This window comes from Rhinopithecus roxellana, chromosome 6 (genome assembly GCF_007565055.1).
Source record: "Rhinopithecus roxellana isolate Shanxi Qingling chromosome 6, ASM756505v1, whole genome shotgun sequence".
Taxonomy (NCBI): Eukaryota; Metazoa; Chordata; class Mammalia; order Primates; family Cercopithecidae; genus Rhinopithecus; species Rhinopithecus roxellana.
Genome location: NC_044554.1, coordinates 125,219,009 through 125,334,795, shown reverse-complemented (window position 1 = coordinate 125,334,795; position 115,787 = coordinate 125,219,009). Strand labels below are relative to the sequence as shown.

The 115,787-nt window shown below is 38.7% G+C and overlaps 2 protein-coding genes across 2 annotated transcripts; both read left to right on the top strand.

The window, feature by feature from the left end:
* Positions 1 to 45,070: 45,070 nt before the first annotated feature.
* PON2 (paraoxonase 2) lies at positions 45,071 to 74,649 on the top strand. The gene is made up of 9 exons (XM_010356262.2): positions 45,071 to 45,390; positions 55,232 to 55,302; positions 63,244 to 63,299; positions 67,081 to 67,246; positions 67,779 to 67,905; positions 69,414 to 69,614; positions 72,457 to 72,538; positions 73,271 to 73,399; positions 74,023 to 74,649. The coding sequence occupies exons 1-9, from the start codon at positions 45,254 to 45,256 to the stop codon at positions 74,179 to 74,181; spliced, it is 1,128 nt and encodes a 375-aa protein (XP_010354564.1). The 5' UTR covers positions 45,071 to 45,253; the 3' UTR covers positions 74,182 to 74,649.
* An 8,405-nt stretch (positions 74,650 to 83,054) lies between these two features.
* PON3 (paraoxonase 3) lies at positions 83,055 to 113,968 on the top strand. The gene is made up of 9 exons (XM_010356261.2): positions 83,055 to 83,178; positions 85,083 to 85,153; positions 92,093 to 92,148; positions 101,478 to 101,643; positions 106,354 to 106,480; positions 109,790 to 109,990; positions 111,014 to 111,095; positions 111,365 to 111,493; positions 113,712 to 113,968. Exons 1-9 carry the CDS (start codon positions 83,105 to 83,107, stop codon positions 113,868 to 113,870), a joined length of 1,065 nt encoding a protein of 354 aa, XP_010354563.1. The 5' UTR covers positions 83,055 to 83,104; the 3' UTR covers positions 113,871 to 113,968.
* Positions 113,969 to 115,787: the final 1,819 nt, after the last annotated feature.

The window sequence follows — 115,787 nt, the reverse complement described above, 5'->3', positions numbered from 1 at the left end:
TTGAGGCTATGCACATGGACCTTGGCAGAACATCATTAAAACCCCTATTACCGAGAGTAGACTGCTTTTCCCTGTGAGGAAAAGTATTACATTGCAGTAAAATGCAAATCCACTACAGACAACTGCAGATTTATAGCACTGCAGTTCCACAGGAATCACAGAGAGATAGAACCTTGTTTCCCCCAGCAAATTGGAGCTACTAGTGTCTACAAATTGCCCAGAATTCCACACAGGACCAGGTACATAATTTGCAGGGCCCAGTGCAAAATGTTCAAATATTATTGAGATTTGTTCAAATATTATTGAGATTTTCAAGATGGCGTCAACAGATCATTCGTCTAAGCATCTGGTCATTCTGAACAGAGGGTCCTGTGCTACTGCTCAGATTCTATGTGTCATTGAAAAATGGCACTTTCAATTTTGGACACATCATATGGCCTTTGGGGAAAGAGTATGAGTGCAGATATAACCCTTGTTAACCCAATTCCTTCAGCCTGGGACAACCACACATTGGTAGAGAATCAAAATGGCATGAGCTACTGAGCCCCCACCTAGTGTCATTATTAATATTGTAAGTCCCCTCCCACCACCACACAAACCCACTCACCTCCCTTTGCTGTATGAGGACACTCATACTCCTCCTCTGATCCTTATTTTTTTTGCTTTGTATTCAGTAAGAAATGGAATAGCACAATACTCAAGAGTATAGACTCAATACTACTAGTAGTTGTATACCCTTAAGCAAGTTATTTAACCTCTGTGTGGCTCAGTTTCTTTATCTGTTAAACAAAAAGCAGATAATAATAGTACCTGCCTAAGAAAGCATAGTGTTAGCACACGTAAAATACTTAGCATCGTCCCTGGCACATGGCAAATGCTCTGGAGGTGTTAGCTGATATTAACCTGCTACCTTTGCCCCAGCTGCAGTCAACTCCACTGTTGCCACCCCTGCTGTCCTCTAAAGTCCTAATGTTCATGTAAGGGCATTCCTTTATGAGAAAAGAGGGCATTAAGCCAGAACCTCAAGTTAGTTAAGGGCCAAAATTAGACAATTATTGTTTATTTCCAAATGAGTTTAGATACATACAGTCACAGAAGTACACTGACAGTGTTGGAAGAGCCTCCAACTCTCATACAAATGTAATTGCTAATAAGTGTAAACATTTTAACTGCAGCAGAAACCTATTTTGACATGTCTTCATTTTAAAATATACCTGGAGCCTGGAAAAGTAGAAGTGGCCTTCTTAACAGTGTGGAACATCCCTGAAGCAACCACTCTTGATCTTCCTCAGTTTTCCTTTAGTCATAAGAGCAAGAACAGAATTCACATTGTTTTGCAAATAAGGAAGCATGCAGGAAAGAGGCAGGACAATAGCAATGGCCCTGGAGCTCTGGAGAAGCAAACCTGACTCAGACACCAACTCTGTTTTCCAGGGGGCAAGCCACATCATTTGAAGGGGATGTGGGTCTTCTTTTTCTATAGAACGCTGTTCATAATGAGGGTCCTCCCTAGGTCATGGTGCTGCTGGCAATTGTGCAGGATATGGACATTAGAAAACACACTAAGAAATGAGCCAAGGGGACAGAAAAATGAGAGACATTTTGAGGAAGCCAACAATAACGAAATCAATATGGCATCAACTAAATCATTTCAGGCATCAAGGATGACTGAAAATGGAAATATGGAATAAAGTAGGAGTTGAATTTAGGGCTCTGAAAGAAAACAAAGTAAAAGTTAAAACTTACTTTGTAAACAGGGAACCACCCTGAGAGTTATTATGTTAATTTCTTTCTCTTCTTTGGTGGTGGCTTAAAAGAGAATTTTGAATAAAACATGTAAGTATCTTTCTTAATGGGGGGAAAAAAGAAAACCCTACCTCTCGTTTCAAATGAGTTAATGGATGGGACAGTGCCTTGAAAAGTCCTATTATGAAACCAGCAGAGCATTATCAGCCTTTCTTCTTAGATTCAGTCGCACAGCTGCCAGGCCTGTCCAAACAGCAAACAGGAAATGAGAAAGGAGCTGACACCAAAGCTTCAGTGAGTTCTTACTGACCTCCTGGAGGTGTGGAGGCGGACAGGGAATCTTGAGCAAATATGAGTACTTTCTGCTTTATTGATAAAAGTATACTTTTATTGCACAAGATTTATCAAAGTGGCCCTGTCTACAAGTGTTTGTTCATTCTTTTAAAACATTTTTAATGGAAAAATTGCATTTCATTTGCTTAGATTTATGGATTAAGAGTTTTTTTAAAAAAAAGCATAAAAGTTCCTATTGCAGCAAATGATCAAAGAGAGCTAATTTCCTCCCATAGCTGTTCCTTCAGGTGTTTTTTATTCTGAAAGGTTATTTTCCTCTTCTTTTCAAAATGGTGCTCAGAATGAAAATGTAATCTGTATTTAAATATTTGCTTTATATTTGCTTTGTTATTCAAGAAATTATGTGTGTCCAGACATTTAGTGTTCACATTACATTTATAAGAAAACTGGAACAAGTACTCTGAAATTTTTTTCTGTAATTTGGGAGAATGTGTTTAAATTAAAAAAATAAAACTTTTTCCAGGAAGAGGCTGTATGCACAGTATCAGGATGGGGCTACTCCATTCAGAATCTGTTGCCATGGTGACTGACCTGGGAGCCTCGTAGGCTCTGTACAGGAGGCATGTGTGGTAATTATATAAGCTGAAGAGCTGTTGAATAACCCCAGGAAGGCAGGACTGCCACAGTGCAATTTCTCAGAAACTACTATTTAAAAATTCATACATCATAATGCCCTCTTCTTTTATATGAAAATCCACCATTTAAGTATTTTTCTTACATCAATCTGATAAGATTGATATAACGGAAAATAGAACTTACTAAATTCTGAGCATATAAAGTATGCCAAATGAGCTGCATTATATACTAATGAATTTATTTCCAATAATTGTATTTTTTATGAATGAGCAATGAACCAACAATTAAATGCATTACTGTTGTTCTCATAATAAGCCATGTGTGACTTACTCCCTTTCTTTAATATGTAGTGTATACTAATTATAAAAGTATAAGTAGGCAATTGATTGAAACAATAAATCAATACCATTTTTAATTGAACAAACAAGTTAAATTGGTTAAACATGAAGTGCAATCAATACATATTTTCTGATAAAAAAGGGAAAATTTTCTCATTCGTGTTCACATTTAACATTTCACATTGTCACATGTAGGTCACAGGCCACACTTGTAGGAGACAGGTCATTACTTGACACGTAGGAAATTGGTTTCTGGTGATGATGTAATGTGATTCTTTCATTCAACAAATAGTTATTGAATGAGGAAAACTAAATGTTTGATTTTAGCAAGTCTTTTCGCCTCCTCAGGCCTTCAGTTTCCTCATCTGAGGGCCTTTTGAGCTCAAAAATTCTGTCATTCCAGAACTCACAAGATAAAATTGTCTGCATGTCAGTTGTTTTATAATTTTACTTTGAAGCAACAGAACAACTGTTATGTACTGAGTGTATTCTAACACTGCGCCAGACATTTAACTTATATTACCTATAGCACTGTAAGATAGACACTGCTTTCCCATTTAACAAATGAAGACACAACTTATATAATTTAAATCTGCCCAGCTCCAAACAAATGGAATGAACTTTGTATTGCCCCATGCTGCCCATACACTAGTGTAGAAACTTCAACTCTCTTACAGATAAATTATTTCTTGTACTGATAAAGAAATGGAAAGTATGATTGTACAACATGTCAAAAACTCTAAGCACACTGATTTTTAAAAATTGTTAAAGAACCCTGGAATCAAAGCAACAAAAGACTAAATTGAACTGTCACAAAACAGGGATTTCCAGATTCATCCAAAGGCAATAAGATGCAGAAAGTGGACGCTACTTATTGTAAGAACAATACTAAAAACAGGACTTGGACATGCATTTACTGCTCATTAGTACCCACTTATGTCTAGTCATACACAAGTGATTAATCATGGCTCTATGTCTGATCAATTGAATTTTGTGCAAAATTAAATGACGGTTAAAAATAATCATTGTAATGAGCACTTAAAATGACAGATATGACTTAGTGCAGGGTTTCTTCATTAACCTGAGTGTTTTTCCTACTACTCTTCTGAAAGTGCTTTCTCTCTCCCTGTATTTGAAGATGTGGCTGATAATGCTGTTACCATTCAGGTGTCCACATTTATTTGTGAAACCATTGTGCATTCCACAAGCTCCCTCCCTTACGTGCATTGTCTTCTGTTCAGTGGTTTTATATACTTTTTACTGAATTAGTACTGGACCTTTCCTGTTCTGTTCGTAGAAGAGGGCCCCCTTCATGCTTTACAAGTCAATGAATGCAATTTCTGCCTCTTTATCTTGAAGACTTTTTTGCCTCAAGTCTCAATGTTATACCCCATCTTGGTTTTTGTTGTGTAAAAGAGTGGACTGATGACAGATTTCATTTCCCAGAATTTATTACCTATTGTGTATATTGCAGTTCATTCACAATAACCCCATCTGCATTTAGGTTGAATGGGGCCCCCCAACCCAATTTAATAAAAAAATAATGAGCCACTCAACGCTCATAGATGTGTCAGCACTATGAAAAGGCTCTATAATCAATGCAAATGTGATGTTTTCCTGCTTTGTGGAGCACAGAGGTTTGACACCCATCTTGTTTGCTGGATCAAATCAGGCTCCTTCTTTGCTTTGAGAATCTAATGAAAGGTATGGGCTCTCTTCTTCCCTCAAAAAAAAAAAAAAATGTATGTGGCTGTATAATTTATTGAAATGGTAATTGTTGAGTTGTTTCATGCTGGATTTTTCCTCTCTCCTGCTCCAAGAATGTGGTCAAGCCTCTTGAGACGTGAATGGTGCCCCAAGGTTGTGCAGAGCCTAGGCTACCAATCCATTTATGCGAGCCCCGCTGGAAAGTTCAGGAACCTTTGTACTGCCCACAGGTGGGGTTAGGAGAGTATCAGCAATGACTGAGCTTAGATTTTCTCCCATCCAAGACATAATGGTGGCCTGAGATCAAGTTAAATTTGATTTAAAATTTATTAAGAAATACGATGTTTTTGCACACATGTGTGGGTGTAAGTTCACATCTTCTGTATAGGTCTATAAACACATACATACATATACACACACACACACACAATTTTACAGTGTTTCTGAGGACTTGTGATCTCTATCCTCTAGCATGTCCTATCCCCCTCCCTGAGGCCAATAGTAAGAAATTTAACATTTATCAAGTGCTTACTACTGAGTTTTCTTTTTTTCCCCCACACCCCACCCACCCACTACTGAGCTTTCACAAAAAGTAATTTATCTATTTTTCTGGAAAGGAATAAGGGTTCAGAGATTAAGTAACTTTCTCAAGGTTACACAAGCTGTGTTGGAGTCAGGATTTGAATCCAGATATGAAGAGGGTAGCAGTAGGCTATACTATTGCCACAAAAACCACTGCCTCTGACATTAATAAATGCTGTATTAATGGAGGCATATATTTTTGTTGAAATTAATATTTCTTTGCATATGATTTTATATTCTCAATAAGCATGATTTGTTAAATGAGTTTTAAGTAACTTAATTTTTACATTTGGTAAGCTGTTTACATATATATAAGTTCACAGGAAAAAATCATTGTTTATCTTATGTTTCTAGAAAAATAACTTATTGTCGGCTGAAATGGTTTGGCTGTGTCCCCACCCAAAACTCATCTTGAATTGTAGCTCCCATAATCCCCACGTGTCATGGGAGGTACCCAGTGGGAGGTAACTGAATATGCGTGCAGGTTTTCCCATGCTGTTCTCATGATAGTGAATAAGTCTCACAAGATCTGATAGTTTCATAAAGAGAGTTCCCCTGCACATGCTGTATTGCCTGCCTCCATGTAAGACTTGCCTTTGCTCTTCCTTCAACTTCTGCATGATTGTGAGGCCTCTCCAGCCATGTGGAATTGTTAGTCCATTAAACCTCTTTTTCTTTATAAATTACCCAGTCCCGGGTATTTCTTCATAGCAGTATGAAAATGGACTAATACATTGGCAATAAACATTAAACGTCTTCCTCTTTTTTTAGTTTGTATAAATTGACTTTATAAGTTAAGGTTGGTAAGATAAAAATATCTTCCTTTGCACAACCATAGTATTTTGAACATATTTCACTGTTGTTTTTGGATTCCATAAAAATAATGTTTACAAATATCCATTTTCCCTAAGTAGACTTAGGACTCCTCAGGACTGGATTTGGTTTCTTTCATTTTTCTTAGCTTCCTAGAAATATACTTGTGTAGTCCACAAACCTAAATTTGGTTATAATGTACCCATTCCCTACACAGTGATCAAACACTGAAACATTCTATCATGTTAAAGGGCCGCTGCTGTATGCCCTCACCTTTTAAACCCGACTCTCCATCACACCACTTCACCTCTTAGAACTGTGTTTCTTTGACTGGCTATTTTACCTCTTGAAACTCCAAAATCTTTGTAAGTAGAATAGGGATGATAAGAATACTGATGACATGAGATTGTTGTATGAATTATATAAAAGGCAGGGGACATTAAATACTTGGCATAACCAAGGTGGCTGCATAGCTCAGTTGATTAAAGCATAGTGGTAATACTTGGTATAGGGCCTAGGACATGGTAAAAGTCCAGTAAATGGCAGCTTATTATCATACTTACATTGCACTATTCTAATTGTGAAGACTTGTATTCAGTTATATTTTTTCTTCTTTTTTTTTTTTTTGTTTCAGAAACAGGGTATCATTATGTTGCTTAGGCTGGAGTACAGTGGCTATTCACAGTTGCAAGTATAGTGCACTGCAGCCTTGAACTCCTGGGCTCAAGCAATCCTCTTACCCCAGTCTCCCAAGTAGCTAGGACTACAGCTGAGTGCCACTGCACCTGGCTTTGGTTGTCTTTAAAAGCAAACAAGCAAGGTGGGAGAATCACTTGAGACAAGGAGTTCAAGACCAGCCTGTGCAGTGAGACCCCATCTCTAAAACAAAATTTAAAAATTAGCCAGGCATGGTGGCATGTGTGTAGTCTCAGCCACTCAGGGGGCTAAGGAGGGACGATTGCTAGAGGCCAGGAGTTCAAGGCTGCAGTGAGCTATGACCATATCATCGCACTCCAGCCTGGGCAGCAGAGCAAGACCCTGTCTCAGAAAATTTTTTTTAAAAAAAGTGAAAAAGACCATGAGTCTTGGATGATTCCTCTAGACTTCTAAATTCTTCTTTTGTACTACCATAGTATTTTGAACATATTTCTCTGTTTTTTTAGATTCCATAGAAATTAGGTTTACTTATATACATTTTCCCTAACTAAACTGAGCATATCATATCAATCTTTGACATCTCAGTATCTAGCACGGGAGCCAGGGGCTCCAGAGGATGCCATTTGTATTATATTTCTTATAAGTAGCATCCACACCAGCCCCAGTTGTGCCTTGCTGTGCTCTGGGTAAGCCCAGAATAAAATATGACTATAATAAGGATGATTCTGTATGTTGAAATACTAGGTATAAAGTCATATTTGGAAAGAAATAGGAAAGAGGCAAGTGTGTTATTTTCAACTATTTCATTCTGTAGTATTAATCTTTTCCTAATTCTTCTGAGATGTCTTTTAATTTTCCCCTATAACAGAAAATTCAGAAGGTAGCAGTATTCCTAAAGACATCCAGCCATAAAGTAGACTAAAGATTTTGTTAGATTTTCTTTTCATTTAGAATTTAATATTGAGAAAAATAACTTATTGTTGTCAATAAACATAAAATGTCTTACCTTTCCCTAGTTTGTAGAAATTGAGATATTTGTAAGTCAAGGTTGGTAACATAAAAATATCTTCCAAGCTGGTGGACAGAACTTCTGTATCAGTCATTTAAATTAGTTCTCAATGAATTTAAAAGAATCTCGATTTCATTCAACCTTACTATTGATGTGTGTCATGGGAAAAAGGTTAACTGTAACAAAATAGTGAGACTTGAGGGAAGGTTTCAGGAGGACAAAATTCAAAGGGTTAAAAATTTAAAAGATAAATCAAGCTTTTCACTTTAGAACAGAATATAATTCCGGCTAGACTAATTTTAAATTTATGATAATTTCATTAACTGCAGAGAAGCTGCCTTAATCCAATCTGTGAAAAAGTAGTTTGCTAATTAATAATTACAAAATGTGGACTATGTTTAAGCATTATTTTCAAGCACTATTTGCCTTTGTTGTTTTCAAGCATCATTTACTCACAAGCCACTAATTGTCACTTTAATTTATTTATCAATCTAGGTCTAACAGAATCTCTAGTAATGTTTTACTAGTCATTCCCAATGTTATTGTAATTACTAAAAAATTATATAAATGTATTTATGTTCAAATAATGTAATTCAGAATTTTTAAAGTAATTAAACTTTACCTAATGGTGTAGGCTATGTGTTAGCTTTCAACTTACTCAAAAAGATTTAACAGACAATTTCTAAGTTCATATTCTCAACTATATAGTCAAGAGTGAAGATAGTAAATAAACAAACTAGTCTTAGAAATTTATTAGAAAATTGGAAAATGACTGTTGGAAACCTGTCAGAATGATGTTTTTTACTAAGCTACAAAATTTTTATCTATCTGTCTAAAACTCACAATCATCAGATAAAATAATTTGTCTAAACTACTTAATGCACTAGGGCATCTTTTCCACTTTAGTTAAAATCCTTACATCTCCACAGCTGTCATAATTTATTTTTCTTTCTCAAGCTGTCCATGTTAACTTCAGTGGGAAAATGACAACTTATAGTAATTATTCTAACAGAGATGATTAGATTGAAGACAACTTGTATAAATCCAGAATTGCTTTTCAAAATGGTTCAATTTCTTTTTATATCAAAAGTTATATGGAGGTCACAGAATTAGTCTGTTCTCACACTGCTATAAAGAAATACCTGAGACTGGGTAATTTATAAAGAAAAGAGATTTAACTGACTTGCAGTTCCACGGGCTGTACAGGAAGCATGGCTATAGAGGCCTCAGGAAACTTACAATCATGGTGGAGGGGGAAAGGGAAGTGAGCACATCTTCACATGGCCAGAGCAGGAGGAAGGGAGAGAGAAAGGGGCTGCTACACACTTTTAAAGAACCAGATTTTGTAAGGACTCTACCACAAGAGCAGCACTAAGGTGATGGTACTAAACCATTAGAAACTACCCCCATGAACCAATCACCTCCCACCAGGCCCAACCTCCAACACTGGGGATTACAATTGAACATGACATTTTGGTGGGGACACAGATTCAAACCATATCAATCACAGATCCTCCAGTGTTTCTCTTAAATCTGTGACAAATCTTAGAAGTTCTCCTGGCTGGGCCTAGAGGCTCATTCCTGTAATCCCAGCACTGTGGAAAGCAGAGGCAGGAGGGTCGCTTGAGGCCAGGAGGTAGCAACCAGCCTGGGCAACATAGCAAGACCTCCGCTCTACAAAAATTTAAAAAACAGGCCAGTTGTGGTGATGTGCACTTGTGGGCCCTACTGAGGCTAGAGGATTGCCTGAGCCCAAGAGTTCAAGGTTCCAGTGAGCTATGATCATGCCACTGTACTCCACCCAAGGTGACAGAGCAAGACCTTGCCTCAAAAAAAAGACAAGAACTTGTCTCTTAAGAAAAAGAAAAAAAAAAATGTCTCCCTGAGACTTTCCTTATTTCTCTTTTCTCTGGGTTTCCCTTAGGATTCTCACCTAATTTTTTTTTCCTTTCTCCTTCTCATTTACCTTTTGTATAATCTCAACTATTGCTATGGAGTCAACCATTATAATAGTTCCCAAATCAATAGCTGTTTAATTTCTCACAAGCAACTCAATCCAATAGCTCAATTTGTGTTTGTGGTATGTCTTTATATATGCAAAACCAGAATAATCCCAGTTTTAGTTATTCAAATGCTAATATTAGTTGATGCATACATTTTGACTAAAATTAGTATTTTTTGCATATAGTTTCATAATTCTCAGTAAGCATGATTTGTTAAATGAGTTCCATATTCTCTAAGCCTGTTACATACAAATAAGGTCACAGGAAAAACATTCTTTATCTTTTGGTTCTAGATGACAGACTAGGCCCGTGAAGTCTCTTGTTTTAATACTAAATAGCTAGAAATAACAGAAAGACAAGCCATTTGAAAATTTACTGTCACAGAGGTAAAATTTTTTTAATGGAAGTAAATATGAGGGGGGAACCTGCTAAAATATAAATAGGTGCTATAACAAGATGTCTTAGAAAAAAAAAGACTTAAAAAAAAAAAGAGCATAAATAGGAACAAGCTATCACAAAGGGGGCTGCTCTGGAGATTTCTGGTTCCAGATAAGATGGAGCAGACACATTCCATTTTATTCCTCTCACTAATCACAGGAAATATATATATATCTCACAGAGAAGTCTTTGAAAGGAGGAATGAACAAGGTAAAATGGCTAGAAACCTCAGAACTTGAGAAACAACCTGGAAGTGAGCTTCCTGAGTATTTTGTTGCCTCATAAATATCTTGGCCTGGGTGCTAGAGGAGGTCACTATATTAGTCCATTCTCATGCTGCTATGAAGAAATACCCAAGACTAGGTAATTTATTAAAGGAAAGAGGGTCAATTGACTAACAGTTCCACGTGGCTGGGGAGGCCTCGGGAAACTTATAATCATTGCAGAAGGGGAAGGAAACATATCCTTCTTCACATGGCAGCAGGAGAGAGAAGTGCCGAGCAAAAAGGGGAAAAGCCCCTTTTAAACCCCCCTTTCAAACCATCAGATCTTGTGAGAACCTACTCATTATTACAAGAACAGCATGAGGATCAGCCCCATGATTCAATTACCTCCCACCAGGTTCCTTCCGTGACACATGGGGTTTATGAGAACTACAATTCAAGAAGAAATTTGAATGGGGACACAACCAAACCATATCATTCCACCCTGGTCCCTCCCAGATCTCACTGTACTCACATTTCAAAACACAATCGTGCCCTTCCAACAGTCCCCAAAGTCTTAAATCATTCCAGCATTACCTCAAAAGTCTGCAATCCAAAGTCTCGTCTGAGACAAGGCAAGTATCTTCTGCCTGTGAGCCTGTAAAATCAAAAGCAAGTTGGTTACTTCCTAGATACAATGGGGGTATAGGCATTGGGTAAATACACTCATTCCAAATGGGAGAAATTGGCCAAAATGAAGGGGCTACAGGCCCCATGCAAGTCTGAAATCCAGTAGGGCAGTCGTTAAATCTTAACGTTCCAAAATGATCTCCTTTGACTCCATGTTTACATCCAGGGCATGCTGATGCAAGAGGTGGGCTCCCAGAGCCTTAGGCAGCTTCATCCCTGTGGCTTTGCAGGGTACAACTTCCATTCTGGATGTTTTCATGGGCTGGCATTTCATGGGCTGGAAAAGTCTGTGACTTTTCCAGGCACACAGTGCAAGCTGTCAGTAGATCTATCATTCTGGAGTCTGGAGGTTAGTGGCCCTCTTCTCACAGATCCACTAGGCAGTGCCCCAGGGGGGACTCTGTGTGGGGTCTCCATCCCCACACTTCCCTTTTGCACTGCCCTAGCAGATGTTCTCCATGAGGACTCTGCCCCTGCAGCACACCTCTGCCTGGACATCCTCCACATGTAAGCTGCCAAGGCTTGGGGCTTGCACCCTCTGAAGCAATGGCCTGAGCTGTGCATTGGCCCCTTTTAGCCGTGGCTGGAGCTGCAGCAGCTGGGATGCAGGGCACCATGTCTCTAGCTGCATAGAGCACGGGGACCCTGGACCCAGCCCAGGAAACCATTTTCCCTCCTAGGCCTCTGGGCCTGTGATGAGAGGGCTACTTTGAAGGTCTCTGACATGCTCTGGAGACATTTTCTCCATTGTCTTGGTGATAAACATTTGGCTCCTCATTACTTACACAAATTTCTGCAGGTGGCTTGAATTTCTCCCCAGAAAATGGGTTTTTCTTTTCTACTGCATTGTAAAGCTGCAAATTTTGCAAACTTTTATGATCTGCTTCCTCTTGAATGCTTTGCCACTTAGAAATTTCTTCCGCCAGATACCCTAAATCATCTCTCTTAAGCTCAAAGTTCCACAGAGGAACTTTGGGCGGGGGCAAAATGCTGCCAGTCTCTCTGCATAGCAAGAATCACCTTTATTTCAGTTCCCAAGTTCCTCATCTCCATCTGAGACCACCTCAGCCTGGACTTCATTGTCCATATCACTATTGGCAGTTTGGTCAAAGCCATTCACCAAGTCTCTAAGAAGTTCCAAACTTTTCCACACTTTCCTGTCTTCTTCTGAGCCCTCCAAACTGTTCCAACCTCTTCCTGTTACCCAGTTCCAAAGTCACTTTCACATTTTGAGGTATCTGTACAGCAGCATCCCACTCTCTGTGGTACCAATTTACTGTATTAGTCCATTCTCATGCTACTATGAAGAAATACCCAAGGCTGGGTAATTTATAAAGGAAAGAGGTTCAATTGACTAACAATTCTACATGGCTGTGGGAGGCCTCAGGAAACTTGCAATCATGGTGGACAAATACATCTTTCTTCACAAGGTATCAGGAGAAAGGAGTGCCAAGCAAAAGAGGGAAAAGCCCCTTATAAAACCATCAGATCTCATGAGAACTCACCATCATGAGAACAACATAAGGGTAATCACCCCCATGATTCAATTGCCTCCCACTGGGTCCCTCCCACAACATGTGGGGATTATGAGAACTACAATTCAAAATGAGATTTGGGTGGGACACAGCTAAACCATATCAGCCACAATCTAGAAACACCAGCAGTCACTGACAGAAAATAGCCCCCAAGAAAAGTCAGCTTTCCCTAGTCAGAGGATGAGGAAAGAGGCAGCCCAAAGACAGAAACCCTTCAATCATATCTGCCTGTTCTTTGGGTGAATACCAAGCAAAACACCCTATGCCTCCCCCACCACAATGGCACTGCAGTGGCAGAACCAGTGGGCAGAGCATCGTATTCTGCCCTGCCCTTCATAGTAACAAGAAGGTGCTCCTTCCTCCAGGGTCTGTGGACAGAACTCTGACCTCTACATGTCCTTTGAAGGAATGGACAGAACTCCTCCTTGTATAATTTTTGGGAATAACTTTGACTTCAACCCTTCTCCTGGAGGTGAAAGGAAGATGCTGCTTGCCCACAGAGACTGTGTGTAGAGCTCTGACCTATAATCCCCACTTCAGTAATGTGGAGGAAACCATCGCCAGCTGAATCAGTAGGTAAAACCTTGTCTTCTAAAGTCTTCCATGTAGCACAGAGTGGCACCCCCTCCAACTATCCAGCTAGTGCTAAAAGACTGTGGGATGCAGTACTGTCATCTGGGTAACACAGAAATGGAGGAGATCAGAAGTGGAGCATGGTAAAGTCTTACTAAGTTAGGGTAATATTTGCACTACAACACACAAAAAGAGCGTCAGGATATGCATTTAGAACCTCGACAGTTTGCTAAAGTAGAATATTTAATATGAACCAGAGTCTTAAAACTATATTCAAAATGTTCAGGATGCATTCCAAATTATTGATAATACCAAGAACTAAGAAAATCTAAATTCAAGTGAGAAAAGGTGATCAATAGACCCTAATGCCAAGATAACACAGATATTGTGATTTTCTGAATGTGATTTTCAAGAAGTTGTCAAAAAATGTTTTAACAAGCAATAATGAAAACTTTTGGAACAAATGAAAAATTTAAAAATATCATCAAAGAAATAGAAGATGTGGTAGGGCATGGTGGCTCACACTTATAATCCTAACACTTTTTGAAGCCAAGGCAAGAGGATCATTTGAGCTCTGGAGTTTGAGATAAGCCGTGGCAACATAGTGAGACCTCATCTCTGTAATTTTTTTTTAAATTAGTCAGATATGGTGGCATGTGTCTGTGGTCTCAGACACCTGGGAGGCCGAGGTGGGAGGATTGCTTGAGCCCAGGAGTCAGAGGCTAAAGTGAGCTATGATTGCACCACTGCGCTCCAGCCTGGATGACAGTGCAAGACCATTTCACAAAAAAGAAAAAGATATAAAGAAGAACAAAATATAAATTTTATAACTGAAAAATACCATAACCTAAATTTAAAAACACTTACTAGGTGGGCTCAATAGCAGACTAGAGATGGCCAGCAAAGAATCAGTGAACCTAGGAGCCTCTCTGAACATATCCTGGTTTGGGGGCTGCTCAATGGAAAAAAAAAAAGGAATCAGTGACCTTTAACACAAATAAACAGAAAGTAAATAAATTGAGCCCTATACACCAATGAGTTAATAACAATACATCTAACATTTGTGTGATCAAAGTTCTAGAGGAAGGGAAAAAAGAATGCAGGACTGAAAAATACTTAAAGAAATAATGGCTAAAAACTTCCTAAATATGATGAAAGACACAAACTTAAATATTCCAGAAGCTGAGGAAACCCCAAACACAGTAAACCCAAAGAGATCAACACCCAAATCCATCACTGTCAAAATTGTGAAAACGTAAGACAGAAGAAAAAAATCTTGAAAGCAGTGAGAAGAAAATGACAATACCTACAGGGCAACAATGTTCAAATAATAGTAGATTACTCATCAGATATCATGGGGCCAGAGGAAGTGGTACAACATTTTTAAGTGATGAAAGAAAAGAACTGTCAACCCAGAACTCTATATCCAGTGTAAATATCCTTCAAAAATAAGAAGAATCAATATATTTGAAGACTTAAAACAACAAAACAACAACTAAAGGTATTTATCACTGGCAGAATAAAAGAATAGCTAGAAGAAATTATTTATAGAGAAAGAAAATGATAACAGAACTAAGAACTTAGTTCTGTTGCAACTAAGAACATCAGATATGAAGAAAGATGTAAAGAATAAATATAAGTCTAATAAATAATTTTTTTCTTTGTGATTTAAAAAATGTGTTTAATAGTTAAAAGCAAAACTTATAATAATGTCTGCTTTGGTTCTCAATGAATGTAGAATATTTTCAGACAACTACAAAGGGAGAGAGTAAAGTGACCTAAATAGTGGTGATGCATCCATATTCCACTGGAAGTAGTAAAATGTTGATAGTAGTAGACTATTGTAACCCTTAGGACAATGGCTTAAAAAAAAAACAAAACTGTGAAGCGACACACTCAAGAGTTATATTGTAGATAAATCAGAATACTAAAGAAATGCTCAAGTAACTCACAAGAAGACTGGAAAGGAGAATCAGAGAGATAAAAAACAGAAGAAACAAACAAAATAAGTTTAAAAATGGCATCCATAAATTCTAAAATATTAATCATTACCTTAAATCTAAATGGTCCAAAAATACCAATTAAAAGACAACAATTGACGAAAGGATTTTTTAAAAATGACCAACTATATGCTGTCTACACAACTCACTTTAAACATAATAACATAGGTATGTTAGAAGTAAAAGGAATAGAAAAAGTTATACCATGCAAACAACTCATCAAAAGAAAGTCGAAGAGGCTATGTTAATATTAGATGAAGTGGACTTCAGAACAAAGAAAACTACCAGGGACAAAACAAGGCATTACATAATGATAAAAGGGTCAACTCACTAACAGAATGTAACAATCTTAAATGTATATGTACCAACACACACAGAGCTTCAAAATACATGAAGCAAAAACTCACAGGAATGAAAGGATAAACAAATCTACAATTATAGTTGAGGACTTCAACAACCCTTGGCTAAAAATTGGTAGAAACACTAGACAAAATGTCAGCAAGAACTTAAAAGAATTGAACAATATCAATTAATAAAATCTAATTGATATTCATAAGAACTCTTCACCCAACAACAGCAGAATGCACATTCTTTTTAAGTATGCATGGGATATTCACAAAATTCCAGGTCTTAGATTATAAAATAAACCTTAACAAATTCAAAAGAATTGAGATCATAAAAAGTATGTTGTCTGATCGTAATGGAATCAAACTGGAACAGAACAATAGAAAGATATCAGAAAAGTCTCCAAACACTTGAAAATCAAACAACCTATGTCTAAATAATTTGCATGTCAAAGAGAAAGAGGTTAGGGAAAGCGGGGATGAGAGGATGGTGGGTTGGTTATAAAAGGGCAACACAAGGGTTCTTTGTGGTGTTGGAACTGTTCAGTATCTTGACTGTGATGGTGGATACATGAACCTACAAAGGTGACAAAATTGTTTAATATTTAATACACACACACAAGCACACATGCAAATGAGTACAGGTAAACCAGGAAAATCGAAACAATGTCAATGACTTTTATTAATGTCAATATCACGATTGTAAAATTATACTACGCTTTTGTAGAATACTATCACTGGGGGGAATCCGGTCAAAGTATATAAGGACTATATCTCTCTATATTATTTCTTAACTACTGCATGTAAATCTGTGGGATGTAGCTAAAGCACTGCTTAGGGGAGATTTATAGCAATAAAAAGCTCATCCTTTAACCCAAGTTGCCACTAATTTTTGTTTAGAAAGCTCTGACTGCAAAACCATGAACATATTAGCTGTATTAGTTGTATTCTAGACAAATAGATCATAGATTTAAATGTGAAATGTAAAATTATACAACTTTCCGAAGAAAACATAGGTGAAACTTTTGGTGATCTAGGGTTAGGTGACCAGTTAGACATGACATCAAAGGCATGAGTCATAAAAGAAATAATGAATTATAGTAGGTCAAAATTTAAAATGTTTGTCTGCAAAATACACTGCAAAGAGGATGAAAAAAGCCCAACACTGGGATAAAATATTTGCAAATTATATATCCAACAAAGCCCTCGAATCCAAAATTTGTAAAGAAAATTCTAAGCTCAACAGTGACCCAAACAAGCCAATTAGTAATTGTGTAATTAGAAGGATGTGAATAGGCACTTTACCAAAGGAGATATGCGAGTGGCAAATAAATACATCAAAAGCTGTTTAACAGCATTATTATACTGGTCAGAATAATGGTCTCCAAAAGATTTCCACCTCTTAGTTCCTAGAGCCTGTGAATACGTTGTCTTACTTAGCGAAAGGGACTCTGGAGATGTGATTGAGATGAAGATGATCCCAGTCTAATCATATGAGTCCTTAAAAGGTGACAACTTTTCCTGGCTGCAGTCAGACATACATGAAAACAGAAGAAGGGTCAGAGCGATGTGGTATTGCTGGCTTTGAAGATGGAAGAAGCGGGGCCACAAAGCAGGCAATGCTGGGAGCCTCTAAAAACTAGAAAAGGCAAGGAAACAGATTTTCCCCCTAGATACTCCAGAAAGAAACACAGCCCTGTCTATGCTGTGATATCAACCCAGTGAGACCTGTATCAAACTTCTGATCTACAGAAGTATAAAATAATAAATTTGTGCTCCTTTAAACTGCTAAAGTTGTGGTAATTTGTTATTGTAGCAATACAAAACTAACACAATTAGTCATTATAGAAATCAAATAAAACCATGATGAGATACTACTACATGCCTATTAGAATAGCTAAAATAAAAATTACCGACAGTTCCAAGCACTGGAGGGGCTGCAGAGAAACTGGATCTTCATCAATTGCTGGTAAGAATGTAAAATTATAGGCTATGATAAATAGTTTTGCAGTTTCTTAAAAAGACTAAACATGCAACAATCACAAGACCCAGCAAGTACACTCCTGGGCATTTATCCTAGAGAAATGAAAACAAATGCTTACACAAAAACTTACAAAGAATATTTATAACAGCTTTATTTGGAATAGCTGCAAACTGGAAACAATCCAAATGTCCTTCAATGGATAAATAAACTGTGGTATATTCGTACTACGGAATACTTCTCCGCAATGAATGGAAACAAAATATAAATATATGCAACAACTTGGATGGATCTCAAGAGTATTATTCTGAGCAGAGAAAGTCAATCTCAAGGGAGTTAAAGACTCCCTTGAGACTCCAGTTGCATAACATTCTCAAAGTGACAAACTAAGAGTATGGAGAACAGATCAATGGTTTCCAGTGGTTACAGTAGGGGGAAATGTACGACTATTAAGGAGTAACATGAAGAGCTTTATTTGCGGTGATGGAACAGTTCTGTATCCTAGTTGTGGTAATAGTTCTTTGAATCTGTGTGATAAGATGTTACAGTACTGCCTCTCCATAAAAGTATATCCAGCATTATACATAACACCCAAAAAGTAGAAACAACCCAAATATCCATCAGCTGATGAATGGACACCCAGGTGTGGTATATCAATACAATTAAATGTTATTTGGCAATTTAAAAAATTGTGCATCCATGTTGTGTATGAAAAGAAAAAGGGAAAAAATGAAGTACCGATATGTGCTACAACATAGATGAAAACATTAGGCAAATCTATGGAGACAGAAGGTAAATTAGCAATTGCCTAGGGCGGGGTAGTGTGGAATTAAGACTAACCACTATTGGGTACTGATCTTCTTTTGGAGTTGATTAAAATGTTCTAAAATTAAATTGTATTGATGATTGCACAACTCTGTGAATATACTAAAAAGTATTGAATCATACACTTTAAATGAGTGTACTCAGTGGTATATGAATTGTATGACATATGTATATGAATCACATCTCAGTAAAGCAGGTTTTTTTTTAAGAGAATGTATATAAAAATTGATGGAGAGTCAGGAGCAGTGGCACATGCCTGCAGTCCCAGCTACTCAGAAGACTGAGGTAGGAGGATCCATTGAGCCCAGGAATTCAAGTCCAGCTTGGGCAATATAGTGAAAACCTCATCTGAAAAAATAAAATTTAAATAAAGGAAAGAGCAAGGAGAGAGGAGGGGCGGATAGGGGAGGAAGAAAGAGAAAAGAGAGAGGAGGGGAGGATAGGGGAGGAAAGGGGAGGATAGTGGAGGGGAAGGGAGGAGAGCGGAGAAGAGGGAAAGGAAAGGAAGGGAAGAAGGGAAGATGGGAAAAAAGGTTAAAAGGGAAGAAGGGAAGAAGAGAAGAAGGGAAGAAAGGGAAGGAGAAACCCTGGTAGAACCTGAATGAAGTCTGTACCTGGGCTGGGCACAGTGGCTCATGCCTGTAATCCCAGCACTTTGGGAAGCCAAGGCAGGCAGATTACTTGAGGCCAGGGGTTTGAGACAAGCCTGGCCAACATGGCAAAACCCCGTTTCTACTAAAAATACAAAAATTAACCAGGTATGGTGGTGCACGCCTGTAATCCCAGCTTTTGGAGAGGTTGAGCCATGAGAATAGCTTGAACCCAGGAGGCGGAGGTTGCAGTGAGCTGAGATCACGCTACTGCACTCCAACTTGGGCAACAGAGTAAAACTCCATCTCCCAAAAAAAAAAACAAAAACAAAAAAACAGTCTGTACCTGAATTAATAGTATTTGTACCACCATGAGTTTTCTGGAGAGTACGTAGAAATTCTCTGTACTATTTTGTTGCTTCCTACAAATCTTAAGCTATGTCAAAATAAAAATGTTATTTTCAAGAAAATGGTACTGCTCCACACACATAAGTAAAAGATATTTGAAATAGGATGGAACCTTGGAGCCTCAGGGCAATGAAAAGAAAGATAGTGTGGTTATTAGAGTAGGAACAGACAAGTAGGTCAGCCGCCCCCTGCTTCCTTCTGCGTAAAGCAACAAGCAAAAGTGGTACCCACAGTTAGGCCGCAGTAACAAATGTGGGGCCCTCAATTGGAAAGGAAGGACTAGGGCCTTTAGAATAATGGTCACTCTCAGGTCAATGAGGAGTATCTAGCCCAGAGACTAACTATAGATACACCTCGACCAGCAGCCTATTCTTCCTCTCCCCAAAAGCAGCTAGCCACAGTCTGCTGGTCCACTCCAGCATCACTTTAAGAGTTTCTTCCGGCCGGGCGCGGTGGCTCAAGCCTGTAATCCCAGCACTTTGGGAGGCCGAGGCGGGCGGATCACGAGGTCAGGAGATCGAGACAATCCTGGCTAACACGGTGAAACCCCATCTCTACCAAAAATACAAAAACTAGCCGGGCGAGGTGGCGGGCGCCTGTAGTCCCAGCTACTCAGGAGGCTGAGGCAGGAGAATGGCGTAAACCCAGGAGGCGGAGCTTGCAGTGAGCTGAGATCTGGCCACTGCACTCCAGTCCGGGCGACAGAGCGAGACTCCGCCTCAAAAAAAAAAAAAAAAAAAAGAGTTTCTTCCAGAAGCAGACTGGAGTGAATAGATTGAGCTTTCTTAGGACGGCCTGGCAGGGCCTCCCAAATATAAAAATGCACGCATGAATAATCGAGGTCAGCCAGCATCATGAGAGAGAGGCACCAAATATGGAAGAATGAACACACAAAGAAAGTTAATAGAGTAGGCAGCACTGGACTTCAGAAACACATCATCACTTCTTTCAACACATATTTCTTGAGCCTCTCTAATGTGTACTAGACACTCTTAATTTTGAGGGACACTGCAGTAAACAAAACAGGCAAGGTCTCTACCATCATGGACATTGCAATTTACTGATTGAGACAGGCAATGAAAAAATAAGCAAAACAAAATATCTGTAGGCAAAAAGTATTTTGGACAAAAATAAAGCACGGTAAGTAAGGGGTTGCAGAAAGAGAATACATATGAGGATATGAAGTGCCACTTTGGGTAAGGTAGCCGGGGAATCCCTCTCTGCTGAAGAAATGATTGTTAAACAGAGACCTGAATAATGTGCCAGATCTAGCTCATATCATCCAGGGGGAGACCACGGCAGCAGGGCTAGGAACAAGTGTGTGTGCTTGGAGGCTTTGAAATGTTGACAACAGCAGGGAGGCCAAAATATCTGGAGCAGAATGGGAATGAGGGGAAAAGGTCAGAGAATTCACGGGGGGCCCTGTCATATAGGCCATTCTCGGCCATTATCAGGACTTTTGATTTTATTCTAAGTTTAATTAATACAGTATGTTCCAAGAGACACAAGAGAGTGTTTTCACCAGCAATTCTTTTAAAAGAATCAACCAGCAGACTGGGCACAGTGGCATACGCCTGTAATTCCAGCAATTTGGGAGGCTGAAGCGGGTGGATTACCTGAGGTTGGGAGTTCGAGACCCACCTGGCTAACATGGTGAAATCCTGCCTCTATCACAAAATTAGCTGGGCATGGTGGCAGTCACCTGTAATCCCAGCTACTCGGGAGGCTGAGGCAGGAGAATCACTTGAACCCGGGAGGCAGAGGTTACAGTGAGCCAGCATGGCGCCATTGCACTCCAGAGTGGACGACAGAGTGAGACTCCATTTCAGAAGAAAAAGAAAAAAAAAAAAAGAATCAACCAGCAATCATGCAAAGTAAAGGTTTCATTTTTGAAATGAATCATTCAATAGATGAGTAGAACACCAGATGGGACACCAAAAAAAGAACAAATTAGTGAACTGTGCAAAAAACAAAAAACAAAAACAAAAACTTTTTTTTCAGAATACAGGACACACACAATGAAAAGATGTAAAGGAATAAAAGGAAGAAGACTTAAATGACCTATCTAGGAGACCCAAGTTTATTTAATACAAGTGTTGAAAGAGACTATTAGAAAAGTTCATTTAGGAAAAATGAAGATAGAGCAACAATATTGAAAACAATATAAATATAAACAAATGCTTGAATTTTCATTAAAATCTTTAATTTATAGGAAACAGAAAAATCTCTGTACCTAATAAAGATACAAATACTTATCAAATAACCATGGATCCTTATAAAATTTGACCATATACTATACCACAAAAGTGGTCTCAACATTTTCAGAGAACAGTCATGATATCAATCATGGTTTTGAATCTTATTGCAATAAAATTTAAAACAAATAAATCTATTCCTTTTTTAAATTCCATGAATTTATAAATAAAAAAAATTCTAAATAGTTTGAGTTAATAAAATCAAATACCATTTTACATCCACCAGAATGGAAAAGGGGGAAAAAAAAAACAAGTATGAAAGAGTGTGGAGGGGCCGGGTGTGGTGGCTCACGCCTGTAATCCCAGCACTTTGGGAAGCCGAGGCAGGTAGATCACGAGATCAGAAGTTCGAGACTTCTGAACTTCAGAAGTTCGAGTCTGACCAACATGGTGAAACCCCGTCTCTACTAAAAATACAAAAATTAGCTGGGTATAGTGGTGTGCACCTGTAATCCCAGCTACTCAGGAGGTTGAGGCAGAAGAATCACATGAACCAGGGAGGCGGAGGTTGCAGCAAGCTGAGATCACACCATTTCACTCCAGCCCAGGCAACAGTGCCAGACTCTGTCTAAAAAAGAAAAAAATTCAAATAAATAAATAAAAGTATGGAGGGCAATAGGAATTCTCATAAGCTGCTGATGGGGATGTAAGTTAGCACAGCCTTTTTTATTTTTATTTTTTTCGTAGAGACAGGGTCTCGCTCTGTTATCCAGGCTGGAGTGCAGTGGTGCAATCACAGCTCACTGTAGCCTCAGCCTCCTGGGCTCAAGTGTTCCTCCTGCCTCAGCCTCCCCGTAGCTGGGACTACAGGCACGTGCCACCAAACCCAGCTTTGTGTGTGTATGTGTGGAGATGAGTGGGTTTCACTATGTTCCCCAGGCTGGTCTTGAACTTGTGGGCTCAAGTGATCCTTCCACCTTGGCCTTCCAAAGTGCTGGGATTACAGGCATGGGTCACTGTGTCTAGCCAGCACAGCCATTTTGAAGAACAATTTAATATTATCTAGTATAGTTGGAGATGATTGTACCCTAGACTTACTCTTAGGTATGTATCCTAGGAACTCTTGGTAAAGAAACAAATGGACACTTGAATAAAAATATTCCTTAAGGTATTGTTTCTAATAATAAAAGTATAAAATCTGCTTAAAGGTAAGTCAGTAGCTAAGCAGATTAATAAAGTATAGTAACTTCATAGAAAGCAAATACTGTATGGCCTATATATATCAACTTAAAAATAGTGAAATCTCACCAGGTTAGATACACTGTAACACTTACTTAAAGATCATAAACATAAAAAACAACATAGTGCATTGTTTATGAATAAATTCATGGAATAAAACATATAAATTCTGGAAAATGATTACCTTGGGAGGGATGGGGAAACAGAATGGGGTAGTTTAGAAGGGACTTCAATTATATCTATATTTTATTAATTTAAACACTGGGGTGGGAACAAACATTTTGGAATGTAAGCTTCTCTCAAGGCTATGACTGAGTAGTTAAATCCACCTTTACAAAGACTTTAGTATTGGTATCTGAATACAGTAGTTCCCCCTTATATGTTGGGGATATATTCCAAAACCCCCAGTGGATGCCTGAAACCTTGCATAGTACTAAACACAATTGCTGTCCATTGGAATATGTTTCTTTTCATGTTTTCTACCCACAAATTTAACACCTTTTCCATCTTAACTAAACGCTTATATCACACACTGTGGTCATAACTTTCACTGTTTGAGGTGCAACAGCAAAACTGGCACAAATTTTTATTTTCTTCTTCACAATTTCATGGATAGAAGATTTTTTCTTAGTGTAGATCTTAGCAACCTCAGCATATAGTTTTCTTTTGTCCTTAAGTTGAGAACTTAAACCTTTTCACATAAAGAAAGCAGTTTAGAGCTTCTGTTTGGCATAACCGAATTGCTAGATCACTACCCTTGCACTTTGAGGCCATTATTAAGTAAACTAAGGGTTGCTTGAAAACAAGTACCATGTTCCCACCACAGTTGATGTGAGAACTAAAAAGGTTACTAGGTGGCTGATGGGCAGGTCAATAGACAATGTGGATAGGCTGAACCAAGGGGTGATTCACATCCCAGGCAGGATGGAGCAGGACAGCTCGAGATTCCGTGATGCTACTCAGCATGATGCACAATTTAAAACTTATGAGTTGTTTATTTATTTGTAAGATCTTGCTCTATCACCCAGGCTGGAATGCAGCAGCACAATCATAGCTCACTACAGCCTCAAACTCCTGGGCTCGAGCAATCCTCCCACCTCAGCCTCCTGAGTAGCTGGGACTACAGGTGCATGCTACCATGCCTGGCTAAGATCTTTTTGTAAAGATGAGGGTCTCGCTTTGTTACCCAGGGAGGTCTCAAACTCCTGGCTTCAAGCAAAAGTCTTTTCTCGGCCTCCCAAAATGCTGGCATTCCAAGTATGACCCACGGTGCCCAGCAAAATGTTTAGAATTTTTAAACATCTGAATCCTTATATATCAAAATTTAAAGGATGCAGCTAAAGCCATATTTACAAATTTTTAAACTCAAGAAACTGAAAATTAATGAACCAAGGTTCAACTCAAAAAACAGAGAAAAAGGTAGAATAAACTCAAAGAGAATGGAAAGGAACGTCAAAGCTGAAGAGGAAAATTTAATGACTTATAACAAAAGAGAACCAGAGATGATCAACAAGCAAAACTTATTTGAAAAATATTTTATTATTATTTATTTATTTTAGAGCTCAGTCTCACAAGATTGAAAAATCTTTTAAAGTAGATAAACCTTTGGTCATACTGTTGAAGGAAACAAGAGAGAAGATAAAAGTAAATAGTATCAGTCAAAACATGGAATGAGGCCAGGCACAGTGGCTCACACCTGTAATCCCAGCACTTTGGGAGGCTGAGGCGGGCAGATCACTTGAGGTCAGGAGTTTGAGACCAGCATGGCCAACATGGTGAACCCTTGTCCCTACCAAAAATACAAAAAATTAGCTGGGCATGGTGGCACACACCTGTAATCCTAGCTACTCGGGAGGTTGAGGCAGGAGGATCACTTGAACCAGGGAGGCAGGGGTTGCAGTGAGCAGAGATTGCAATTGCACAACTGCATTCCAGCCTGGGTGACAGGGCGAGACTCTGTCTCAAAAAAAAAAAAAAATAAAATAAAAAAAATAAAAAAAATAAAAAGGAATGAAACTATAGGTACAGTGGGCAGTTTTTAAAATTAGAAAATAAATTAGCTGGGTGTGATGGTGCCCACCTGTGGTCTCAGCTGGAGGCTGAGGAGGGGGTATCCCTTGGGCCTGGGAAGTTGAGACTGCAATGAGCTGTGATCAAGCTGCTGCACTCCAGCCTGGGTGACAGAGTGAGACTCTGTCTTGATAAAAAGAAAAAAAGAAAAAGAAAAATTAGAAAATAATATAAGCAATTTCAAACCAATAAACTTAAAAATCTAGACAAAACGGACAATTTTTCAGAAAATATTATTTTTTACTAAAAAAGAAATAAATACTAGAATAGATAAGTAACCATTAAAGAAAATAAACCCAACCATGCACGGTGGCTCACGCCTGTAATCCCAGCACTTTGGGAGGCCAAGGTGAGCGGATCACCTGAGGTCAGGAGTTCGAGACCAGCCTGCCCAATACGGCGAAACCCCGTCTCTACTAAAAATACAAAAAATTACCCAGGCATGGTGGTGTGCACCTGTAATCCCAGCTACTTGGGAGGCTGAGGCAGGAGAATTGCTTGAACCCAGGAGGTGGAGGGCGCAGTGAGCCGAGATTACACCGCTGCACTCCAGCCTGGGCAACAAGAGAGAAACTCTGCCTCAAGAAAAAAAAAGAAAGAAAACAGAAAAAAAGCCATAATCAAATCCCCATCCAACACAAGGTATGAGGTCCAGATCTGCAAGGCGCAAAGAAAATTACCTATACATTTTCCCGCAAAATCAAAAGAGAAGGAAAGATAAATGGTCAGTTTATAAGGCGAATATAATCTCGAAACAGAAACAAGGTAAATACTGCCCAAGAAATAAAATTAAGAGCCCAATCTCACTTAAGAAAATAGAGATAGGTTCTTATCTCTGTTATCGTTATATGCCAAGATTATAACCTATTACAAAAAAAAAAAAAAAACTGTATATGTAATTTGCCATGCTAGGTTAAAGATAAAGCAATATGATCATGCCAAATAATGTAAGTAAAACTTGGGGCAGAATTCAACATTTATTTACACTTTTTATTTTATTTTTTAGGTAAAATAAAGAAACTTACTTATTAAGGAAGGGCTCCCAGGACACCAGTAAGTGAATGTGAAAAGGTCAGGAAAAGGGAAGAAGTTGAGCAAAGGTGTGATTTCATATGAAGTCCCAGCTTCAGCCTGACCCTAGGGGAACTCTGGAGCATAAACTACTCTTAAGAGTATACTCTTCCTTGAGGTAAGGAAGCTGGACTTTTGGACTCCCAAAGCAGTCAGTCTCTGGCCTCAGGCCAAGGGAAGTGGTAGAGTAGGGCAGAAGGTCTGGTGGCCAAAGGAGACGTAAAACTCCCAGACACTGCTGGCCCTCCAGAGGGGCTGAACTGGCTCCAGTCCAGGGCAGATGCCATCCTTTAACTGCAAAGTGCTTAGCTGGGGACTGGGCCCACAGAGGTGTTAAAAGATACCCATGAGGATCTGGGTGGCACACCAGCTTCCATCACAAGCTCCATATCCAATACTGCCTGCTCTCCACTGGTGTTATGGGTCTTTCATCATGTTCTGTTGCAAGAGGAAATCAGTAATATCTTTGGAAGTCCCAAGGTTCACTTTTCATCATTGAGAGACACACCATCTTCTCCTAGTGAGTAGAAGTAGTTATCTTTGAATGCTTCTGTAAGATTGAGCAGCCATTCTAGTAGAAGATGACCTAGATGATTTGAAAGCTGCACAGGGCCTTTAGTTCAGTGATTTTCTGAGACAGGCATTGGCTAACAGATATGGCGAGTAGATTTCCAGAGGCCGAAGATTACATAGAATCTATCTAGGTATTCCTGAAGTCCATCATTTGACCAAGCGCAGTGGCTCACACCTCTAATCTCAGCACTTTGGGAGCTCCAGGTGGGAGGATCGCTTGAGTTCAGGAGTTCAAGACCAGCCTGGGCAACATAGTGAGACCTTGTCCTTACAACATTTAAAAAATTAGCCAGGCATGGTGGCACATACCTGTAGTCCAAGCTACTTGGAAGGCCGAGGTAAGAAGATCTCATGACTTGAGAGGCTGCAGTGAGCAATGGCAGCACCACTGCACTCCAGCGTGAGCAACAGAACAAGACCCTGTCTCAAAAATAAATAAGTAAATAAATTAATAAATAAAATTTTTAAAAGTTCATCATCCTCTTCCTTGGTCTTTGGCTGGATTTTCCCACAAGAATTAAGCCAGAAGTTCTCAAAAGTCCAAGAATTATTTGTTCAGTATTTAGCTTAGTGGTGTCTTCATGCATTCATCCTCTAATGCTCTTCCTTTCTTCATGTAGATCTGAGTTTCTTACCTATATCATTTTCCTTCTCTCTAAAGAACTTGTTTTAACATTTCTTGCAAGGAAGGTCTACTAGCAACAAATTCTCCTCTTTTAGCTTTTTTGAGAAAGTCTTCATTTCTCTTTCACTTTTGAAAGATAATTTTGCAAGGTACAGAATTCTAGGTTGGTAGGTTTTTTTCTCACCACTTTAAATATTCCACTCCACTCTATTCTTGCTTGCATGGCTTCTGAGGAAAAGTCATGTAATCCTTATCTTTGCTCTTCTATAGATAAGGTATTCTTTTCCCCTCTAGCTTTTTTTTTTTCAAGATTTTTCTTTATTTTTGTTTTCTGAAGTTTAAATATGATATGGCTAGGTATATATACATATATATGTGTATATATATGTGTGTATATATATATGTGTGTATATATATGTGTTTGTGTGTATGTGTGTGTGTATATATATAGGCTTTTATCCAACTTGGTGTTCTCTGAGCTTTCTGAACTGGTGATTTAGTGTCTGATATTAATTTGGTAAAATTCTCAGTCATTTATAGCTTCAATATTGTTTCTGTTCCTTTCTCACTTCTGATATTACCATTATACATATTTTATACCTTTTGTAGTTGTCCCACAGTTCTTTGATATTCTAATCTGTTTTTTTCCCCCGTTTCTTTTTCCTTTGCAATTCCAGTGTTGGTTGTTTTCACTGTCATATACTCACACTCAGAGATTCTTTCCCCAGCTGTGTCCAGTCTACCAACATGTTCATCAACGGCATTCTTTATTACTGTTACAGTGTTTTTGATCTCTGGCATTTCTTTTTGATTCTTCCTTATAATTACATTTCTATGCTTATACTATCCATTTGTTCTTTCATGTTGTCTAGTTTTTCCCATTAAAGCCCTTAGCATATTAATCATAGCTTTTAAAAAGTTTATCCTCTGATAATTCCAATGCTCCTGCCATATTTGACTCCAGGTCTGATGCTTGTTCAGTCTCTTCAAACTACATTTTTTGCTTTTTAGTGTGTCTTGTAATTTTTGGTTGAAAGGTGTACATGAGGCACTGGGTAAGAGGAACTGTGGTAAACAGGCCTTTAGTGATATGGTGGTAAGGTGTTGGGCGCAGAAAATGGTTTTACAGTCTGAGTCTTTTGGTGAGCCTGTGCACTTAACCAGCATTTCTCAGTTTTTCCCCTGACTTACGTGGAACAGGATGACTACAGTAGAGCTGTCACTGGGTATTTTTCTTCCCTCAGGTAAGTTAGGCTCTGATGAAACCCAAGTAGGTTAGGTTTTCGTGAAATAGTTTCTTCTGAGGTCACACGTTGTAAAGAAGGGTAGAATGCAGTGAAGTATTTCAGAATGGTTCCTTTTTCCCTCCCTCTACCAAAAGCAGGAGGGAATTTTTCTCTGATACTCACTATGAAGACTTGTCAGAGCTCCTGGAAGTAAAATTCACAAAAGTGTGGGCATCTCCCTATGACTGGCTTTCCCCGGGGTTCGTCAACTGTCACACTTGACCTCACTGCACCACCAGCAATTGTAATTCAGGTGTTCCTACCCTGGCATTGGATGGTCTGGAGATTTCTGCTCTTGGGTTTCTGCTCCTGTAAGTTGTGGTGATTCTTTGTAGTTGCCTATTTCTCTAATTGTGAGGGTGGCAGATTGCCCTGTGACCTCACTTCTCTGATGGACCTAAGAAGAGTTGCTGATTTTTCAGTTTGCTCAGGTTTTTATTAATACTTCTTGTTAGAACACAGTGGCAACTTCTAAGCTTATATGCCCTATACTTTATCTTTTTAAACAGTCTTAGCATAGTAAGTATATAAGGAAACTTCTTTAACTTGAAAAAAGATATCTATCGAAAACTTAGGCCAGGCATGGTGGTGCATACCTGTAATCCCAAGACTTTGAAAGGCCAAGATGGGAGGATTGCTTGAGCCCAGGAGCTTGAGACCACACTGGGGAACATAAGGAGATCCCATCTTTCCAGAAAAAAAAAAAAAAAAATTAGCCTGGCATGGTGGCACACACATATGGTCCCAGTTTGAGCCCCAGAGGTTGAGTCTGCAGTGAGCTGTAATTGTGCCACTGCACTCCAGCCTGAGAAACAGAGCAAGACCTTGTCTCAAAACAAAACAAAACAAATACAAAAAAATTTTTTAACTGCATTTAATGATAGAACTTTGAAAAAATTACAGTTACAATAATTGTTTCTCTTTTTACTAATATTCAATGTATCCTGGAGGGCTTAGTAAAGTGCAGAAAAAAGGAATACAGATATAAATACTGGAAAAGGAGGAAGAAAACTCTTTATTTACAGAAAATATAATTTCCTACTAGAAAATACAAAGGAATAAACTAACAAATTCTTCAAAGTACAAAGAGAGTTCAGTAAGGCTATAAGATACAAGATCAGTTTTTCAAATAATATATTTATATATTAGCAAAACCAAAGTAGAAAATAAACATTTTAAAGTATCCCTTTCACATAAGCAACAAAACCATAAAGTATTTAGAAATGAAATTGATTTAAATTATGTGTAGGCGAGGCACAGCATCTCACACCTGTAATCCCAGAACTTTAGGAAGCCAAGGCAAGAATATCACTTGAGGCCAGGAGTTTGAGAGCAGCCTGGGCAACAAGTGAGACCTCATCTCTACAAAAAAAAATAAATAAATCTTTTAAATTAAAAATATATATATGAGTAAGACGTTTCTGGAGAAACTGTGAAACTTGGTTGAAAGACATCAAAAAGACTTGAATAAATGTGGTTGTATTTAATATTTTATTAGAAGTCCTAACCAATGAAAAGAGATGGAGAAAACGAAGTATAAATTGTATAAAGAAAGATTTAGAATTGGTCTTCTTGCAGTCAATAATATTGATTGCTCAAGAAATTAAAGTGAATCCAGGAAGACACTGGCAAAATATTTTCTTGAATTTTCAGCAACAGAGCCTAGATGTGTAATTTACATGTAAAAATTATTATCTTTTCTATATTATATCAGTTAATTACCAGTTAGAATATATGTCAGAAAAAAAAGTTATTTCCTATTTGTAGTGCCCCCCTGAAATTCATGTTCACCCAGAACTTCAAAATGTGACTTTATTGGGAAATAGAGTCTTTGCACATATAATTATTTAAGGATCTCGAGATAAAATCATCCTGGATTTAGGATAAGCCCTAAATCCAGTGACTAGTATCTCTATAGGAGAAAAGACATGAAAATTTTAGGGACACAGGGGAGGAAGGCCACGTGAAGATGAAGGCAGACATCCGAGTTATGCAGCCACTAACCGAGGAATATGAGGAGCCAGCAGAAACTGAACAGGGCAAGGAAGAATCCACTTCCAGAGCCACTGGAGGGAGTGTAGCCCTGCCTATAACCTGATTTCTAACCTTTGACCTTCAGAACTATGAGAAAATAAATTTCTGTGTTTTTAAGTCACTGATTTTGTGGTAATTTTGTTGTTGTTTTGAGACAGGTTCTCATTCTATTACCCAGGCTGGAGTGTAGTGGCATGATCGTGGCTCACCGCAGCCTCAAACTCCTGGGCTCAAGCAATTCTCCTGTCTCAGCCGCCCAAATAGCTGGGACTACAAGCATGCGCAATCATACCTGGCTAATTGTTTTATTTTGTAGAGACAGGGATCTCACTTTGTTGCACAGTCTGGGCTCAAACTCCTGGGCTCAAGCGATCCTCCAGCCTTGGCCTCCCAAAGTGTTGGGATTACAGGTGTGAGCTACCATTCCTGGCCTCTGGTAATTTTTTATGTCAGCCCTGGGAAACTAGTATGCCATGATATCACACGAAAAAACTATAAATTACCTAGGAATAAATAAATATGCACAATCTTTGTGAAAAAATAACATTTTTTACAGAAGGACAAAAAGAAGCACTAAACAAATGAATAAATACCAAGTCCAAGGATGGGAACATCCACAATTTAAAAAATGTCAATTCTCCAAAAATTATTCAGTGTACACCATGACTAAGGTCAAAATGATTTTTCATACTTTTACCTGGTGATTATAAAATTATATGAAACTGTACATTTTTAAGAATAACCAAGATTTTTTTAAAAAAAAAATTGGGCTAGAACAATAAACTCATTCAACCTAATGTGAAGCTGTATTATAAATATATAGTGATTAAAATAGTGAGTTATTGATACAATAAATAAAATAGCTCAATACAAAAAAGGATAAAGATTCCAGAAACAGATCCATGAATACATAAGAAAGCCAATTGCAGAATTATAAATGGCAAATTAATATCCAGAAAGTTACTTAGCTTCACAAAAATTCAGAAGAATACAAATAAAAAGGAAAATAAAATACTCTTTTTTAATGCAAATCTGGCAAAATATATAATTTTAAAATTATATCTACTGGCAAGAATGAGGAGAAGAGCTATTTTCATATTGCTTATGTATTAAATTAGTATAACTACTCTGGAGAGCAACTAGCAGTACAGTCATTGATTAAAATTAATATGTGCACACCAGCAAATCTAATTATAAGCATTTATTCTATAGAAACACTTATACTGGGCTGGGTGCAGTGGCTCAAGCCTGTAATCCCAGCACTTTGGGAGGCCGAGACGGGCGGATCACGAGGTCAGGAGATCGAGACCATCCTGGCTAACCCAGTGAAACCCCGTCTCTATTAAAAAATACAAAAAACTAGCCGGGCGAGGTGGTGGGTGCCTGTAGTCCCAGCTACTCCGGAGGCTGAGGCAGGAGAATGCCGTAATCCCGGGAGGCGGAGCTTGCAGGGAGCTGAGATCCGGCCACTGCCCTTCAGCCTGGGCGACAGAGTGAGACTCCGTCCCCCCCCCCAAAAAAAAAAAGAAACACTTGTGCTGTTGTACAAGAAACCACATCCAGGACTATTTATTGAAGAATTATTTATGGTAGCAAAAATTAGAAACAATCTGAAAGACTATTCATATAAGAATGTAAACTATAAGATACATCTATAATATTTTATCAGTAAAATAAAGTATGATACACCCATGCAATGAAATATTATGCATCAAAAAATAAAGTACTATTAATAAAGTACTATTAATACTTTATTATATTATTATATATTATATTAATAAAGTACTTTAATAGTACTATTTAATCAAATTATAAAGTACCATTAAAGTGCTTTGTACTATTAAGTATAATACCAAATACTCAAGTTTTAGCTATTTAGTATTAGTATTTTAAAGTACTATTAAAGTACTTTGTACTATTAAGTACAAAGTACTATTATGCATCAAAGAATAAAGTACTAATAAAGAATTAGAACCAACAAGGATAGTATGCATAGGTAACTACATGCTCAGAAATAATACTTAAATATTTGTAAGAGTTTCATAGGGCCTTAACGATAGACAGTATTGATAGACAGCATAATAAAATAATTCAGGTAGGTTTTATGCAAGCTCAAAAGTCTTAACGGTTAGACGGAAATATATTTACTTAAAAATTTTTTTTTGAAACAGGGTCTCACTCCGTAACCCATGCTGATGTGCAGTGGTACAATCATGGCTCATTGCAGCCTCGACCTCCCAGGGTCCAAGCAATCTTCCTACCTCGGCCTCCTGAGTAGCTGGGACCACAGGTGTGCACCACCATGCCCAGCTAATTTTTAAATTATTTGTGAAGATGGTGTTTCCCTGTGTTGCCCAGGTTGTTCTCAAACTTCTGAACTTTAGTGATCCTCCTACCTTAGCCTCCCATAGCACTGGCATTATAGGTGTGAGCCACTGCGCCTGGCCAGATTTTCTTATTTTAGCCATAGAAATACAAAATTTAATCAAATGATGTTGCCACCTGGGTGAGGAGTTCAGTTTCTAATCTGATTTAAATTATGGGTAACTGTGATGATCAGTTTTATATGTCAACTTGGTTAGGCCAGTGTGCTCGGATAGTTGGTCAAATGTTATTCTGGATATTTCTGTGAAGGTATTTTTTGGATAAGATTAACACTGAAATTCGTGGAGTTTAAGTAAAACATATTACTCTTCATAATGTAAGTAGACCTCATCCAATCAACTGAAGGTCTTAATAGAACAAAGACTGACCTTTCCCAAGGGAGAAATAATGCTGATAGCAGAATGCCTTTAGATTGAGACGGTACCTCTTCCCTGAGTTGCCAGCCTGCAAGCCTTCCTTGCAGATTTTGGACTTACAAAGCCTCTATAATTGCATGAGCAAGGTCTTTAAAATAAATCTCTCTTGCTATGTATATATACTCTGTTACTTCTGTTTCTCCAGATAACCCAACGTAGTGATGATATGGCTAAAATCCAGGGATGTAAGGTAGGTATGTGGCTAGCTCACTCTTGAGATTGGTGCGTATCATCATGGTCATAGTGGTTCACTCATATAACAGTTTATATCCTCTGTTTGCTAGGGAACACCATCAAGCAAAGAAAGCAACCTTAAAGTTGTATAGCAAAGTAAGCTCAAAAATCATGTGAGATAAAATAAGTTTTCTTTAGTAGGTAAGCATTTTTCAACCCCAAGAATATTTGAAATTAAGTATATAAATGTCAAGATAAATCTGTATTATCAATAATTTAGTGTTAAGAACTTTATACATATTTATTGTCTATACACCTGTAATAATTTAGATTTGGTCTAGTAGAAGAATAGCTTATTTGAACAACAGTCTTGTGATTCTAATTTTAAATGCATTATTAAGTAATTTAGACTTGTGATTTTAATTTAGTATTTTTGCTTTACAAACATTAATGGAACATTGAGAAAACTTAAGAATCACCTCTTTGGTCAGGCTTGGGGGCTCATGTCTGTAAACTCAGCACACTGAGAAGTTAAGGTGAGAGAATCACTTGATCCCAAGAGTTCAAGACCAGCCTGGGCAATATAGTGAGACCTCGTCTCTACAAATATAAAAAAAATTAGCCAGGTTTGGTGGCAGACACCTGTAGTCCCATCTACTCAGGAGACTGAGGTGGGAGGACTATTTGATTTTTTTTTTTTATGTCTTTATCAGTTTATTTGATCTAAACATCTTTCATGGGGCTGGGTGCAGTGGCTCAGGTCTGTAGTCCCAGCACTTTGGGAGGCCAAGGTGGGAATATCATTTGAGGCCAGGAGTTCAAGACCACTCTAAGAAAGAAACCCATCTCGGCCAGGCACAGTGGCTCATGCCTGTAATCCCAGCACTTTGGGAGGCCGAGGCGGGTGAATCACCTGAGGTCAGGAGTTCGAGACCAGCCTGACCAACATGGTGAAACCCCATCTCTACTAAAAACACAAAAATTAGCCGGGCATGGTGGTGCATGCCTGTAATCCCAGTTACTACTTGACTTTTTGAGCTCAGGAGGTCAAGGCTACAGTGAGCTGTGATTGCACCACTGTAGTTCAGCCCAGGCAACAAAGAGAGACCTTGTTTAAAAAAAAAAAAAAAAAAAGAATCACCTTAATTTATTTGATATATGAGTTACTTAAGTACTCAAAAAAATTTTGTTAAATCACACAATGTAGAACCTAAAAAGGAAAAAGAATATGTCAGTTTTTGTGAATACAGCTTGACATAAAGAAATGTAGGTAAATACATTTATAAATTGGACTTAACATTAATCAAAGACCTCTTATAAGTGATTGTTAAAATTTGGTTTCATAACCTATACCTTTAATAAGCTACTAATTTTTAAAACCAAAGATAACTTTTGTAAAATACTTTCTTTCTTCTTCTTCTTTTTTTTTTTTTTTTTTTTTTTTTTTTTTGAGACAGTTTTATTCTGTCACCCAGGCTGGAGTGCAGAGGCATGATCTTGGCTCACTGCAATATCTGTCTCCCGGGTTCAAGTGATTCCCCTGACTCAGCTTCCCGAGGCATGTAGCTGGGATTACAGGCATGCCCACCACATCTGGCTAATTTTTGTATTTTTAGTAGAGACAGGGTTTCACCATGTTGGCCAAGCTAGTCTGAAACTCCTGACCTCAGGTGATCTGCCCACCTTGGCCTCCCAAAGTGTTGGGATTACAGGTGTGAGCCACTGCGCCTGGCTGGTAGAGTACTTTCTATGGTGAAAAAAGCCATGCTTGGGGCACCAAAAAATTAGTTGACAATATTGCTCAATAAAACACACACACACACACACACACACAGATACACACACATACACACACACAATAGGACCATATGTTTGTAAAGGTACATATTTTTTTTAATTACATACATGAAAATAAGAGAATGATAATAAGTAAGAAAATAAGATGATAGATAAGAAAAGAATACATCTTAAACTGAAAATAGTGTTTTCTCCTAGAAGAAAGCCAGGGAGACTTTAAGTTTACCAGTAACCTTTGAATATTTTGCAATCCAAGAGCATTCATGTATTGCCTGTGTATGGAAAAATAAAGCCCTTTATCAAGTTATGTGTACCTGTTTTGGGTTCGATAATCTGGGTCAATATACTTCTGACCCTCTATCTTGTCTCAAAATGAGTCTGTGTCAAGGGGGTTAACCTTGCTCTTTTTATTAGCAACAGAAAGCCATTCTCCTAGCACTATAGTTTCCAACCACCTTTCTGCTTGAGGAGCTTCACATAATGGGCAAAACTAAAAAATACAAACTAGATTCACAATGCAATTTTGGCACTAATGTTGAGAGTTTAGTTTTATTTCATAATATGACCATGGCGAGGAGTGAAACATCTTATAACAGTTTAGGGAATATTAATGAGAGAAGTAAAAAAGCATGCTTGAAAAGGGACACTGGGGTGGGAAGCTATTGTCAATAGAGACCATATTTTCCAAATATAGCCAGGAGAAAACACTTGTTATTTTCAAAGAACTGAAGGTAGAAATCTTCTTGAGGAACTAAGACTCTTGTTTGTTTGCTATATGTTGGTGCAAAAGTAATTGGGGTTCTTGCCATTACTTTTAATAGCAAAAGAACCTGCAGGCAGGTTCTGTGTGAAATAATAGCCTTTGAGGCATGGTCTAGAAGACAAAGAAGAACAGAGAGAAAGCTGAACTCCTTGCCATAAAGCTTTCATCTTAGGGCGAAACTGGGAGGATCCTAATATTGAAGCTGAGTGTTCTTTTTTAGAGACGGAGTCTCACTCTTGTTGCTGTTGCCCAGGCTGGAGTGCAATGGCACAATCTCAGCCCACTGCAACCTCTGCCTCCTGAGTTCAAGCAATTCTCCTGCCTTAGCCTCCCAAGTAGCTGGGATTACAGGCATGTGCCACCACGCCTGACTAATTTTGTATTTTTAGTAGAGACGGGGTTTCGCCATGTTGGTCAGGCTGGTCTCGAACTTCTGACCTCATGTGATCCACTTCCTTTGGCCTCCCAAAGTGCTGGGATTATAGGCATGATCCTTTTAAAACTATCCTTTTTGATTTTGTCTTGAAGAAAAAATAGGCAAAATAAAGTGGCATTACTAGAGCTTGTATACAAAGGTTTGTGGAAGATGGAATATTTAAAAGCACAGTTGAAAACTTATGCTTAGAAAATTCTATTAGGTTGTAAAATCATGAGGTTTTAATTTTATTTATTATCATTTTTTCTTAAGAAATAGATCAGTAATGCATATTGTCTTCCTTGATAATGCTTTAGTAATTATCTGTTAGGATTACTACATTGTTGAAATTTGTTGTTGTTGTTGTTGGAGACAGGCTCTTACTCTGTCAGCCAGGCTGGAGTGCAGTGGCACGAACACAGCTCACTACAGCCTTGACCTCCCATCTGGGCTCAAGTTGTCCTCTCACCTCAGCCTCCTGGGTAGCTGGAACTACAGGCATGTACAACCACACCCGGCTAATTTTTTTTTTTTTTTTTTTTGAGAGAGAGACAGGGTCTCGCAATGTTGCCCAGGCTGATCTCAAACTCCTGGGCTCAAGTGATTCTCCTGTTTTAGCCTCCCAAAGTGCTAGGACTACAGGCATGAGCCACTGTACCCAGCTCCTTGCTGAAATTCTGTGTGAAAACTTGCCCAGCACAGGAGATGGCCCCACTCTGAGGGGGAAACCAGAGCCAGGTGCTGAAAGTTCTGATCCAGCCTTCCTTTGTTCCCATGTGTTAAGCCTCAGAAGAACAAGAATCTCAGGTTTTCCAGGTGAGATACCCAACTGCTGAGCAGAGCTGAACTCTGCAGGAGCCTCCAGGTGAGAATCAGCTCTCCTCTCCATGGCCCACCAGTGTTTCAGGGTGGCTGCAATCAAGATCACTTATTTTTCCACATCGTCAGGATGTTAGGTACAATTAATCAAGCAAAGACCAATTGGGATTATTTACAGAGAAACATTTTTCAGTGCTTTTCTGGAACAATGAGTAAATGGAAAGGATTTTGGTTTTGCCCTTTGGAGACCAAAGAGGGGGAAAAAGGTGTTGGAGAAATGGATTGAACATGAGGTTTTGGTGAGGACACAAATCCAAACCATGTCAGAATACTGTCTCCAGAATGTTACTAAAAATATTATAAAGAATCAGCATAGGCTGGGCACAGTGGCTCACGCCTGTAATCCCAGCACTTTGGGAGGCCGAGGTGGGTGGATCACCTGAGGTCGGGAGTTTGAGACTAGCCTGACCAACACGGAGAAAGCTTGTCTCTACTAAAAATACAAAATTAGTCGGGTGTGGTGGTGCATGCCTGTAAACTCAGCTACTTAGGAGACTGAGACAGGAGAATTGCTTGAACCCAGGAGGCAGAGGTTGCAGTGAGCCAAGATGGCACCATTGCACTCCAGCCTGGTCAACAACAGCGAAATTTCATCTCAAAAAAAAAAAAAAAAAAAAAAAAAAAAAAAAAAAAAAAAGAATCAGCACCAGACAAAGTAGAATAAAATGGAGTATGTGTGTAGTTAGAGGCAGTAGTTCTAACAGTTAGACATCAAAGCAGGGTCAAAAAGTTTCAAATATGGAGTACAAGAGGGAATGAGCTAAAAAAAAAAAAAATAAGAGGTGGTGATTGGAAGGTGAGATCTTAAAACTGTGATTTTGGAGGTGTTGTCATTACCAGTAATGGAAAAGTCTTCAAGTATAACCACAGGAGTAGGTGTCAAAGTGGAGTAGAGACAAGGTCATTGCAAGAGAGATTATGCTACTGAAAAGTTAGGTATGAAAAGGTTACACATGGATGCTAAAATCACCAGGAATTTTGATGGTGTGTTATAAAAGAGAATGACTTTGAGCCAGGAGCTAGAACCTTCTGGAACAGGTGGGAAAATGTCCTGGCATTGGGGGTCAGTAGATAACATGAAAGTTGAAGAGACTATTTAGAGATATAGTGAATATAAGGGATTTTGCTAATGACTGACTATGATTTCCAGGGGACATAAGGAAGGAGTTTGGGGTGTTGGGGGTGAATTGGCAGATGGGGAAAAGTACCCAACCACATGGGGAAGAGAATCTGGAAGATGACGGTTGCTGGGGAACCGCAACTTCTTTTGGGGACTGAAGAAATCTAGATCAAGGGGTACCACAAATATTGGAAGTGAGACACTAAGCACTGAAGAAGAGAGTGGTCTTGCCAGAAGCACACTCCAGGGCTTGCTAGTCACTCCTGCTGCTGAGGGTGTAGAGGCCATGAGAGGGGCTGTCTTATGTCAAGCAAAACTAACTGGAGATTTCTTTCCAACCTCCTATCCCCATCCTCTTCTTTTAGTTGGTTTCCAGGCTCTGTGGAGGCATAGCAAATAAGGTTTCATTCTCCGTAGACACAGAATGACTGCCTGGAGCCAGTATGAAGAATTTCAAGGTCACATATGCAGATTCAGGGGAAAGAGAAAAGGACACCTTTATGTCAGTCCTTGGTTTAAGGTGATCCCTAAAGTTCAAATCGATTTCTAATTCTCCATTCTATTTCCTCGTCTTTCCCCATCTCCTAGCCACCTGCATACCTATAAAGCTCTTAGGAATTCTACTTACACCACCTCAGTCTACAGCCTCAAACCTTCCTGTAGCTCATTTACTCAGATTGCTACACTCTTGGTTAATGATTCCCAAGTCTCTATCTCCAGGCAAGATCTCATTCCTGGGCAGCAGAAACTTGGCTGCAAATGTTTACTGAGCCTTGAGCACATCAAATGTGCTATGTCCCAGGCGGTACTCACTATTTTGTCCTGTCCCTGCCACCCCAAACTGTTCCTCCCCCACCCCAGTTACTCCCATTCACTCATTTACTTCCACATCTTTTTTCTTTTTTTAAAAAAACTCTAATCCCATAACAGATTACACCCACATTTAAAAAAAAAAAAAAAAGTCTCATTATGTTGCTGACACTGGACTGGAACTCCTGGGCTCAAGTGATCCTCCCACTTCAGCCTGCAGAAAAGTCTCCGCCCACCCCCATTTTATTAGCCATTTCTATCCATTCAACCTTCAAAATTCCTTAAATCTGCTCCTCTCTGCCATCCCCATACCTCTGCCTTGTACACATCTGTATCTTCTCTTGAATAGACTCCAGCCCACCTTCTCAATATCCCCATACCTATCATAGTGACCTTTGAAAACACAAACATGCCTCCCTGCCTAAAAAGTCGTTAGTGGTTTTACATCACACACAGGATAGAGATCAAAGTTCTGAGCCCCTGATACAACATTGCATGTTTGTCCAACTGCTTAGACTCTGACTGCCACTGAGGCAGGGAAGGTCTGCCTCCGTTACCTTTGAATTCCCAGTAACTGTTTGGATACACAGAATATCATCAATATTAAGTGAATTACTGTAAGCAGGCAGACGAAAAGTATAAAAAGCAACCTAGTTTTAAACTCTCCTTCATGCAAGTTTACATGATGTAATTTTCTACAACTCTCACTACCAGCTCATTCATCTCTGCTCTTACCAAGAATAGCAAATAAATAGAAATCTGTTTTTATTTGACAATTAACAAAAGACAACCAAATGGTTGTTAAATGAGGCAGTGTATGGAATAAGAAGTGCTCAATAAATTTTACCTGTGGTTGTTACTTCAGCGGACCCCTTCATTAAGCCTTTTTCATTAAGGCTTCTAAAAGGAGCAGAACATATGGTTCATTCATGGAGAACTACAAATAATGCTGCTTTGGACAATGGAAAACATGCATGCATTTCCTAGAAGAGGATGTAATATGTCTTTACTTTTTCCATAGAGTTCAGTTCATCCAAAGTCAGCCTCAGATGGCTGGGGATGAAGGAGCCAGCCTCCCCAAGGAGGTTGGGGAGTTTTTGTATCTTTCTCTCCCTACTCCCCTCTTCTCTCCCAGTGTTTTCTCCCTCTCTGTCCTCTTCCCAAGGGTTCAATGGTTCCTGGAAGGGAGGCAACAAAGCCTATAGCTCTCCAAATAAATAGGCTTGGGTCTCATGGGGACGGGCAAGCCAAATGGCCTAGACTTGAACTTTACAAAGAGCCCTAAATTTTGACTTTCAACATTATCTCAGAATTCATTTATTCATACATCATAAAGATACATTGACACAACTGAAAAAACTCATTCATTTTAAACTTCAGTTCCATGACTGGACCACTCTTCCTATAGTAAACCAGGAATAAGTATTTTTTATGAATTGCATAATTATTCTGTAACTAGCACATTACATTGTATTTTATCTTTGTTTATGAATTTGACCTCTACAAACAACAAGTTAATATCATTCAACCTATTATGTGAAGATGTTAATTTGTTGAACATAAAGATTTTAAAAAATCTTTATGTTTCTGTTATGGCATTTCTTTACTTTTTAATATGCTGGAATTCTCAGAAAATGGCCTGGCTGGAGGGAGGTTTCCTTTACTCTTTGAGAAGCCACGGAGTGAGGCATCTAAAAGGCAAATCCTTCTTTTGCTGATAATAACCATCTTTGATAGCATGCCTTCAGTGCATTTTTGCTCCCTTTTTAAAACAGAGGTAAGGAGAGGAAGGGATAAAAGGAATATGGAGGGTCCAACTCCCCATCACATATTATATAAAATTACAATAATCACGAGTCACCTATTTCACAAATTACTGTGAACATTACAAGTAAGAATACACTGCGAAGAACTTTAAAGGGTTAAAAGTACAATTATGAAAGGCAGTGTGCTCCACGGACCATTTTCAGTCTGTGAACTCTTTGTTTCTGGTCCATGGCTAGTTAATTACAAAAAATTGAAAGTAAGCATTTAGAAACTGTTACAGAAATTTGACAAAGTAATTTTATGTCTGTTGAACCAAATAATAAAAGATTTGGGCTTGTATTTTGTATGTCTGGTTTTTTTTTACTTCATCTTCCAGTAAGTCATTTTCATTGTATTTTACAAAGGCCAAGAAAAACCTGTCCTTCACTGCACATAGTTTGAGAAGCATTGATAAAAGGTATTATTATTTCTGAAATTTTGCTTAAAACCCACTAAATGTCTAATTATAGTCAGAAGTCATTATTTGAGAAAAACTGTTTCATACCAAGTATAAGGAGTTGCCAGCACACAAGCAAGTTCCAGAACAAGTTTGTTTTGTATTGAGTAACTTGATTATTTGGTAGTCAGAAACCACTTTCCCCAGGAAACAAACATAAACCAGGGGTTATGTTCTTGGTGTATCCTATACATCCTAGTTACCTCAAAAGACAGCTAAACTATACTATACAATGTAATAACCACTATAACATTCTTACAATGGTTTCTGATTTCCAAATTAGAAAATATGCCTCATCTCCATCTCCATGTGACGAATGACAATTCCAGCCCTAGGATGGTGGTGGGGCTGGGGGAAAAGATGGATACTACTTCTGCAAAAGTTGTTTCAACAGCAACATTGAGAAAGAGAAAGAATATGGGGGTAGAAGATTCCTCACACAGATGATTGGGGGAACTCACTGGTCATGTTAATTAAGTTAAAATAAGGTTTCTGTTTCTCTGATTCTCTGAGGGTGAGCTTTGGTGGACTTGAAAGCCCTGGCTCATTACCACAAATGCTTCCATGCTAAATCCCAGAGCGTTGTTCCCCCTGACCACCCAGCACCAAGATGGCAAATAGGTTTCATCCTGAACTGTAAAATGTTCCCTAGCCCAGGGATTCTTATTTCCCTTTTGTTGTTGTTTTAACAAATTGTGAGGACAAGTCTGGGTGTGATGAGACACTTCGCCAAAATCAATCAGTGACGCCTACCATGGGCCAGGGAAGAAAGGAAAGTCAGCACAAAAGCTGGTTTTGGTTGTCGTTGTTGTTGTTGTTGTTGTTGTTTTTGCTATCCTGAGACTATCCTAAAGATGTAGACCTTCAATCCTATAATGTCACCTGAAACCAGGTTGAAGAACGTGACTATTAAGAACATGACTTTTTTCTCTTTTTTACAAATTGGGAATAGCAAAACGGAAACAGACATAGAGAATAGGACATACCTGGATATTCTTATTTACCATCTGTGTGGTTTTCGCATTTTGTGGAACCGGTGGAAAGACACTGTAGCCTGGCTCCTGACCCAGAATCCATGAGGCATAGTTGTATGTACTGCCCTCGGGGCCTAAGAGATTAAGAGAGAAGCCTACGCAATAGTCCAAGGCCCCTCTGCTTTAGGTCTTTCTTCTAAATTCTGATTTATTTATTTTTGTTACTTTTAATGTTTTTGTAGAGATGGGTTCTCCCTATGTTGACCACGATGGTCTTGAACTCCCCGCCTCAAGTGATCCTCCCACCTGGGCCTTTCAAAGTGCTGAGATTATAGGCAAGAGCTACCTTGCCAGGCCTAAATTCTGATTTTGTATCTGAGGCTCTTCTCTTCCTCAATGATTGACAACAAAAATAGTCCTAGGAAGGATATTCCACCCTTTTCTAAACAGTCATAGCCTTAGCCTATGTCAGAGTTCTTAACCCAGTTGTCCATTGATAATTCAGAGGGATTAATGACCTCAGATAAGAAAAAAAAAAAAAATCTTGATTTCAAATGGAAGTTAGCATTTTCTTCAACTACAAAACTAGCAGACAAACCTCAGAAGCATTTGCAGTACTCGTGACTGTTACTAATGGAAATGACAATTATTTTCATTATTTCATTACAGTTGTTTTCAGTATCATGAAAGAACATTTGCATTCATTATTTAAAAGGATGTTGCTAGATCTTGTTATTTACTATGTTAAATAATGTTGCACACATTACATTACCACATTACTATAGCAAAAATTATGTTTTAGATATTTTAACAATTACATTTCAATTGTTGACCTTTAATTTTGAAGCTAAGGCAAAATGAATGTAAGTAGAGAGTTTATTTGGGCCAAGTTTGAGTACTGCAACCCAGGAGCATAAATTCAAGTTTCCGTAAATATACACGCTGATTAGCAGCAGTTACACATAGATTTTTAAGGGGAAGGAAGAGGCAGTTCCTAAATTCTTTGCGTTAAAATAACATAAGCTGTGGATCGGTTATACTTTATTCTTGGTATCATAAATTTCAGGAATATGAAGATAATGGGTGGGACAGCTACTTGGGAACAAAATATCTTTAAACAACTGTCCCCAGGCATGGGTGTTGGGGCATGACTGAAGTCCCGTACTCATGTCACTCTGGACCTGATAAATTTTGCCTACCTCACAGAGTTCAGACTGATCTCAGTTATTTTTTTTTCCTTACAATGTAATTGATTTTCTTTGCAATCTATACATTTTATTCACTTAAAAAGAAATTTTTTTCTTTTCTTTCTTTTTTTTCACGAAACACACAGGAGAAAATCTATGCATTTTATTGCAAGCATTTATAAACATTATTCTGAGAAGTTAACCACAGGCTCACCAATGCCAGAAGGGTCCACGACACAAAAAAGGTAATGCCTCCTGGACTTTCAAAGGACAACTTTTTACTTCTCTTTCTACCAGCCAGTGTAATCCAATATCCCTTAGGACTGAAGCATAGATACACACACATAGAGGAAGAGAGAGGTCTTTTTTTTTTTTTTGGTGAGAGGCAGGTGGGAAATTGGCATCTACTTTTATTTACTGGTTCTTTATAAAAGTGATATTTGTTGAAAATTGTCAAGTGTGACCATTTCTGCCTACATATTGTAGGCTGGCAATTAAATACTAAAAAGCATTAGAAGCTTATTTCAGATGTACTAATTTATTGTAATGGTATCAATCTTGATGGGTAAGTTTCATTTTATACTTTTAAAATTGTATTTTAAATTATTCCTTCATGTTACGGTTGTCAGAGTGAAAAAAGGAAAAGAAAAAAACTACACTTCTTGCCATTAAGTTGAGTTTGGATGAAAAAGATGTGTCTAAGTCCTTAAGTCTGTAGTCTAGAAGTATTAATAGAGGCTGGGCATGGTGGCTCATACCTGTAATTCTAGCACTTTGGGAGGCTGAGGCAGGAGGACGGCTTGAGTCCAGGAGTTTGAGACCAACCTGGGCAACACAGCAAGACTCGGTCTACACACACACACACACACACACACACACACACACAGAGGATGGCTTGAGTCCAGGAGTTTGAGACCAACCTGGGCAACACAGCAAGACTCGGTCTACACACAAACACACACACAGACACACCACACACACACACCTTACACACACTTAGCTAGGTGTAATGGTGCGTGCCTGCGGTACCAGCTACTCAGGAGGCCGAGGCTGGTGGGCCCCTTGAGTCTGGGAGATCTAGACTGCAGTGAGCTGTGCTTATGCCAATGCACTCCAGCCTAGGCAACACAGCGACACCATCTTTAAAAAAAAAAAAGTATTACGAGACACAGGATTTTTCTTTCTTTGCAACTACGTCTTGTTATAAAAAGTAGTGATTCCAACGTGAAATATTTACAAGACGCATCCCATTACTTTCCCTCCCTTGGCCACCGTCCCCAATCCCCAAAAACAGCTTTCTCTGTAAGTTTCTCACTGGAGTAGCGAGTGAGAAATGTGTTTGAAGACTAGGGAAACGAGAAAGGTATGCGGGCTCCTAGAGGATTTCGGGTGAGTTGTTTGAAAAAGGAGGTGAAGGAATTCAGTTTCACGTCACGAGCCTAAAGTAAGGCGTGTCAGGGCCGTCCCGAAGGTAACTGGGTAAATAAGTTTGTGAGGACAAAGACCAGCGCCAGGCCCAGGGCGGAGCCTCTGCGGCCCCGGCGCAGGGACTCGACCTAGGCGGAGGACGGGGCGGAGCGCGGTCGGCACTGTGGAGCCGGGAAGATGGCACCGCCCACGGAGCTGCCGGCTAGACCCGAGCGAGGCAGCGCGCCAGGCTTCCGCGCCATGGGGCGGCTGGTGGCTGTGGGCTTGCTGGGGATCGCGCTGGCGCTCCTGGGCGAGAGGCTCCTGGCACTCAGGTAGGTGGGACTCTCGCGCGCCCCTCCTCGCCGGTCCCCAGGCTGGGGTGGCCGCGTGGTGCGGGGAGGGCGCAGGCTGGGGGAGGGATTCCTGCGGGACCGGCCTTGTGGCCGGGGTTGGAGAATTTTTGATTGCCGTCCCTCCCCCAGCTACTTGAACACCCATCACCCCGACTCTCCTCTTCTAGTGAAAAAACTAGCAAAGTTTGGAGTGAATCGCGACACTTTATTGAAAGTTTATAAGCCCTTGCTGCTAACAAAGTTCTCTTCTGCTTAGGCTGACAAGAGAATGCTTTACAATTACTCAAGGGCCAAACCTCTGAAAACAAAACGACTACTCTTGCATTGAAACTTTAATTATGAAGATTTATTTCAGGTCATTGGTGCTGCTTCTTCTCCTTGTTGCCCAAACGAGCCCCGTCTTTAATAAAGTTGTTCTCCACCCATTTCTGCATAGTTTGAGAAACGCTTCAGCTGTAGATCAAAGACACTTGAAATATTCAGCTACTGTTCTTACTTCCTATTTATTCACAAGGGGAGCCTGAAGCCAGAATGCCAGACAGTGCAGGCACTATTCCATCTCGCATTTTAGTTTTAATGAAAAATCTCTGGCAGGTAGACATCATAGTTTATAAATTACCAACTCAAAGTTTATTTTTTATTTGTTTTATTTTATTTTTTGTACAGATGGGGTCTTGCTATATTGCCCAGGTTGGTCCCTAACTCTTGAGCTCAAGCAATCCTCTGGCCTAGGCCTCTGACAGTGCTGAGATTATAGGTGTGAGCTGTCCTGCCCTGCCTCAACCAAAATTTTATAGGCCTCATGCAAAAGAGTTCCGGAAATACTGAGCACCTGGTATGTGTGATATTCTCTCTTAGGCTCCTGTAGTAGACTACGATCCTTATGGAGTTTAATACAGAGGAAGAGAGAAATAAAATACAGTAAATGTAGAAATTAGGATGTTGTAAGGACAGGCACAAGCGAACCCCATAGGCTTAAAGAGGAAAGATTACATCCCCTGAAGGTGGAGTTCCAGAGGGAGGAAGAGACATTCGACCTGACCTTGAAGGGTGGGTGCAACACATACAGGCATGAAGGGGCCCATGCCAAATGTATAGTGCAGCAGGAGCAAAGGGACTAAGGTGGGAAGTTGGAAGACTAGCAAATGGGCCAGTTTGAAGGGAGCATAAAGTCAGGAGATGAGAATAGTAGGGTGGTGGGAAGGATAGGTTTTGAGGCCATTAAATATAAGTTGAAAAATGGGGCCCCACTTTGATAGACCCAATAGTCCTTCAAAAGGGAAATATTGGTGGGTTTTGCTTTTCAACAAGAACTTAATATAACTGGTTGTGTTTTATAGAGATAAGCCTGGAAGGGGGGATTGGAATAGAGCAATGGTTCTCTGTACATTAGAATCTCTTGGAGGGCCGGTGTCTGGGTGGCACCACCAAAGATTCTGATTCAGCTGGTCGGGATCAGAATCTGCAGCCACACTTGTAATCCCAGCACTGTCAGAGGCCTATGCTGGAGGATTGCTTGAGCCCAGGAGTTAGTGACAGGCCTGGGCAACATAGCAAGATCCCATCTCTACAAAATAAATAAATAAATAAATAAATAAATAAATAAATAAATAAATAAATAAAATTTGAGTTGGTAATTTATAAACTGTGGTGTCTACCTATCAGAGATTTTTCATTACAACCAAAATGTGATATGGAATAATGTACTGTTTGGCAAGGTGGCTTCAAGGTTCACAGGTAAATAGATAAATAAGAAAGTACATAATGTAAGAACAGTGGCTGACAGTAGCAGTGGTATTTTTTATTTTTAAAAACACTCCTGATAATTCTAATGAGCAGTCAAGGTTGAGAACTACTAGAATAGAGAGCGGACATGGGGAAGCTGGTTAAGGTATTGCAGTAGGTCAGAGAGAATAACAGGGACCCAAATTCTGGAACCCCAGGGATGAGGGAGAAGTCAAAAGTACTACCAGAGTTTGTGCCACAGCTCTACTGTCCCATGGTTGTAGTTTCATCTACTGATAAAGCAATGCAAAGAGAAAGAGTGTGGTGGCTGAGATGGCAGTGAGAGTTGAGGAAAGAACGCTTATGGGTAGGAAATGGACATGTTGACTTTAATTTTCATGTTAGATGCTGCCCATTGTACTCTACAGAACATTCATGAGTTGGATGACTTTGTATATGATCTGTCCTGCTCTCTGTTTCAAAGATAAGACCACCAAAATTTACAAGCTTATTATGTTGTCACTAATGTGTAAGCCACCAGTTTTTCTGCAAGTTGGAAGTTTTCTCAACACTCAAATTTTTCCCCTTCTCACTAATTTTAAGGTTTTAAAGTTATAGCTGCAAATCTAAAAAAAAAAAAATGAAAAAGTAAGTAAAACTTATTGACAGAATGCACCTGATAGTTTATTTACAGGTTTTTGTTTGGTTGATTTTTGTTTTTCTTTGTTTTTTATTTTGAGACAAGGTCTTGCTCTGCTGCCCAAGCGAGTACAGTGGTACATCAAAGCTCACTGCAGCCTCAAACTCCTAGGCACAAGCAGTCCTCCCTCCTCAGCCTCCTGAGTAGCTGGGATGACAGATGCGTGCTAGCATGCCCAGCTAATACTTTTATTTCTTGCAGAGGCAGGGTTTCACTTTGTTGCCCAGGCTAATCCCAAACTCCTGGCCTCAAGTGATGCTCCCGCCTCGGCCTCCCAAAGTGGTAGGATTATATGCATCAGCCACCACCCTCAGCCTACTTTATAATTTGATACAACTTTTCTTTATGTGACTGTGATATACTTTATTGGGCAGTGACTTTATAAAGTGGTAACTTTATTGGATATGTGAAGCCCCAAATGGGCTGATGTAAGAATGTTGGGTGGCTGGATTTAGCAAAGAAAAATGTAGGTTACCCAGTTAACTTTGAATTTCAGATAGATAATTTTTTTTTAAGTATAAGTATGAAATACTTACCATACTTTTAGCATAAGCATGGAATTTGGGACATAATTATACTGAAATATCATTCATTGTTTATCTCAAATTAAAATTTAACTGGGTACCCTGTATTTTATCATATGGTGGAGTGCCTTCTGTTTACAGAATTTGGTGACCCTTAGAGTCTGTTTTTAAAAGGAGCATGTTCAGCCGGACACGGTGGCTCACGCCTGTAATCGCACACTTTGGGAGGCTGAGGCGGGCAGATCACTAGAGGTCAGGAGTTCAAAACCAGCCTGGCCAATATGGTGAAACCGGTCTCTAATAAAAATACAAAAATTAGCCAGGTGTGGTGGTGCATGCCGGTAATCCCAGCTACTTGGGAGGCTGAGTCAGGAGAACTGCTTGAACCCCGGAGGTAGAGGTTGCAGTGAGCCAAGATTGAGCCACTACACTCCAGCCTGGACAACAGAGCAAGACTCCCTCAAAAAAAAAGAGAAAAAAAAAGCATGTTCCCACTTCCTCATAAGGAAAGGATCTTCAGAGGAAGTTGAAGAGACAGAGGCTTTATGTTTGGTTTTTTGCTTTAATCTGATACCTACTGTTTGATTATTCAATATTTAGAGATAGTGCTTTGGCAATTTCTCTCCCCCAGACAGACAGTTATTTCTCTCCCCAGGTTGCCCACTTCAATTTTTAGTATAAGGATGTCCCAGAGGGATAAATGTCATCAAAGCTGTCTTTCTTCTTCGGAACTGTAACTGGGATTCCACACCCTCCTTTTCCACCCCTCCCTAGTTGAGCAATAAAGGAGAAAATAACAGTGTACATATATTCCCAGGCCAGTTCCTGGTGTCAAGGTACGCAGCTGTGGATGCATCATGAGGCTTGAGTGCATCAGACCTAAGCGTGGGCAGGAACCCCCAGAGTACCCATGTGAATGTTCTACTTGCTGCCTGGCACCTTTTATGACAATTCCCACAAGAAGCTATGTGGTCTGTTTCTACTTCTGAAGGAGCAGTCTTTTTTTTTTTTTCTTTTAAACCACCATCCTTTAAATCATTTATTAGGTGACTCTTGTGTGCTGGTCAGTGTGTCAAAAGTGTAAAAACTTCTTTATTTATTTTTTTAACCTATCTTTAAATTTTTTTTTTTTTTTTTCTTCAAGGCAGGATCTCGCACTCTCACCCAGGCTGGAATGCAGCAGCACAATCATAGCTCATTGTAACCCGGAACACCTGGGCTCAAGTGATCCTCCCACCTCAGCCTCCTAAGCAGTGAGGACTGTAGGCATGCACCACCACACCTGGCTACCTAAAAAAACACGGCTGGGCACGGTGGCTCGTTACCGTAATCCCAGCACTTTGGGAGGCTGAGGTGGGCGGATCACCTGAGGTCGAAAGTTCAAGACCAGCCTGACCAACATGGCGAAACCCCATCTCTACTAAAAATACAAAATTAGCTGGGCATGGTGGCACATGCCTGTAATCCCAGCTACTCAGGAGGCTGAGGCGGGAAAATCGCTTGAACCCGGGAGGTGGAAGTTGCAGTGAGCCATTGCACTCCAGCCTGGCGACAGAGCGAGACTCTGTCTCAAAAAAACAAAAAATACATTTTTTTTGTAGAGACGGGGTTCTTGCTGAGTTGCCCAGGCTGATCTCAAACTTCTAGCCGCAAGTGATCCTCCCACCTCAACTTCTCAAAGCACTGGGATTATGGGTGTGAGCTACTGAGCCCTGCCAAATTTCTTTATATTGAACCAAAATATACATTTACTGACATTTGGACAGAAAGCTCTTTTACTTTTATGCCTTCATCCAGTCTTCATAGATATCTTCCCTTCTACATTATAACTGTAAATACTGAGGTTAGAGAGGTTAACTAGTTAGTTCAACAGAATAATGTAATTATTCAATAATATAATTAATGAATAATTAGTGCTGAACCTGTCGCCTCAGCCAGGTCTCCTGATTCCAAATAAGTTGGCCCCAGCTCCCCACAGTCTTCTAGCTTCTCTGCCAGTGGAGCAAATTTTCTCTAGGTTTACAGGCCTAAGCACAAATTCCTAGTAACTTAATGCAAGTATTGCCAGAGTCCAAGGGGTGAATTCCAAGGGGTTTTTACAAGGCTATACATGAAAGATAAAGCCCTGGCTTCTATATCGCTTGCACATAGGAGATAAAGCCCCAGCAGTTGTGTGTAAATTCAAAAGCAGAGAAGTATGGCACAAAGAAACTCCTGATAGTAACACTGTGTTCCTACTTTGCTCGGGCGTATTGGCACCATAGCTTGGTGCACCCTTACTGCTACCTGCCATGAGACCAGATAATAGCTAGCAGCCCCTGGTCTCATTCTCCTCTGGAAGGGTACTGCTGTTTCCTGAATGAAAGAAACTGAGATTGATTTCATGCTAATGACTGTTGGTTAAGAGTTCATGCTTTGTGAACAGGTAGCCTGAGTTCATTCATAGCTCTACTATTTACCTGAAAACTTGGACTGATTATTTCACTTTTCTGTGCCCCGGTGTTCTAATCTGTAGGATGGGGAACTACCTGCTCCACAGTGGGACTATGAGAATGCTTAAAACAATGCCAGGCATACAGTCAGCTCAATAAATGTCATCTATGAAGACAATGAAATTCAAGCAAAATTCCTTAAACCTTTGTGCCATACATCCCTTTGGCAGTCTGGTGAAGCCTTCATTCCTTCTCAGCATCATGTTTTTAAATGAGTAAAATAAAATATGTGGGATTACAAAGGAAACCAATTATACTTAAATACTGCTACCAAACTATTTTAAAATTTATGATATAATATGCTTTTTTAATTAAACCCTTAAATGGATCTAGAGGTAGGTAAATGTCTAACAGATATTTTGAAGTAGCTATGAATGTAAATAGCACTTTGAGCTATCTACAACTGAAATGTGATAGAAAAGTATCTGTAATTTCTATTAGTGACAGAGTCACAAATACTACTAATAGTATTGTGGTTTGTTGCGTACACTCATCATCAAAGGAAATACTCAATTTGAATTAGAGGTTTAAATAAAGATGTATTTTTCCCCCATCCAAGTTCGTGGATCCCTGAATTCTACTCATGGATTCCTTGGTCACTGGACTCCATAGGGGTCACTTGGGGAATGATTGTGACACCAATGAAGGAAGCCAGCAGATACCGTTTCCTGTATTTTATCTACCATAGGCTTGTGATGAAGAAATAATTAATAAATAAATGTAATGAAAACGAAAAGAAAAACAAAAGGAACCTAAAATAGAGAAGGCAAATAGCTTTCCTTTTGAGTGTCAGTTTTAACAGACTCCCTGTGGTTGCGAAACAATGTGTCTGAGGCTGGCTCTGGGTTAAAGGGAGAGTGCTGCTATTGATGAGCGATGCCTGCCTGACAGCAGAATGGCAATAGCCATGCATCTCTGACCTAGCACAGTCATAAGCATGTTATAGACATAAAAGTGTTAGGGAATAAATAGGCTCTGGCAGAAGTAAAGAGTGTTCCTCCTCTCATATCATCACTTATATGTGTTTATACCATTTATGTCGTGCTTTTTTACATGAATACTTTTAGGCTTATTAATCTAATCCAAAAAGGTTTGTATAGCTTTCTCTATTGAGAGAAATATGTGTATTTCTTAAATACACAAACTTCTTAAATCTGATGCCAGTGAGGATTGCTTCCAACCACAAGTAACATACATCAGATTAATGGTAGTTCATTTGAAGAGGGATTTATTTTCCTCACGTGACAAACACCTCTGTAGGTGACCCAATATAGAGCTTGCTCGATGAGCCAGTGATTATATCAAGGAACTGGGTTCTTCATGTATTTTCATTATTTGATCTCTCCCTATTGACTTTATAGCTGTATCTTTCTCAAGGATGCAGAATGGCTACTGCAGTCTCAAACACTGCATGTGTGTTTGAATCATGAAGAAAGGAGACAGAGTGATGCCAGCTAGCTGTCTCCTCATGACTCTCCTTTGTATCCAGAACACAGTATCTTTCCCCAAAACCTGAGTCATATGATTACATCTCAATACAGGGGAGTTCTGGGAAAGCAAATATTTGCTTTGCCCACCACTACAATGGAAGCAGCAAGGGAGAAAGAAAGGGGGGTGGGAATGGCGTTAATTTTGTCAGCCACTATGGTCTGCCACCCAGAAAACAGAAGTCCACCAACAAGCAGGGAACTGATTGTTCTGCCAGGGAAAATGTCTGGCAGTTTCCAACTGAAGAAATTTGGAAGTCTTAATGGTCCAGAAAGGATAAGGCAAAACCCCCATTTTCTTTTATCAAAAGGGAAAGCCAAGAAAAAAATCAGTTAAGTAGAAGTTATGCACAACCCCCACGTAACTCTTCCATGTTAATAGCAGGTAGGCTGCGTATCAAAACATGATATTGTACAAGAAAACTAGTTGAAAAAGATTGCCCTATTTAGCATCAATTACTTACACAAACCTAAGTTGACTCTGAAACCGGAAGCCCATATTAAACTTTCCAAACACATCAGAATGTGTTACTTTGAACAGATTGTATTTAATCCAAAGAGATTATCTTTGAAAAAGGTAGATGGTAAACATCGTTATTCCTATTTTTGTATAGTCAAATAGGCATAGTAGTAAATTGTGTAAAATTGACATCCAAACCAATGCGTGATACTAAAACTTAGTGTACAAACAGCAGTTATAACTTATTGTTTTGTATCTGCATCTGTTTCTGGAGTCATATAACATTAGTAGAATCTTGGAGGTGTTTTAGGCTCGTCCTTATTTTATCCATAAAGAATACTGACACCTATAGAGATTAACTGACCTGCCAAAGGTCATGGCAATTTCACTGCTAAGACGAGAACACAGATCCCTTTACTTTCTGAGAAAAGTACAGAGTAGTTTAAAGCAAAAACTCCCCTGCTTCCAGCACTTCTGGCTAAGTTGAGCCTTGGGAAAATTGTTTTGTCTGATTCAGTTTTCTCATCTTTGAAATTGGAATAATGCTACCTAATTTATAGGGTCGTTTGAAGAATTAAATGAATTTATAGGGTTGTTTGAAGAATTAAATGAATGCATGCAGGTAAATCACTTAGAACAGTGGTAAATTATACGTGTTTTTGTTATTTATTTCCTTTGACCACCCATGATTATCATGAGTGTCATCCTCATCATCACAATTAAGATTACTACCACATTAGGCTACATAAACTTTTTTTTTCCTCTCTGTTTTATAATTTCAACTTTTTTTTTTAGATTCAAGGGGTACATGTGCAGGTTTTACATGGGTATATTGTGTGATGCTGAGGTTTGGGGAACATGATGCCATCACCCAGGTAGTGAGCATAGTACCTTATAGTTTTTCAGCCCTTGTCCACTCCCCTCCTTTCCCCTTCTAGTAGTCCCCAGTGTCTACCATCATCATCTTTATGTCCATGTGCACCATTGTTTAGCTCCCAGTTAAAGTAAGAACATGTTGTATTTGGTTTTCTAGCTTATTTTTCCTCTCTTGAATCACTTCTATTACACGTAGGAGTGAGATTTATTGTATTTTTTAATGCTTTATTTAAAAATTTGTATTATTTAATACATTTAATGCATCATATTTTTATTATATTTAAATATTGATTTATTTATACTTTTTGCCTTATTGCTATATTGTTTCAAAAGATTTAATATTAAGTTACATGATTTCAAATACATACTGATTAACATTTTAATTAGAAACTTTATGTATGATATGAATTGCCAAAATGTGTAGTTGGTACAAACTAGGAGTAGTTCTGGGTTATCTAGAAGAAACCGGTAGCCTGTGCTATAATCTAGAAGCCTTCCCCAGTGTCTAGACCTCAGAAACTGTTAGGGATATGCACAGGAGAAGGACACACGGCAAATAGCTATTTTGTCTCTTAAATGTATGGTATGTGGGAACCACTGAAAAATGTAAAGTTTCTACAAGGTGCTATTTTTATTATTTATGGCTCTAGAGAACAGAGAAGGTGAAAAAATGTGAGAGGAGAAGGGAAAGCCAATAGTATGTGGCCTTCAAAACCAAAGATCCCACAGGTGTTGCCCCAAACTGCTTCTAGAGTAGAGAGGGAGGGGGAAGATATCTTATTAGAGTTCAACATTCTCTTATTATTTCCTTTTAATTTTCTGGATATACAACAGCAAATAGTTTGGCTAAAGTAGTTACAAAACTAGTTGGTGTTCTCCATCCTTCCTACTCCAGTAAATGCTGTCATGGATGGGTACACTAAAATCTCAGAATTCACTGCTATATCACTCATCCATGTAACCAAAAACCACTTGTACCCCCAAAAGCTATTGAAATAAGATAAATAAATTCTTATTTTAAAAAATACTGTGATAGGGATGCTGCCTTCTTCTCTTTTTTGTTAGTAACTGTTTGTGGGATGTCTTTGGTGTGTCAGTCTCTGAGCAATGTCATTTTCTCTTGGCTTCTTTGCAGTCTCTGTGTGAGGCTTAGAGTCATTTTTCATTGTTTGACTCTTCAGAAGGAAGACAGGGCTTCTGGTTCTACATCTGGAACTCTTTTCCCACAACACCAACACTGTGAGAAATGTGAGCTGGTGCTGTGTTTACATTTGCGTAGGAACTTGCATTATAAGGTTTATTGGTTGAGTTATTGGCTTTAAAATAAAAAAAAAAAAAACCCATATCAGTATATAGAACTTTGTAATAGACCTTTTTGTTTTAACTTCATTTCTGGTGCAGTTTTATGTTCCTACTCTTGTTTTTCTATTTTCTCTTTCATCTGCTTTAGACTTAAAACGCTGTGTTTTATGTATTGCTGCAAGCCTCTTTAAACCCTTTCTAAAACAAAGCAGGGAATACGTAAACAAATATATATATATATTTTTTTGTAACAGAAATCGACTTAAAGCCTCGAGAGAAGTAGAATCTATAGACCTTCCAAACTGCCACCTGATTAAAGGAATTGGTATGTATGTGAAAATGCTTGTTGGGAACATTGCATTTTTTGGCCATTAACATTAAAACACTCATTGATGGTATTTTAGCATGAAATTACTGTTTTCCAGTGGATAAATCACATTGGATCAACAAAAACCTCTTTGGTCAACCTCTTGATCTCATGCACCCTCTATTTATTCTTCTTTTCTACCGTCACTGTAAATTATTCTTTTTTGTGTGTAATTCTATGTTTAGCATTTGATTTCTTGCTTGTTTTGCGACTTCTCTGAACTATTTTTGTCAAGTCTGTATTGTTTGTCAGGTATGGCCGCTGCAGTCTGTGTTCTGTGAGCCTCGTGATCAGCTAGTGAAGGAAGCTTTATGTAGGCAGTGACAGCATTTACCCTGCTCACTACTCTGTAACTAGGATCTTATCTTATGGCTAACATGTAACTGACCAATATGGTTTGGTTGTGTCACCACCCAAATCTCATCTTGAACTATAGTTCCCATAATCCTCATGTGTCATGGGAGGGACCCAGTGAGAGGTCATTGAATCATGAGGTGGTTACCCTGTGCTCCTGTTCTCATGGTAGTGAGCGAGTTCTCATGAGATCTGATGGTTTTATAAGGGGCTTTTCCCTCCTTTTGCTCGGCACTTCTCCTTGCTGCTGCCATATGAAGAAAGGTGTGCTTTCTTCAGCTTCCACAGGATTGTAAGTTTCCGGAGGCCTCCCCAGCCACATGGAACTGTGAGTCAATTAAACCTCTTTCCTTTGTAAATTACCCAGTCTCAGGTATGTCTTTATTAGCAGCGTGAGAACGGACTAATGTACCGGCACGTCACAATATGTATTGTAAAAACTTGTGTTTATTTTATCTTCTAAGCTATCACTGCAGAGGGGGAGAGTCTCCCTCTTCCCTTGACTTTATGTAGGATGTATTGTGGAGCCTGAGTCTTTGAGGAGGGTCTCCTAAGAGCAAGCCCTAGTTTTGCTATAGATAAGGAGGGATCTGTCCAGATTCTTCTCCAGCACTGAGGGTCTCTCTGGCGTGTTTGCAGTTTTTCTCCAAGGTAGAGTCCGTGTCTTGCTGTCTTTTACCCTTTGTCATCTACTAAGTACATGTCCCTAGTACATGATAGACTCATAGTAACTATTTTTAAATTATCAGTGAACAATAAATATTGGCTTTCCTTTTTTTAAAATTTTCTTTTTTTTTGATAGGTGGCCTCACTCTGTCACCTAGGCCGGAATGTAGTAGTGCAATCTTGGCTCACTGCAGCCCTCACCTCCTGGGCTCAGGCAATCCTCCCACCTCATCCTCCTGGGTAGCTGAGACTACAGGCACATGCCACCACTCATGGCTAGTTTTTTATTTTTGTAGAGACAGGGTCTTGCTATGTTGTCCAGGCTGGTCTTGAACTCCTGGCCTCAAGCAGTCCTCCCAACTTGGTCTCCCAAAGTACTGGGATTACAGGTATGAGGCACTGAGCTCAGCCAATATTGGCTTTCCTTAGATATGGTTCATGGTATGATTAGAAACAAAAAGAATTAGAAGTCAAAACATCTAGTTTCTAGTTCTATTCTGCCACAATGTGACCTTAGGCAAAGTTGGCTTTTGTATTTGTCACCTATAATGATGAGTTTGTGATTAGACTGAAGGTTTTAGACTTTAAAAAGTCTAGGACCATTTATTTATAATCTTACTCTGAGAGCCACAGTGTGGAAATAACTAGACTGTCATTGGGTCCCTTCTAGTCCTTTATAACAACATCCTTCTCTAGAGGTAGGAGAGACAATTTAATATTTTGTTTTATTCTTTAGAAATTAAAACTCAGGATTACATGGAAATGTTCTCCTCTTGGAATAGGTAACATTGTTAAACAAGTTTTGAGTGTCCTTCCATCTTTTTCTGTCTTTTTATGAATACTCCTATACATAATTTTTAAAAATATAAATGGGGTCAAATTATGTATAATATTTCAAAACTAGCTTTTTATCTTTCCTGATAGTTTCAGTCCATATGCAAACAAATATATTGACTTTTTTTCACAGATAGAATTTTAGTGTAAATATTTCACAACCTGCTTCATTCCTAAAACAGTGTGAGCAACTTTCCACATCAGCATATATAGTTACTTTATTCTTTTTAATATTTTCACATTCCATTATTTATTTAACCAGTCCTCTTTTAATGTACGTTTGGGTTGTTACAGTTTTTTGCAACTATGAACAGATCAGTGAACATCATTGCTATTGCATTTGTTTATCTGTAGAATACATCCTTAACAATGGGATTGTTGTTCCCTTAGGATATGTGTTCAAAGTTTTGACAGTCATTGCTAAATTGCTCTCAAGTTGGCAACAGTAATAAACTCGGTACCTCATAGTTGTAACTACATTCACTACAGACAGGGTTCTCAGTACTCTTTTAGTAAAAATAAACCATCACTTGACAGTGCAACCTTCAGAGTTTCTCTACAAATCCCTTGCTTGCCTCCCTTGTTTTCTTCTTTTAAATCAGCTTCCTCAGGTTGCTCTGCCTCTCATTCCTTAGGCATCTGTTTCCTATGTGTTCTTTCTCCTTTTTTTCATTGATACTCTTGTATTTCCCCGGTTCCACCTCCCATCCCCTAGACTGGCTGGCTGTTCTGGAATTTCACTTCTTTCTTTCAATTGCCCAGACACTTCGTGGGAGGAGGCAAACTCATAACAGATAGCAGATTGACAACATCTGTGCTGGATCATGCAGACAGTTCAAGAGTCCCAAGTAACTTAGCAGCTTCATCTTGCCTTCCAGCTGCAATCAGGAGGAGACCTCTCAGAACTGGTCACTCAGCAAAAGCCAGATGGCATTAGTAAAAGATGTTGGGCAAGGGTGGGAGGTTGGGCCAGTGATCTCTTAGGTTACTTTTGCTGCTGAGTTAATAATTGTCACATTATTAAACAGCCCTTGGCCCTGGGAAGCCCACCTTCTGTGAATACAAGTCTCAGAGTAGACAATAGGGCACAACCAGCCATGTTACATGACAGACTGCCAAGTGCATTCTTCTTACAACTCACTGGGATGGAGCACTCCTCAGAGAAAAACAAGCCCAGCAACATTTGTATTCTGAACAGGCATCTGTCTATGTTTGTGACCTTTATGTTGTGATGTGTGTGAGCTGCTGTCTGGAATTGGAAAGAATGAGGAAATATGTCACCTATGGCCCCTCTTGTGAAGTGTTAAATGCCTCTGAGGCACTTCAAAAGGCAACAGAGCGGAGCGGATGAGTGATTAGAAGCACATTTGGGATACATTTTTAGATCTAATTAGAATTGTGCTTTTTTTTTTTTTTTTCCTTTTTTGCTTTTGCCCTGTGGTTAGCACACACCATATGAACATTTGTCAAATGCTATGTTAGTGATGCATAATGGTTAATAATAACTTGTGGTTATATATCTTTAACAACAGTTACTTATTCACAGGTCTTTGACGGTAAGGAATAACAATGTGCTGGACACACGTTTCTATACAGGCAAAAGCAACTTTTTATGATAGAGAGGGCTGTTTCTTATTTTCTGTTTTGAAAACAGTAGTAGCTATGCACTTGAGGCCAACTAATCCCTCTAAGAGGTGAACTCTCCTTCCCCCTTGCCCTTGATTCCCGTCAACACACACATACATATGCACACACTACAGTGCTTCAGTCACCATCACTGGAAGTGAACTATGTGCAACTTTTGGGTGCTTTATATATATCGTATCATATTGTATCTGTTTTAATAAATCATAGTTATTGACTACATATCATACAGGATGTGTGCCTTCTGTGGGGCAGAAAGTAAGTTCACTATTTAGTCCTTTTTAAAAAGTCCTTCGCAGTGTATCTTACAGACAGAAACTAAGCTTTTATACACCCAAGATTTGGCAGATTAACACCTGCATATTAAAAATTAAAATGTCAAGAGCTAGTTTATTTGAGGCTTAAAAGTTAAAAAATCTTATTTTCTAAATGTCTGGCCTTCAAAATTTGAATGGACTGTCTTTCTCAAGATAACTAACAATTTTATGCACTTGGCAATCAAGACCTTTACAATAACTGCTGCTTGAGAGATTTGGCAGAAAAAAGCATTAAAGTCTGTATCCCTTATAATCAAGTACTTTACAGTCTACTGATGGGAGAAAAAGAAAAGAAAAGAAAACAAAACAAAACAAAAACCACTGTGAGATATAGACACGTCTTTTCTTTTTCTAACAGATAAGGACCTGAGGCTCAAGGAGGTTAAGCAGCTTTTGCAAATTCACTTTCCAATATAGTGTCTTTTCCCAGGGTGATTAATATATATACTTGATGAGTGAACCAGCAAAGTAGAAAATAATATATTACATTACATATGGGATACTCTATTGGGTATAGTAAAGGATGAGTTACTGTTATAAAATTATAGTCGCTTAGAAAATAGATGAGTTTATTTTTATTTTTCTCCCATCAGTCTTAAGGTAAGCGAATGGCCTAGGGTAGTTGGGTGACTGTGTTCCATGTGGTCATTCAGGGGCAAATGCTGATGAAGCAACACTGCTATCTTCGTCTAAGACTAGAACTCTGCTTGTTGCCATTTCCCAGCAGGAAGGGGTAGAAATAAAATTTATATATATATATTTTTCTACCCAGTAGTTGCATATATATTGTATTCTCACATCCTATTGACCAAAACTTAGACATATGGCCACAACTGTCAGCCAGAAAGGGTGGGATATGTTATCTATAGCTATGTTGCTACATGCCTATTGCTAAAAAGGCTAAAAAGGAAGAAGGGGAACATGGATGCTGGTGAACACTTGGCCACCTCTGACACAGATAATTGCTAAAGTAATAAGATACTGAAATTAAATGTGATAAGCTAGAAGACTTTCTAAAGAAAGGGTTTGGCGTGCTGCTCTGTGCCATTTGTGGGTTTTTGCTCATGCTGTTCTTTGTGCCTGGAATTTCTCCCCCTAATTCCCCTGAGCAGTGGATGCAGTGGATGCCCTCCCCACATCCCTCCAGCTTCCCTGAGTGTTGGCTACCAAAAGCTCTCAGTGCACCCAGGGAGCTAAGTCCTCCACCCACAGGCAATAACGGACTGACATGGGATAGATTAAAAGAAATAAGAGACACATCCATCAATTGAAATGTGTGGGACCTTACCTGGACTCTGAATTAAACAAACTGTAAATTTTTTAAAGCTACACCTTTTAAAAATGATTGGCTATTTGAATACTAACTAGATATTTGATGATATTGAGGAATTATTGTGAATTTTTAGGTGTAATAATGATATTGTGGTTTGTATAAATATATTTAGGGATAATACGATGCCTGGGATTTGCTTTAAAATAACACAGGATGAGGATAAGTGGTAAGACTATTTCCCATAATAAAAAGTTTAAAGAGAGAGAACCGATGAAGGGGAGGGAGAGAGTCAAGCACACAATAAGAGTGACAGACAGTGCCAAATCAGTACACATTGTTAAGTTTTTACATATTTACATAAATATTAACTGGAATGCAATATTGAAATTAATGTATATCACTAGAATAAAAAAAGTAAAGATTTATTAAGTGTGTTTTGAAATAAAATAAGTTGAAATACGAAAAAGAAAGAAAAGGTTTTGAAAGAGGTTTTAAAGAAAAGTGCAGGATATTCATTGGTAGAGATGTTGGTGAGAGGCATGGAAGCAAAACTTTAGGGGAAAAAGACAACATTATGGAATTGACACAATTGAATTTACAAGTGAAGTGGCTTTACAGAGGAATCAGGGGATGTTTCTGACAGAGGAAATTCAGTAAATTCTAGCTTGAATGTTTTGTTTGCTTTTAAGTCAGACCAAAGACTTTGAGTTCCAGCTTCCCAGTTTGTGACCTTGAGCAATTGCTTAACTTTTCCAAAGCCTCCATAGTCTCACTCTAAAACAAAAGATAATCATACTGGCTCTTAGTATTATGAAATCATATGAGATATTGTATGCAGGGTATTTACAAGGAGCCTGGTACTTGGTGTACCTAATGTATGATAGTTATTATCATTAAATTAGAGGAACAAAAATTTCTCTAGCATTGACTGCTCTTGACATAATCACACCAAAGAGGGGATATGCAGTGATAAAACCTTCCTGCAGTAGTAGCTATAGAAATGATGACAGGGGATTAGATCTGGAAAATATTCCAAAGAAGGCTATAGATAGATAAATTTTTTTCCATTGGAATTAGGCAATGGAGTTAAACAGAAGTTACAATATGGTTGAAATAAATGTATTTTTTTAAAGAAAAGATTTCTCTTTCCTTAATTATTAAAAAATATAAGATTTTGTAGAAAACTTTAAACAAAGGATCAAGAAGAATAAAAATAATTCATAATCCTATCACCCAAAGAAGCATTGTTAATTTTTTCTATATATCCTTTCTTTTTCCATGTGTGTAAGCATTGTATACATGGAAATTAAATTTTTTAAAATAATTTTCAGGAAAAACAAATTTTAATTAATTGAGCTTCTACTAAATAGGACTGAAAAGCAAAACCAGGACTAGAATTCTCTGTGTGTGTGCGTGTGTGTGTGTGCGTGTGTGTGTGTACATGTGTATGTGCTGTGTATACATGTGTATGTAGTGTAGTGTTCCCCTGATTCTTATTATCAGTGGACAACCACTGTGGAACTAGAGTCTAGTCGTTCTGAACCTTTCTGGGGGAATCACAGGCTCTCTTTTGAATCTGATGAAAATCAGGGACCCTTTTAACAGAAACATTCTCATGTGTGCATACATGAGACATTTTGCATTGCATAGAATTTCAGAGGGTTCACAGATGCTTTGAAGCCCAAAAGGGATCCACAGACCCCAGATTGAGAACCCCTCCACTATGCCATACTTAAGCTTATTTCTATGTATCTTCTTTGTGAGGAGCAGGCAGATGGGTCATCTTTACAATGTGAAGTTCTTGGCATTTTATTTTGTTTTGCTTTTCTACACTACGATGGAGCAAGCAACACTGGAGGCAACTGGCTAAATGCAAACTCATGAAGCAAGACCAAAATGGCTGGATAGATAGATGCTGTTTGGTTTTGACAACCTAGAAATAATCTTGAAGAAATCCTATGGAGAAGTCTGAAAGAGGACGATTGGATTTTGTAGACTCAAAGAATGTATCATGGTTTGGCTTAATCTAGGCCATTTTTATTCTTCTTTTCTTGTGTTTGGGTCTATTATCTGTCTGTAGAATTTATACAGTGAGACTGATGAGAAAGTCTTATGTCTAATTATTTGCTGTGCTGTGTGGAGTGTACTGCAGACAATCAATAAACAATCAATAGTAATTGTAGCCTGCCTTAGAGACAGTAGTGAGAAGCTTCAACTGGCTTAGGTGCATGGTATTTTTCATTAATTTTCTTCTGCTAGTTTTTTCTGTAAAGCCTAAATTTAAAGATTAAATAGAAAAGCTTTCTTTGCTTATGAGAACAAGTTGGCACTGTTTTTAAAAGAAGGAATATATAATCCCAGGTGTTTTACCTCTGTTAATGAGAAAGATGTCTGTTTGCTTCAGATTGAATGAGCAAAGAAGAGGACAAGGATATTTGCATGGTTAAATGCCTATGAGCCCTTCCTTCAGAAAGTAATATTCCCCTGATGTCAATTACTTTTATACGGACATCTGGATGTTTATCATAAGAGTGTACAGATGTCAACTTTTTCTGTATTGTAGCTGGAAATGTGATGATAACTTGACTTTGATTTGAGTAAACATAAAATATCTAACATTTAAAGTCAGAAGTTCACTTCAGGAAGGGGTTTAAACTGACATTTATTAAAAAGAATCGTTCCTTGGAAAAAACATCAGAACCATCCCTAAAGATACAGTCACTCTGATAAAGTAAACAAAGTCCCAGTTATGCTCTATGTAACAAATAACAGAACTTGAACATGACATTTATCTGTTCCTTAAACTTACAGAAGCTGGCTCTGAAGATATTGACATACTTCCCAATGGTCTGGCTTTCTTTAGTGTGGTGAGTGTCTTCTTCCTTCCCCAAATTCAGCAGAGGAGATACAAGGGTATTTGATGAGGGCTGCAGTACAGTAACTTGCTTTTAAAATTCATTTTCCAAGATACATTCTGAATAAAAGAGAGGTCAAACAGGATCTTGGAAAACTTCCTCCAGCTTTTCTAAATGTAGAGATGAAGACTCTTTACCCGTTGAGATAGTGTTCTTTATTTCCCCACTTCATTGCACTAAAATATTCCAATGCAATCTGTGTTTTGTTTTGTTTTCCTTTTTAAAATTTTTTTATTTTCTGAGACAGTCTTGTTCGGATCGCCCAGGCTGGAGTGCAGTGGCACGATCTCAGCTCAATGCAACCTCTGCCTCCTGGGTTCAAGCAATTCTCTTGCCTTAGCCTCCCGAGTAGCTGGGATTACAGGCACCTGCCACCATGCCTGGCTAATTTTTGTATTTTTAGTAGAGATGGGGTTTTGCCATGTTGGCCAGGCTGGTCTCCAACACCTGACCTCAGGTGATCCCCCCGCCTCAGCCTCCCAAAGTGCTGGCATTACAGGAGTGAGCCACCATGCCCAGCGCAATCTGTGTTTTATATGTGCATTATTAAAAGGGATATTTGAGGTCTTACTGTGGATACTCAATACTAACATTATACTATTTTAAATACAGCATCTACTCATCTTTCTATTACATATTCAACTTGAAGCAAATATTCTTGCCATTATTATTTATTTTCAAATATTATACCAACCTTGCTGTTTTGCTTTCTTTCTTTTTTCCCCTGAATAGTCAATCATAAGTGGAAAGTCACTGAGTTTATTTATACCCTTCACTTTGCCTTGATTCTTATAAGCTGAAAAACAATATCCTTTCTGGGTATACAATAGAAAGACTTTAAAAACAATTGGCTTGTGAATATTGCTGTGAATATTGTTGAAACTAGCTTGTAACAATATCCATTCTAACTGGGAATCCAGATAAGGGGACAGATGAGGAGGTTCTGACCACCTACCTCCCCGACTTGGGCAGACATAGGAGTTCTTGGCATCTTCACAGGTCCAGTTTTTCTGGAGGAAGAAGTAACCAACTCTGAAGCCTGACTGTAATTATTCTGCTTCCTCTCAACATCTATTATTTTCAGGCTCTGAGACTCAAGAGGGATGTGAAAAACTGGGAGATACTTAGAAGGGAGTCACCACACTAATAAAATAGTTGTTAGACTTATGAGAAAGGTGAGAGAACTCAGCTTGGAGTAGAATGAGAATTAGAACACTCTTCAGGTTCCTGATGGTTTTTATATGAAAGACTGTGAGCAGCTGGTTATTACCACTGAGGGAATAAAGAAATACTATGGGCTTTAGCAGAAACACCTATATATATATTTAATTTTAAAAATAAGGTTTTAAAAGGAAGGTTTTATTTAATTGCCCACACAGAATGAATAAAGTGATATTTATAGTAAGACTCTGGGTTTGTTTAGGAGCACATGCTTGCACATGTGTATATAGGCTTAGGAAAAAACACTGGGACCACTGGTCCCAAATATTCATAAGTAAAGATGCAAAAATTCTGAATAAAGTAGAAGGCAGTTGCATTGATTTTTTAATTTGTTAGTTTATTTGTGTTTTTTGTTGTTGTTTTGCAAGGATGTGTTCTTGGAGAGTTTTATAATCTAGAATTCACCTATTTCAAGATTTCTCTCTAGCCCCCATAGTAATAAATCTGAAGTAGGAGGGATGAGGTCTCCAAGCGCATAAATCTACAGTCATTTTAGCTTGGGGACATATTATAGTTACAAAGATCTTATAGCCACTTCAGTAGAATTTTTCTGCTTTTTTTCTGTTATCCTCCTTTGGTTATTTCACTTTTTAAAAAATTTAGAAATATTCCCAGTTTGCTGCTGTTTTTCATTTACTTGGCATTGTCTCTAAATAAAACCCGGAGTGTACTGTCTTCTAAGTGAAGAGGTCCTACATTGTGGAGGTTGTTCCTTCTTCTTCCTAGCATTTTAGCTCATCTAACCCAACATATTTTACAGTTATGGGTTGAGGGTCACCTCAAACTAATGTCATACTTCATGAAGAATTGGATGACATAGAATAAAATATAAAAAATGTAAACAATGTGAGTGTACTTAACACCACTGAACTGTACACTTAAAAATGATGAAAGTGATGAATATGTATTTTATCACAATTAAAAATAAATTTTTAAAAAGAGAAAAAATACTTAATAAGGACTGCTAACATAACCATGACTAGTTATCACCATCTGATAGTGCTTCCTTTGCATGTAAATCATGCTCTTGTTTTGGGGACATTCATAAAGAATAGAGATTATCAAGAACTGAAGTGGCACTGCCATGTAACAATAGCATAATTCCAGTTTGTTCTACTTACCAGGCCTGCCCTCCATGAAAGTATACAATTGTAGATCATCTTTTTTAATTGGAGAGATTTCCTCTTATGTCCAATTTTATACAGAAAGTGAGACTTTTTTATTGTGCCCCTAATTTTGTATAAATATGACTGCATCGTATTAGTAAACTGAATAAGGTAGTGTCTTCACATAAAATTTAACATCACCAAGAAGGCTTTACCTTACGAATGTAATGATGAATCACCATTTTAGATAGACTGATAGGTAATTTATTGACTGATTTAAAAGAGAAAAGACCTAGATCATCTCAGTGAATACCAAAAAAGCATTTAATAAAATTCAATACTCATTCCTAAAGTTCCAAGCAAACTAGAAAGAGAAGGAAAATTCCCACAAAACTACAGCAAACATCATTCTTGATGGTGAAGCATTAGCTGCATTTGCATTAATGTTCAGAACAGGAAGAAAATACCCAACAATACCATAACCATCAGTAATCTACTAGAGTTCTTACTAATTCAGTAAAACAAGAAAAAGAAATGTGAGATAGAAAAGAAAAAAGACAAAACTGTCATTAGAGACAGTAGGGACTGGCTCAGTTGCCCAGGCTGGTGTGCAGTAGTGCAATCATAGCTCACTGCAGCCTGAACTCCTAAAATGCAGTGCTCAAGAGGTCCTTCTACCTTAGCCTCCTGAGTAGCTAGGATTACAAGTGCTCACCACAACACTCAGCTAATTTTTTTTTTTTTTTTTTTTTTTAGAGACAGGGTCTTGCTATGTTGCCCAGGCTGATCTCTAACTCCTGGCCTCAAGCAGTCCTCCCACGTCAGCCTCCCAAAGTGCTAGGATTATAGGCATGAGCCACCAGGCCTGACCTAAAGCTGTAGTAATTTAAAAAGTGTTATATTGGCACAGGAATAGACATGAGACATTAAAAGAACAAAACAGAGAGTCCCTAAACAGACCAATATGTAAATGTCAGAGATCCAGCACACGATAAAGGTGACATTTTGAATGAGTGGGAGAAGGATGGGCTGTATGCCAGGCACTGTTCCAGGCACTGGAATCTAGCAGTGAACAAACTTTCCACAGTCAGTATGTAGATATCACTTTTCTCCACCCTCAGCTCTCCCTGGAATCACCTAGTCCACCAACCTTCTGATTACCCTATGAAGAGAATAAATCCCTGATTTTCTGTATCAACTAAACAAAATCAGTTATTTTCAGGCTTTCAGTGTTCCACCTCCCTGTTATTATTTTTTCTATTATCTTTTCTCTGTTTTTTGAGTTTTTGTGGCTTTATGCCACTACTTTAACCACAATCTCTGTTTATCCTTCATGTACAGTTCCCATGTTAGTCCATAAAATTACTTAAGCTTTTGTATTTAATATTTTTCACTGTTTTGGAAAGGGTCTAAAATTCCCAGGACTCCACAGCTTTGCACCAGATAAGCCTGGAGGAATACTAATGATGGATCTAAAAGAAGAAAAACCAAGGGCACGGGAATTAAGAATCAGCCGTGGTTTTGATTTGGCCTCATTCAATCCACATGGCATCAGCACTTTCATAGACAACGGTAAGAGCCAGTGAGCTACCAATGTTCAGTAATGTGTGATAGTTCACAAATGACTATGAAAAATAGATTCGAATCATATTTATAGGAAGAGAAGAACAATTAACTCATGAATGATTTCTGTATTCTTCATTGCAAAGAAGTTGTTCATTTGCCTCTTCAGCTGGCAGTAAGTTATGCTACCTTTTGAAATTTCTAACAGGTAACATCTGAAAGAATGTTTATATGTCATCATCTTTTCATATATCTATGATCATTGCATTTAAAAAAGAACTGCATTTTTGAATTAAACTAGAAACAGATTATGCATGAATTCTGTATATGGAGTAGGAAACACTTTCTTAAAGGTCAGGGAACCAATGATCAGAAATAACACCAGACAAACAGCAATAGGAAAGACAGAGAATGATCTGTTAGGTCGTCCAACAGCTTATACATTCAACCTTTCCTTGCCTGTGGTATTTAAATGTCAGTGTCTGCCCAGAGGTCCCGTGGTTATGTCTTGTAAATTAACTCTGTTCTTTCAATTCTTTAGATGACACAGTTTATCTCTTTGTTGTAAACCACCCAGAATTCAAGAATACAGTGGAAATTTTTAAATTTGAAGAAGCAGAAAATTCTCTGTTGCATCTGAAAACAGTCAAACATGAGCTTCTTCCGAGGTACTTTCTCATTTTGTTCCTTCTCTAATTTATTCCCAGCATTTTCAAACAGTCCCCATGGTGGGTTGTCCTGTCATCTTTTATAAGTGCCAGTGTATATATTAGCTAATATGTAAGAGCTAAAGAGCTTATATTTCTTTATTTATATATGTGTGTGTATATAGTTTCCTTATAAACCAGGGCGAGCACGGCATATGAAAGTTGATGTCACTCATTATACTATTCACTGTTCTATGTGGACTCCTTTGAGAAATGATGAAGTGCCTGACTACAGGGTGATACTCTTTAGGCCCATCTTGAGGGTAGAAGGCAAACCCTAACATTTTTTCCTGCTGTCACCCTCCATCTTAGATGACTTATCAAGCAGATGAGTGTCTTGCCAAGGAAGAGTGGCCTCTTTTTTATTGGGTTTGTATGCTTTGCATGGGACTTTATACCAATTGCTTTCATAGGGTTAGTGGTGGTTGCATGCTAGTAATCCCATAGAATTAGAGCCACTCAAGTTGAGAGTGGGTCATTACACTTCAAGAACATAAAGCTGGTTGAAAATGTGGCTAAAAGAGAATCATGTGTACCCGTACTCCCAGTTCAGTGTGTATTAGCCTACGGCTTCTTTTACTTTAAACTCGATAGGCCTATCTAGGGCCTATCTATGCCTATCTAGGGCATAAGCATATAACTTCCAATCATTCCTTCCCAAAATGCACTTGATAAAAAAAAATAGGAGCATAAATACCATCCAAGCATTATGGTGCTCTTTCAGAAAAAGGAGACTTACTTTCCCCATAGCTCTGTATTTTTCATTTAGCAAAGAATAAAGCAGCTCTTTCAGAAATTTTTGCATAGAGTAATTGGAATTTAAATTTAATAAAACCCTCGCCTAACTGGTCTTAAAAATGAAATTGTTTTTAGCATATAAATCTCTCACCTGAAGCATTGTACTATGGCAATTTCATCATCCATCTCTCTGCAGGTGTTTATTGAGTGCCTATTCATTCTTGGCATGTCAACTTTGTGAGGCAGGTAGAAATTGAACAGTCAACCTTAGTTTGACTAATAACTAAGCAAAGGAAATTAGAAAAATCCAGGAACTAAGTGAATGGAAGCTAGGTAAATGTTACTGACTGCTTAACCAGCTCACCAGCCAATCAGGCTGTCTCCAGCTCTGTACTGTGGACATCTCTGTCCTTACGTGTAATTGGTAAACTCTACATTTCTTGCTGTCAAAAAACATGCCTTAATGGCACTAAGTGCCCTCTTCTTTTATAGTAATCCTGCCATAATTGCTAAATGACCTGTGTTCAGATTACCTGGTACCATACAAAATTGTTCTCTGGCGACAATATTATAGTATATTGTATATGAATATATTCATGTGATTTCAGCTCATCTTTTCCTCTTACCAAAAATTTAAAGCACATGTTGTGTAAATCATATGAGTACTTAATATTTAATATGGAGACTAACAGGCCTTTTATTTCCTCTCACATGCTATTTTTCTTTTTCAGTGTGAATGACATCACAGCTGTTGGACCGGCACATTTCTATGCCACAAATGACCACTACTTCTCTGATCCTTTCTTAAAATATTTAGAAACATACTTGAACTTAAACTGGGCAAATGTTGTTTACTACAGTCCCAATGAAGTTAAAGTGGTAGCAGAAGGATTTGATTCAGCAAATGGAATCAATATTTCACCTGATAATAAGTATGGCCCCTTATAGAATATCCTCATTTTTCTTCAGTTGTGGTGCTGGCCAAATTCTTTACCTTGCTTTCTTTGTCAATGTGAAAATAGTTTTCTTGACATTTATGGTATATTATACATATAATATGTAGATACACTATATATGTAATTATGTATATGTTATATATATATTTACATATAATATATACTTAGTCACATTATTTATATGCAAATTTAATACCATATATGTAAGTATACTATATAATACAATAATATATGTATACTTACATATAATATATAAAGTTTGGAATACATCATTGTCAAATTTAATTTTATAAATATACATTTTAAAGTGTGATCATACTAATGCATACATATTGAAGTATCAGGCATTTCCTTTCAAATAAATGTGTTATTACTTTTATTGGCTATATATTATTCCATTATAAGGATGATCTTAATTTAACCAATTCTCTATTGATGGGTATGTGTATGGGGGTGTGGAGTTCTACATAAAAAAATTTTATACTTCTTATGTACCATGGAAGTTTAAACAGGTATTTTTTTTTTTTTAAAGAAAAAGTCCCTAAGAGAGGGTTTTCTTTTTTTAGAGATGGAGTCTCACTCCATCGCCCAGGCTAGAGTGCAATGGCGTGATCTCGGCTCACCGCAACCTCCACCTCCTGGGTTCAAGCGATCCTCCTGCCTCAGCCTCCTGAGTAGCTGGGATTACAGGCATGCACCACCATGCCTGGATAATTTTGTATTTTTAGTAGAGATGGGGTTTCTCCATGTTGGTCAGGCTAGTCTCCTAGTCTCGAACCTCCGACCTCAGGTGATCTGCCCACCTCAGCCTCCCAAAGTGCTGGGATTACAGGCATAAGCCACTGCACCCAGCCCTAAGAGAGTATTATAACATAATGTTTAAACTTGCAGATTTTTGACTCATACAGGCCTGCATTCAAATCCCACCAAAGGCACTGGCTAAATGGTTCTATGAGCTACTTTTCTGTAGAACAGACCCCTAGAAATAGAATGATTTGCTCAAACAGTGTGATTCTTTTAAATGTTAACTTTAATAGATATTGCCAAATTGTCCTCCAAAATTATCTCATTATTTTTATATGCGCAACCACAACCTATAAGAGAAGATATTAAATTCTTTATTAGCTTTCTTATCTACTGCCTCAGCACACTGAAAAATTTAAACTACTACAAATACAACATAAAATAAATTTGGCACTCCTTGACAACTAAATGCCCTTATTTTTGTGATCCAGTTTCTCCTCCTTTCTTGTTGACTATAGAAAAAGAATGTGGAATCATTTAATTTAAATTGTCTCTAACTGACCTGATCCAACCTCTGCAGCCAAGTCTGTTTTTCACTCTTATATTTCCATTATGAGAGTCAAACTTTCCAGTCACCCAATCTAACAAAAAAATAACAATAATGAAAAGGGAGATTCAGCTTTTACTACTTTTTCACCATTCCTATCCAGCCTGTAGGCAGGTCCTGTTGGTTCTACCTGTGCCTCCTTCCTCTATCCCCAAACTCCTTTCCCTTTGAGTGAGACCTGCCTAATTTAGGTTCTTATCTTCTCTGACTAGCATATGAGACTTTCTTCCAATTTGTTTTCTGTCTACTTGGATTTTTTGCACTCTTGCCAATTTTGTCTTTCTATGTCTATTAGCCTTGAAGGGCTCCCCAAAGGAGGAACTCTGTCTTCCTCACCTTTGACTCCTCATGCCAGCACAGTGCCAGGCACAAAGCAAATGCTCAGGAATTGTGGAACAGAACTGACCATTTGTTGTCACTTTATTATTCTAAGATTTCAGTGGAATCCAATTGCTTTTCACATCAAGGCAGAGTAAAGGGTTGAACTTTAATAGGCCAGCTCCAACCTCCCTTTTTACTGTTTCCATGCTTTCTATGCTTTAGACAAATAACTCATTGTTTTAAACATTCCTTCATCTTGTTGCTCCTGTGATTCTGCTCTTGTGCTTGCTTCTGCCTGCAAAGTGCCTCCTCCATCCTCATCTCCTCAAATCTCATCTCTCCTTACATAGCCACTGCAGATGCCCCTTCCTTGGTGAGCCTTTCTGTGTCCTCAGAAATTAGCTATTTCTAGACCTGAACTATTTCTCATGCTTATTAGGTGTTTAATGTGTACAAACCAGTGAGATTGTTCCAACATACTATAAACTTTCTAGGAGAGAGGCTGTGTCTTCTTCATGTTTATATCTGCTACAACACTTGAGTTCATGGCTTTTTACAGATGATAATTGCTCAATAGAACAGGTGCCATGAAACAGTTAATTCAGTGAATAAAATTACCTCAAAATAGTCCATTAATTCACTCACCTTTGATGTAGACAGATTATTCTGAATTGATACTTATCTCTTACTCTTAAAATTCTCTATGTATTAATAAATATTTTATTGAATATTAAGGAATAATCACCATTTTAACAAGATGTTCTTTACCATATATTTCTATATGTACATGATATTTAGAAGTGTCAAATTATATTGTGGAATGTAAAAGCTTTTCTTGTGAAGCCAAGCGTTTGTTTTATTGTCATTTCAGTGGCAAATATGGACTTCATATTCAAAATGATGTTCTATATTATTTTTCCTTAGAAGCTTTTTGAAAAACAGTTTAATAATTTCAGATTGTTGTAGCACCACTGAATTGATTCTGAAAGCTTACTTTTTAAATAAAAATTGACCTTTATCAAGCATTCCTTGGGGGCACAGGATTGATTAACTTTTTGGCAGGTTATTAAGACTTATTCTTTCATACTGTATTAATGAAGCTTTATATTGGCATGGAGCTCTAACCAGTGTGTCCTTTCTGCAAAGGTATATCTATGTTGCTGACATATTGGCTCATGAAATTCATGTTTTGGAAAAACACCCTAATATGAATTTAACTCAATTGAAGGTAAAATATTTATTTTTACCTATAGACAGTAATCTGTTGTGCTTTGCAATGACATGGTTTTTCTATACGAGTACCACATGTAGAACAAAATATGGATGCCAGTGTAGCTATTCTGGGTTTTTAAATACTCCCTACAACTAGAGAAAGCTCCTGTTTCCAGGGATCACAAGGACTGACCATGATTACATGCGGCAGCAGGTTGAGAGTGATATTTGCGTCAGATTTAGGGCCCATTCCGTGAAGTATTGATGGCAGTGGAAGAATTCCAATAAGAATTTTCACAATTGAAAACTCTAATAGATGCATTCTCAAATGAAGATTTATGCACAATGTCAGTTCTTTCAATAATAAATGAAGGTAGAAATTGGGTTCCACACCATTATTATTTTCTTCCTACTCAACAACACATATTTTAGGGTAAGAATTTCCTATCTTGCTTTGATAGAGTTCCTTGAGCTAACCGATCATTGTGCATCTTTTAAGGGAAAAGGAGTTCAGTTTTTAAGAGAGATTTTTAGAGAGACTGATTATCACCCTAACTTTCTTAATTTCAGGGAAGAAGCAACTCAAAACCAGTTTTTAATAAGTTCCTTTTAAGCAATATTGGTGTTAGAGGGTGGAAGCAGGGCGATGTGTAATTTCCTCACATGTATAGAGGCAGGAAGGTTACCTCTAAATTATTTAATCAAGTTTCTCATGTCATTTAGATATTGACAATTTCTCATTTGGAAGGTACTTGAGCTGGATACACTGGTGGATAATTTATCTATTGATCCTTCCTCGGGGGACATTTGGGTAGGCTGTCATCCTAATGGCCAGAAGCTCTTCGTGTATGACCCGAACAATCCTCCCTCATCAGAGGTTTTTATATTTTTGGTTTTTCAACCTTAATTATTCAAGTCCTTTTGAACTAATAATACAATAAATTGTCACAGGGATGATTTGTTCAGTTATTTTAAAGCAATAATAAACTTACGTCGTGGTTTTGTAATTGCTTTAAGCCAATAATTGACAATGTTACATTGTTCAAATACTTTAAGAAAGGTAATCTTTTGATGTATTAAATTATGGTGGAAACTAGTCAAAAGGCATTTTTATAAAGACATGTGCCCTTCTTGGGTGGTATACTGACAATTTTTAAAATATCTGATTTATTGTCAGCTCACCACATGACGTGATAGTTGTTCATGTTGAAGTAGTGTGAAAAAGTAGGCATATTAGTATGAAAGTATTTCTATTAAAGCTGAATTGCTATAATAACACTAAATCCTGTGTTGGCATGGAGTAACTAGATGGTTTAAGAAAGTACTTTCTTTGAAGACTGGAGAAAGTACTTTAATTTAAACATTAAAAAATTGGTAACTGCTATTTTCAACAGCATGTCCCCTTAATCAGTGTGTCATTGTGGAAAACAGGGCTTATTGGTGATTGAGTGACATGCACGTACGGTGGTCTTATATTAATACTTTGTATCCCCTGAATAGGTTCTCCGCATCCAGAACATTCTATCTGAGAAGCCTACGGTGACTACAGTTTATGCCAACAATGGTTCTGTTCTCCAAGGAAGTTCTGTAGCCTCAGTGTATGATGGGAAGTTGCTCATAGGCACTTTATACCACAGAGCCTTGTATTGTGAACTCTAAATTGTACTTTTGGCATGAAAGTGCAATAACTTAACAATTAATTTTCTATGAATTGCTAATTCTGAGGGAATTTAACCAGCAACATTGACCCAGAAATGTATGGCATGTGTAGTTAATTTTATTCCAGTAAGGAATGGCCCTTTTAGTTCTTAGAGCACTTTTAACAAAAAAGAAAAATGAACAGGTTCTTTAAAATGCCAAGCAAGGGAGAGAAAAGAAAGCTGCTTTCGAATAAAGTGAATACATTTTGCACAAAATAAGCCTCACCTTTGTATTCCAACTGCCAGAACATGGATTCCACTGAAATAGAGTGAATTATATTTCCTTAAAATGTGAGTGACCTCAATTTTGGCACTGTGACCACTGTGGCTGTGTAGAACTACTGATAATAACGTATTCTGATGTTTTGTACTTACATCTTTGTTTACCATTAAAAAGTTGGAGTTATATTAAAGACTAAAAATCCCAGTTTTGTCTGTGTTTAATTCTCAAGGCATATGCCTAGGAGAAATGGGAAAGCAGCTGCTTCCTTATGGAGTTTGGATAGTCAGGCATGGCCATATTAATTTCTGTTGTGGAAAGCTGAAAGTGAATGGACTCTTAATTTGACATAACAACAACAACAAAAATCAATGACACATTGCAACTGAAATTCCCAGTTCCTAAGGAGGCTTCCATCAGCTGTCTTCCTTAATGGGAGTCCACTTTAGATACAAAGAGGAAATAAGGGTTTGGACAGGAAGGTCATGCCACCTCCTCATTGAACAGAACTGTGAACTAAAGTCAGGAGAGATGAAGTCAGTTGTCCGTGACCACGTGGTTAAGCAGCAGCGATGCTAGGATCAGGGCTGTATGCCCAGCTCACAGAAGGAGAGTTTTTCTGCTCACTGTACCTCCTATAAAATCATCATAAGCGCTAGAGAGAGACTTTCATGTGTTTCTTTCCATTGTAATTTATCAAAGTACTTCATTTCTCATACTTTTTCCCTATCATTATCATGAAAATATTTGTCAGTTAATTACAATATGCCAAACAATGCACTGAAAGTATTACTTTGTTATCTTATTTAATCCTAATTGCAGCCATAAGTATTGATATTATATCACTGTTAACATTTCACAGATGTTCAGTCTATTTCTGATGTCAGAGCCCGTACCACTAACCACTACATGATACTACTGCCATAGAACGAACTAGTATTTTGTTACTCACTTTTTCCTAATGTACACAGTTTCTTCATGTTTTGTAGATATCAGTTTGAGTTCTGCTTTTAGATGAATCATTTAATGGCTTTTAAATGTAAATTTCAGTAGTAGTCTTAAATTTGGCCTGTGTTGTTATTTATATATTTACATAGTTTGTTACATATTGTATTGGATTTATTTCATGCTAAAATAATTTTCTTTTTTGTTTACATTATCCATGGGAAAATGCTAAGTCACAGATGAATATAGCAAGATTAAATATTGCAGACCTAGGGATCCAAATGAAGAAATAGATGTTTTAGATTTTATGAGATTATATCAATGATTATCTAAAAAGCTACATTTATAAAAAGTACTGGAATACAGTAGGCATAAAACAAAGTTGGTTTCTATTGCATTTATTACAAATTTTAGAATAAAACCATGTCCTTTGCAGCAACATGGATGCAGCTGGAGGTCATCCTAAGCAAATTAATGCAAGAACATAAAACCAAATATTGCATGTCCTCACTTTTAAGTGGGAGCTAAACATAGAATGCACATAGACAAAGATGGGAAAAACAGACACTGGGGACCACTAGACAGGAGGGAGAATGAGGCTATGGACTGAAAAACTATTGGGTACTATGTTCATCACGGGTGACAGGACCATCCATATCCCAAACCTCAGCATCATGCAGTATACCCAGGTAACAACTCTAGACCTGTACTCTTGCACTACCCCCTCAAAAAATACTGGGGAGTACAATTTGCTGGATCATATGGTAGAAGTTGTTTAATTTTGAAAGAAACTGCCAAACCATTCCAAGTTACTACAGTGTTTTGCATTTGCACCAAGCAGTGAATGAGAGTTCCTGTTATTCCACATCCTGGCCAGCATTTGGTGTTGTCAGTGTTTTAGATTATACTGTTATGAAGTGGTATCTCATTTTGATTTGCAATTCCCTGATGACATATAATGTTGAACATTATTATGCTTGTTTGCTATCTGTATGTCTTCTCTGATAAGGTGCCTGTTTGTACCATTGGCCCATTTTAAAATCTTTTTTGTTGTTGTTTTCTTATTAAGTTTTAAGAGTGCTTTGAATATTTTGAATAATAATCTTTTGTTAGGTATGTCTTTTGCAAATATTTTCTCCCAGTCTGTTGCTTGTCTTCTCATTCTCTTGACAGTGTGTTCTGCAGAGGATATTTATTTTTAAAAGCAAAATCAGGGCACCTCTATTAAGAAATATAGCCACTTCGAATGATACTACAGAATATTAGCATAGACATGTGCTCACAGTGTATTTTGAATAAAGCATGCAAGTATTTAAAAATTTTTATTTGGACAAAAGTATATGTAAGTTAATAAGCACATGTATGGCCAGCCACGGTGGCTCACGCCTGTAATCCCAGCACTTTGGGAGGCTGAGGTGGGCAGATCACCTGAGGTCAGGAGCTCGAGACTGGCCTGACCAACATGGAGAAACCCCATCTCTACTAAAAATACAAAAATTAGCCGGGCGTGGTGGTGCATGCCTGTAATCCCAGCTACTCGGGAGGCTGAGGCAGGAGAATCCGTTGAACCTGGGAGGCAGAGGTAGGTTGCGGTGAGCCAAGATAGCACCACTGCACTCCAGTCTGGGCAACAAGAGCGAAACTCTGTCTCAAAAACAAAAACAAAAAATTTTTTTAAAAAGCACACGTATTATTTATCTTAGAAAAAAAAAAAAAAAAAAAAAAGAATCTCTGATTTCTCACTTCTCTGGACCATGAGGAATTCTATCAAGCTCTTAGTATATTGTGCACTTATTTATGGTGCCCTCTCTCTGATCTTATACTGAGCTGAACAATTGAAAACAAGTGAAACTGTGATTGGGATATGACACCATGAGGTGAATATAGGTCTTACAGGTGTGAGTATGTGTTCATTATTTTTACTCCAAGATTCTGTTTAGTGACAATAATTGTTTTTTACTTTTTACAAAACCTCAGCTCTTTTATAACAATGAAATGTGAACATGAATACTTAATACAAGCAGTAAGAAAGATTAAATATAAGCTATAATACAGTATTTTTTTCATGTTGCATATGGATTAATCCTTAATTGCAACTCATATAAAGCTGATTATTTTCTCTGGACTTTGATTTGCTCAGTTTGAATCCTATCTTGGAGTCACAGCCAACCTAGGCTAGTGAGTATCTACTCTTCTCAGCAAAGCAATGAAAAAGTAACAGCTTAAAAGTAACCCACCACCACACCAGCCACTTCTGCCTTTCTGTGACTACTTGTAGTTTTCATTACTCACGCTGCTTTCCAGGGAAGGATTTCTGGGTGTGAGAGAAGGAGCTGGGTGGGAGAATCCCAGTAGCATTCTCTCTTAGCTTTCTGCGCCTGCTTTTCAGCACTTTTCTTCTAGTGTATTTTAATTTTCATTCTCTTTTTATGAGTTTAGGTACACTTTGAGATATTTAAGGAGATCTGTATTTTTTGTGTGTGATTTTTTTTTTTTTTTCCTTCAAGGGTGTTGGCCTTGTTCTATGAATTTCTAGGAGTTCTTCATGTGTAAAGGAGGGAATTATTTTTCCAGTTCATAACTAAGTCATCCATTATGCAATTCTTCATAGGGATTGAAAACACCAGGAAAGGATGTTTTCCATTAGAAGAGAAAGCAATACAGATATTTTCAAACTTTTAAAATCATGGAACCTGGTTCTCCCATCACAGGTAGTATTGAGTGCAGAAGACATTATTCAGACCTTTCTTAAGAAAGGGCTAATGTAAAAAATACATTTATTACATGAATTGATTCAAGGCCTGAAAATGATGATTAGGATAAACATGACTTTTGTCACTCCACTTTAGAAAACTCTCCAGACTTCTCCTATAATATAAAATGGAAACCACAACTTTGAATGGACTCTCTGAAGCTGGCCACAGTGGATCACACTTGTAATCCCAGCATTTTGGGAGACTGAGGCAGGAGGGTCACTTGAACCCAGGAGTTCATGACCAGCCCAGGCAACATAGCAAGACCCCCATCTCCATGTAAAAAAAAAAAAAAACTTAAAAAATATTACTACAGCATTATATATAAGATATATGGTGGCACTTGCTGTAGTCCCAGCTACATGAGAGGCTGAGGTGGGAGGATCACATGAGCCTGGGAAGTAGAGGCTGCAGTGAGCCATGATCATACCACTGCACTCAAGCCTGGGCGGCAGAATGAGGCCATGTCTCTAAATTTTTTTTGAAAAATGAACTCCCTGATTTTCTATTAATATTACTTCTGTTTCTTGGCCCCCATATCCATAAAAACAGCCCTCTTTAACAGATTCTCCAAGCCTAGACACCTTTCTTCATTTCTCCCTCTCCCTCACCACCCCTTTGCTCATATCCAACCAACTGCCAGTCCCTCCACCTAAACATTTCTCAAAACCATACAATTACAAGAACTTTGAGAAACAATCCCCTCACCTTCTCCAGTCACCCTCACATATCTCACCCAGAAAGGCCTCCAATTATCTCCCAGCCTCCAGGAAAGGTAAGTGCTCCACCTGCTTCATAATCCACTGTCATCATTGTGGAGCAATGTTTCTAAAACACCTGCCAAAACATGTTACTTCCAGTGGCTTCCCAATGCCCCTTAGAATATAATTCAAGTTTCTTAACTTGGCCTACAATCTCCCTTCCTCTCCAGATTCAATTCTCACCATCTTCCTCCCAATCATTTAAGCTCAGTGATTCTGAAAGCATGGTCCCTGGACCAGCAGCATCAGCATCACCTGCAAACTTGTTAGACATGCAAATTCTCAAGCCCCACCCTAAATCTAACAAATCTGATACTCTGGGTCTAGGACTCAGCAATCTCTCTTTTAAGGAGCCCTCCAGGTGATTCTTAGGCCTGCTGAAGTTTGAGAACCGCTGCTCTATCTGTACTGGACTATTTCTGTTCTAATTCCCCTACTTGCCGATGCCCTGACCTCTTTCTGTGAACCTCACCACCCTGTGTCCACTTAATTAACTCCTTCTCCTGGTCATACAATCTGACAAGTTCATGTTCAATCAAGTAATGTAATATGCTGAATCTACCTTGAGGTGTGTTCCAAAGTCGAGTCACTGAGGGGCTACCAGATATTGATGAAAAATCCTCTGAAGACACTTAAAGTGGAAGATAAATCTGGAAAGAACCTTCCTGGCAAAGTGTGCCCCTCAAGGATCCCCTCATTCACTTGGTGCTTATATAGTGAAATGTGAGCCTGCTGGTACCCTGGTGCTCCTCCTGCTAAATACACTCAGCTCAGATGACTCCTAGCACACCAGAGGCTGCACCTGAAGTCCTGATTAGGGGCACCTTCCCCATGGTGGGTTGCAGGAAGTCACCAAACAAGGTATCAGACTTTCACTACCTGACTTCATTATCAAGTGCGTCTTCAGAATGAAATTAAGAATTTTATTTAAATTCACAGATACCTAAATATTTAATAAATAAGTACAAATTTAAAATAATAAATTTTCTAACTAATAGAAGTCACTTCTTAAAATAATACAAATCTCTGGTCCTCTAGCTTTTCTCTCTCCTGAGCAGCACAAGACACATTAATGACATGTAGTTGTACCCAGGTTTTAAACAGTGGTTTCTATGGCTTAGGACGATGTTTCCTAATGTTCTAAAATCCATATCCTCTTTTTAAAAAACAGCTTTATTGCGATATAATCGTAATCTCTTTTGATTTGTTGCTCTTCTTTTCTATCACCACCTCTTTTTCTCGGCAAGATTCACTGATACAAACAATCTTTTTAAATTAAAAATGTAGCGATTGTAAACATGATCAAGATATACAGTTTGAAAGTTTTAAACATCACAGAGGGTCATACAGTAAAAGCAAAGTCTCCTTCCATACTCACTGACCTTCCCACTCTCCATGACCCCAGTCTTCTGCTCTCAAAGTAACTACTCTTCAGTTTATGTCTAGATTGTTTATATATATACATATATATACATACACACACACATATATGTGTATAATATGTAATTCCCCTAATTTTATACCTTAGGATTATACCACATGTATATTCTGCATCCCCCTTAATGGCATTTTGATTATCAGTGGTGTTGGACTCCCTAGATCTACATACAGTATTGTGTTACTGTTTAAACGTATAGCATTGAATTTGGTCTACATTAGCTCTTTGAAAGCCCCACTATACATGTAAGGAAAGAAGGGTCCAGAGGTGGTGATGGGTGATTTCAAAAGATTAAAGAGCCAACTACAAATGGAATTCGATCTTGAATTGAGGCCTTTTGAATTTATCTGTCCTGCTCTTTGAAAGTCAACAAACCCCTTTTACAATACTGATGTACCTGTGGCCTCTTGACCAAGTCAGTTTGGCCTATTGCTAAGAGCAGATTTAGATGGTGACACTTGATACAGTGGCCTCCAAAGTTTGGAATTCTTTAATGCTAATTTACCATGCTGGGGATTTGAATTACTGATTATGATATTCAAATAAAAACTAACCACCTCTAGGGTTTAAAGTTAATGTACACACACACATACACACACAGACTCCTCTGCTTAAAGTGAAGAGTTTTTAAACAACTTATAGCTAACACAGAACTTCAATCAATTGCCCAAGAATCTGCTTCTTTCTTTACCCCTGTCTTCATGCTATGCTGCAAACACAGTGATAAGGAACATGAGCTCTAGAGTCACCTGATCTGAGTCCATATGGAGGCATTGACACTTCTTAGTTATGTAACCTTAAGTGAATTATTACTTTACCTCTCTAGGCCTCACTTTCCTTCTTTTTAGTCCCATCAAACTTGCAGCAAGCAATTCACTTTACTTCTTTGAAGGTAAGGTTAATAAGAAGTAATGTGACAAGGCATGCAAATGCTGAGTGAAATAATAATGTGACTATTATTATTTCATTATCCACTCCATTTATTTTTATTCTTCTAATTTTTCTTTCTCCCAAGTCCATATTTTATATCCATCCATCTAATCATATCTATTGAGCCATTATTAAGCACAAAGTTCTATGAATGGCACAGGAAAACCCAGCCATCAATGGGATGGAGTCCTTCCCACAGGAGCCTACAATCTCAAGCAAAGTTCAGAATTAATTAGTGGTTAATCTTTCCTGACTTCATAAAACGTAGCAAGCACAGTGCAGAGCACTTGACACTCATTATCACATTTAATTTTAAGCTACCTGTGAGGTGGACGCCCTTTTATAGAAGAGGAATCTGTAGCTTAATAAAGCTGAGTACCTTATCTAAGCTGGATCCAAACTCAGGCAGCCTGACTCCCAAACCCTGCATGCATGTCTACACCACACCCCAGGCCCCTCAGCTCTGTGTGCCTTCCTAACTTCGATTCCTCCTCTGCTTGCACTCTTTTAACATTAGTCATCTTAACTAGAACTCTTATCTATACAATTCAAGACGTTACACTGTCCTTTTAATATAACCCTTCTTCCATAGCTTTTCTACAGGCAGCATGGTAGAGGCAGCTCAGTTAAAGGGCCCAGATTTTGGAGTCTGCTGCTTGACAGCTGTGTGACCTACAGCAAGCCACATAAGCACTCTGTGCTGCAGGTTTCACCTGTAAAATTGGGGTAAGGCTACCCACACCCCAGAGATTGTGTTGATAATTAAATGTGTTAACATAGGTAAAGGTGTCAGCACAGGCAAAGCACACAGTCAGTACTGCATAAGTGGTGGGCTTCATTATTCATCCTGTAATTATGTATTCACAGTAGAATCATGTATCCCGTAGGTCAGGGACCATCTTTTCTTTTTTTAATACCCCCAGGATGGGCAAATCTTGCTCTCTCAACAAAGAGTTTACTCAGTGGAATCCAACAGAACTAATGTTTCTTTCTGTCCGTAAATAAAAATAGATCATGCTTGAAGATGCTACTTTGCCGGAAATGCTCCTTGTCTTCCCCCATCTTCAGTTCCTCCCCCTCCAACCTGGTCTTCATCAGGAGAGGGGAAAGAGCATTTCTTGCCTGGCAGGAACTCAAGACCTAGAAGAAAGAGGTCCTACCCTGCCAAGGAAACGACCTTCCCCTTCATCGCCTCTGCTCCTCTTCCCGTTTCCTGTGTCTTTTCCTTCTTTTCTCCTGCTGTTTCCTTCTCCCGGTTAACTATGGGGGCAGACACAGATATTCACAAGTCCGTCTGGGCAGCACACTCCGAGGTAGGGCACGAAGGTCAGGAGACAGGTTCTCGTGCCCCAAATCTTGGAGAAGATGAGTTAAAGCTCTTCGCTTCGATTACCTTCGCCCTTCCCGTGTCTTGGGAGCAATTCAGCGTCACCTCACATCTTGCCTTGCAGAGGTCCAGAGTTCCAGTCCTGAACTGTAGCTCCCCCTTCCCGGCGCCTCCGGTTTCCCTCTCAGGCCGTCTGAGGAACTGAGGTAGGATTTAGCGGGTTTTAGGAGCAAACTCCCTCCACAACTCGGTCCTGGCTTCCTCTCCGTTGAGCCTTGACCTTCGCCCAAAAAACAAGGACTCGTGCACGTGAAGCTGGCCTTGAACCCGGGCGGCGGGGCTGGGCGGGACTCGTCGGCGCCCTGCTGCCGCACCTGGGCAGCTCACCAGAGTGGGAGGCGCGGGCGGGCGGGGCCGAATGGGCCCCAATCCGTAGGCGAGGCAGGAACCGCCCGCCGCGCCTCCGGGAGCTCTCCGCGCTGCGCGTCGCCTCTGGGCACCCGAGACCATGGGGAAGCTCGTGGCGCTGGTCCTGCTGGGGGTCGGCCTGTCCTTAGTCGGGGAGATGTTCCTGGCGTTTAGGTGAGTAGCATCTTGACAGGGCGTCCTCGACTCTCTTTCTCTCCTCTTCCAAGTGAGGTCAGGGGCTGCCTGGCGCCCCCTTCCTAGCGGGTAGGAAAGAGCAGCTTTGGAACCTCACTCCTCCATCGCACCCAGCAAACTGCCCCTTGAGACTCGCTTATGGGGAAAGTGAGCTACTTGCGTTTCCAAAGACTGCGGAGCCGAATTACTCCCATTTATTTATTTATTTATTTATTTTGTTTATTTATTTATTTATTTTTTTGAGGCGGAGTGTCGCTCTGTCGCCGGGACTGGAGTGCAGTGGCCGGATCTCAGCTCACTGCAAGCTCCGCCTCCCGGGTTTACGCCATTCTCCTGCCTCAGCCTCCCGAGTAGCTGGGACTACAGGCGCCTGCCACCTCGCCCGGCTAGTTTTTTTTTTTTTTTTTTTTTTTTTTTTTTTTTTTTTTTTTTGGATTTTTAGTAGAGACGGGGTTTCACCGTGTTAGCCAGGATGGTCTCGATCTCCTGACCTCGTGATCCGCCCGTCTCGGCCTCCCAAAGTGCTGGGATTACAGGCTTGAGCCACCGCGCCCGGCCGCTCCCATTTATTTTTTGAAGGTTATGACCCCGCTTTACTTTCGGAAGATCATGACCCCTTTCCCAGCTCACAGAACATTTCGCTTGGGAAAAAAGGATGTCCATTGGAAACGCTGGACTGGGGAGAGGATCAGGCTACCAGTTGGATTTTTATGGTTGACTGAGACATTGCCCGGGTCTAGCTAACCACACAGAAGTACTGAGTTATGGAACCTATCCTAAAGAACTGGCCAGACAGCAGAGCAAACCAGCTGAAATCTGCAGTTGGTAACTGGCATTTTGTAGGCATTTGACTTTTTGAAGTGGAGGATACAATGGTGATAGCCAGCCTAGAAATGTCTCAGGAAAAGTCAATACTGGGCTAGAAAGAAGAATCTTTCAGTGGTAAAACACATTCATGAGTGGATCGAAAGCCTCTGCTTGCTTTCAGTTGTCTTTGAGTGTTTATGTATTTCTCTTAGTAGAAGCTGGTTTTCTCAGAGGATTATGTCTAGAATCTGTTGAGGTGCCTGATGCCTATTAGTAATACTTCCAGTTTGAGAGTTTTATTGTTACATTTGCTCCCAGTGCAACCACATAGAGAATCATAAAATAATAGTAATAATAATAAAAAAAGTAGATCGAAGGGGTATTTTTTTAAATAAATGACTGTAAGGTAAGTATCAAGTCTTCCTGAATATACTTTAATACAAATTTTAAATTATCCCTGATATTAGAAGAATGTAGAAACATTCCATTTCACTCTGGAAACAAGAAAATTGTATTGAAAAATAAATTGGCCAATTGTTTAAATTGTGGTTGGTTTAATGAATTTACATACTTGAAAAGTAAGTCAGCGTAAAATTTAAAAATTAAAGCAAAAGTGACAGAGTTTGACTATTAGGACACACTGTTGAATTTTGGGAAAGCAGTTTGGAAGGAGAAGTTCAAAGGGCAAGACTGTAGGGGATTAAGTGCAGATTTATAACAGACGATACTTTAGAAAATTAAGTAGGACTATTTTGTGCATTTAAATTAGTGATATTGTTCAATTACTCATACTATTAAATAGTGTCTTTTATTTGGGCAGCAGAATGTTTTCCATGTAGAATCATATTATAGTTTTTCAGCAATAACTGAGTAAGGTTAGCTGATATAGGTAAAATACCCATATAATGTCTACGTTATGTAAATAAACATAAAAGGAGGTACCTACTTACTTGTTATATCATTCATAAATTATGATAAAGATAGTTAACCAACACGAAGATGATTGAAGTCCACATTTAAACGTACATTTTGAAAGCTGTGCCTTGATTTCCAGGGTTGGGTTTTATCTTCTACAGAGAAAGGATGAATGCCTCTCGAGAAGTGGAGCCAGTAGAACCTGAAAACTGCCACCTTATTGAGGAACTTGGTATGTATGTGACAGTATCAAGAGGAGCCAGCACAGCTTCTTGGTCGCCATCCACCTGACTGAGCCCTACCAGCTCATTTAATTACCTGTCACTACTTAAGCCCTCCCAGTGGGACATCTGCCCCATCCACTCTGCCTCATGCAAGGTCTTTAGGGGTGTCCTAAATGACATCCTTTGTGGCTTTTTCTCAGCACATTTTCTTACTGATATCTCTCCACATTACCTAAAGAATGTCATTGACCACACCCTGGTTTTCCCCTCACTGAATGCTTCTCCTTTCCTGTCTGTGATATTTCACTCTTCTTGTCCTCTGTTACCTTCCTTTTTTTTTCTTCCTTCCTTCTTTCCTTCCTCCCTCCCTTTCCTTGTTGTCATTCCTGGCTTCAAGTGTTATTTTTTTCAAAATTTATCTACAAGTACCAAGAGTAATATGACTTAGCCCCTCCCCTCAAGAACCTCAGACCCGGCTGACACAGTGGCTCAAACCTATAATCCCAGCACTTAGGAGTCCGAGGGGGGTGGATCATGAGGTCAGGAGATTGAGACCATCCTGGCCAACATAGTGAAAACCCATCTCTACTAAAAATACAACAATTAACCCGGCATGGGGGCGGCGAGTGCGTGTCGTCCCAGCTACTCGGAAGGCTGAGGCAGGAGAATCACTTGAACCAGGGAGTCATCGGAGGTTGCAGTGAGCCGATACCGCGCCACTGCACTCCAGCCTGGCGACAGAGCGAGACTTTGTCTTTAAAAAAAAAAAAAAAGAAGGAACCTCACAGCCTACCTACCTTCTTTTAAAAAAATTCACCAAAAATCCACGGTCCAGTCCCTAACCTTACAAACTGCAGCCCTTCTTTTTTAGTCAGTTAAAGGGTAGCTCCATCTCAAACTCTCCCTAAGCTGAAATCTATTTTACATTTCTGTCCTTTTCTACCTCATCCTCCCACCCACAACCAGCTCTGCCTCTAGACTTTTCCTATGTATGGTACCCTCATTCTCAAAAGATTCAGTTCAAAATCCAGGAACCATTGTTCCCCGCTTGTCCCTCATGCTTCTGCATGAAACATGGGCTAATCTCACCTACTAGCTAACGCCACAGCTGCTTATTTGGGCTCCACACCTCCAATTCTTCCTGACATTGCTAACAGAAAAATAAAATAAAATCAGGCTAGATTGTGTTCCCGGTTCTGAGAATATGTTCTTTCACTTTCTCACCTTTGCTTATGAAATTCTCTCCAAACTTACTTATTCCTCCGTCGCTGCTTACTGAAATCAGCTGCTGAATTCTCACTGCACTCTGAAGCTCCGATTCACTTACGACACCTGCCACATGCCTTAAATTATAGCTGGCAATGTTCTCTCTTTCACTATCAGATTGTAGACTCCCTAGGGCCAAGGACTATGACTTGTTTATTAGAAGGTGATGGGAGAGCTTATTTTGGGATATGATTTTCTATTTTATTGCTATATTAAAAAATACAGAAAAAGTGCCCTTTTGATTTGAGTTTTCTGCCTTTTTTGCCTCTCAATTTCTAAAAAATAAAGTAATCTGAACCTTGCACTCCCTAGTCTTAGAGGTGGTTTGTGCTAGCAGCTGGAAAGCAGAAGAAACCGAAGAAACTCCCTTTCTTGAATTGTTTTTAAAAACCTGAGCCCCTTCAAGGGATTCTGATGGAGAAGGGATATGAATATGTGGATATCTTTGAATAATGGGGACCCTTACCCCACTGGCTGACAGCATTCTGGGAGAGAAGCAGGACCTCAGAAGGAATGGTTGCAAGGTATCTTTAGGGATGCTGGACCCTGTGTTCCAGCTAAGGTAAAGACCTTGTGTCAATGTATGACACGGAAGTAGCAGAATTGTCTAAATAAAACGGACCAGTAACTGGCAGTGAATAATTCGATGATACATAGTATAGAATGAATGCCAGATGGCCTTTCCAAAACAGTCTGCTTAGGTTTAGAACCTACCTAAAATAATTTCATAACCCTAACAGAGAAACCCAGTAATGACTCAGATTGGATTTTCCAACAACTTAGCAGAATGGGTTATCAGAGTGATTTATTTGATTTTAAAAATAAGGAAATGTGACGTTTACTCATTTGTTTACTGTTTTGTGGTATAGTAGTATTCATATTCACTATACAAATAACTCTCAAAATATATAAGCCTGCAAATAATTAAGAGGTGTAATTAGATTAGATGATTGGTAAGGTCTAGTCTGACTCTTGAATTGTATCACTCAACTAGATTTGAGAAGGTAAAATTAGAGTTAATATTGTAAGTCTTAGGTCAATGTTCTGATTATCCAAATATTTTGAAGAAAATGACTTAGTTGGAAGCAGGCTGGGAGCAGAAGAAAAAAATGCCATGTTACTTCTCATGTCTATTGGCATATATTTGGTGAACTAAACAAGTTAGAATGATGATGGGTCATGCGTCAGTAGGACAATACTGATATATATCTTTTGAAAAAGCTGCTTTATCAAAGGCGTGGTGACTATGAGCAGCCTGTTGAGTCCTTTACAAACATCTACATCATCCTCATAACCAATTTGTAAAGTGGATGCTCCTATCTATGCTTTGCAGATTAGGAAATTGACATACAGAAGAATTAAGTTGTTTGCCCGATGGTCTGGAACTAGGGGGTGATGGGCTTAGCTTATGAGCCAAGACCATTTCCTTCTATGCCTTTGTACTCTCTGTTGTGTAACACCACCTTTCTTATCTACTGACAACACATTTTTTATTATGGAAGCTTCAGGAAAGTATTACAACAGCAGGAAAACAGAAAATCTGATATGCGAACAGCTGAAATATTACTAGGTATAGGTTAATCAAAACAAGCAGGCTAGATATTTAAATTAAGATAACTGATAAGATAATACTTACAAGTCACAACTAGTTGAAGAGCAGAGGCTTTATAAAGCCATGAAAAGCTACTGAGGGATTTTAGGTAGGGTATATATATTTTAGGTTGTAACAAAGCTGGAGAAAAATTCTTATTTGTATTTTCAAGACCCAGATTTTTGAGGTTTATTTTATTGGTGGAAGAAACTCTTATTTTGTTTTTCTTCCCCAGTATTTTTTTCTGGGCAGAAAAGTTGAAAGATGGAATATATCTTTCTCCAGAAATCATATCTCATAGATCTTTTTGTATTACGTTCATCTTTTTCTCCAAGGCTTTGAGGGTCAAGGATTGTTTTAACCAGGATGTTATCTGGCTGCCCTTGGCATCTAATCAAAGCTGCACTTGAAATATGAATACTTCAGTAGGGCTTTCACTGGGCAGGATTATCGAGTAGATGGCCTGTGTGTTTAATACCTACCTGCCTTCCCTTCCACTCCTTTCCATTCTATAGCTTCCCATGTCTCCAAGATATGCTTCTACACCATAGTAGGTTCCATGTGTTTTCTTAAGTGACTATCAGAATGTGAAGTGTTCTCTCTCCAAGATGTGAAGTGACGATAATAAAATTAACTGATAGTAATGTTTTGATGTGACCCTTTATCAGAGTGCCTGTAGGGGATGACTGGAGAAATGAAGAAAAGAGTAAAGAAATGAAGTTATGCCAAGTAGTAGTAGGGTTGACAGACTAAGAAGCAGTAGGCACCTATTCGTAAGTCTGATTTTAGACTTAGCAGTGGGGTTTTAATGATAGTTGTGCATAGACTAATAAGTGTGTAGGAAAGTCTCAGAGGAAGGTATCCTGGAGGCTTTTGCTCCCACAGGTGCCATTGTTGCTGAGATGCATGGGACCTGTCATGCAGGCACAGTGTAGGTGGGAAGAAGGGGTGGTGACACTGTGCAATCTTGTGTGGTAATTCTTTTCCACTGCTGAGTGCAAAGCACCAGCTTTCCCATGCTCCCGATGGAGCAAGTAAATTAAGACAGGCACAACACGTCTGAAAAATGCCCACTCTGTTTTAGGTGAGTTATTGAAGTAGGTTTATGCTGTCAGAGGAGACATGTAAAATCGTGTTTGGAAGAGAAGAGGAGCCAAACACAATTCAGGATATCTTCGACTCAGAAATCATCACCCACTTTTCAAAGTTTAACCTCAATACACGACAAAGTTCAAAAAACAAAAAGTGTTTATTTCTTTTTTGAACCAGCTAGCTTTATTAAGAGCTTCTGCAGTGAAAAGGCAAGTATTATGTTGGGTGTAAGGATACAACACTGAATAAAACCCAGTTCTTGCCTTCAGAAAGCAGACCATCTAGTAGGAAATTAACAAGTAAACAGAGGGGTGCAGCCCAGTATGAAAAAGATCATGGTAGGCATAGTCACAGATGACCATATTAATACATAAAATAGATGCTGAAACCAGGAAAGTTTGCATAGGTTGAGAAGGTGGCCCCAAACCTCCAGGATCCTGTGGCCTTGGCCAAGTAGAGGTAAGGTTAGGATGGGAAAGGTCTGAGTGTTGCAAGGAGAAAGCAACATATGCCTAGACATGCTGGTGAATGAGTCTGGCCCATTTCACAAACTACTCACATGACAGTAGTAAGTACACAGCACAGCTGCAATGTAGAGTAGAGAGTGAGGCCACAGTAACTGAGACTGGAGCCAAGATGTTTGGGATCTAGACCAAAGAGCTTGGTATTTATACCGTCAGCCCTAGTGGGCCTCTGGGAGGTTTTAAGCAGCAGATAACAAGGTCAACTTTAAATTTTAAAACATGACTCTCAGCAATGCAGAGAATGGGTTGAGGGAAACAAAGCTGAGTTATTGGGAAACTATTGTAGAAATCCAAGAGGAAGTACTGGAGCTTGAATGACTGGTGATCAGTTGGATTTGGAAATTAAGGAAAAGGAACGCATCAAAGGTAACTCCAAGCTTCCTGCTCTGGGTGTTTGTGGAATGGAGGCACCATTCATTGAAGCAGAAATATAGAAAATGGAGCAGATTCGAAGGAGAAACTTTCAGATCAGTTTGGCACCTGTGGAATATGAGAAATAAAAGACCCAGGTAGAAATGTCCAACATGCAGATTCATACAAAGGTCTGGAACTTGGAAGAAAGCTTTGAGCTTGATTTAGAGATTGAGGATTCGAGAGCATCCAGGTGGAAACTGAAGCCATCTGCCACGACCCATGTGGGACTAGAGTGCATCATGTGGGGAAAATGGATGCTTTGCCATGAGAAAGAGCCACAGTCAGACAGAGCCTGGAAAATATCCACCTATAGGATAGAGATGGGAATGAGATTAAGGTACAGGGAAACCAAGACGGGAGTGCAGAGAGGAAGGAGAAACACTAGCAAATAACCAACAAGTATTCAATGCAATTTTTTAAATGACTTTATTCAGTTTGCTGGATTCTTCTGATGTCTATGGCATTTTGTGTGGAAATAGCTATCAAGGTACCATATACAGGTAAATCTTGATTAACTGGAATACTTAGGAAATGGGAAGTTCTGGTTAATTTGATTTTCATATTTCTAGGTGGGGATTACTTTCAACCTTCAGTATACTGAATAAAATAAAATCTTTCTCAACTTCTAAGTGCCTATTGTTCACCATTTTATTGATTTCAGTTTGCATCTTCTTTGACTTTGCTGCAATTTTCTTTTTCATGTTTTTCCCTATACTTCCCCCATTGCCTTTGACACTCTAGTAACCCACTACTCTAGGTAACCATTTCCCTGCATGTTCTAATAACTATGACTGTGTAGCAAACCACCCCAAAACTTAGTGACTTAAAACAACCACCGCTATTTTGCTCAATAATGTGCAATGTTGACAGGGCACAGTGTAGGCAGTCCACTCTGTTTCATTTACATCAGCTAGAATGACTAAAAGACTGGGAACTAGAGTCATTTCTAGCTCCTATGGCCTGAGCTAAAGATGATGCTAACTCTCTTTCCACTTTGGGTGATCCCTCTGTACTCTTTCCTCTGTAGTTTTACAATAGCCAGACTTTTTACATTTTGATCCAGAGTTCCCAAGGTGCATGTCTTAAGAAATAGAGAGAGAGAGAGAGCCAGTGGCAGCTATGACTATGACTTAGCCTAGAATGTTATGTGGCATTGCATCCATCTTACTCTATCTGTCAAGGCAGTTACAAAGTTCTACCCAGCTTCAACAGGAGAGAATATAGACTTTACCTCTTGCTGGAAGAGTCTGAACATCACATTTTAAGAACGAGTGGCAATGATACATATTGGTTCTGACATATTTGTAGACTATAGTTTGCCACACTAGATAACCATTGTCTTCAATCTCACTTCTGTCTACTTGGAACCACATTATATGCAGATCTCTATTCCTACTAGAAGCCATGACAGCTCCTTTTTCATCTTGTTCTCAGTCAAAACTTACTTATTATATGTCTCTTTCCATAGAAAAAAATGCTGAAAACTAGCTCTTAATGAGAAAAAAGATCTGACTAAACTTTCATATTAATTCTCACTAATCTTTCATATTCATTTATATTCAGTATTTTATTACTCAGTAATTTCCCAATATGATTGTATAATGATAGTGTTTTAGGCTTCACATTGGAAGAGAAGGAATGCTTGGCAGAGAGGCCTGTAATAAAAGACCTTTATGATTATGACTTTCCAGATTTTATTATTGAGTCTATAGACCAGCCTTCTATGGGGAATAAAGCTGAATCTCTCAGGACATGCCCTGAAAATTGTTACTTAAAGAGTAAATCTAGGATATGAGTTTATTTTCTAGGTATTTGCCTTTTTCTCCTGAAAATGGGGTTCTAATAAAGGATTTAGTATTTGAGGAGTCTGATTCAAGTTTTACTGTAGAGTAGCATGCCTGTGAGATTCCCAAAAGTTAATATAGTTTCCCAAGTAAATGGTTGAACAAGTCGACAATTTCCAAGAGAAGTTTCCAAAAGATATTTGTAGTTTGGACTGTGAGATGTATTTTTTTAAGCATTCATATATGCATTTTTCTGATTCTACCCTTCTTTTGCAGAAAACGGCTCTGAAGATATTGATATACTTCCTAGTGGGCTGGCTTTTATCTCCAGTGTGAGTATTTTCCATGCTGCTCTGATGCTGACGTCAATAGCTGTATAGACAGTGCATTAATGTTGTCCACTGGAGCTGCCAGATGGATCCCTACACTCTCATCCCACCTATGGGTAAACCAGTCAACTAAAAAAGCCAAAACAGGATTCTGGAGGGCTAAGTAGAACACCATAGGAATGCCCAGCTTTGACTGCCTCATGGTGGGCAACTCCCTGTGGGTAGTGGCATACTCAGTAGGGTCTTGATAAATGTGTATTGATTTCCATTCGATTCCTACACTAGTCTCCAGATTGGTTCTATTGCTATCCATTTTCATCATTGCCCTATTTGACTGGGCTTCCGCTCCTAATTGTGAATGGTAGTTCACTCATGATTGGCTCTCTGTTTGTTTGTTATTGGTGTATAGCAATGCTTGTGATTTTTGCACATTGATTTTCTATCCTGAGACTTTGCTGAAGTTCCTTATCAGTTTAAGGAGATTTTGGACTCAGATGATGGGGTTTTCTAAATATACAATCATGTCATCTGCAAACAGAGACAATTTGACATCCTCTTTTCCTAATTGAATACACTTTATTTCTTTCTCTTGCCTGATTGCCCTGGCCAGAATTTCCAACACTATGTTGAATAGGAGTGTTGAGAGAGGATATCCTTGTTTTGTGCCAGTTTTCAAAGGGAACACTTCCAGTTTTTGCCTATTCAGTATGATATTGGCTGTGGGTTTGTCATAAATAGCTCTTATTATTTTGAGATATGTACTATCAATACCTAGTTTATTGAGAATTTTTAGCATGAAGGGCCGTTGAATTTTGTTGAAGGCCTTTTCTGCATCTATTGAGATGATCATGTGGTTTTTGTTGTTGGTTCTATTTATGTGATGGATTACATTTATTGATTTGCGCATGTTGAACCAGCCTTGCATCCCAGGGATGAAGCTGACTTGATTGTGGTGGATAAGCTTTTTCATGTGTTGCTGGATTCGGTTTGCCAGTATTTTTTTGAGGATTTTCCCAGCGCTGTTCATCAGGGATATTGGCCTAAAATTATCTTTTTTTGGTGTGTATCTGCCATGCTTTGGTATCAGGATGATGCTAGCCTTATAAAATGAGTTAGGGAGGATTCCCTCTTTTTCTGTTGATTGGAATAGTTTTGGAAGGAATTGTACCAGCTCCTCTTTGTACCTCTGGTAGAATTCGGGTGTGAATCCATCTGGTCCTGGACTTTTTTTGGTTGGTAGGCTATTAATTATTGCCTCAATTTCAGAACCTGTTATTGGTCTATTCAGAGATTCAACTTTTTCCTGCTTTAATCTTGGGAGGGTGGATGTGTCCAGGAATGTATCTACTTCTTCTAGATTTTCTAGTTTATTTGTGTAGAGGTGGTTTTAGTATTCTCTGATACTAAAGTTTGTATTTCTGTGGGATCAGTGATGATATCCCCTTTATCACTTTTTACTGCATCTATTTGATTCATCTCTCATTTCTTCTTTATTAGTCTTACTAGTGGTCTATTTTGTTGATTTTTTTCAAAAAAGCAGCTCCTGGATTCACTGATTTTTTGAAGGGTGGATTCATTGACTTTTTGAAGGGTTTTTCATGTCTCTATTTCCTTCAGTTCTTCTCTGATCTTGGTTATTTCTTGCCTTCTGGTAGCTTTTGAATTTGTTTGCTCTTGCTTCTGTAGTTCTTTTAGTTGTGATGTTAGCGTGTCTATTTTAAATCTTTTCTGCTTCCTCTTGTGGGTATTTAGTGCTATAAATTTCCCTCTACACACTGCTTTATTTTTTTTTTTTTTTTGAGACGGAGTCTCGCTCTGTCGCCCAGGCTGGAGTGCAGTGGCCGGATCTCAGCTCACTGCAAGCTCCGCCTCCAGGGTTTACGCCATTCTCCTGCCTCAGCCTCCCGAGTAGCTGGGACTACAGGTGTCCGCCACCTCGCCCGGCTAGTTTTTTGAATTTTTGAGTAGAGACGGGGTTTCACCATGTTAGCCAGGATGGTCTCGATCTCCTGACCTCGTGATCTGCCCGTCTCGGCCTCCCAAAGTGCTGGGATTACAGGCTTGAGCCACCGCACCCGGCCTACACACTGCTTTAAATGTGTTCCAGAGATTCTGGTACATTGTGTCTTTGTTGTCATTGGTATCAAAGAAAATCTTTATTTCTGCCTTCATTTTGTTATTTAACCAGTAGTCATTCAGGAACAGGTTGTTCAGTTTCCATGTAGTTGTGTGGTTTTGAGTGAGTTTCTTAATCTGGAGTTCTAATTTGGTTGCACTGTGGTCTGAGAGACAGTTCGTGATTTCTGTTATTTTGCGTTTGCTAAGGGATGTTTTACTTCCAATTATGTGGTCAATTTTAGAATAAGTGCAATATGGTGCTGAGAAGAATGTATATTCTGTTGATTTGGGGTAGAGAGTTCTATAGATATCTGTTAGGTCCACTTGGTCCTGAGCTGAGTTCAAGTCCTGGATATCTTTATTAACTTTCTGTCTCATTCATCTGTTTAATATTGACTGTGGGGTGTTAAAGTCTCCCATTATTATTGTATGGGAGTATAAGTCTCTTAGCAGGTCTCTAAGGACTTGCTTTATGAATCTGGGTGCTCCTGTATTGGATGCATGTGTATTTAGGATAGTTAGCTCTTCTTGTTGAATTGATCCCTTTACCATTATGTAATGGCCTTCATTGTCTCTTTTGAGCTTTGTTAGTTTAAAGTCTGTTTTTTCAGAGACTAGAATCACAACTCCTGCTTTTTCTTTTTTTTTTTTTTTTTTTTTTTTTTTTTTTTTTGCTTTTTATTTGCTTGGTTGATCTTCCTCCATCCCTTTATTTTGAGCCTATATGTGTCTTTGCACGTTAGATGGGTCTCCTGAATACAGCACACTGATGAATCTTGACTCTATCCAATTTGCCATTCTATGTCTTTTAATTGGAGCATTCAGCCCATTTACATTTAAGGTTAATATTGTTATGTGTGAATTTGGTCCTGTCATTATGATGTTAGCTGGTTATTTTGCTCATTAATTGATGCAGTTTCTTCATTAGCATCAATAATCTTTACAATTTGGCATGTTTTTGCAGTGGCTGGTACCGGTTGTTCCTTTCCATATTTAGTGCTTCCTTCAGGAGCTCTTGTAAGGCAGGACTGGTGGTGACAAAAATCTCTCAGCATTTGCTTGTCTGCAAAATATTTTATTTCTCCTTCACTTATGAAGCTTAGTTTGGCTGGATATGAAATTCTGGGTTGAAAATTCTTTTCTTTAAGAATGTTGAATATTGGCCCCCACTCTCTTCTGGCTTGTAGCATTTCTGCCGAGAGATCCGCTGTTAGTCTGAATGGGCTTCCCTTTGTGGGTAACCCGACCTTTCTCTCTGACTGTCCTTAACATTTTTTCCTTCATTTCAACCTTGGTGAATCTGACAATTATGTGTCTTGGGGTTGCTCTTCTCAAGGAGTATCTTTGTGGTGTTCTCTGTATTTCCTGAATTTGAATGTTGGCCTGACTTGCTAGATTGGGGAAATTCTCCTGGATAATATCCTGAAGAGTGTTTTCTAACTTGGACCCATTCTCCCCGTCACTTTCAGGAATACCAATCAAATGTAGATTTGATCTTTTCACATCCCATATTTCTTAGAGGCTTTGTTCATTTCTTTTCACTCTTTCGTCTCTAATCTTGTCATCTTACTTTATTTCATTAATTTGATCTTCAATCACTGATATCCTTTCTTCCACTTGATTAAATTGGCTATTGAAGCTTGTGCATGCATCAGGAAGTTCTCATGCCATGGTTTTCAGCTCCATCAGGTCATTAAGATCTTCTCTACACTGTTTATTCTAGTTATCCACTTGTCTAACCTTTTTTCAAGGTTTTTAGCTTCCTTGCAATGGGTTAGAACATGCTCCTTTAGCTTGGAGAAGTTTGTTAATACTGACCTTCTGAAGTCTACTTCTGTCAGCTCATCAAACTCATTCTTCATCCAGTTTTGTTCCTTTGCTGGCGAGGAGCTGCGATTCTTTGGAGAAGAGGCACTCTGGGTTTTGGAATTTTCAGCTTTTTTGCTCTGATTTCTCCCCATCTTTGTGGTTTTATCTACCTTTGGTCTTTGATGTTGCTGACCTACAGATGGGGTTTTTGGTGTAGATGTGCTTTTTGTTGATGTTGATACTATTCCTTTCTGTTTGTTAGTTTTCCATCTAACAGTCGGGCCCCTCAGCTGCAGGTCTGTTGGAGTTTGCTGAATGTCCACTCCAGACCCTGTTTGCCTGGAAATCACTAGCAGAGGCTGTAGAGCAGCAAATATTGATGCCTGATTTTTCTTCTGGAAGCTTCGTCCCAGAGGGGCACCTGCCTGTATGAGGTGTCTGTCAGCCCCTAGTGGGAGGTGTCTCCCAGTCAGGCTACACAGGTGTCAGGGACCCACTTGAGGAGGCAATCTGTCTGTTCTGAGAGCTCAAATGCTGTGCTGGGAGAACCACTACTCTCTTCTGAGTTAGACAGGGACGTTTAGGTCTGCTGAAGCTGTCTGCTGCCTTTTGTTCTGATATGCCCTGCCCACAGAGGTAGAATCTATAGCAAGGCAGTAGGCCTTGTTGAGCTGTGGTGGGATCTGCCCAGTTCAAGCTTCCTGGCCTCTTTGTTTACACTGTGAGCACAAAACCACCTACTCAAGCCTCAGCAATGGTGGACGCCCCTCCCCCTGCCAAGCTGCAGCATCACAGGTTGATCTCAGACTGCTGCGCTAGCAGTGAGCAAGGCTCCGTGGGTGTAGGACCCACTGAGCCAGGCATGGGAGGGAAGTTCTGGGTCTGCTAGTTGCAAAGACTGTGGTTTTGAAAAGCACAGTATTTGGGCAGGAGCATACCATTCCTCCAGGTACAGACAGTCACGGCTTCCCTTGGCTAAGAAAGGGAAATCTGCTGGCCCCTTGTGCTTCCCAGGTGAGGCGACGCCCTGCCCTGCTTTGGCTTGCCCTCCATGGGCTGCACCCACTGTCCAGCTAGTCCCAATGAGATGGACCAGGTACCTCAGTTGGAAATGCAGAAATCACCCGTCTTCTATGTTGATCTTGCTGGGAGCTGCAGACCGGAGGTGTTCCTAGTTGGCTATCTTGGAAGCCTCTTTCCAGTTTAAATTTTCAATGTCATGCTAAATACACCACTAAAAGTGATGATTCTATAGCTAGGAAATTTCTTTGCTGTTGTGAGATAATGTTTGTCCTTCGTACTGTATATTTTCTTCTTTTTTTTTTTTTTAATTTTCACTGGAACTAAAAGTTCTGAATCATTGCTATACAGGAAGTATATATTTTGATCACAAATAAGTTTATGAGAAATGTTAACATGAAGTTTTTAATAATGAATCTCCTTTTGTAAATGAACAACTTATAGGATAAGGATTATGTTATTTGCTTGTTTCTAATCCTTCTGCACTATAATAAATTCGGGACCTTGTTCTTTTGATTTCTCCTTTTCCCCTTTCTTGCCATCCTCGAAGATGTTTGGAAGTTGCTGATTTGGACAATAATTCTGTGCAATAGATATTTCTAGTCTATTTAGGGATGGCAAACGGTTTTTTCTCCCCTGTCTTGGGACTTGACACGCTTATCTTTGACTCCAAGATTACTCCCTTCATCACACTTTGCCAGCTAACTCCTACTTCTTTGTGAGGGTTCATTGCGGTGGCACTTTACTTCCTCAGGAGAGTCTTCCCTGGCACTCTCTTGTGGAGTGAGGTGCCTCTTCAATGTTCTCTCTTGAATATTCCCTCACATCCCCTGAGTTTAGGCTGTTATAGACCACATCATACTTATGTGCTTGCTCTAGATTTCAAGATCCTTGAACTCAAGACTTTGGAGCATGCATTGACATGCCCAACACCTAACATACTACCAGGCATGTGCAAATCCTCAAATATTTACTGAGTGCATGTGGTGATGGATGAGGATAGTAGAAGAGTTCATTGATTGTCCACATATACCTGTAGTTTGTTGGGAAAAATAGGATTCCTGCATGTCTCGATGATGATTTTCACCATTTTCACCAGTGAATGGTATGAAAAGAATTGCTTACAGTCATTAGCGCACAGTTGGTTTGATGCCACAAATTCCTACCTAACTGCTTTACACAGAAAACTAGGTGAATGTGAAGCCATTTATCAGAAGCGTTTCTTCATTCACACACTTAATCTAGACCAAGCTTGTTTGCAGTGCCCCACCCTTATCTCTCTATCCAATTATTTTATTTCTGTAACATCCAGTCTTTCCACTAGCTGGCTATGCTCTACCTTCCCCCAAGCTACCAAGGTACTTGCCAATGTGATTTAGGCAAACCACTCATCTAGGCCTCATTTCCCTCATGTGAAAGGGAAGATGAGAGATTAAATGCCCCTAATATATTTATATATATAATTATTATATATATATTTAATTTTTAACAAATATGTATAACTTTTTTCTCCAGTGGTACTGTTATCTGAGCCATTGAGTTTGGTGACAAATTGGTTATGGGGGAAAGAGTGGATTGAAAATTGAATTTATGGTCCAATGTTGGGGAGCATAGTGATGTCCTTAGCTGAGAAGAATAGATAGAAATGAGAGGATGGATTCGAGGGGAGAATGTTGATTTTGTTTTTGAGTATTTGATTTTGAGCTGCCCTTTGGGAGGAAGTTGGGAATGCAAGCTAGAGTTACAGAGTTACAAATAAATGTGCAGACTTGAAAGTCCTTGTTATGAAGGAAATACCTGAATCTTTATATATAAGATCTGCAAGGAAAGAGTATAGAGTGAGGAGGGAGGAGGGATGGATAAAAACAGAAGTAGGCAGAAATCTAAGAGTCAGGAAGAGGAGCAGGATTTCTATTTAGGAATTCTACTTTTGACTTTTTGATAAGAAAGAAGAAGGTATATTGTAGCGTCGAATGCCACAGAGAAGCAGATAAGAAGTAGAAAAGTTATCAAAATAAAGTAATTTGGAGACCATTATGTGATCTTTATAATGGTATTTCTACAAACTGGTGGGTGTAGAATACTAACTTCAGGGAATTGAGAGTTGGAGCAGTTCACATTAGGCAACAGGATCAGGTGATGTTTCTAAGAAATTTGATGGTGAGGGGAAGAGAGAGAAATGCATATATGAAGAGGCAGTAAAGTTAGAAAAATATTTACTTCAAGGAAGGAAACCTTGTAATTTTTCAGGCCAAAGAAGAAGCTGTTAGTGAAAAATGAGTGGTAAAGCAAGAGAGAGAAGGTGTAATCTCTAGAGACAGACCCTAGAGAACAGGGAACCAAGAAAGCAGGTAAAGGATGTAACCTAAGAACAAAGGAGGGACACTCCTTCCTTGAGAAAAGAGGGAGAAAGGAAGAGAATGAATAAAACTGAAGAAGAATTACTGGGACAGAAAGGAAAGAATTATAGGAAATTCATGTTAAATGACATGATATCTTCAGAGAAGTAGTAAGTAAAGTCATCCACTCATAATAAAGAGGAAGAAAGTATGGGCTCTAGAACAGTGGTCCCAATCTTTTGGACACCAGGGATCAGTTTCATGGAAGACAATTTTTTCCACAGCTCATGGAGGGGGAGTAGGGCATGGTCAAGACAAAACTGTTCTACCTCAGATCATCAGGCATTAGATTCTCATAAGGAGCATCCAACCTAGATCCCTCGCAGGCTCAGTTCACAATAGAATTTGCACTCCTATGAGAATCTAATGCCACTGCTGATCTTACAGAAGGTGGAGCTCAGGCGGTAATGCTCACTCACCCACAGCTTACCTCCTGTTGTGTGGCCCAGTTCCTTACAGACTACGGACCAGTACCAGTCTGTGGCACAGGGGTTGGGGACCCCTACTCTAGAAGATAATGAAATAAATTTAGAAGGGAGACATGAGGAAATCGAATAGGTTGCCTATCATAATGAGCCAAAAAAATCAATAAACAGTACTAAATGTCTGGCTGAAGTTGGGGTGGTGACTTTGTAGTGGAGTTTTTCAACCTGATTTTAGACTTGCCCTATATAAGAACTAGACCAAAGCAAAGGGAGTTGGAACATAATGTGATAAGGAAGCAAAGGGTGTGGCTATTGATGATGACAGAATTATGGTCTGGAAGCAGAGGTTTGTGGCTAGGGACATGCCAATCCCTTCTCCAGATGTGCTGACTTAAGGAGAATAAAAAGGAAACATTGCCTCCTCTGATGAGCTTCAGTAGTGCCAGTGTTGTCTGGGAAAAGCCAGGTTTCCTCCAGACAACACGGGGCATGTGATTTGGGCATACAAGGACTGTTCTAAAAAAAAGTTTGAAGATGTAACTGGGGTTGTTCAGAAAAGATTGACTACCTCAAGAGGGAGCAGTGGAAGAGCCGGTAATAGTATTATAAGTGTATGTGTATGTGTGTGTAGAAAGGACAGGGAGAGGGAAAGAGGCAGAAAGACAAGGTGAAATAGGAAAGACAGAATTGCAATAGACTGTAAAAGAAGATAAACGTAGCAGAGAAGATATAAAGTTATTGATATTGATATATATCCAGTGATAGATGGGGGACATGGAGAGGAAGTGGACTGTTTTGTAACTGGTGTAGAATAAACCAACCCCAAGGTTTGTCACAGTGGACTCAGATGCAGCAAAGGCTTCATGCATTCAGGATGCCTATTGTTGATTGATAGCTACCTGATCCTAACAGTAGAAAGGACCACTGTCCAAGTTACTGGAATAAACTTTTTGTGATATATGAGTAAAGCATTCATGTCAGAATTTTCAGACATACCTACAGGAACAAAATAGGTCAAAAATAGTCAACTCTATAAGACTGGTATCCTTATGTTGATTCTTGGCCAGCTCTACTGTTTGCCACTACATGATATAATCAATGTAGGAATGAGAACGATACAATTAAACTATATACCCCTTCTCTCTGCTTTGAGGAAGGTTAGTTATAGAATGTCAGTACTGGAAATAATCTTACAATCATGTATTTGAACTCCTTCATTTTATAGATGAGGAATGTGAGGTACAGGCATGTGAAGGAATTCACACAAAGTAACAGCCTAGTCTCTTCCATTATATTTTTTTGGCTCAACTCCTTTTCTCTAAATTAAAAACTCTTCCTTATCTTGAATATGGTTCTTTCTGTGTTCATAGCCAATGTTTAGATGACATCAGTAACACCCCAGATCAGATCATGGAAACAGCTGACAGAGTGAAAAAGCCCAGAAATCTAAATGAAATTTAGAACTTTGAACATTTTTATTTGGCTTTGAGATTTTAAATTCCATATGAAAATATTGTTTTGATATGTATATGTGTGCACACTTGTTCTTTATTTTTAAAAGGGATTAAAATATCCAGGCCTGCAAAACTTTGCACCAGATGAGCCAGGAAAAATCTTCTTGATGGATCTGAATGAACAAAATCCAAGGGCACAAGCACTAGAAATCAGTGGTGGATTTGACAAAGAATTATTTAATCCACATGGGATCAGTATTTTCATCGACAAAGGTAAAGACTGTATGCTTAGGGATAAGGGGGAAATGAGGGAAATAGAAACCATTTATCTCCAGCCCCTCAATATTTATGTAACAGGAAGAGAGAGGATGGTATTTTACTCTACACATATGTTTTTGTAAAATGATAAATAGGTATAAAACATTGTAACCATTGCATTAAAGAAGGAACACTGGTATTTTTGGCCCTATGTGGTCTCCTCCTCTTTCTTCTATTCACTTGTCTTCTTGTTTGACTGTCACAACCTGTTTTAATAGCGTTCTCAGAAATCTGACATATAAACTAAAGACCCTTTAGTTTAGTTGTCACTAAAGACAACTGTGAGACATTAAAAAACATAACATAAAGGGAAAAAAAAAACAAATTAGACTCATCAAAGTTAAAAGCTTTTGTGCTTCAAAAGACACCATCAAGAAAGTGAAAAACAACCCAAAGAATGAGAGATAATATTTGTAAATCATATATTAGATGAGAGACTTGTATTCAGACAATATAAATAATTCTTAAAACTTAACAACAAAACACAAATAATATAATTTTAAAATGGACGAAGTATCTACCTAGATAGACATTTCTTCTAAGATACACAAAGGCCTGTAAGCACATGAAAGATGTTCATCATCCTTAGTCATTAGGAAAATACAGATCAAAACCAGAATGAGATACTATTTCAGACCACTAGGATGGTGATAATTAAAAAGACAGACAATAACAAATGTTGGCAAGGATGTAGAAAAATTGGAACCCTCTTACTTTGCCAGTGGGATTGTGAAATAATGTAACCACTTTGGGAAGCAGTTTTGCATTTTCTCAACATGTTAAACATAGAGTTACCATACAATCCAGCAACTCTGCACCTTGGTGCATGCTCAAGAGAATTGAAAACATATCCGTGCAAAACCTGTACACAAATGTTCATAGCAGCATTACTCCTAATACAAAAGGTGGAAATAACCCAAATGTCTATCAACTGATGAATTCATAAATAATATGTGATAGGCATTTATAAAATAGAACACTATTTGGCAATAAAAAGAAATGAACTACTCATGCATTGCTATAATATGGATGAAGCTTGTAAATATAATGCCAACTGAAAGAATTTAGTCACTAAAAGCCACATATTATGTAATTCCATTTATATGAAGTGTCCAGAATAGGTGAATTCGCAGACAGAAAAATTGTTGGCAGGAGCCAGGGGAGTGGGGAAGGAGGAATGACAGCTAATGAGTAGGTGATTTCTTTTTGGGTGATGAAAATGTTCTGAAACTAGATAGTGGTTATGGTTGCACAACCCTGTGAATATACTAAAACACACTGAAGTTTACATTTTAAAAGTCTGAATTCAATGGTGTGTGAATTATATCTCAAAAATATATTATAAAAAACATAACAGTTATTAACATACCATATATGCTTTAAAAACAACAGTTTCCAATATTATTTTTGACTTCTTCACAGTTCATAATTTCAAACATCTAATTTTAAAATATTTGTGGGTCTATACAGCATGAAGAAAAGTAAGAACAGGGAAACCTCACTAACAGTGACCACATGAAAGGAGGGCCAAACTGAAATGCTAGAATTCCATGAAATCTTATATACACTTTTTATTTGCTTAGCAAGCTCTGCTTTAAAAGATAATTGAATCTAACAGTTTTTTGCTGGTTTATAATATACAAACTATTTTCGTTTATAATGGTGTCTTTACTTCCCAAAATAAAATCCTGAGCCCAACCGTGACACTTCCTCTCCCTGGCCCTTTTGATCAACTCATTATAATGTTTTGTTTGATGTATCTCTCCAATATCTCTCCAGTCTGAAATATCTGTCCACCTCTCCCCATCCTCACTGCCACCAGCAGTCCAAGGGCCCAGGATGTCTTCCCTGATTCTGCATGGGCCCCCAACTGTACCTTCCTTCTCATACCACTTCAATTCATTGTCATAGTAAGGATTGCTTTTTATGCAAATCTGATTGTGTCCCTCCTTTCATCAAATTTTCCATGTTATTCCATCACTCTGAGGATAAACCCCAAATCTCCAGAATGGCCTCTGTTCCTGGGTGCTTCCCCTGTACATTCTGGCATCTGTATGCTCTCCAGTTTCACTGGAGACCATTCTCCCCCAGACTCTCTGGACCAGCCACACTGGATTTCTTTTCATTCGATGAAGTGTTCATGCCTCGGGATCTTTACATCTGCTGTTCCCTCTGCCTGGAATGTCCTTGTGCCACTTCTGGCTCACTCTTTGTCATCACTGAAGCCTCAGCTTAAATGTCATCTTCTCAGGGAAGCCTTCCCACCATCTTGTTCCAGGTTCTGTACCTTTCTATATTTCTTCTCAATGTACCTCTTTTTAAAAATCATTCATTACAGTGGTAACTAACTTTTTTTATTTTTTGAGATGAAGCTTTGCTTGTCACCCAAGCTGGAGTGCAGTGGCACAATCTCAGCTCACCGCAACCTCCGCCTCCCGGGTTCAAGCAATTCTCCTGCCTCAGCCTCCCAAGTAGCTGGGATTATAGGCATGTGCCACCGTGCCGGCTAATTTTTTGTATTTTTAGTAGAGGCAGGGTTTCACCATGTTGGCCAGGCTAGTCTCAAACTCCTGACCTCAGGGGATCCACCTGCCTTGGCCTCCCAAAGTGTTAGGATTACAGGCGTGAGCCACCACTTCCAGCCTACAGAGGTAACTTTTTTTTTTTTTTAGTGTTAAAGGATACCAATTTTCTTTCCCTCTCCTGCTCTTGCTCTATAGCAAGTTCCTAAACTTAACTGTTACTCTTTAAATGAATGACACTCTATGAAGAACATGTCTCCCAACTGTAGTATTCTTTGTTTTAATTTATTTAATAATTTTTCCTCCTTGTTTTCCTCTCTCAAATATAATCACCATAAAGGCATATGTGATTTGTCCATTGCTGGATTCTGAGAGTCTAGAACGTATCTGATGCACAGTAGGTACTCTCTGAACACATATTAGATGAATAAATAAATGAACCCTATAGGACAGGCAGAGCACATAGTAATATTCAACTTTATAGATGGATACAATGAAGTTTAGAGGAATACAGTGAAGTGTGACTTCACTTCTGCAGTTAGTAAATGGCTGGTCCAGAACTCAGACAGAAGAGGTCTCACTTCTAATCCTTTGTCTTACTAAGGTGAGATTAGGACTCTATTTAAATAATTTTAAAACCACAACTGTTTTGCCTCTCACTGTATAAGACATAAGATTCTTCATTGGAGATGATATAATAAGTGATTAGATTTACCTGAAACTATTTCATTGCATGGGGTAGTATTAGAGGTAGAGGTAGAGGTGGATTTGGGGCTTTTTTTCTTTTTTTGTTGCTGTTTTTTTTTTTTTTTTTTTTTTTTTTTGTTTTTTTTTTTTTTTGAGATGGGACATGTTTACACAATAACATTCAGTCATATAATCAGGCTTCCATAAGTTGAGTATATTATGATTCACAGCTTATCTTATTTGTTTGTCATCTTCCTTAATTATGTGTTTAATTCATAAGGCCAAAATATTACACATAGAAATAGAGATGGAATGAGGAGATGGAGAAGAAAAGTATTCTCACTAAGTATATCTTATTTGGAAAGAGGGATTCAGTAGATGCACTAGAAGAAATGAAAGCAGGGCAGCACATGTGATTGTTCACTATTGTGTCTAGCAAAAGACTGAAGGTCCGTGTTGGGGCTGAAATCCAACCCATGTTCTGTTTGCCAAGCCCTGAGCCTTGGAACAGAGCTGGATCAGACCAGAAGGAAGATTTCATCTGTGAGCAAGCACCTTTCCTTAATGTGCATCAAAGTGCCCAGTGTGTTTCAGAGGTCCTGGTTATGAATTTTGCATCTCAGGGTTTGGGCTTGTTCCATCACGTGCTTAAAAAATCCATCTGGGAAAGGAATAGGGAAGATGAATACAGATCAAGTCCTACAGTGGGAAGATGGGGCCAGACCCTTTAAAACTCCAGAGCTCGTCAAACCTAGAACTCCTGATAAGTCAGAAGACAGCACTCTCAGAGGCCAAATTACTACCCTCAATCCTGTTCACAGCAGTTCACATTCCAGTTGAAATGGGTAGGTGACATTTCTGAGGTGGGTACTACCTGGAATTAGTTTGTTTTATCTTGCATTTATATTTACATGCCATGTCCATTGGGCTCACTGAATATTGTTATGTTGGCTTGTGTCAGAAATTCATTGTCTAGCTGGGAAATGTTGCTTATTTTAAGGTATTTACACTGCCCTGACATTTACTGAGCTTCTGTTGCAATGCAGATAATTATTGCACACACACAACATCTCAGCAAAGTTTTGTTTGCTTGCACTCACTTCTCTTGCTGAAGGGCCGTCTGGGGAACCACATTCCTGTTTATGCATCATTATAGTTCTGTAGGCTCCTGTTAGGCAGGATATGCATATAAGGGTGAAGTGACTATGGCAAAACGTCTTGGCTCTGCCACTTTGTGGTGATGACATTGCTGATGGGTCATTCGCCTCCTGAGCTTCAATTTCCTCAATTAAATCTGGATTCTGGTATTTGTCTGACTTACCTATCAGATAGACTGTGAGAGTCAAATGCAAGATGTATGAAGAAAACTTTTGGAAGTGACCAAGTTTTAAAACAAGTCTAATATTAGTTGTGATAGAGGTAACTTACTTGGAAATTATGCCTTTTTTCCATATAGACCATACAGTGTATCTTTATGTTGTGAATCATCCCCACATGAAGTCCACTGTGGAGATATTTAAATTTGAGGAACAACAACGTTCTCTGGTATACCTGAAAACTATAAAACATGAACTTCTCAAAAGGTATGGAATGAAAGTATTGTGCAGTTCTATTTATTTTGCACCTCTGCTGTGTGCTTTGTTTTCTTTGGTTCAGCAGGCTTTCTTAAACTTTTGTTTTGAAATTGTTTTAGATTTTTTTCTAAAGCTTTCTAATGATTCCCATGGTGACTCTTCCCAGCACCTCACTAGAAATTGCCATGTTAGGTATTGAATATGCCTTTATTTTCCAGCATTTTGAAAGCATTTTAATCCTATAAAGGTGCTCAATTAGATTCCCAGCTCTAATTCCATCCCCTTTACCACAGCAACTCAATACCTACTATCGGTCTCTGTTTAAACACCTACACCCTTTTTTGGTTGTCCTGGTAGGCTGTGTTGTGTGAGCCTCACCCACCGGGTGTTATAACCAACCTCCAGAGGAGCCACTTCTTTGTTTAATTACAGCTTTAAAGTAGTCTTTTTTAAAAGCCCGTGGGCACTTATAAAAATTACATTTGTTAAGCATCGACTATGTGCCAGGCACTATGCCAAAATACTTAATTTAACTTAATTCTCACAAAGCCTTTAATAATAGGCATGGGTAAACTAAGACTTAGAGAAGGTTTGGGTTAGGTAACTTGCCCAAGTTACACAGTTTGTAAGTGGCAGAAACAGGGTATAAGCCTATATCCATCTGAACTCAAAGCTGAGCTCTCAGTTGCAATGAACATCTTTCTTACTGCATTCATTAAAATAACAGGCTTTTCAGTGGAGAGGCTGCCTGTTTAAAGGCTGCAGCAAACAATAAAGAATTCATCTTTTACCAAATGGGCTTAACACTAAAAAAACTGACTCCAAAACAGTAAACTGTTTCATGGGATGGAAGAATAGGAAAAGAAAAGAAAGTTTATCTTCTCTCCTTTGCTCTCTTTCTCAACATCATGTATTAATTTCTCCCCGTAGAATATGGGGGAAACAAATGCAGAGGGTAGAAGTAAGAGAGGTTGAAGTTATTGAACTCTGCTCCTAATGCACTGTGCGGGGTTCTGAGGCCATAGTGGAGAACAGGACTTCCACAGGGTTGCTGGGAAACTGTGTCAAGTCACTTAATTGGTGCCTCAATTTATTGAGCAAAATGGGGATTCTCATTTGCCTGACTTACATAACTGGTGGATTGTGAGGATCAACTGCATTAGCACAGGATCTCACAGGAACAGTCTCCCAGAAAGTGCAGCCTGAGGGCACACCTGATATGTGGCCGCTTCATTAGGGAGTACAATCCCAGAAAGCAGACTTAAGAAACCAGTGTGAGGCAAGGAAGGGAGAATGTTACGGGTTGAATTTTGTGTCCTCCTGCCCTCCCTGCTCCGCTCCTCCCCCCACCCCCTGCCAAAAAATATGTTAAAATCCCAACCACCACTTCCTCAGAAGGTGACACTATTTGGAAATGGAGTCATTGCAGATGTAATTAGTAAAGATAAAATCATGCTGAAATAGAGTACCCTTAATGCAGTAGAACTGGTGTCCTTGCAAGAAGACAGGCAAATATACAGGGAGAATGTCATATGAAGATGGATACTGACATTGGAGTGATATATCTACAAGCCAAGGAATGCCTGGGACTACTGGAATGTCTTGCTGGAAGAGGCAAGGAAGGATCCTTCCCTAGAACTTTCAGAGAGAACATGGCCCTACCAACAACGTGGTTTTGGATTTCTAGCCTCCAAAACTGTGAGGCAATACATTTCTGGTGTTTAAGCCACTGAGTTTGTGGTTCTTTGCTGTGCTAGCCCTAGGAAACACACAGTGAGGGAGGTACAGCAAAGGCGTCATTAAGCCAACCACTGCTAAGTGCAACTGACTGCTTGAAATCATGGGCTTATCCTCCAGTAATCAACGCAGGCTGCATCTCAGGACAATCTAGTCAAGGAGAAAAAGGGAGAAGGGTTTATCCACTGGCCCCATCTCCTGTTAGTCAAAGGTTTGCCTCAAGAGGCCTTCATTCTTCCACATTCTTGGTGGTTATGCACGTGCAAGTCTGGTTTTGTGGTATCCTATGACTCGATGTCAACATGAAGTCTGGAAGTGGGAGGCAAGAAGCCCACAGCAGGCATGAGCTGAGACACTGCTAGGCTGCCCCTGTGGGAAGTATGTCAGACCTGTGCAGAACTGGTTGAAATAACAGCAGCTGGAACAAGGCAGGTGAGGCTATGAGGATCTAAAGAGGAGCCTGAGGGTACGTACACTGGCACAGGCATTGATAAGCATTTACAAGGGGGCAGAACAGAGAGCGACAGAAACAAATTGTGAGGCACTTTAACCTAATTTATGGTGTCAGGCAATACTTTTTGGAGTAAGGAATGCTTAAGCTGAGATACAAAACGTGAGTAGCCCGGTGACCTTGGGAAAGTCATTATATATCAAAACCTCAAAGTGTTTCCTGATTCACCCAAATTTTCCTCCCTAAAATTTAATCTAAAAATGTTTAAGCATTATTTTTTCAAGTCACTTTTTTCTTTTCAAAAATAAAAATGACTTTATTGTTCTTACTGATTGTAAGAACAAGACTTGCTCCATTTAAAAATGTCAATGATATTGAAGAACGTAAGAAAGAATATCACTCATAATTCCATCTACTCAGAGAAAATATAAAGGTCCAGATGAACTGAGTTATGCTCTGATAACAGGACAGCAAAACCCTAACATCTTGATGGCTCAAAACTGCCAAGGTTTGTTTTGTTTGCTCATACATGCTATGTATCCAGTGTAGGTCATTTAGGAACTCAGTTTCATATTATCCTCATTCAGGGCCCTAGAGGACCACAGTCTCTATCATTACTGTGGGAACATGGGGGAAACATGGTGAAGCAAGCACTGGTTCTTAAAATCTTCCATCCACAAGCCACTCACCTCATTTCATTTCATTTCATTGGCCAAAGCAAGTCACATGGCTGTGCCTAACTGCAAGGGGATGGGGAAGTGTAATTCCTGAAGGAGGATAACCATAGCTATCAGTGAACTGCACTACAGCTGTCACAGATAACCATGATCAACATGTACAAGCCAACAGATTTTGGAGTTTGAGATTTACTTGTGAATTTATTTCTTTTCACTGACTTCTGTGAAAGGGAAGAGTGAGAAAATAACAAATCGCTAAAGAAAACCCATGAGGGCAATGCAGAATCATGACTTTCTGTGCAATTCCTTAATCCATACATGAATTCCTTAATTCATGTATCCTTTTTCAAACTGATGAACATATTGGCCTATGTAGAGATGAGTGATCTTGACAAGGATAAAGGATATTTAAATAACTCATGAGTCTCTTTTTCTACCTGTCTTTCACTTTAGTGTGAATGACATTGTGGTTCTTGGACCAGAACAGTTCTATGCCACCAGAGACCACTATTTTACCAACTCCTTCCTGTCATTATTTGAGATGATCTTGGATCTTCGCTGGACTTACGTTCTTTTCTACAGCCCAAGAGAGGTTAAAGTGGTGGCCAAAGGATTTTGTAGTGCCAATGGGATCACAGTCTCAGCAGACCAGAAGTAAGCTCTTGTATATATTTTTCTATCCTTTGCCCTTGACATTTTGGTGGACTCCTTTCCTTACGAGGTAGTTACTTCCTTACTTAGGCTTACATAGTGAATATATGTATGGAGGGATCAGTTGTGGCCAGGATTTGCACTAAATCTGTGATCCTAAGCAATCCATTTGTTTCCTTGGACTTCAGGTTCTTCCTAGTTAAAGGAGGGACGTGGACTTAAGCATAAAAGGACTTCATTCTAAATTTTTACATAACTCTTGAAACACACTTTCCTAACCCACTGAAAAGGAAGATAAATGAGCAATACTTCTGCCCCTTATGAGACTGGAAAGTATTTGACCACTTATGCTAAGTTCAGTTACACAAAAGCTCTTAGGAGAGAGGGAAGGCTACCTTAGATTGGGCATAGGGATTGTAGAAGTTTCAGACTTACTGACTTACAACAGCAGATTATTCAATGAGAAAACACTATTTTAAACAGCATGAAATTTTATGAGAAAACACTTTTTAAAAGTGTTTAAAAATTGAAGGTTTTTTTAAATACAGAGAAGTACCTTGAATATTAGCATGTATATTTGAGATAATGAACAGAGATGATCCCTGTAGAAAACACCTCTCAGTGTCCTTCCTCTTGTAAAATACTGTGATTGAATTTTATGGTCATTTGATACTTCTTTTCAAGCACTAGTATTTAGAAGTATATATACTTTTGGCCTTATAACAGATCCACTTACTTTCATTCAATTTAAGGAAAAAGTTGTGACTTTGAAGTAATAACATTGAGCCTATATATGTAATGTAGAAACACCATTTTCATTATGGTCTTAACTCATATTCAAAGCCTGTTTAAAGCACTTCAAGAATATTAAAAATACTACTCCATTATCTTATTTTACTGTGGTTTAGAAAAGGATTGCAGTTGTACTTTGAAGGAGTATGAATTTTTATACCTCTTCTCCAAAATAAAAGTGAATGTTGTTTCTCATTACCACTTGCTTAAGTGTAAATGTCATTTACTTCAAAGGTATGTCTATGTAGCTGATGTGGCAGCTAAGAACATTCACGTAATGGAAAAACATGATAACTGGGATTTAACTCAACTGAAGGTAAGAGTACCCTGTCTGGCCCACACAATCTGACTTCTTACCTTAGGCCCATACTTGACCCAGGAATGTGCCCCTTGAATGAGGAAAACATGGCTGTTTGAGAGCAATGCCAGTGAGATTATGCATGCGTTTCTAAAATACAGAAGCAAAGCCCCCTAAAAATACCAATTTTCGGTGCCAGAAGGAGCTGTAGGGGTTGTGGGGATGAATAGGGAAGAAAGCAGAGAATCATTGAGACAATGTCTTCACTACTCCCTCTTTGTTGTAAGGTGATACAGTTGGGCACCTTAGTAGATAACCTGACTGTCGATCCTGCCACCGGAGACATTTTGGCAGGATGCCATCCTAATCTTAAGAAGCTGCTGAACTATAACCCTGAGGACCCTCCAGGATCAGAAGTAAGTTCCTATGCCTCTCTGAGCTCACAGGCAAAGCTGCAAGAACAAATTTGTTGGGGTGACTAGAATTTAAGCCGGTTGTTTGTGGTGTTATAGAACTAAAGAAATTCTACATATGAGAAAATTAAAGCTTTTGACAGGTAGGGAGATAAGGTTCGTTAACTCTTTTAGACCACCATTAACTCTTCAATAACTCTTGCTATTGGGAATAATGGAAAAACATAAGCTCAATTATTCATATTGACCCAGACTGCCATATCATATTTCCAATCAGGAGATAGTCTCTGAGCAGATCTTGCAGTTAGACAAAGAGAGAGTTATATATGGTACCATCTTCTTTCATACTGTTCAACATGATGCTCAGATAAAAGGATTTAAATAACTGTCATCTCAAAATAAAATGAGTTTTTGCCTGCAAGTTCTAACTTATATGATGGTGTTGAAAATTGTCTTATTTTCAAGATATCATTTGTGTTATTTTAAAATATCTCTTCTAAAACAATAGCATAATCCATTGAATTTTCTACATTAAAAACAACATTATAAGATAGTACATTTTCTATGGCATTAAGGTTAACAATTTAAAAAATTTTAATGGATTTATATATAGCTATAAATTCTAGGCACACATACTCAGAAATTTATTCACAAAAATTTATTGAGTACCTATATTGTGTCACACATTGTTCTTATGCTTAGGATATATCAGAAAAAATGTACAGAGATCCCTGATCTTAAGAAAGGGGGACAAGCAATGAACAATAAGCATAAGAAATAAGTAAATTACATAGTAACTTTGAAGATGGCAAATTCTATGGGAAAAAAGGCTCAGCAGAGTAAAGGGGATCAGGATTACTATATTCAGGAGGATGGGCAAGTCCTACTACTAAAGTTAGAGATCAGGGTAGGCCTCGTTGAGAAAGTACAGTTTGAAAAAAATTAAAATGTGTGAATCCATATTTGGGGATTTGGGAAAATGAAATTGAAATTCAAACCCGGTAATTGGCCTAGTGGGTAAATTAGGACATACAGTTATTTCTACTTCCAATATTGCTGTTTTTCAGTTAAAAATATGATTTTTTCTTTTTTTATTAATGTATTAGTCACAGCTTCTTAAAAAGAACACAAGAAATGTAAAAAGAAACAAAAGTCCAGCCTAAGCCTAGAACCAGAATTGTTACCCTAAACTAGGAAGCAATCCTTGCCTCAGATATATACCCCTAAGAGTGATAGACAAAACTTTCCTTCAAAAGCTCGAACACAATGTCTGCCTTAAGGAAATGAAATATGATACATAGGATTATTGGAAAATTGTTTAGAATCTTTTTCATATCTCTATTTTCAAGTTGAATTATTTTTAAAATTTTAGATAAGACTTTTTTGTCACAATTATGACACCCTTTACTTTCGGTTGAATCTTATGTTTTCTACATGAAATCAAAGCTTAAGTATTTTTGTGTAACAAACCTGAGATGAAGGATCTCCCTTAAGACAAAAAAAAAAAGAACAAACTCAATTCTAATAAGAGATATCAATATAGACTCATAACTCATAAATTTCTAATTGTTTTCCTTTAATTCCTGTCGTATTTTGTTTAAGTGAACTTCATCCAGGCTATTTAGAAGCCTGAGTGCTTAAATATATACTGATTAGCAAAGTTAAGTGTATTAATCCTGGGATCAATAACAGTACTAGGCAGTGATGTGTCAGATGGAATTCCAAAGTAGTATCCATTATTTATGCTTTCTAGCCACTTTGCAGATGTGAAGGGGCTCCAGTTGTGATGACTGCCATCCCATCAGGTTGGGTTGGCTGGATAACTGGTTGTTTCTTCATTATTTTGTCTTGTTTCTCTCCTCATACTGTAATCTCAAAGGTAAGATTCTTCCCACAGAGGGAGGACCACTATCCACTTGAGAACTAAATAAAACCATCCACTGGGTCTTACCTCCTTCTGTAAGGGATGCCTGCACTATAAATATTGTGTAAGTCATCCCTGAGGAATTTGGCTAATGTCAGAAAGCCAGTTCACTTTGGTGCATAGATATCCTTATGACATTAGTACTTTCATCAGAAGAAGAACAAGTTATTGAAGATACACAGATTTTAGCTTCTGATTTCTGAAAAATAGATTCATGCTGCAGTGTTTGGGAAGGACAACATCATGAAACAGCTGTTTACTCACATAATATACTAATAAGCGATCTTTTCTTGACAGGTACTTTGCATCCAGAATGTTTTGTCTGAGAAGCCTAGGGTGAGCACCGTGTATGCCAACAATGGCTCTGTGCTTCAGGGCACCTCTGTGGCTTCCGTGTACCGTGGGAAAATTCTCATAGGCACCGTATTTCACAAAACTCTGTATTGTGAGCTCTAGACTCTAGATGGTAAAAAAAAAAAAAAAAAGTCTACATATTTGGTAAAAGTAAACTGATAATTGTATAAGTGGAACTGTAAGTAAATAGCAAACAACAACCAGTGAGTGTGGCTTTTCTTATGGACAGAAGTAAAGGAGCAGACAGAGATTCCATGATAGCCATCAAATTGCAAGTCAGGTTAATGACAGTCCAACAAGAAGCCAAACTTTACAGCTCTTTGTTAGCAGCCCCAATATTCTTTCTACAATAAAACATGTGGACGATAACACATATTTACATAATATTTACATGATATTAGGTATTATAAGTTATCTAGATATTACCTACATAGGCGAATGTACATAGGTTATATGCAAATACTATGCCATTTTATATTAGGGACTTGAGCATTCATGGATGTTGGTATCCATCAGAGTCCTGGAATCAATCCTCCATGGTTATTGAGGGACAACTGTTTTGCTAACCTACTGGGCTCTGAATCTTAGATGAAGCTTTAAGGCAGTTGTCTTTGACTGCTTTTAGCTTGCTCTTCTGGTTAATTCAATAAACGCTTATTAAGCAATCTCCAGTAAATTTGGCCCTAAGGAATCTGAAATGAGTAGAATGGTTCTGGCCTAATGTCCTATCGTAAAGACCAACCTTAAACTTAGTTTGACGAGAATGAATAGGAGTGTCCTTTTTTGGTCCAAAACCGGTACAACCTTTAGCAAACAAACCATTAATGAAAGTAAGAGCACCCAAGCACCTCCTTTCCCTGTTTGTGACTTTTATTCGGGAGTGGTTTGTTGATGCTTTTTCTCTTTTGGGGATAGAGATTTGGGGAGACCAGTTTATATCCTTACATTGCTCAGTTATATGTAGGTTTGCTGAAAAGTTTTGCAGGGTAAAATTCTCCCTTGTTCCCCTTGTAACCCATTGTGATTTTGACTATAAGACTTTATACTTTTCATTGCTTCAAAGAGGAATAAACATTCAGCAGAATGCTATAGTCAATTATCAGATTTGAAATTTCAAAAGCCTAGCTATCAAGAGAACACAGAAAAAAAAATAAAGACATAATTTAAGAAAATAAGTAGAGTCAGTTTTGAAGAATATAATAGTCTTTGTTTTAGTCCCTAACCCTCATATTTACTATATTAGATAATGTTTACCAGACTAGGGGAGAATAAAGAGAGATAGGAAAAGACAAAGATAATTTAGATGCTGGTGAGTTCCTGAGAATTGATCCTGCTCTGCCTTCTCCTCAGGCCAAGTTAGAAAGGCTGGGGGATAAAACCCCTCAGGAAATTTGGGTGATCTGATTGCTGAGGGACTAATGTGTCCTTTCCCTGGGAGGGCCTGGGAAAGTCACAAAGCCCTAGGGATTCTCTGTGCTCAGCCTGATGAAAAAACAGAGAAGAAATGCTACTGTGATTTACTGGGGATGGCATCACACCTGCACTTGAACTTGGCACAGAAGCAAATTCCCATGTGCCCAGAGGGGAATGGGGGTTAGCAGAGAAAGAACTGATAGACTTAAAAAGGTCTCGCTGTCAGGAAAAAGAAAATAAGTAGTCATTTGATTCAAATGAAGACTGAAGTTTAGACGGTGACATCAAAGACCAGCTGTCTCCCATGATGCTTTAGCTCTCCCTCCTGGATTTTAGACAAAACTCCCGGGATTAGGAGGGGGCTTTGGAATTGCTTTATATATTGATTTGTGCTTCCAAACAATGTGCGGGGACTCAAAAATAAAATTACATGAGGCTTTGGAAAAAAATAAGTTCTGATACACTTTATGGTTTTAGCTTTTTCAGAATTGGAACAGGATAGAGTGGAAAGGACTTAAAGTCTTTTGCTAATGGACATGTGATTACTATCTTTTATTGCTTGTTCTGTGGCTAAGACCAATGGGTTATTAAGTTGGCCCTCTCCTG

What these genes read in the sequence shown, in the direction of transcription:
- PON2 (XM_010356262.2), top strand. Translation starts at nt 45,254, where the DNA reads ATGGCACCGCCCACGGAGCTGCCGGCTAGACCCGAGCGAGGCAGCGCG. An exon ending in AAACATGAGCTTCTTCCGAG is followed by an intron (nt 67,906 to 69,413) that starts GTACTTTCTCAT and finishes TTTCTTTTTCAG; the next exon opens with TGTGAATGACATCACAGCTG. An exon ending in AATATTTCACCTGATAATAA is followed by an intron (nt 69,615 to 72,456) that starts GTATGGCCCCTT and finishes CTTTCTGCAAAG; the next exon opens with GTATATCTATGTTGCTGACA.
- PON3 (XM_010356261.2), top strand. Translation starts at nt 83,105, where the DNA reads ATGGGGAAGCTCGTGGCGCTGGTCCTGCTGGGGGTCGGCCTGTCCTTA. An exon ending in ACAGTCTCAGCAGACCAGAA is followed by an intron (nt 109,991 to 111,013) that starts GTAAGCTCTTGT and finishes TTTACTTCAAAG; the next exon opens with GTATGTCTATGTAGCTGATG. An exon ending in GGGATTTAACTCAACTGAAG is followed by an intron (nt 111,096 to 111,364) that starts GTAAGAGTACCC and finishes CTTTGTTGTAAG; the next exon opens with GTGATACAGTTGGGCACCTT.